The sequence below is a fragment of the Juglans microcarpa x Juglans regia genome, chromosome 6S (genome assembly GCF_004785595.1).
Source record: "Juglans microcarpa x Juglans regia isolate MS1-56 chromosome 6S, Jm3101_v1.0, whole genome shotgun sequence".
Taxonomy (NCBI): Eukaryota; Viridiplantae; Streptophyta; class Magnoliopsida; order Fagales; family Juglandaceae; genus Juglans; species Juglans microcarpa x Juglans regia.
The window spans coordinates 18,509,576-18,628,832 of record NC_054605.1 but is presented as its reverse complement, the minus strand read 5'-3'; the positions used below and the strand labels follow the sequence as shown (position 1 = coordinate 18,628,832).

General features: G+C 32.7%; 14 protein-coding genes and 2 pseudogenes across 17 annotated transcripts; 7 read left to right on the top strand and 9 right to left on the bottom strand.

Moving 5' to 3' along the window:
• Positions 1-985: 985 nt before the first annotated feature.
• Positions 986-2,224, bottom strand: LOC121237615 (annotated as a pseudogene).
• A 3,189-nt stretch (positions 2,225-5,413) lies between these two features.
• Positions 5,414-11,094, top strand: LOC121237583 (E3 ubiquitin-protein ligase At1g12760-like). The gene is given in 6 exon segments (XM_041134398.1): positions 5,414-6,249; positions 7,458-7,580; positions 8,047-8,179; positions 9,905-9,937; positions 9,939-10,070; positions 10,381-11,094. Coding segments are annotated over 6 exon segments (1,164 nt in total). The 5' UTR covers positions 5,414-5,680; the 3' UTR covers positions 10,555-11,094.
• A 216-nt stretch (positions 11,095-11,310) lies between these two features.
• On the bottom strand, positions 11,311-12,307 carry LOC121237629 (BON1-associated protein 2-like). Its single transcript, XM_041134463.1, has one exon. It carries the CDS (start codon positions 12,189-12,191, stop codon positions 11,604-11,606), a length of 588 nt encoding a protein of 195 aa, XP_040990397.1. The 5' UTR covers positions 12,192-12,307; the 3' UTR covers positions 11,311-11,603.
• A 7,167-nt stretch (positions 12,308-19,474) lies between these two features.
• Positions 19,475-22,628, bottom strand: LOC121237587 (bifunctional UDP-glucose 4-epimerase and UDP-xylose 4-epimerase 1). The gene is made up of 9 exons (XM_041134403.1): positions 22,201-22,628; positions 21,865-21,914; positions 21,474-21,609; positions 21,054-21,155; positions 20,674-20,901; positions 20,397-20,478; positions 20,159-20,241; positions 19,983-20,074; positions 19,475-19,747 (listed from the first exon to the last, which is right to left on the bottom strand). The coding sequence occupies exons 1-9, from the start codon at positions 22,393-22,395 to the stop codon at positions 19,663-19,665; spliced, it is 1,053 nt and encodes a 350-aa protein (XP_040990337.1). The 5' UTR covers positions 22,396-22,628; the 3' UTR covers positions 19,475-19,662.
• Positions 22,629-24,584: 1,956 nt separating this feature from the next.
• On the bottom strand, positions 24,585-29,922 carry LOC121237544 (transcription factor MYB3R-2-like). Its single transcript, XM_041134330.1, has 7 exons — positions 28,796-29,922; positions 28,264-28,318; positions 27,824-27,881; positions 27,268-27,362; positions 27,028-27,131; positions 26,638-26,766; positions 24,585-25,952 (listed from the first exon to the last, which is right to left on the bottom strand). The coding sequence occupies exons 1-7, from the start codon at positions 28,921-28,923 to the stop codon at positions 24,746-24,748; spliced, it is 1,776 nt and encodes a 591-aa protein (XP_040990264.1). The 5' UTR covers positions 28,924-29,922; the 3' UTR covers positions 24,585-24,745.
• Positions 29,923-46,685: 16,763 nt separating this feature from the next.
• LOC121237610 (protein P21-like) lies at positions 46,686-47,616 on the top strand. The gene has a single exon (XM_041134440.1). The coding sequence runs from the start codon at positions 46,687-46,689 to the stop codon at positions 47,416-47,418; it is 732 nt and encodes a 243-aa protein (XP_040990374.1). The 5' UTR covers position 46,686; the 3' UTR covers positions 47,419-47,616.
• Positions 47,617-53,210: 5,594 nt separating this feature from the next.
• Positions 53,211-54,200, top strand: LOC121237621 (protein P21-like). The gene has a single exon (XM_041134451.1). It carries the CDS (start codon positions 53,263-53,265, stop codon positions 53,995-53,997), a length of 735 nt encoding a protein of 244 aa, XP_040990385.1. The 5' UTR covers positions 53,211-53,262; the 3' UTR covers positions 53,998-54,200.
• A 1,767-nt stretch (positions 54,201-55,967) lies between these two features.
• LOC121237613 (protein P21-like) lies at positions 55,968-57,114 on the top strand. The gene is made up of 2 exons (XM_041134444.1): positions 55,968-56,295; positions 56,376-57,114. Exons 1-2 carry the CDS (start codon positions 56,049-56,051, stop codon positions 56,918-56,920), a joined length of 792 nt encoding a protein of 263 aa, XP_040990378.1. The 5' UTR covers positions 55,968-56,048; the 3' UTR covers positions 56,921-57,114.
• A 1,900-nt stretch (positions 57,115-59,014) lies between these two features.
• LOC121237527 lies at positions 59,015-65,817 on the bottom strand. 2 transcript variants are annotated; one of them, XM_041134295.1, is made up of 6 exons: positions 65,570-65,817; positions 63,988-64,131; positions 63,798-63,893; positions 62,327-62,443; positions 61,104-61,167; positions 59,015-60,963 (listed from the first exon to the last, which is right to left on the bottom strand). In XM_041134295.1, exons 1-6 carry the CDS (start codon positions 65,651-65,653, stop codon positions 59,270-59,272), a joined length of 2,199 nt encoding a protein of 732 aa, XP_040990229.1. In that variant the 5' UTR covers positions 65,654-65,817; the 3' UTR covers positions 59,015-59,269. The 2 variants fall into 2 exon arrangements, with proteins under 2 accessions (XP_040990229.1, XP_040990230.1); XM_041134296.1 differs by lacking the exons at positions 62,327-62,443; positions 63,798-63,893; positions 63,988-64,131; positions 65,570-65,817 and adding an exon at positions 61,366-61,386.
• A 9,583-nt stretch (positions 65,818-75,400) lies between these two features.
• Positions 75,401-77,384, top strand: LOC121237603 (salutaridine reductase-like). Its single transcript, XM_041134431.1, has 5 exons — positions 75,401-75,649; positions 75,781-76,024; positions 76,258-76,332; positions 76,475-76,657; positions 76,824-77,384. The coding sequence occupies exons 1-5, from the start codon at positions 75,627-75,629 to the stop codon at positions 77,199-77,201; spliced, it is 903 nt and encodes a 300-aa protein (XP_040990365.1). The 5' UTR covers positions 75,401-75,626; the 3' UTR covers positions 77,202-77,384.
• Positions 77,385-79,882: 2,498 nt separating this feature from the next.
• On the top strand, positions 79,883-81,650 carry LOC121237602 (salutaridine reductase-like). The gene is made up of 5 exons (XM_041134430.1): positions 79,883-80,000; positions 80,138-80,381; positions 80,662-80,736; positions 80,862-81,044; positions 81,220-81,650. Exons 1-5 carry the CDS (start codon positions 79,978-79,980, stop codon positions 81,595-81,597), a joined length of 903 nt encoding a protein of 300 aa, XP_040990364.1. The 5' UTR covers positions 79,883-79,977; the 3' UTR covers positions 81,598-81,650.
• Positions 81,651-85,322: 3,672 nt separating this feature from the next.
• LOC121236679 lies at positions 85,323-89,199 on the top strand (annotated as a pseudogene).
• Positions 89,200-89,493: 294 nt separating this feature from the next.
• LOC121237612 (tetraspanin-10-like) lies at positions 89,494-93,425 on the bottom strand. Its single transcript, XM_041134443.1, is given in 12 exon segments — positions 89,494-89,796; positions 89,922-89,997; positions 90,274-90,399; positions 90,705-90,772; positions 90,889-90,972; positions 91,059-91,107; positions 91,289-91,336; positions 92,213-92,268; positions 92,393-92,437; positions 92,439-92,448; positions 92,564-92,676; positions 93,185-93,425. Coding segments are annotated over 12 exon segments (795 nt in total). The 5' UTR covers positions 93,239-93,425; the 3' UTR covers positions 89,494-89,730.
• Positions 93,426-94,307: 882 nt separating this feature from the next.
• On the bottom strand, positions 94,308-99,441 carry LOC121237523. The gene is made up of 14 exons (XM_041134288.1): positions 99,081-99,441; positions 98,131-98,898; positions 97,919-98,046; positions 97,714-97,834; positions 97,526-97,624; positions 97,094-97,393; positions 96,911-97,018; positions 96,413-96,484; positions 96,086-96,172; positions 95,747-95,818; positions 95,557-95,646; positions 95,082-95,189; positions 94,719-94,787; positions 94,308-94,577 (listed from the first exon to the last, which is right to left on the bottom strand). The coding sequence occupies exons 1-14, from the start codon at positions 99,348-99,350 to the stop codon at positions 94,503-94,505; spliced, it is 2,367 nt and encodes a 788-aa protein (XP_040990222.1). The 5' UTR covers positions 99,351-99,441; the 3' UTR covers positions 94,308-94,502.
• A 272-nt stretch (positions 99,442-99,713) lies between these two features.
• LOC121237630 (remorin-like) lies at positions 99,714-102,936 on the bottom strand. Of its 3 annotated transcripts, none has more exons than XM_041134465.1 (5): positions 102,552-102,936; positions 102,091-102,132; positions 101,921-102,008; positions 100,681-100,762; positions 99,714-100,187 (listed from the first exon to the last, which is right to left on the bottom strand). In XM_041134465.1, exons 1-5 carry the CDS (start codon positions 102,706-102,708, stop codon positions 99,987-99,989), a joined length of 570 nt encoding a protein of 189 aa, XP_040990399.1. In that variant the 5' UTR covers positions 102,709-102,936; the 3' UTR covers positions 99,714-99,986. The 3 variants fall into 3 exon arrangements, with proteins under 3 accessions (XP_040990399.1, XP_040990398.1, XP_040990400.1); XM_041134464.1 differs by having other exon boundaries at positions 102,091-102,141; positions 102,552-102,924; XM_041134466.1 differs by lacking the exon at positions 102,091-102,132 and having other exon boundaries at positions 102,552-102,923.
• Positions 102,937-110,816: 7,880 nt separating this feature from the next.
• On the bottom strand, positions 110,817-111,155 carry LOC121236678 (nuclear transcription factor Y subunit C-1-like). The gene has a single exon (XM_041133113.1). It carries the CDS (start codon positions 111,153-111,155, stop codon positions 110,817-110,819), a length of 339 nt encoding a protein of 112 aa, XP_040989047.1.
• Between the last annotated feature and the right edge of the window lie 8,102 nt (positions 111,156-119,257).

The window sequence follows — 119,257 nt, the reverse complement described above, 5'->3', positions numbered from 1 at the left end:
AATATATTGTATGATGACCTCTTCAAAAATTAAGCTTATTAACTGAATGTGTCAAGATAAGTGAATGATCATCGAATGACTTGGTCAAGCATTTATGGCATATGGTCTCAACTCACACCATGAGAGGACCAAGTATCTCTTGATCAGATAATCTTGAAAATGGAACAAGAGCACATCTACTTTGAATAGGCTCGATAATTTTAGAACAGGTATTGCATGCAAGATCATATGCTCCTCAAAACTTGCTCATGTGCTCCTTATGTCATTCTTGATTAAGGTCTCGTTTGTATTCAAAACTCATTTCAATTCATTATTATAATTTTTTTAAATTTATACATAAAATATAATAAATAATTCAATTTTTATTCTATTATTCACAAACCATCTCAACCATAAGAAAAGATCATCAACATAATACAATATCTAAGACATGCCTTCGAATGGAAGAAAAAAATAAAAGAGTACACATTTTCATATCAACAATGAATTATAATAGGAAAATGTTACTCTTCCCGCTGGTGGCTTCCACGGGAAGTTAACATTTTTATTTTTTTATTATTATTTTTACTTGATGATTAAATAAATATTTTTTAATAATATTATATTTTTTTTTACCTTTTTACCCTGGGACTCTCGGCCCTCTCTCTCCTCTCCTCTGCTAGTATTTTTTTTTTTTCTCTTTTAGTTTTGGTGGTTCATTCTTCCAGGCATAAAGCTGTTGATTAGCTTGCAGAAGCATCAGATCTAGTAGAAAAGGAAGTGCTAAGGATATGAGAGACCCTCTGCATGGAAATCATTGGAATTTGAAATATATTTATATATGCAATTAACAACTTCCTGTAATGTACGCTGTACAAATGCAAAGTTCATCTCTCATATATTCAAATACTAAAAACCTTAAAGAGCTCAAGAAAAAAGTAAAAGAAAGTGTGTAATCCTAAAAAAATTTAAGAGGGGAAGATATAAAACAAAAAGTTTCAGCATATAATTCAAAATTTCCCTAATTTGCACGCAGGAGTCTAGCACAAAAAGGGGAATCCATTGATATTGTTAGGGAATGAGAGGTCTTTCTCACCTGCACATGTGATTTAACATGTGCCAAAGTGAGATCTTTCACATCCATAAGCTCAAGAACTGACTTCGGTGTCGCCCCTAAACCCCAACGAGAAAATATAAATTAAGAAAATAACAAAATAAAAGTTAAATAAGTCAACAAAATATATAAAAGTTAATCAGTCACTACAATAAAAACGGATTTTTGTGATTAATTTATTGTAACTAAAAGATTATTCACAATTAATTTTAATTATAAATAATTATTTCGTTGGAATTAACTGGTCACAAAAATCCGTTTTTTTTTTAGTGAGTCAAATTTCTTTCTCATTTTAATTTTCTGGTTCATGAATAATGCAAATTGGAAAGAAGTAACGGTGTAAGACGAAAAAGAAGTGCCAAAAAGAAAGCAAAAGCAAGAAGAAGGAGACAATGAAAGAAAAGATAGAAAGAGCAAATTGAAGCATACTTTCATGGCCACCCAATAGCTCAACAGCATGAACAAAGCGAGCATGAAGCGTGGTAGTCCATCGCATCCGAGGTGCTCTCATGCTTCGTTTAGCTGGAAACCGTGATAGAAATCTTGATCGCATTAACCCTTGAGATTGAAAAGGACTTGAGCTTGTGCAAGTATTAACTATGGAAGAAGGTTGAGAAGCATCTAGGGGCTGCTGAGCATATGGGAAATTAGGAAGGTTCTGGTATACCGGAAGTCCTCTTATGGGTCTCAGAAAACCAAGTTCTTGGCTTAGTACTTGCGGTGGTTGCTGAAACATTGGCTGGTGTTGGAGTACTTGAGGGTAGTGGTTAATTCTCTGGAGGGTCTGGAAAGGATTTCCATTTCCAAGTTGGTGATTATGAATATGGTTGGTGAGGAATCGAAGCCCTTGGATTCGACAACGAGAGGTCGAAACAGGTGTCGGGTTTGGCCATTGAGGACATGGAGGTTCTGGAGTCCAAAGCTCTCTTCCAGAAACCCAAACCCACCTCTTCTTCTGTAGTAGTACTTCTCCAAGTACTTCTTATGGGTTTACTATTTGGAGGGCTGATTTGAAGGGACAAATCTGGTTGTGCTGGGAATAGCTCCATCTTCTACAACGACCAAACAAGCCCCGGCCTGAAGTACTCCTCCTCCTTTTCTTTCTTGTACTCCTCTTCTAATGATTCTTGTAGGCTTCTTTTCTTTGTGTTGTTGATGATATAGCAGAATGGATACCAGGGATCAGAAAAGATCATGAGCTTTATGGGTTACTTTTGGTGATATGGGAAATGAGTTTTAGATTTTCAGGTGAGGTCTCTGGGTTTTCTTTCCAGATGGGGTTTGATCGATTTGGGAGTAGTTGCAGGAACACAGAGAGAGAGAGAGAGAGAGAGAGAGAGATGAGAAGGTATGAAGTGAATGGCTGTTTCCTTTGTGTGAGGTATATGCGAGAAAAGGACACTTGAGGGACCAGAGGGAGGGAGAGAGATAGTGAGTGTGTGTGTGTGTTTTTCTTTTTGTGGACGTGGGGGTGGATACTAGGGTGAAAAAGGGTGGAAAAGATGAGAAACACAAAAGTAAATAATTAATTGGGACTTTATTCCTTTTATGAGTTTTACTACTCTTTTTCCGTTTGTTTTTTTTTTTTTAAATAGCCCTCAATTTTATTAATGTGTGCACTTGTCTCCTTTTAAATATGCTTCTTTTTAAGAATTATCATACATTATAATTTTCAGTCTAAATAACTTATTTAATTAATTAGAAAAATTGGATAAACCATAATAATTCATAATACTGAATATATAAGGAGTTTCGGTACCGTTTGGATAATAAGTTGAGATAAGATGAGTTGATATGAAAGTTGAAAGTTGAATAAAATATTTTTAGAATATTATTTTTTAATATTATTATTATTTTTGAAATTAAAATAATTGAATTATTTATTATATTTTATTTGAGAATTTGAAAAAATTCTAATGTTGAGATGAGATGAAATACTTTTACTATCCAAACGGAACATTCTTGTCCTACTCTTATCTCATTATAATAAAGTGGTCGGCATTACTTATCAACTTTTACATTTAAAAAAAATAATTAAAAGGTGATAGAACGTATCACATTTATAAAATAAGATAAAAATAAGATAATCGTGTGGTTTGTAACATCATGAGCCAGCTTAATAGTTGAAAATTAACTTATAAGGTAATTAATTAATTTTGTGCTCCTTTCCACACATTTCTAGATGAGTATTTACACTAAAATTATATTTAAAAAAAAATTAAAATTATAATAATATATTTTTTAAAATGATATTTTTTCTCCTTTTATCCTCATTCATCAATTATTCAAGATTGTAAATAGAATTTATCTTTTAAAAAAAGTATGATCCATCATTAAAAAATTATTATTTTTATATAAATCTCATATTTATTTACTTTAAAAAAAAATACGCAGAGCTTACCCATTCTATGAAGACAAATATAATTTTTCTTTACTAATATCAAAATACAATTACAGCTGTATTTGCATCCCAACTTGCAGCCATATAGAAGCGCAAACGTCGAAACTGCTTGAGCAAATTTCATTTCCCAGAATTAAAACGGACAATACGGCTTTAACAAAAGACAAAATTCAGCATAACCAATTTCAAATGAAAAATGATATAAAGACACAATTATATTTTAAAATGAGAAGTACTATTATAGAATAACATATAAAATGAATACTATTTTATAAAAATATCCTTATTTTATATTATATATTATGGAAAATATTGTGTGTATCATTACTCATTTCAAATATATATGCTATAACTTTTGGGAGTGGTTGAGTAAGCTTAGGAATGGTTTAGATTCAGAGATGAGTTGAAATAGTTTGTAAATAGTAAAATAAAAATTAAATTATTTATTATATTTTGTGTGAAAATTTAAAAAAGGTTATTTTGAGATTTGAAAAAATTGAATTGTTTATTATATTTTGTATAAAAATTTAAAAAAATTGTAATAATGAGATAAGTTGAAAAGAGTTGAAATAGATTTTGAATTCAAATAATATCTTAATGGTTGTGCATGGACAAGATGAGGTTCTAAACGTTACCGATGCGAGCGATGAAAGCATCTCATTGGATTATACAATTGTAAATGTAATAGTGTTTAGATAATAGTCTAAAAATACACTATATTGAATTATCTAAAGGCCAAAAAAAAATCTAGCTACAATAAATTAGTGTTGTGGATTATTAGATTTTACTGTAGTTAGACCAAATAGAATAAAAAAGTATTTTTCTCTCCCGATTTCAACACTTTTTTTTTTTCCTTTTACTTCTATCCCTCTTAATTTTTGGTTGATCAGAACTCAGAAGAAGTAAAAAAACGTTACATTCTCATAATTAATTACTAATTACCTCCAAATAAACTTAATGAGTTATTGCTTCTGCCATTAATAGGAAAAAAATATTATTAAATTGATAATATCTTATTATTATTTTGATTAATAAATAGATAATTCAATATTAAAATAAGTTTTGAGTAAAATAATCAAATGTAAAATCATGTGATATTATGTAAATTTTATATTTATATTTACATAATCCAATAAGGATGCTTTGACTTGAAACTTGGACACGGCATTCTTGTTACCCACAATATCGGCGACCTTGTTCTTATATAAAATATAACTAATTAATAATTATAATTTTTTAAATTCTTATATTAAATATAATAAATAATTTTTTTAAAAAAATTAAAAATATAAATTATATTTTAATAATATTTTATTTAATTTTTAATTTTAATTTCATTCCATCTTTATGCAACCCAACAAGGTCTAAAACTGACAAATGGCTGCTCCGTAAGAACTAAGAAACCCACGTCACTTTGGCATTTAGCACGACAAAATTGAGGATCCACATCCGTTGGTTGCACATGTTAGTTGTCAAACTTTAGGATCATATGGCCCCTCCATGTTAAATATTTTGGTTGTCATTAGAATAGTATTGCAATCACAAATTAATATACGATACGTAAATTATAAAATTATTTTAATAAAATAATTTGATTATTCTCCCATTTAATCCATTAGTTAGTAGTCTTATTTATGATAGATAATTGATTTGATTTATATATCTCAAATCACATAAAGAAATATATATTAATCTGTATTTTTTCTAAATTTTTATAATATTTTTTTTGAATATAATCACATAAATTATAAAATTATTTTAATAAAAGCAGGGAATGAATAATTGAATGCGTACATATAATATCGACTTACAAGAGAGCTATTCTGATCGTAATAGCTAAGGGATGTCATTTGATTTACTTCGTACTATCCGTTACCGCGGTTACATAAAACCGTAAGTATAGGAACTACCGTACCTGAGACAAAACAGAACAAAAAACAACGAAACAGAAACAAAACCCTCTCAGGAGCATCATCGACATCATCAAATCATTCTAATGATGGGCCTCCCCTTCCTCCCAAAGATCTCAAAACAACCCTTTCTTTACTTTCTTCCATTTTTGTAAATAAATCTCATCATCTTCATCCAAAATACGAAATTGTCGGTTTCGGCATGGGCTGACGATTCGACAAAACGACTTAGGGTTACAAACTCCTGAAAAAAAATCCCAGGCTTTATCCTCACTAATGGCTTCGACAAGGTCCTCCAACCGTTCCTCCTCAAGCTCCGACATCGTCGATACGACGCCGTTGCTCAACAACTCGAGCGGGTCGGGCGACGAGACAAATCCAAGCCGTCTGTTTGTTCAGCGGCAGAGCCTGCGCCAGGCAGCTCGGTTTCTGAGGCAAGCCAGCAGGGGCCACCGGATGATGCGTGAGCCGTCGATGCTGGTGCGCGAGACCGCGGCGGAGCAGTTGGAGGAGAGGCAAAGTGACTGGGCGTACTCGAAACCCGTGGTGGTCCTTGACATCATCTGGAACTTCGCCTTCGTGGTAATTGCTGCAACGGTCATGGTCCTCAGCCGGAACGAGTCGCCAAGGATGCCTCTCAGGCTCTGGATCGTGGGCTACGCTCTGCAATGCGTGCTACACATGGTTTGCGTCTGCGTCGAGTATCGGAAGCGCCAGAGAAGGCGTCGGAGCCGGTTGGCGGCATTTAATTCTGTGGAAAGTGGTGGAAATTTGAGCACGGGGTCGAGAGAGGATTGGGGGCAATACGTAACATTGGCGGAGCATCTGGATGAGAACGGCACCGGGTAATTTTGTTTTAGATAAATTTCCAAGCTTTATGGTTAATTTGATTGTTATTTGATAATTTCCTTCCGGTCTCTTGTTTTATCCGCGATTGAATACACTATTGATCTCTTGTATATTTCCTTTGCATTCTGGTTGTGCCCCTTGTACTTTTTTTTTTTTTTTTTGCCAAACCACGAAACTTTTCATTTATCACAAGTTGCGAAATTGGGGCAGTTTATTTATTGGCTTGTGTGGATGAAAATGTTTTTGAGTATACTTGGAAACTATGGTATACTTGTTTAAATATTCGGCATCCTTCAGGCTTCAACTATCATCATTTCATGATTAATCAACAATTTATTATGTTTTTACTTATCTGCCAATCCTTTGTTACCACACAAGGAGAAAAAAATTAAAAGGGTGTTTTATACTTGTTAATATCTTTCTCGATGTATAATTATAAGGGCTGGTTATTAGGCAATCCAAAAACACGGATGTGATGGTACTACCGTATGACAAGATACTTTGTCATTAAGATTGCTTATATAGTCATGTGTTTTTAATGACATGGTTTCCAATAATAGGGAACCCCTAGGGGTTGGCTCAAGTGTTAAAGGCCTTGGTCTTGGTGGTATACTCTCCAGGTCTAAGGTTCAAATTCTCTTGGGTGCATACAATTTCTAATGGCCATCGAATTGGGGGAACTTCCCCTTGAATTACCCAATGTGCACGTGTGGGAAACTTGTGCAACCCCATGATTAGTTGGGACTTTGTTCTTGGATGGCCAATGCGAATAAAAAAAAAAACAGGTTGGGAGTACCATGGCCATGGGAGTTCCTAATAATTACTTAGTAATATTTACCCCATATATATATATATATATATATATATATCATTTCTACCACAGACATTTCTGCATTACGGTTTGCTATGTTGAAATTTAAAGAGAATGTGGTTTCGACATATTTTCCTGATTTATTTGCTCTTGGATCAGGATTGTGCTGTCTGTGTATGAACTTACATTTACTAATCAAAAAAGTGAATGAACTTCTATTTTATATTTTTTGAGATTGCAGAGCACATGAGCGTATTTGTAATATTAAATATTATGGGGTTCATCATATTCAGTATTGAATTGTCTGTTACTTGATTCTCTATATGGAACATTTCATTTCATTTCATATGGTATTGCACATTATGTACTCATCTTTTTTTCTATCCATTGTAGAAGTGTTGCAAAGCATCTGGAATCTGCAAACACAATGTTTTCATTTATCTGGTGGATAATTGGATTCTACTGGGTATCGGCAGATGGTCAAGCTTTAGCGCAAGGCTCTCCTCAGCTTTACTGGTACTTATTGGTTCTCTCTCTCTCTCTCTATAAATATATATATATATATATATCTGAAGTTGAACCTTGAGGCCCTGTTTGGATTGTAAGATTATCTCATCTCATCTCAATATCAAAACACCACAAACACAAACACTTTTCAATTTCAAATCTTCAACTTTTTCATCAAATCATTACAACTTTCCCAAACTTCCAAATAAAACACAAAAAAATTCAAATCTCAAAACAAAAATTATATTAAAAAATTATTCTAATAATATTTGAACTTATAATATTTTTATGGAACTTTTTCTCTTTCATTTCCCTAAACCCCATAAAACATCTTAACTCAAACCATTTCACTACTATTCACAAATTTTTCATCTCATCCCAACATCCAAACGAGGCCTTAGTTGAAGTTGCATCTTCATCTTTTTTTTGAATGGCCATTTGAATCTTATATTGGATAATCCGGTGTGTTGTGCAGGTTATGTATAATTTTCTTGGGTTTTGATGTGTTCTTTGTCGTTTTCTGTGTTGCACTGGCATGTGTAATTGGTATTGCTGTTTGCTGCTGTCTTCCATGTATCATAGCACTTTTATATGCTGTGGCAGACCAGGTACTTTGCATATGCTGCTTTCTTGCCATAAGCACCTTATTTTACCACATCATACGCTTCTTTAGTTTTTCATCTCACACAAGTTACATATGCTACTAATTTATGTTTGGTTTGCGAATAATATGCAATTCTAGTTTAATGTGGGATCAAAATTTGAAACCAGAAAGAGAATCATACCCAGAACCTCCAACTGATCATGTCTTTATTTAATTCTAAGCTCTGATTAAATATTAGTTATGAATAATTCTATCAACACTCACTAAGCATATTACTTTTGATTCAAACTAAATGGAGGTTAGATATGAGAAGCCTGCTATGATGGAGTGGGTTCTGCAATTATTATCCTGGCAAAGCTCTAAATGTAAAATCTATTATGTTCGAGTGTTTTTGGTTGAGATCTTTGATATTTGACAACTTTTATGGGGGAATATATAGAAATTGTTGTTTGGATCCACCTCTATTCTAGTCCCACAATGAATTGAATATCTATACACCTTAGAAAGCAAGTGGAATCCTCAGTTAGTATATGACACATATGGTTATATATGACTCTATACTTCTTGATGTAGCTAATGAGGGAACATTAAGGGGTTGTTTGGATTGAGAGCCTCTCAACTCATTTCATCTTATTTTATATAATCATTACTACTTTCTCAAACTCTCACACAAAATACAATAAACAATTCAATTTTTCAAATCCCAAAACAAAACTAATATTCTAACAATATTTTATTCAACTTTCATCTCATCCCATCTCAACTCACTATCTAAACCTCCCCAGGCCTTGTTTGGATTTTGAGATGAGATCATATGAGATGGGAGATCTGTGAATAGTAGTGAAATGGTTTGAGTTAAGATATTTTATAAGATTTTGGTAAAGGATAGAGAAAAAGTTAAATAAAAAAATTATAAAGTTAAAATATTGTTATAATATGATTTTTTTAATACTATTTTTGTTTTGAGATTTGAAAAGGTTGAATTTTTTCTGTGTTTTGTTTGGGAGTTTGAGAAAGTTGTAATGATTAGGTAATGATTAGATCAAAAAGTTGAAATTTTGAAATTGAAAAGTGTTTGCATTTGAGTGGTGTTTGGATGTTCATATGAGATGAGATGGGTTGAGACAATCTCAAAATCCAAACGGGCCTAACCCAACAGAGCCCTTCTTTCTGGCCAGGTTTCTGGTCTTATTTTCATTAGAGCCCAACTTTCCCACATTGAGTAGCTTTTAAAGGACAAGAGAAGACCACCCCCCCCCCCCCCCCCCCCCCCCCCCCCCCCCCCCCCCCCGCGTCCGGCCGGGCGCATGGCATCTTCTTCAAAACCATCTTAAACAAATAGTCTTATTCAAGTAAATGGGGCTTACGGTACATTTTGTAGTTTCACGAGTCATACACATGACCCCCTGAATTTTCTAAAGATAGAGCTCATAGCTTTTTCAGTGTATGCTTCATGGAGCTTTTGAAACCCAGTTGCAAGAACTGGATATCCCAACTTGTTAATGCGGTTGCCTCACAGGGAGAGGAAGTGTCATAACTACAGCTCATTGCCCATATTTTATGTTTCTTCTGTGGTGTATCACTTGGGATAATATATAACAGTTAGTTCTAAACTTGTGCTTTATGAATAGTGTAATTTCTATTGATGTTCTTCCTCCCATACCACTTGTCTTTTTTTATTTTTTTTTTATTTTTTTAATTCTGATCTGATCACCTATACCCAAAACAGGAAGGTGCTACAAGAGAAGATATTGAGCAGCTCAAAAAAATACAAATTCCAAAAGATTGGAGATAATGAGAAACTTGCTGGTGATGTACAAGGACTTCATGGAGGAATAATGACTGAATGTGGCACTGATTCTCCCTCTGAACATGTTCTTTCACCGGAGGATGCAGTATGTAGTTAACTAATTCTTTTTTTTTTTTTTTTGGGGGGGGGGGGGGGGGGATAACTTTCTTTCTTTTCTTCTCATATTGTCTTATTATTATTGCCATTATTCTCCTTATTATCTTTCTTTTTGGCAAAATGAAATTTAACATTTTCGTTTTTCAGAAACTTGTGCTACAACCTTTTTCTACAACTAATTAAGCATAATTCATTGTAAAGCTGGATTCTATTCAACATTTTGGCGGTTTATAAGAAATCTGTGTCCTCATTAAGATTGGTTGCATATTTGACATTATGCTAATGACAATTATTTGTAGGAGTGTTGCATCTGCCTCTGTGCTTATGACAATGGGGTTGAGCTTAGGGAACTTCCATGTGGTCATCATTTCCACTGTGCCTGCGTTGACAAGTGGCTATACATTAATGCTACCTGTCCTCTCTGCAAGTACAATATTTTGAAGAGTAGCAGCCATGCTCAAGAGGAAGTATAGTAGACTTCCCACTCTCAGGATATCATGCATGGCATGCCGGCTGGCGATGGGTAGTGCTGGCTCTGAGTGTTATCTTTATGTGCAGCGTGTCAATAGACTACCCAACCTTTTTAGATCCGTTGCTGTTACCGTGGTGGTTATGTTCTCTGTGTTAGATGTAGTTGCAGTTTTTTTACTTTTGTCGTTGTCGTGGTGGTGGTGGTATCAACATTGCAGCTTTCTTTGTCCTTGCCTTGGAATCTGTCTGGGAGTGCTCGTCTACAAGGGTGTTTGCCAATGGATCGATCACCACTTTAGTTGTCTCAAAATCTGTTGTGCATTTTCCTTTCCACACATGAATGTTATTGTTTGGGGCAAATATACAACTTGGTATTTCCTATAGTCAATGGCTCTTCTATGTACCTATTTACTCTTGTTGAGGTTCAGTAACCCCCCCGGATTGAAACGAACTGCCTATTTGAACTCAAAACATTGTAAGAGCTTGTTGGTATTGAGGGTAATCAGAAAAATTTGTCACTGGGAATCTCAGTTTGGGAAGGATCCGTAGATTTTCTAGGTAATGCTATAACTTATCTGGTAAACCTAATCTGATCTGTCCTGATTATGACAATAATTAATGATGCGTCTTGTCTGAGGAGCCTCAGAAAGAAAATATATATATAAATGCATATGAAAACACAAATAATGTTAAAGAGTAATCCATCAAGAAGAGAATGCAAATGTGAACACATGGCTGAAATTGGATAAAACTTGAACTAGGACAACTTAGGAAAACTATTAATTTAGCAAGCCAACTAACGCAACAATACACCCCCATCATATCAGAAACAACTAATGATTGCGGTTTGCGAAGTTGCTCTGTCTTGGTAAAGGGTCATGCTTTTTCCCGACTAGGGACACAAGAAAATGACCCCCATTATGCAGTAATCAGACTTCAAACCCCACACCCAAATCATTGACACAGTATATTCGATGCCATTACACGCAGGAAAATTATTTTCTCACATTTTCCACTCATTTTCCACTCAAAACATCTTTTCAACTAGGATCTAACTTGTGGTTGACATACACATAATCCCCTCGCACTCCCCCATGGGTGTGAACAACGTCGCCGGTATTCCAATTACCGTTCGAGACGTGTCATTTGTCGGTGACCCCCCCGAAGCTACAACCCTTTGTCCTGCAACGGAGGCTAAACTTTCTAACTTTATGGCAAGGTTGACAATCCCATGGCACCTTGAACCGTCTCGAACCCGCAGCCGGTAACTCAAGTACCGGACGGACCCAACCGGCGGCGACCCAATATCGTAGACCGGAATCTGACACCAACCCAGTTGAACCTGACCCACAATAAGCCTCTTGGTGTATAACCGGAGATAAATGGCGGAGTATCCGTTTGCAAAGAAGGTGGTGTCCAGAGGGATACGGAACTTGTCGCCCCAGGTGGGGTTGGTCCCGCCTTCATCGTCCACCCTTGTTTTGTACACGCGACACTTCTTCCGACTGGGTGGTACCATGGTGAAGGCGACGAAGGGTCTGATACGGCGTGAAAAGAGAGTAAAAGAGGTTGTCTCCAGTCCCTCCGCTGAAAGCACGACGATCTCCAGGATGAACTCCGGTTGATTTTCCCTCGCCATTTTGGGTTAGTAGCGATAGAGGAGGACGAAAGAGTTATGGGTTTATATTAATTACATTTGATGGATTTCTTGGGAATTTCAGAGGTTACTCGCACTGCAGCTTCCCCGTGGAATGGAAAGTTTGTGAACAGTAGAAAAAAATATTTTTAAAATATTATTTTTTAATATTATTATTATTTTAAGATTTAAAAAAATTAAATTATTTATTATATTTTATGTAGAAATTAAAAAAAATTATTTTAAAATTTAAAAAAATTAAATTATTTATTATATTTATGTCAAAATTTAAAATAATTATAATAATAAAAATGAGATTAGTTGAGGTGATTTCCTCAGTTCGACTCCAAGACAAGTTTAAGAATATTTATTATTCTACCCAAAAAGCTTCAAGGCATCTTAAACATTTTAAAGTAGCATGGAATTACTCTATTTTATTCGTTTCCATTGATAAACACTTTTTTGAGTCTTAGGAAGCATCGTGAAAAGTCTTGCAATTTTAGATATAATATTATACGTATTAAATACAATATCAATTTTATCAATTTCTTTTTGTTTTTAATTGAAATTTTAAATTTTAATTTATCAATAACTAAAGCAAGCAAGCAATATATATGTATTGTTATGTGATTAAAAATTATAAATTTAAATTTAAATTTTTTTCCCTTAATAAATTGCAAAGAAAAGTGTGCGTGATTAAATGCCCGTGACTCACCTTACACACGTCATTTGCTTTTCCTTTTGGTCCTGATTTTCCACAAGATTGGCTGTCAGTATACGGTTCTTGTCCGGAGCTTTTTTCTGTCCATGCATTATTACCGCTTGTCACGTTTCCTCTTTGATCTTCTGGAAAGATTTAACTCATTATTATCACATATTATATATTTTTTTTTAATAAAATATATTATAATTGATGAGGATAATAATTTAATTAATTTAAAAATAATAAAATTAAAAGGTTAAAAATATATATATATATATATATAATGTATGAAGATGATGAATAATAAATCTCTTTTTTCTATTTTTCATTGGGCCAAATACAAGATTGAGTATTTTTTTAAAAAAAAATTAGATAAATCTAAATATGGTACAAAAAAATTATTTTTTATTTAATGAAAATGTATAGAACTTACACGCTACAAAATTGTATATAATATTATTTAAAAAAAAACAAAATTGATTTTGAATATAATCAACTATACCACAAGCTATATACTTCTTCCATAGAGTAATGTTTGTAGCACTTTTTCATCAATTTTAAATATTTTTTATCTAAAAATAAAAAATAAAATTTAACGGATAATACCATTTCATTATGAATAGGATGATGATGTAACATTGACGGAGAAACACGAGAATCCATTTCGAGTTAAATCCAAATTCCAAAGCCCAAAGTCTATTTAAAACAGGATTGAAAAGGAAATATGTCTCAATTCTACCTAGTCAGAGCTAGAACTAGACGTATAAGCTAAAATAGCCAGCTGTCTTCGGTTTTTAAAATAATTTGACCTGCAGTAATTTTTGTGTATTTTTTTTATATATTTTATTATTGTGCTTGGTTGTATATTTTTTTAATATAAAATAATTATTTTAATCAATCAGTGCACAAAAATTACGTTAAAACGACTTGATATGACAAACAAAACTCTTTTTTTCTAGCGTGTAGAAAAGGCAGGTGCAAGAGTATTTCAGCTTTGCAGTACTTGGTGCCCACTTTTACTACGGTGGAACCCATGATGGAGACTTATATGTAACATTATTTTTTTCTTAATACATGTAAATAGGTTGCAACTTGTAGGTTTTATTTATTTTGGTGAAATATAAAAGAGATTGATGCATTTATAATTTTTTATAATTATTTTATAATCAATCATTCGTTTAATATATATTTATAAAAGGTTAATTATTTTCCAAATAATAATGTCAAAAACTGTCATTATCCAATCATGTTACAAGCATTTTCCTGCAATCTATGCAACTTTTTGCTGATGAGTTCATGAGCACTTGCAGTCTTGCACTTGCAGTCTTGCAACTTGCTGATGAGTCCATGAGCATTTTCCTACAAGCATTTTCCTGCAGTCTTGCATGCTTCTATATGCTACATAATTGAAATAGTAATATAGGTACAATTTTAGAATGCGAAAGTTTTATAAACTCTATTTGAAAAAAAGTAAGATATATATATTATTAAAAAATGATTTTTATTGAAAGAAATATACGAAATTTATAAAATTTAAAATTATAAATATCATTTCCGAAAACAATCCCTACCCTCTTAGATTTATTGCATCCAATACACAGAACACTTGAAAAAGATAAATTTAAAAAAATAATAATAATAACTAGCAAAAATTTATTAAAAATATTGAAGACATCAAACAAAGTTGAAGGAAGCATGGACAATAAAGTTGACTCCCGTGCTTGATAAGTTGATAATCAAAAGTTGACTCCTGGCTCAACTGACAATTAAGTGTTGGAAAAAGATTAATGTTAAAGTAACCGGACAAATTCTTACGAGAGTGCCTAAGGTTTTTTGTTTTTATTTTTATTTTTATTTATTTTTATATTTAATGATTAAGAAAGTATTTTTAATGAATTTATAATTTTTTTTTAAAATTTTAAAATAATTTAAAAAATACTTGAAAGAACAAACATAAAACACAGCTTAGAAAAAAGCGGATTTGCTTTTTTTAAATACTTGATAGTTAAAGAAATGTATTTTAATAAATTTATGAATTTATTTTTTAAATATTTATAGTGATGTAAAAAATACTTTAAAATTTTGGATTTTGCCTTATCGGTAAGAATTGTCCGGCCATTTTTTGATGAGTCCATTATCATCCCATCATTTTATAATATAATCTTGATAATAGATTTATAAATAAAATTTTATAAATAATTGTTAATTATTTAATACTATATTATAAAATGATAAGACGATGATAAATAAATGAGTCGGACTACTCTGCCACTCAGAGTAGCCCGCTCATTCTTACTGCACAGTTGTTTTTGAGTTTTTATTTTTATTTTTATTTTTTGTCATAATTTTTTAATATATTTAAATATTTTTTTAAAAAAAAATAAATCAATATATTTAAAATTATTTATTTAATCATTAAGTAAAAATTAAAAAAAAATAAAATTAAACAGTATACTTGAACAGTTACATGGGAGCGGAGGGCGGCAGAGTAGACTTTTCCTAAATAAATAAGGTCATCCTCTTTCGATGGTCCTACCAGTTTGCATCGGAAAATACGGCTCAGAGGGGGAATGTCCAGTGGGTTTTCTGCAAGACACGTGTTGGCACGTTCATTGCCACACAAAATATATCAAATCAAGACATGTGTTGGAAGTTTTTTTTTTTTTTTAGATACATGTGTTGGAAGTTAAGAAATGATTAGGGGCTAAAAAAGAATTTTCATTTAAAAAAAAAAAAAAAAAAGGAAGGAGGGAAAGAGAAATAACGGAGACAACGATTGTTAAAGTTTTTTTTTTTTTTTTTCTTTGAAGTCTTTGAACTTTGAAGACTTCATTTGTTAGAGATAATATCAAAGTAAAGAATATTTGAATTTTGATGTTATATTATTTTAGAAAAATATATTTGTACTCATGAATTATATAACTGTCGCTTAATCGTTATAAAAAAAATGAATAAATATAGAACATACATGAAAAAATTAATTTTTTAATAGTGAGCCTTACTTTTTTTTTCAAAGCGATTACGCGGCGTTTATGCACTTCATGATTGTATGTAGAATTATTCATTATTTTCAAGTCGGTATACATCATCCACATGATTTAAATAGCAAGATTTGATTTGTAAAATTTAAAATTTATATTTAAAATTAAATTATGGCATGTAAGTAATTTAGTAGGTGTGTTTTTGTAACGACCTGACCCAATAATTTTAAAGTTAGAATATTGATCATTTTTATTGGGCCAAAATTATATTTAATGAGCTATATTGGATAAGTTCACAAACGACAAATTATTGAAATTAATTATGAGTTTTAATTAGATTCAATAAGTAGCTTAAATCTCATTTATTATTTATTAAATGAGTTATACTCTTTTTAGGATTTAAAGATTGACTATTAGAAATTTATTTCAATTTCAAATATCATTGATTGAAGTCCCATACGCAGCCTCAATCATTGCTAATCCTACATTGAATGAACTACTTTATCATATTTTTAAACTCAAACTCTCTTATTGAATGATTGTGACCGAGTCGAACTCGAACTCGAACTCAAACTCGTTGGCATCCTATTCCAATAGGGATACAACTCTACAAGTCGTTTTCACGTTAAAACTCTTTAACCTACTGCCTTCTCAAACTAAGTCATGCACGCCTCCACCTTCCACTAGGATTCATGCCCTAATATAACTCTCTTACAATTCTATAAATCATCTTCACATTAAAACTCTAAAACCGACTCCTTATATATACGCTCAGCCCCATGCACTTTACATGTGTCTCATTCTCCTTCAAGCCCCAGTGTAGTTTATGCTTATCGAAAGTCACGCAGAGTACTTCTAGTCCACCAACATCCCTCACGTTTTCTCTCTCCTTCTACTTCACTTGATCGATTTCATGTTGAAAATATTGGATTAACGCTGCGAGGTAAGTAGTATGATCATACCCTTACACGTATGTACAGTAAATAACATGTATTTTAGAAAAATATTGCATGGATGCCCTCTATAGGAAGCCCAATTTTACGTATCTAAGTCATGATAAAATTATGAAAACTTATGATTTCACGTGGAGAATTATGCATCAAAATATTTATGAAAAGTCACGATTTTATGTGAGAGTTATGCATTAAAATATTTATGAAAATCCATGCATGATTCTATGTGAAAATTTATACATTAAAATATTTATGAAAAATCATAATTTTATGTGAAGAAACATGTATTCTGACGTTTTATGAAAGAATGTGATTTCACTTGAAATATATGATATGACAAGTATGCAAGTATGATTATGATAAAGTATGAATAACAAGATACGTAACGGCCTATGTTATGATATGAAAATGGTACCATATGTTATGGGCGTATTGCATTACTAGGTTGTACATACTGGTAGTGCACACAGTGTGTTTTCCTTGTATATGGATTTCACAACATGCGCCCACAGATGGAATTAGAATCTACTTAGATTCACTAATTCTAACTCACATGGGTCAACAATAGGTACCAACCTATGATAAGTGAAATATGAGTTCATATTCATGTTATTTAAGTATGTATTCATGAGTATGCATATTTTTCAAAAAACCTTATATTTATTATGTTTACTATATGATGTGTTATATATTGAGTATTTAACTCATTTTTAGTTTGATTTTATGTTTTTAAACCACCCCAAGACCCAAGTAATGATATTTATAAAGATGAGACTACAGGACATGACTTAGTCTAGGGAGGCGAGGCAGGGGCAGAGGCCTAAATAGTTTATGTCATGCTCAATTTTATGATTTAATGTTTAATAATTTATTTTAATAAGTACATAAGACTTTATTAAAATTAAATAAGTGATTCCGCATACTTTCTTTTAGATTTTAAGTATTTAATAAAGGTTGTATTATAAAGAATCTTTGTACTTGGCGTTTCTTTTAGAATAAAAGAAAATTTTTTTAAGTCAAATTTTGTAGTAGCACTCCGGCTTCTGTAAGAATTTCTGAAAGTGATTTTATTTTTAAACTTAGAGAGCGAGATGTTACAGCTCTACGCATCGACTTGAGAATAACATTTTGATTGATATTATCATAATCATATGATTTGATTTTCATAACAGACAGATTATTTATCTTATTCAAAAGTGTCGATGTCCTATTGTCCTCCTCTCCATCTCTATTTCTATATTTATATATTGATCAGTTTGAACTCGAGAGAGGTGATGAAAAATCAATGTTTTTGTTTGTTTTGATACATGGGGATGGAGAATTCGATTCTTGGTTCTCTTAATGAGAAATCAAGATGTTGTCAATCGATTCAAAAGATCTTAGTGTGAAAAATCAATGTTACACGGATATTAAGGGGGAAAAAGATATCCTAATTCAAAACCATAATGGAGCAAAATGGAAGCACGCCATAGTTTGATGAAACAAATTAAAGTTCTGTACTTTATAATATATACGTAATCTCGTGTCAAAAGTCGACATAAAAGTAGGAAAATTTGAAAACCACTCACCACTATTATGTATTTGTGGCTAAAGTTGTAGCAATAAAACTCATACACTCCTAAGTAGTTTGTCCTCAGATGGAGATCATGTGCACAGCCAATATTCTCCAATGAACTTTTATTTTTCCTTCTTAATGAATTACTCATGCATCCAAGCAATAGATAGTACCTGCCCTTAAATTATATATATAAGCGTCATATGTATAAACTTCGTGCAAATCTTTTATAAAATTAATAGACTATAGTATAAACAAATTATATATATATATATATTTTTTTTTTTAACGAGACACATTTTTATAAAAAATTTATACATTTGAGATTTATACGGCTTGACACGTTCTCTTCCTGGTCCACCTTCTTTGCGCGCTGTTGACACGAAGCTCGGTGCGGAAGGAACCCCGTGGTTCTCATATGCTCTATCCCTCGGGACCAATTGAGAGGAAGTCGGCAACTGACTTTTATCCCTCGTGTTTTTTGTACGGTAACAAAGCATTTTTTTTTTATTTAATATTTTTCATTTTTTTAAATTTTATTCTAAGTATCACTCAAATTAAACATTTTTGTTTTATTTCGAGTTTTTTATTTCTTTTTCTAATCATTACTTAAATACAAAAATTAATACAATTTTTGTAAATTTCAAAACAACAAATAATCTTAAAAAATTATATTCAAACAACTTTTCAACTTTATCTATTCATTTTCGCAAATTCAAATATAATAATTATTTGTAACAAAATATTTATTCAAATTTTATCTTCCCTCTCTCAAAATCTAGTATCAAACAAATTCTCAAATATTTCCAAACATTACCATTCGACTTGACCCAAAAGAGTAGTACAAAAAAGTCGTGTGGTATATGAAACGATACTTGTGAGTTCGCAGAGGCCATTGATCCACAATCAATCACTTTCAGCTTTCCTTCTATGAAAAACGAAATACCATTGATTTCTTAATCATGTTCTGTTTGCTTGGACATGACGCAATGTTCTACCCAATATTTAAAAAGTTACTCGTGAGATTTCAGTGGTTGCCAGGAGCAAGGACCTGCCCCCAACTGAAAGGCATGCTGATTCACAAGACAACAATATGATTGAACCACTTTTGATATTCATTTTCTGTTTTTCTAAAACAAGAGTTGCAGAAACAAGTTTACAAATCTTATTTTTCTAGATGGAAAAGGTAGGTAGCTTAAAAGAATGTGGGACGTGGTCGAGTAGAATGTGATCCGAAGGGATTGTACAACTTTGTATATTACGCACTTAATTAGCATGCCATTCAGGGTTTGGACTGATACCCCCATGGATTGTTGTTTGCCCAATTCCATTGGTCCCTGCACATCTCCTCAATACCATATCTCGCCCTGGAAAAAGGCACCAACTTCGTTGTAAAGAACTAGCATGGCTTATAGACAAACATTATTATCAGCCATTTATCAGCTTTGTAACTCAGGTCACAGAATAATCATTGTACATTCAAGTAGTATGTTATATTAGAAAAGATCCATCTCATTGTAGAAAATTGTATCATAGCAAATAAGAAAGAATATCAATGTCATGCAACTTGGAATGCATAAAAAGCATAGAATAACCACATACTTCCATCCAAGTTCTTTCTCAGCTTTTCCTGTAGAAGCATAAACAGCCGTAGCATCTCCTGGCCTCCTTGGACATAGTTTGATGGGGATTTTCTGAAGACAAAAATTCAGCATGTATTCAATATCTCACACACAGAGAGAGACAGAGAGAGAAAGAGAGAGAGAGATAACACTCACCTTGCCAGAAGCTTTCTCAAATGCGGTGACCATTTCAAGTACTGATGTACCGCATCCGGTCCCCAAGTTGTAGGCTATGCAACCTAAGAGAGTAAACTATCGGTTAATTTACTTTAGCCTTCACCCAAATGCTAAAATGAGATTCTCATAGTAACACCACGATGATGCCTAAGAAAAAGTTAACATGCAATAGCCAGATTCATTAGCAACTAAATATGCGATGATGAAAAATGATTACCAGTATTCTCTGTCATGAAAAGCTTCCGAAGAGCAGCAATGTGGCCATCTGCCAAGTCCATGACATGGATGTAGTCTCGGACCTGTTCATCAAAAACAAAGATACTTAATAACCAATTAATAATACTCTGTCGTCTCAATTGAAATCCTGTGATGACAGAAAGTCAAACAAGGCTTAGAAAGGATTGTAACTGGAATATATAACCATTCATGGTCTAGGTCACACAGGCCCATCCTATCCAATCCTACTCAAAATTCTTTACTAGAAAAGAACATACCGCAGTACCATCCTTTGTTGGGTAATCATGGCCATATACGTTAAGTTCAGGCAATCTACCAACAGCTACTTGTTGTATGTATGGCATGAGATTGTTTGGGATACCCTTCGGGTCTTCACCAATTCTACCACTCTCATGAGCCCCAACAGGGTTGAAGTACCTAAGTAATATAATTCTCCAATCTGGCTCTGCTTTCTGAATATCTCGAGCAATTTCCTCAAGGAAAAGCTAGAAAGATAGAATAAATTGAATGTCAGATAAATAAAGAATCCATACTACTCTGAACACAAGAAATAGCAAATGGGATTACTTATTTAATCTGAAAGGTGGTAAAAGAAAGAAGTGCCAAAGAAACATTATTAAGGACGCAATATAAGTACCTTAGTCCGTCCATAGGGATTCATAGCTTGCAACCCAAAATCCTCAATACAGGGTATTTTTTCAGGTTGGCCATAAACAGTTGCAGATGATGAGAAAACCATCTACATTTCCACATGAAAACATTATTTGCTTCATTAGGGGCAGAACATGACAACATGTGATGAAATTCATGCAAAAAGGTGCACAAGCTAAGATTAAGCATTTCTTTGTTAAAGTTCACCCGGAGATTAATGCTATAACTACCGAGGGCAGGTAAAAGAACTAGACACTGAAGATTACAAACCTTCACAGTTTAGCAGTTAGATATGTTATTCACTTCCGGATATACACTATTCCTCTTTGGCATCAAATAATGGGCGCACAGGTATAAGATTAAAAAACAAGACAGATAAGCTCAAGAAATTAAATCTGAGACGCACCTTTTTGCAATTGTATTTTGCCATAACCTCATAAAGATTGATGGTGCCAACCAGATTGTTATCAAAATAACGGCGAGGGTGTGCAACACTCTCCCCGACAGCTTTTAGGCCAGCAAAATGGATCACAGCATCAAATCTGGCTCAGTATACATTGATACAAAACCCAATGCCAAAAAATAAGCGACAGTGAATTCACATAAGAAACCAAGAAAAGACTCGAATTTCGTTTTCTTCAACAAAAAACGACTCTTAACAAAATTTTCCGGCAAAGAAAAGATACATATATCTCTGAAGATATTTTTTTACATTCTTCGAAACCAGGAAATGATGGTGTAGAAGTCTATTAAGAAAAGAGAGGGGAAAAAAAAAAAAAAAAAACACATCTCAGTACCGTGTTTGGGAAAAGAGCTTCTCCAAGTCGTCCTTATTCCTAAGATCACCCTGCAACCACACCACCGCGTAGTATTATAAGGAAAGCAAGCCAAAACCCCAAACCCACAATTTGGTTGCCAATAAACCGTTAAAAATGGATAAAAACACGAATGGACGGTGTACCAATTCATTTGATCCTGATACTTCTTAATTGAATTCTAATTTTAGAAATAAAAACCAGCACCAGCATTGGCCCAAAATATCCCAGTAATATTGAGTAATTATTTCCCATCATTTTCTCAGCTGCAAAAACACGAGAAATTCCAGAGAGTCAAACACGCGGGAAATGTGATACCAGATGGAATTCTAGTTGCTGAGAAAGCTGGGGCCCCACCAAATCCCGAACCCTATCAACCGCCTCCGTGACAGAATTGTCGAGATTGTCGATGATGGAAACCCTAAACCCTTCATTGAGAAGCTGGACAACGGTGTGAGAGCCAATGAACCCGGCCCCGCCGGTTACCAAAATAGTTTTCTCCGACGACATCATTTAAGATGCAAACTCACCAAACAGAATATTTTTCTCGAGAAAATGAACAGATCGGAATCGAATGGAATGGAGATACTTATAGGAATTTGGACGGTGCGTGTAAGGGGGAGAGATAGAGAGAGGGACAGCGAAGAAAGCAACGAATCGGGTTGGTTTGGATACTTCTATTTTTTTGTTAGTTTTGGCCGCTTTACTTGGCGTACTTTATCGTTCCATTGATCATGTGACTGTGACCGGTCGTCAAAAGTACGGGGCGACTATAGGTCTTTTTATAGTACTGTTTAGCCACGTCGTCTCTCTCAGCCAGCGGCTAAAAAATTTAAAAAATATATAATTTTATTAATAATCACTTCTTTAATTATTAAATAAAATTAAAAATTAAAAAAAAATAAATATAAAAAGAGAAATAAATTAGTAGTAAATGAAAAGTAATCTTATCATTTTTCTTTTTTATTAATTCCAGATTGTCATTAGTTCAGGAGCGAAAATGAAAAGTAATGTTTTCAGCTCATTTTATTAGCAATTTGGTATTTTACATTTAAAATTATGGCACATTCTTCGAATCTTCTGCACCTGGAATTATAACCTTTCGCCCATTTAAAATATATGTATATATATAATTTTTCACATTTTGAAAGATAAGTTTAGCATATAGTTTTTGAAAAATAAATTATTATATTTTCAAGTAGTGCATCGAAAATATTATCCACGTAATTTAAATGGTAAGATTTGATTTATAAATTTCAAATTTTAAAATTTATCTTTTAAATTAAATTATATAATATAAATATTTTCTAGATATATTATCTACACCAACTTATAAATAGAATTTTTATTTTTCAATAATTTGGCCTATTATCTTTATCAAGCAAAACGGTTACCCTTGCTAGATAAGAATGTTTCCATTTTGATTTAAATATGAGTTGAGATAATTTTAGATAAATTGAATAAAATATTGTTAGAATATTATTTTTTAATAATATTATTGTTTTGAGATTTGAATTGTTTATTATAGTTTGTGTGGAAATATAAAAAAATTATAATGATGAGATGAGATCAATTTCCAATCCAAACGGAACTAAAGCTTATTTGAATGTATTGGGATGGACTTTGCTTTTTTAAAAAATAGAACCATTCAAGATTTGGCACCTACAAAACTTGATAAATTTGAACAGTCCAACTGGCTGATCACAAACTAAAAACCAATCGACGAACAAGTCAAAAGACAAAAAAAAAAAAAAAAAAAGTATAGAAAACGCAAATCAGGGTGGCTACTCTCATCGACATGCTGTTCAAAATTTACAACTATGTGAAAGGACCCAAAAAAAGAAAGATGTTCGATGACTTGCAGTTATTAACCGAGGTCTCTGATCAATGACAGATTCGTCAAACATTCAGAATTATGACCAGCAATAGCCAATATATATAGAGAGAGAGGAAAAAGAAAAGAAAACAGAGTGTTATTTATGGGCAATCAATGGATAAAAATCATACTATTTAAGGTGATGGGAATAAAAGAAATAAACCAAGGGGGTTTCAATTCAAACATGCATGTATGTACTATGAACGATTATGTCTATTGATCCATATATATTAGTAGACTTAAGAGGGCTGCTTTACTGGATAGACTACAGATACACATCATCAAACGTAATCCCAAGAAGAAATATATATATATATATATATAAATATATAACATAGCTCACTCAAAGACCCACTTTGCTTTCTTACAAACTTACAGCACAGCATATATTATTAAGCACCACGTGTAAGCACTAGTCAACGTCAGAATAAGGAGCAACAACCACCAAATTTCTCTACGATATTGCTGCAGGCGCGCGCGCGCACACATATATATTATAGACAGCCTCTAAAATCACCTTCTTTTGAAGAAATCTACACCTAATGGCATTCAAATTACTGTTAGTCTCAGGTGACACTTTTTGACAACTGCCTAGTTCTGTAGTCATTTTCACTAGAAGAACAAATGCAACGAATACCTCTTTACATTCATTCCTCTCCATTGAATGCAGTTCCCAAGCTTGTGATAGCTTAAGAGAGTATAATATGCACACTAGAAAATCCCTACCAAGAATAATAAAACAATTCAAGATCTATTGTGCACAACACAGTCATCTCTCCTTCTCAAGCAAGCCTAACAGAATGTAATTTGATCAGATGATGCTGTGTACACAGAAACAAACTGTGAATTTTTTAATACGATCAGATCTTAGTTACTCTGTCCTTGGTAATGGAAGTAGATCTTTGCAATACAGGTTTTAGGCTCAGTTGATAGCCGAGAAAAGGGTAAAAATCTAAAGTAAAGTTAATCACTTACAATCCAATCATTTTAAGGTATCAACATTGTATTTGCACCAATATCAGGATTTTGAGACGCACTTGCAGATACCGATCGGCCACAATTAGCAGGGACTGAATCCTTTTCCAAGTCAAATGCATATTCCAGGCATCTCCCTAGAGACACAAAACCAACTGAAGTTTCAGGTCTATGAAAGAAAGAGCTGAAACCCTGCTTCATGTTTAGGAAGTCTGTACTATTGACATCTTGTCCGCCACAAATAGATGAGACTCGACACTCAGATGTGCAGGTGACATCAGGAATGTTGGCATTACCAGCCTTGGTGGAACTCTTTTTCCTTATTATAGAAGGTGTATTTTTAAAGGTCATTGCTGAGTTCCGTAATATGGACTCTGGGCTGCTACCAGATACATATATACCTTGTTGAAGGGAACCGGGAGTAGAATAACAAAACGGAGTGATCGGATGCCTCAAATAATCATCCGAATTTGGAAATCCACCAGTTTCTATAGCATTAACCAAATCATTCAGCAAAGGTGGCTCAGATGGTGAGCAACCATGATTTGTATCTACAGCATGCAGCAAATCTCTATGGACTTTGTTTTTAATGCAAACATGGCTCATGTCCTCATCAAGTTCCAACGTTATCGAAGTTGTATATAGATTGTCAGATTTATTGCCCACTCTTGTATTCATAAGACCTGAGGCATAATCGCCTAACCTTTTGGGAGATTCAAATATTTTGCCAGCAACAGGAAGAACTTCAACAGAATTACAACATGGTTTAGTGTAGGCAGATGCATCAAAGGATCTAGTGATGATACCAGCTGCAGCAGTTCCTGTTCCATCAAACAGTGTCCCATTTAGTGGATCCAATGGTTCACTTTCCCCTCTTTCTGAAATCTCACCAGTTATAGATTCTGCCATTGAACAAATCTCTCTTCCATAGGCATTTCCAAGAACCAAATCTGTAGGACAAGTGTCAACACTGTGCCCTAAACCCATATCGTGAATAAGAGAGAAGGTTTTTCCAAACCTCTGTCCCTCCACATTAACCTTCATGCATTCAACTTCAGTTTTAGAACTGAAGAAATCTGAAGATGTAGGTTTTGATTCAGGACTGCAGAAACCAGGAGAGATATTTATGAACATATCCAATTGACAACCATCGCTAGATTGTGAATTGAGTTTCTTCTTCATCGAGCAATTCCAATGATTCTTAATTGCATTGTCCGTCCTGCTGATTTTTACATTAATGAACCATGAGAAGATTATAATATTAATGCGTCCATTAAAAGGCATGGATTACTCTATTTGATAATTGCACGCAAACATATGAACTGATATATGGTACGAACGCACACACACATGCGGCATTTTCCCACTTTTCAATTGAACATGACAATACTTAATTTTCGCCCAAACATCTGAGTAACAAACATTCAGGAATAAGATTTCATCGATAATAAAATGAGACGAATGTAATAACTTTTTTGAAGCTTGCTGCAGATGGGGAGCCGAACAACATCATTTGGTAATCCCTACCCAGAAGATAACTCATCCAGTTATTTTTCTCCCTCTGCACCTTATCAATATATTTTGGCCGATACCTGCCTTGCTCAGTCCCTAAATAAGGACAATCTCATATCCAAGAAACCAAAAGGTTACGCTCCCACAAATTTCCACAAATTTCCACAAATTTACTTTTAGCATGACTGCAAAAATTATATAAACTGAATTGTTTCCCTTTGTTATAGAAACACGTCCAAAATAGTTTGCTTTTGAAGCTCCACAAAATCCAATAAGTCAATCTCAATTGGGATCTTTTGACTGTATTGTTGCAATTATATAATATGTATTCCAAGAATGTTACTATTCTATGAGTAGTAATCTATATCGATAAATTGATCTTAGATACATACCTTCCAGGTAGAAACCTTGCTATTTCTGCCCACCTGTTACCATAGATTTGGTGGTAATAACCAAGAATTGACTCCTCCTCATCCGTCCATGCATCTTTCTTTATATCTGGGTCTAAATGATTGTGCCACCTAAAATATTAATATATAATACTATTAACTAATACACAACACAACACAACATGCAGACATACTAGATACTAAACATTCGGCCCATTCAGCTTCTTGCACACTTGAACTGAAAGATACCATCGGGAAGTTTTTATTACAGTATCTGGAAAACTAACAAATTGCACATGAAAGATATGATGGAAACTTAAATACAGGAAATATGCACAGCAATTAGAATGCCTTCCAAAACTGATTTCCTACTTAGAAACATACAGCACCTACCTCTCTCTACACTGCTTGCCTATACGACCTGGTAAGAACTTAGCCATAAGAGACCACCTCTTGCAACCATGCTTTTTGACGAACTCCGTTATACAGTCATCTTCCTGAAAGTCCCAAGACGAAAGGAAAAAAGGACCATGATCGCATATCAATGACATTGAAAATATAAATGAATGAATTATTTCTTCTGGCCAGCAAAACATGCTAAAATACTCGATGTTTTAATTACTTGATTGGTACCTCCTTTGTCCAAGATCCCTTGACAAGTTCAGGATTCAGAACCTTTTGCCAGTGGTGCAAGCACTGAATATCTGAGCGACCTGGGAGATATGCAGCTGTAAAAGAAATATAAACAATTATATGATCAGATTTGCAGAAGAAAATGAAAATTTATGCACTCTGCTTCTGTATGCATACTATCTCAAAGATAGCAATTTATTCAACAATAACATCCATCAAGGAAGTTCCGGCAAACTGGAAATTGACAAGGGACACTTTTCACCAAAAAGACTAAACCTAATTACACTTATCCAATGATGAAACAAAGAACTTCAGCAGGACGATTACAAAACCTCTGGTGCCACTAACATCCAGAGTATTCAGGGTCATGAACAGATCAAACCAACTGAAACCAGATGAATGGTCAGTCATGACTATCTCTTATAACTTTCTTCCTCATAGATAAATGATTTATGGCTGGCATCCAAAAAGAAGCAGTAAACTGTAGATAGTGCACTTAAAATACTACAAGCCCAAAGTTGAAAGCAAGGAAAAAGCCTAATATGCATGCCAATACCTATTTTCTTCCAATTCTTTCCATTGTACTTTTTGACTGCTTCAAATAGAACATTATCCTGTCCATCAAAATTCCAATGGTATTTTCGTTAGAAAACCCTTAAAAGCTGCAGAGGGAGAGAGGGAGAGAGAGCAATGTTCGGAGTAAGTGCACTCATCAAAAGTATTAAATGCTATGCTTCCGAATCCTAACAACTACTGGCAATGTATTTATAAACCGGCTAACTTTGTATTTCAGTTCCTCCAAAAAGTGAAAGCCCTGATCTAATATTCTCCAAGTTATTACTACAAAGTTTATATGGCTATCTGTAACATCTGGCAGTATATTTTGCAGACAAAAAAAAAAAAAAACAAAAACAAAGACAAAAACAGAAAAAAAAAAAAAAAAACAAAAAACAAAAAGAAACTTCAACTAGAAGTCTAGAATATCCAGTGGTTGACCTCTTTTTCTGTCCAGCCTCCTCTTCTTGAACGTTTAGTTGGACCAGTCCGCCTCCTTCAATAACAGAACAGCTCACATCAAATACAAACTGGAGTGATTTCACCCAGAAATAAAGGACATTGATGACCAATAATCAAAATTAATTCAACTACAATGCACTAGAAATTAGCTTCCTCATCCGCTTCGCATCCCAGTGGTTTTTATTGCCCGGCAACAAGCAGACGTCGATATCATAATCTGCTTTGCTTCATTTTACATGTGATAGAAGATGGTCTCTATTCGAAAATCTCTAAACAACAGAAGTCATGGCTTGACTAGCATTTTTCAAGTTTTGACTATTGCCTCGGGCACCACTACAAATGTGGCTATACTACGTATTAGGTGGCTTGTTCAATAAAAAGAATTTAGTATTCACAATTCAACTATGTTGAATGTGAGAAAATCACTAAAGGATTTTATTCTTAAATGGTATGGTAGCTAGATAATCCATTCAGAAATCACTATAGAGGAACTATAGTAAGAAAAGCATACCCTACAACAGATCTTCTTCTCAGAACAGGGGTATCAGAATTGCCATCGGATAAGGAAGAACAAGAAGCGACTCTAAATTCTTTATCTGAATCCATAGAAAACTCCTTCTCATTCTTAATCTCTACCATGATCTTTCTCCTGAATTAGTTAGCCAAACACACCCTGAAAATTAAAGCGGATCTCGAACATCAAACAAAGTACAAACAATCCAGCAGTATGTAAGGAATATGAAAATAAATTACCAAGCAAACCAACTGAAACCTAAAGCAAGACACATTTAACGAAAATTCAGGCCAGATTTCTTCGATATCATGTTTGCTTCCCGGGGAAACCGAGTAACCGAAACCGAAAAGCAATTAAAGCTAAGTTTGAATATTTGACTTCCTCGAGACTCGAAAAAAAACCTAGAAAACGAACGACTAAAAACTCTCATTTTCCTACGTTTCTCGGAAACCAAACATCAACCAAAAAAATGGGAAAAAAAAAACCGTAAACAAGTCCAATTATGAATAGCACAAAGCAGAAGTCAACAACATAACGTGATCATGCATAAAAGTGAACGAATCAACCTGAGAGTAGAAAGCCTGAAGAGTTTCTCAGAGCGGTTTCTCCTCCTTAAATGAGACTCCGAAACTGTAACCGCCAGAGCCAATGAGACACCGAATATATAATAACAAAAGTACAAGAAAAGGAAGTGAACGAAATGCAAGAAGTTCTGAGATGTTAGAATAAAGCAGCGACGTCGTTGGGAAGGAAGCAAGCCACGAAGTAGCAGAGAGCGAGGCTCTGAGGCTGATCAGAGAGCTCGTGAATGTGCATGGATACTCATGGAGGAGGTTTTGGCAGTGGCTCTGCTCCTTTCTAAACTCGCCCCAGGAGCCTCATTATTTGGGATACGGGTCGGACGGGTCCAGAATCATGATGCTGGACTCGGATCATGTTGGGAAGAATCTGGCCTGACCCATAAGCAGGCTTGATTTGGTCTGAGCCCTTTGGTTCAGGCTTGGATAACAAACCCAAAGAAAAATCAGATAAATATATGCATTGGATCACTTTTTGTCTCACTTTCTTTTACCCACATGTACAAAGCCTGTTTGCAATTACAAATCCAGACAATATTTGGTACCTCCCGCAATGTTTTTCAAGCCGAAGAAAAATATTATGGAAAGTTTATAATAATTAAGATTTCAGTAAATAGGAGTGTTAAAGCTATAAAAAAGATATCATAAAAGTAAACTCACTTTTAAAGTCCAAAAATGACACAACAGACTAGAAGGGGAGAGATTCATTCCCAGCCAGCTGTGACGATTCAGGCCTCGATCGGTGTGATTGTACGGTGTCGATGCCTACATCTATAACTGTGAAATGAAAATAAGTGTAGAGAAGATAAAGAGACCATGACACATATTTACGTGGTTCGGCGTAAAGCTTACGTCCACGAGAGTTTTGGGGAGGAGAGAGTCCACTATAATATGCTTATTTACACTTTTTCATAGTTTCTCGTATTCACTATACAGTGGAGATTTAAGCTCTATCTTTTGGTGAAGATTCTGTTACTAGAGTCCCTCTCGAGAGGTTGAAGAAGGTGAAGACCCTAAGGAAAAGCCTGGCCAAAAGGTCCCTCACCCCTAGAGTCATCTGACCATTTCCTTTTATCTGATCATTTTTCTGCATGCCCTTAGGGAGTGGTGGTGATTGATAGCATTTCCCTTGTGTATCTGACATTTTCTCCTCATTTCCACTTTCTCCCTTACATTTCCGTCTTTTTCTCTTGACACCCTTTTTCCCTTGTCTCCTTTTCCTCTTCTTCTATCTTCTAGTGAGGGCCATTTGGTGGGTTAGACTTATTCATATGAGCTTGGTATATTTTATCATTTCTAGTCACAAACTGATATGATTTCATATAATAAGTTAAATTTATTTTACAATATAAATAATTTTATAATCTAACTTACTATATCAAGTTATACCAATTTAAAAGTTTACTTTCATAAAATTTCTTTATGGTTAAAGTAACATATATGAAGGCTTAATGATATGTTAATGAGCGAGTGCGAGTTTCTTATTATATTATACTTATATATGATAACCTCCTGCTGCATGCATATATGCTAATTAAACTGAGCGAGTAGTACAGTACTTGGCTTTATTATTTGCTAGCAGGCTTTCATTATTCTGGGTTCGATGCTGGCTGGCAGCCTCTATGCATATTTGACTCTTTATGCTGCTAGCTAGATGAACTAATTATATTTGATGGTACTTTGAATCATTCTACTCATCATTTTTATATTACATACTATACTTAATTTTTTTTTAAAATTTTTTTACTAAACTACAAGAATTCTTCTATTTACTATCCATACACTACATATTTTATAAGAAAAAAAATAAAAAAATAATGTATAATGTGTAATATAGGAATGATTAGTAGAATTTTTCTTTTTTTCTAAATTAGTTCAAAACCATTGCAGAACTGGGGCATTGCCATTGGCTTAGCCAAATGCCTTTTTATCTTCAAATTTAACTAATATCATCCATATTTAGCCAACATGAAATAGTCAAACTGATTTCATCTAAAGTATAAGTTATAGTAATTCTGTTATTCTTTTCAAATATGAAATGTACTGTAGCAAATCTAAATGTATTTTTTTTTATTATATTTTGGCATCCTTCCCACGACTCTTCTTCTTCCCTCTTTTGGTTATATGCCTGTGGTCATGTGATTTTTTCATATGTTATCTTGTTATATTTTGAGATTATTATATTATAGATATGAGATTATTATATTATTTAAAATTAAAAACTATATCATCTCATTTCACTATCTAAACACATTTTTTTTATAATCTATTTCATCTCATTTTAACTCAAAAATTTTATTATTATTCAAAATATCTCATCTCATCTCATCTGAATTGTTAATTATCGAAATGAGGTCTTATTTTATTCTAAAATACTCATAGGCATAATAAGATTTTATATAATATATATATATAGATACTTTATTTTCAGTTAGACATAATTTATTTTCTATTAGAAATTATGTCTAATTGAAAATATGCATCTCAATATGAGAAACTTACAAAAGAAGAAGAAGAAGTGAAGAATAAAAAAATTGATTGAATTACAAAAATGATCTTTAAATAAATTTGTTACTAGGAGTAAACAAAATAGAGAAGAAAATTTAGGTGAAATATTTGTAGATGATCAAAAAATACATAAAAAGAAAAAGAAAAAAAGAAACAAAGAAACAAATCAAGAAATACAACAAAAGGGATATGGGGATAATGTAAAACACAACAAGCCCAACAAAAGAAATCATTTGAGAGTAGTGTTCAAACATGTACTATTACACTTATTGTTGGAGATATTATCATCAATTGATCAAAATGAGATATTAGAAAATCATGAATAGAAAATTTTAATTGACAATTTTGCATATCAAAAAGTAAGAAGAATAATTTTTAAATGAAAATTTATTTTAAACAGAACATTTTTTTAAGCGTATTTTTTTCTAGGCAACGCCATCTCTTCCACTAGCTAGCACAATGGAAGAAGAAGACCTCTTTTTCTAGGCAGGGCCGGGTCTTCCACTATCTAGCACAATGGAAGAAGAAGACCTCTTTTTCTAATTGTGGAAGAAGAAGAACAGAAGAAGACCTAAAAAATTAAAAAGACAATTAATAAGAAAATTCTAAAAAGAATTGCAAAAAAATGAATTATCTCAACTTTCAAAGAGACAACACTGAAAAAAAAAACAATTGAATTATTTCAACTTCACCCTAAAAAGTCAGCTGTAAAAAATATATATATATATATATGTAAATTATTTTTAGAGATATTTTAATGACTATAAATCAAATGACAAATTTCAAAATAATTTTTAACTGAAAATCTCAAAAACTATCTTTCTTTACCTGAAATCTCTCTCATTTTTATGCTTCCGTCTCTAGTTTGTAAGTATACTTTTGTTTTCACAACTATTCTTATTTTATCATTATAATTTCTTCAAATTCTCATATAAAATAAAATAAATAATTCAATTTTTTCAAATTTTAAAACAAAAATAATATTAAAAAAATATTTTAACAATATTTTATTCAACTTTTAGCTTTAATCTCAACTCATCTCATCTGTAAAAACAAACGAGATCATAGCTTAAATAATGAGTTAAGATGAGATAAGCTGAAATAAAAATTTAATAAAATATTGTTAGAATATAATTTTTTAATAATATTATTATAAATTTAAAAAAATTAAATTATTTATTATATTTTATATAAAAATTTTAAAAAATTATAATGATTACACAACTCATCTCAACTCATTATTATAACTTTTTTAAATCTTAAAATAATAATAATAATAAAAAATAATATTTTAATAATATTTTATCAACTCAACTCAACTCAACTCAACTCAATTCAATTTATTTTAATATCTAAACGCACTTAGAAGACATTTATATCCAAAACCGCATATGTAAGGCGAAAAAAATCTGCCCTTTCAATTTGTATAAACAGTGAAGCTTTTGTGGCAATAAAAGAGCCAGCTGAACGCGGTGAATCCGTATTTTTTTTTACATGTCGTTGTGTGAAAATTGACATAAACGGTATCTAAACTGTGAAAATGACGTGAACAGTTTATAAACAGTATATGAGCAGTGCATAATTCGGATACTTGATAAAACAGTGGGATCCACACCTGTTTGAAATCTCAAAAATTAAAAATTAAAAATTAAAAATTAAAAATTATATTATTTCATCTCACTATCTAAACATATCTTTTTACAAACTATTTTCTTATCTTAACTAAAAAATTTTATTACTATTTAAACTATCTCATCTCATCTTCATTGTTTATAGAAACAAGGCCTTATTTTATTCTAAAATACTCATAGGCATAATAAGATTTCATATAATATATAGATACTGTATTTTCTAATTTAGAAAATATGTCTAATTAAAAATATGCATCTGGATATGAGAAACATAGAAGAATAATAAGAAGAAAATTGATTGAATTGCAAAAATGATCTTTAAATAAATTTGTTACTAAGAGTAAACAAAATATAGCAGAAAATTTAGGTGAAATATTTGTAGATAATTAAGAAATACATAAAAAAAAAAAAGAAGAAGAAGAAGAAAGAAACAAATAAAGAAATACAACAAAATGGAAATGGGGATAACGTAAAACACAACAAGCCCAACAAATTAAAGAGATTGAGAATAGTGTTCAAACATGTACCATTACACTTCTTGTTGGAGATATTATCAATTGATCAAAAGAAGATATTAGAAAAACTTAATATAAAAATTTAATTGATAATTTTGCATCTTAAAAAGCAAGAATAATAATTTTTAAATGAAAATATATTTTAAACAGAACATTTTTAAGCGTATTTTTTATTTATTTTGTTTAGATAATAATATGAGATGTTTCTATAGTCATACGCACCCAAAATTTATTCTCGAAGGCCTTTTGTTTCTTGGCTCGCTATTGGTTGACTTGTCTTCGAAACAAGGTAAAGAAATTTATTTGAAATAAGATGAGTAAAAATTAAAATTAAAAAATTGAATAAAATATTATTGTAATATATTTTTTAATATAATTTTTGTTTTGAGATTTGAAAAAATTAAATTATTTATTTTATTTTATATTGAATTTTGAAAAAATTATAATTATTAGATAAGATGAATTAAAAAGTTTATTGAAAACAAACTATACGGAAAAAAACAAAATAGATGATTGCATTTTCCATGAATCGATTAATCATCAGTCGTCATCTATCGATTCAAAAAGCATTATCCTTTAGAAAAAATGCGGTCCTCTTCTTTTTCTATGCACGGCCGGCTCCAGCTCTTCCACTAGCTAGCACAATGGAAGAAGACCTAAAAAATTAAAAAGACAATTAATAAAAAAATTCTAAAAAGAATTGAAAAATGAATTATCTCATAAAAAATAATAATTTACGTAATAAATAATAGATCGTAAATTTTTTTTAAACAAATCTTTTTGGCCTTATGCATTTATTACACCTTGATTGTACGAACAATACTGAGATGATAATGAGATAGAAAATGATAAGATTACTTCTTTAATTACTATTAATTTACTCTTTTTTTATATTTGATTTTTTTAATTTTTAATTTTATTTAATGATTAAAGAAATAACTATTAATAAAATTATATATATATTTTTTAATGATTAAAAATACTAAAAAAATACTTTAAAAAATGATAAAAAACATAAAAAATTTAAAATATAGCATTAGAGGTAAAAGAGGAATAAACCGATTGGAAGGTATCATTACCCTTCTGGAATTTATTCCGTTCAATACTGTTTAGTTTCCCTCTCCTAGGCTTCTAGCTAGCTAGTCCAGTAGTGCAGTGATATTTTTTGTTTTTGTACTACAAGAGAAATGATTTATAAGTTATAAAAAAAAATTATTTTCCGTCAATTATTATTTATTATACTACATTTCATATTTCATAAAAACATTTCACATCTTATAAAAAATATACTCACACTTTGTAATAAAATTATATATATGAGATGTAGGAATAAATAGTGACTAAGGTATAGTATTTCTCATAGATCCTAAGTTCCTAACTGCACAAATATTATAAATTTTTTTTATAAAAAAAAATAGACTCTACTGTAAAAAAATATAAAAACTCATTTTATTTTTTTATAAAAATTCAATTTAATTTTTTATTAAAAAGAAAAATAAAAAAAATTGAGAGAAGAAATTGTTCTCTATCTAATAAAAATAATTTTCGTATTTAAATAGTATTATTTTATTAAATAGATGCCTTACATATTATATTGGTAAGCGATTTAATACGTGAATTTGTTTGGAAGTAACTTTTCCATGATACATTTCAAACCTATACGTATCATTACTAGAAATCAATTAGAGGTAGGCAAGCGCACATGCAAGATTCATCCGCCATTACTTTGAGATCATGACGCGAGCCGAGGGCTTTGTGCAGATGCTAAAGCGATGCTGAGAATGGTTCCATTGTCGTAGATGACTTTTGAGACTAGTCTACTGGCATATTCTAAGCCATGGGACCTTCACGTGTCGGTTCATTCATCCGCCATTACTTTGAGATCATGACGCGACGGGACCTTCACGTGTCTGTTCATTCATCCGCCATTACTTCCAATAATAGTTAATGGCAGGGCCGGCTCAGTGGTATTTAGGCCATTGCCTAAGCTTCATCTTATAGAAGGCTCTAAAAATAAAAGTGAAGTATTTATTTCTATTTTTGTTTAAAAAATAAATACTATTTTATTAAATAAAATTTTAAATAATAAAAAAAATTTCAATGTGTGCAAGACTTCATGATATTAAATTATTTAATACAATGAGTTATTTATATTTTTAAATCACTTTTTTAAGATCTTGCTACTTTGAGGTTTAATTTAAGTTGTTGTATTAAATATAAATTTAAAAATAAATATTTTAAATAAATCTCATTTTATTAAAAATTTTAAAAATATTTTATATTTTATTATATTATAATTACGAAACATACAAAAAAACTTTCGCTCTAAATTTCAATTTAAATTGAGCCGCCCCTAGATAATATTATTAATGGTCAGATGATATTAGTCTAGTCAAAATTACAGAAAAAGGACGATGCTATTGAATCGACGTCCCTATCAACAATCCAATTGATAAGTGCATTTAAGAATTTTTTTTCTTTTACTTTACTTTTATTATTTTTTTAATATCATTAAATAATTTTTTTACAGAAAATACATAAACTCAATAATATTCACTTACTTAATCGCTAAAAAATAAATAAAAAACAAACAAAAGTCGATCGTCATCTACCGATTCAAAGTTCAAACGGCATTATCCTTTAGAAAAAATGCTGGTCCTTTTCTTTTTTTAGATAGAGCCGGCTCTTTGAATATTGATATTCGCTTCTTTAAAAGTCTAGTTAAATATAAAATATGATATATTTTATCAAAATATAGGTGTATTGGATTAGTAAAAAAGATAAGTGTGAAACTTTGAGATATAATAAATGGATGAATTTTTTCAAATTTAAAGAGTTACAATTCACTTATCAAATCTATTTTTTATTCACTTTTAATCTCTAAAAGTCTTTTTTATTCACATTTAATTTCCAACCATCTTGTGATAATAATGTAAGAATTAAATTAAAATATTAATTAACATATGATTAGTGTAATTGTAAAATATGAAAAAAATAAAAATATTTTTATTAAAAAATATTATTATATTATTATTTTGATGAATTCAATAGCTAATTCAATGTGTAGTTATAACTAGAGAGGTTTTGTATTTATAAAAATTATGTACTTTTCATCAAATATAATCGGTATAGCAATGAACTCGGATAACTTTAGGGTTTCGATATTTAATTTCTCTGTTACCGTGTTTGACTATATATATAGAGAATACTATTACATCTACAAAATAATTACATAAAATAATATAAAAAACTGACGTGACTTTATCTAATTTATTAGATCTATTTTACAATAAAAATAACTTTACAATTTGATGAACTACATATCAGACTATATTGATTTGTGAAATTACTTTTATATAATTTATTTATGGATAGAATATTTTCTATATATATATGTGTGTGTATATATATATATATATATATATATATATATATATATATAGAGTATTTCCCAGTTGTCAAAATTGCGTGCTTACTTATCCTGGTTATGTCATCAACGCTCTGCCCCATTTTTCACATATTTTATATAAGATCTCAATGATTATTAACGGTTTATTTTCCTATAAATATGAGAATTTTCATGCTTAAAATGCTCCCAACAAAAAATGAAAAGAAAAGAAGTAATGTTAGATATAATCATGAGTTGTGCAAGAGTCGCATACTATTTTTAAAAATGAGTAAATTCATGCTTAAAAAACTAATTTTGTTACGTAGATCTCTTATTTAATTATTTTTTTAAAAGATTGCGCTATGCTTGAACAGTCCATAACTGTAAATTTTATTTCTAAACAAAATAAATAGGTACTAATAGTTATAAAAAGGTAAACATTTTAACAACAAAAGAATTATATAAAAGTAAATCATAAAATAATATGAGTTGATGTAATAAGGTTTATTGTAAAATTATTTTTATTATAAAATAAATTTAATAAATCCTATAAAGATATGTTAATTTATAAATTTATTTTCACGTAATATTCGTCTGTGTGTATATAGAAAGAAGAAGAAAGAAGAAGAAAACAAGCAAAATGACGAGACCCTACATGCTTGGTTTTCGATGGAGGCCACAGTCCCGACGCGAGACCCAACTTTCTTTGGGCTGCTCTAGTTGTCGCAAGAATTGATAGAGGACAACTATTTAATAATTATACTAATTTCATTTAGAAAATGTTATTATTTGAATTTAATGTTTTATGATGAATTTAAATTGAGAAATAAATAATATTTTATTAAAGTAATTGTAAAAAAAATATTTAATAATTATCTCTATATATTTTTGACTTGTCACTTGGACCCGCCCTATCTCATGTATAAAATAAAAGTATAGTTTTAAAGCCACCGAGTTTCTCCCGAAGCTGAATCCCAATTGATATGGCATGCCACGTGGATTTATTTAAAAAAAGAAAGAAAAAAAAAAAAACAAAAGTCGAAACTATTATTTTGTTCAAATTACATTTCCTTCAAACGGAGATCGACGCACACATGCTTACATATCCTTGTTATGTCATCAACGCTCTGCCCCATTTTTCACAAATTTTATATAAGATCTCACGGTTATTAGTTTTTTCCCCCTATAAATATGAGAATTTTCAAGTTTAAAATGCTCCCAACAAAATAATAATAATAATAATGTCATATATAATAATGAGTTGTGCAAGAGTCACACATTATTTTTAAAAATGAATGAATTTATTATTAAAAAAATAATTTTGTTATAGATTTCATATTTAATCATTTTTTAAAAGAGTGTACAGTTCTTACACAGTCTATGAATCAAAATATTATTTCTAAAATAGATATGATTTGATGTAATAAATCTTATTATAAAAATTATTTTTATTATAAAATAAATCTAACAAATTTCATAAAAATACGTCAATTTATAAATTTACTTTCACATAATATTTGTGTGTACGTAACAGTTGTCTTGCCGAAACCAGAGAAATGAGACCAAAAAATAAAAAAAAAAAAAGCAAAATAACGAGACTTTACATGTTTTGCTTTCGATGGACAGTCCCGATGTGAGACCCAACTTTCTTTGGGTTGCTCCAGCTGCCTCAAGAATTGATTGAAGATAACTATTCAATAATTATTATAATTTCATTTAGAAAATATTATTATTTGAATTAATGTTTTATGATGAATTTAAATTGAGAAATAAATAATATTTTATTCAAATAATTGTACAAAAACTGTTTAATAATTATCTCTATATATTTTTTACTTGCCACTTGTTTCCTCCCATCTCGTGTTTAAAATAAAAAGATAGTTTTACAGCTACTGAGTTTCTCTCGAGGTTGGATCATGACTAATGTGGCATGCCACGTGGATTTATTTAAAAAAAAAAACAAGAAATCAAAATCTATTATTATGTTCAAACTACATTTCCTTCAAATGGAGATCAATGCACGCCTGTTAGGGTATTGATCTAAAATTGTGGGGTTTTTTTTTATTTTGATGTGTTCGATCTACAAATGTTAGAGTTTTTTAGGTTTATTTAATTCTTCCTTGTTCAATTTGTACATGTTAAAGAACCAACGATTGACCCAAAAGTCATAGGAATGTTGGATACTATTTTGGTTAGTCCTTTAACCTTCAGGATCATAACATTTCACTACGCTTCTGAATTCCTATCGACACTGACCCGGTAGTAGCCATTTTCCATTTGGCAGCTTCACTTATCTATCAGTATTCAATGACTTAATACTCCCAAACATTGTAGCCATGGGATTCAGTACCACCTTTGCACCAAAGGCAAAGTGCCTAAGAAGTTTTGGATTATTATCTTCCCGTCTTCCATTCCCCAAGCTCTCAATAATATAAAAAACTTGGTTCACCAATTGAGTTCCCCCCATTTCTTTCCCTTTTCCTCTATCAAAGGGCCACCAGATTTGTTCTTTTGTGAATTGATATCTGCAAGGGTTTAGTAAATTTATCTCATACCACCCACAAACACCTAATCCTTTAACATTCAGGATCATAACATTCCACTACGCTTTTGAATCTCTATCGACACTGACCCGGTAGTAGCCCTTTCTCTTTTGGCGACTTCACTTATCTATCTGTATTCAATGAATTAATATCCCCAAACATCGTAGCCATGGGATTCAGTACCACCTTTGCACCAAAGGCAAAGTGCCTAAGAAGTTTTGGATTATTATCTTCCTGTCTTTCATTCCCCAAGCTCTCAATAATATCAAAAACTTGGTTCACCAATTAAGTTCTCCCAATTTCTTTCCCTTTTCCTCTATCAAAGGGCCACCATTTTTGTTCTTCTGTGAACTGATATCCATAAGGGTTTAGTAAATTTATCTCATACTACCCACAAACACCCATAAATGGAAATATATCAAGTAGTCTAGGTGCAATATTTATCCTTTTGCCCAATTTATTGCCACCATTTGAAAGAGATTCCTGCCAAGCTCTTTGTATAATGCACATTCGCAAACTCCCCCTCTGAAAAACCTTTTCCAGAACCAACCTCTCTAGGAAAGAGTCAGAATTTTCTAGAATCCATACAGGTTGAATTTCTTGGTAATATCAAGAGCCTCATGTGGCATTGTGGCAAAGAAAACCCCAAGTGGTATGAGAAAACTAGCAACATAAATATTCACGTGCATTGACAATAGTAGATTCACCAAGGAGCAATATTGAAGTTACACTAATATTAGAAAGAAAACTAAGGCAAGGAAAGCAATGTATATGGCAGTTCCCCAACAAGCATTAACGATTTCAGAAACGGTATAAGCATGGGGAGGCTTTCTTCTTATCTCTATAGCCATTAAATCGAAAAAGGATACCTAGATGGTAGCTCCACATGCATACTAGAAAGGCCCACTAACACCACACTTGATGAAGTAATTAGCAAAAATCTCTTCAGACAATTCATCGAACAACTCCCAAGTCACACGAGCACACCCAACAACAGTAACTCCATGGTCCATTAACGTCCCACATTTTCCCTTGAAGACACCTAATTCATAAAGTTAGAAGTCCATGCCCATAAGCTTAACTATTCCAACTCCATTGTCCACACTTTCGACCTCCACATAGGGTTGTAATCAAGCAGAGTTGAGCCGGTTTTTAGCTTGCCGAGATCGGCTCGACTCAAAATACTCGAGTTCGAGATTTTTTTTATTCTTTGTTCAAACTCGACTAGATAAGCTAAACTCTAAACTCGAGCTCGAGCTCGTCCCACAAACGAGTTTGAGTCGAGCCGTGCCAAGCTGGAGCTCGAACTCGAACTATTTATTTTTTTAATTTTTTGTATAGGATTTAATAATTAATAAAATAAATAAATAAAATAAAAAATCTAATATTGAATTTATACAACAAACAAGTAGAACCTCTATTGAATTATAATTAAAAATTGAATAAAATATTATTGTAATATATTTTTTTATATAATTTTTGTTTTGAGATTTGAAAAAATTGAATTATTTATTTTATTTTGTATTGAATTTTGAAAAAATTATAATTATTAGATAAGATGAATTAAAAACTTTATTGAAAACAAACTATAGGGAAAAAAACAAAATAGAAGATTGCATTTTCCATGAATCGATTAATCTTCAGTCGTCATCTATCGATTCAAAAAGCATTATCCTTTAGAAAAAATGCGGGTCCTCTTCTTTTTCTATGCACGGCCGGCTCCAGCTCTTCCACTAGCTAGCACAATGGAAGAAGACCTAAAAAATTAAAAAGACAATTAATAAAAAAAATTATAAAAAGAATTGAAAAATGAATTATCTCATAAAAAATAATAATTTTTGTAATAAATAATTGATCGTAAATTTCTTTTAAACAAATCTTTTTGGCCTTATGCATTTATTCCACCTTGATTGTGAGAACAATACTGAGATGATTCTGGGATGAAAAATTATAAGATTACTCTTTTAATTATTATTAATTTACTCTTCTTTTTATATTTGATTTTTTTTAATTTTTAATTTTATTTATTAATTAAGGAAGTGACTATTAATAAAATTATATATTTTTTTATTGATTAAAAATATTAAAAAAATACTTTAAAAAATGATAAAAAACATAAAAAATTTAAAATATAGCATTAGAGGTAAAAGAGGAATAAACCGATTGGAAGGTATCATTACCGTTCTGGAATTTATTCCGTTCAATACTGTTCAGTTTCCCTCTCCTAGGCTTCTAGCTAGCTAGTCCAGTAGTGCAGTGATACTATTTGTTTTTGTACTACAAGAGTAATGATTTATAAGTTATAAAAAAAAATTATTTCCCGTCAATTATTATTTATTATACCACATTTCTTATTTTATGAAAAAATTTTACATTTTATAAAAAATATGCTCACACTTTATAATAAAATTATATATATGAGGTGTAAGAATAAATAGTGATTAAGGTATAGTATTTCTCATAAATCCTAAGTTCCTAACTGCACAAATGTTATAATTTTTTTTATAAAAAAATATACTCTACAGTAAAAAAATATAAAAACTCATTTTATTTTTTATAAAAATTCAATTTAATTTTTTATTGAAAAGAAAAATAAAAAAAAAAATTTGAGAGAAGAAATGTTCTCTATCTAATAAAAATGATTTTTGTATTCAAATAGCATAATTTTATTAAATAGATGTCTTACGTATCATATTGGTACTGAATTTAATACGCGAATTTATCTGGAAGAAGACTTTTCCATGATACATTTCAAACCTATACCTATCATTACTAGAAATCAATTAGAGGTAGGCAAGCGCACATGCAAGATTCATCCGCCATTACTTTGAGATCATGACGCGAGCCGAGGGCTTTGTGCAGATGCTAAAGCGATGCTGAGAATGGTTCCATTGTCGTAGATGACTTTTGAGACTAGTCTACTGGCATATTCTAAGCCACGGGACCTTCATGCGTCGGTTTATTCATCCGCCATTACTCCATTACTTCCAATAATAGTTAATGGCAGGGCCGGCTCAGTGGTATTTAGGCCATTGCCTAAGCTTCATCTTATAGAAGGCTCTAAAAATAAAAGTGAAGTATTTATTTCTATTATTTTTTTAAAAAATAAATACTATTTTATTAAATAAAATTTTAAATAATAAAAAAAATTTCAATGCGTGCAAGACTTCATGATATTAAATTATTTAATACAATGAGTTATTTATATTTTTAAATAACTTTTTTAAGATCTTGCTATTTTGAGGTTTAATTTAAGTTGTTGTATTAAATATAAATCTAAAAATAAATATTTTAAATAAATCTCATTTGATTAAAAATATTTTATATTTTATTATATTATAATTACGAAACATACAAAAAAACTTTCGCTCTAAATTTCAATTTAAATTGAGCCGCCCCTAGATAATATTATTAATGGTCAGATGATATTAGTCTAGTCAAAATTACAGAAAAAGGACGATGCTATTGAATCGACGTCCCTATCAACAATCCAATTGATAAGTGCATTTAAGAATTTTTTTTCTTTTACTTTACTTTTATTATTTTTTTAATATCATTAAATAATTTTTTTACAGAAAATACATAAACTCAATAATATTCACTTACTTAATCGCTAAAAAATAAATAAAAAACAAACAAAAGTCGATCGTCATCTACCGATTCAAACGGCATTATCCTTTAGAAAAAATGCTGGTCCTTTTCTTTTTTTAGATAGAGCCGGCTCTTTCAGTGTTGATATTGGATTTATTAAAAGTCTAATCAAATATAAAATATGATGAATTTTATTAAAATAAAATTGTATTAAATTAGTTAAAAAGATAAGTGTGAAGTTTTAAGCTACAGTAAATAGATGAGTTTCTTCAAATTTGAAGGGTTATTATTTACTTATCAAATCTATTTTTTATTTACTTTTAATCTCTAAAGATTTTTTTTATTCACATTTAATCTCTAACCATCTTGTAATAATAATGTAAGAATCAAATTAAAATATTAATTAACATATGATTAGTGTAATTATAAAATATAAAAAAAAATAAAAATATTTTTATTAAAAAGTATTATTATATTATTATTTTGATGAATTCAATAGCTAATTCAATGTGTAGTTATGAGTAGAGAGGTTTTGTATTTATAAAAATTATATACTTTTCATTAAATTTTAGAGATAATTTTAATGAAGTCAATGTCAATACTTGCAAGACCTATAAATTAAAAAGACAATTAATAAGAAAATTCTAAAAAGAATTTTAAAAAAAAATGAATTATCTCAATTTTAAAAGAGACAACACTGAAAAAAAAAAAAAAACAATTGAGTTATTTCAACTTCACCCTAAAAATAAGCCAAAGAGTCGTGAACAGCTGCAAAAAAAATAAAAAAAAGCTTAAATTATTTTTAGAGACTCTGTAATGACATAAATCAAATGACAAATTTCAAAATAATTTTCAAACGAAAATCTCAAAAACTATCTTTCTATACTTAATTTCTATGCTCTTGTACTCCCGTCTCTAGTTTCTACGGATTGGTTTGTTTTCACAGTTATTTTCATTTTATCTCATCTAATCATTATAATTTTTTTAAATTTTTACACAAAATAAAATAAATAATTCAAAATTTTTTTAAATCTCAATACAAAAATAATATTAAATAAATATATTATAATAATATTTTATTCAACTTTTTACTTTAATCTCAACTCATCTCATCAGCAAAAACAAACAAAATCTTAGTTTTGATAGTGAGTTGAGATAAGATAAGTTGAGATAAAAATTGAATAAAATATTGTTAGAATATAATTTTTTAATATTATTATAGATTTAAAAAAATTAAATTGTTTATTATATTCTACATAAAAATTTAAAAGTTTATAATAATTAGATAAAGGGTGCGGCTACTATGGCGCTCATCTTGACTGTTGGCCTTACCGTCCAGCGTAAAAAAAAATTTTTTTCACATTTAAATATTTTTAAAAAATAAAAAAATATATCAATATATTTAAAATCACTTTCTTAATTATTAAGTAAAAAAATATTTTTTAATTATAGATCAAATAGAATGGATAAAGTGAGAAGGTAAAATAACTTTTTCCTTAGATAAAATAGATTAAAAGACTTTTACATCCAAAACGATCTATGTAAAGCGAAACAAATCTGCCCTTTCTATTTGTATACAGGGAAGCTTTTGCGGCAGTAAATGAGCCAGATGAACGCGGTGAATCCGTGATTTATTTTTTTATTGCCGCCTTCTTCTTCTCCAATCGACTATCAGCTTTCACATGGCCCATGCGCCACAAATTCCACCTCTTTACTTCGTTTTTCATTTTCTTTCAATTCCTCTAATTTATAATTTATATATTTTTTATTTTGAATATTAATATTAAGACATTTTATTTTATTGTGAAGGCTAAAATTTCTATATAAAAGTGAAGCTCATTAATTTGCTAAATTAGGTTCTATTCATGTTCTATGTTAATAATGGCGAGGTTTGGTTAGCCAATATAGATGAAAACATATTATTTGGAATTGTAACATATAGTAGTTTTAGCTATCCAACCATAATATTTCATCTCTTAAGTTTTGAAAACATCAACTTAAATGAAATAAAACAGTGAAAATTAGCATGAATAGTGAGTGAACAGACGTAAATAGTACATGAACAATACATGAACAATAAAAATTGATGTGAACAATACGTGAACAATACATGAACAATGCACAATTCGGGTACTCTATAAAACAGTGGGACCCACACCTTTTTCAAATTCCAAAAATTAAAAACTATCTCATTTTATCTCACTATCTAAACACACATTTTTTTAATAAACTATTTCATCTCATTTTAACTAAAAAGTTTCACTACTATTCAAAATATATTATCTCATCTCATTTGAATTGCATATCGAAACGAGGCCTTATTTTATTCTAAAATACTCATAGGCATAATAAGATTTCATATAATATATAGATATTGTTATTTTCTATTAGAAGATATGTCTAATTGAAAATATGTATTTGGATATGAGAAATTTACAAAAGAAGAAGGAGAGAAGAATAAAAAATTGATTGAATTGCAAAAATGATCTTTAAATAAATTTGTTACTAGGAGTAAACACAATATAGCATAAAATTTAGGTGAAATATTTGTAGATGATCAAGAAATACATCAAAAAATGGAAAAAGAAGAAGAAGAAGAAGAAGAAACAAATAAAAAAAATTAAACAAAAGGGATATGGGGATAATGTAAAACACACCAAGCCCAACAAAAGAGATATGAGAATAGTGTTCAAACATGTACTATTACACTATTTCTTGTCGGAGATATTATCAATTGATCAAAAGGAAATATTAGAAAAACTTGAATATAAAAATTTAATTGACAATTTTGCATCTCAAAAAGTAAGAAGAATACTTTTTAAATGAAAATATATTTTAAACAGAACATTTTTTAAGCGTATTTTGTTTATTTATTTTGGGAAGATAATAATATGAGATATGTTTGCATGGTCATTCGCACGCAAAATTTATTCTCGATGGCCTTTTGTTTCCTGGCTCGCTATTTGTTGACTTGTCTTCGAAACAAGCCAAAGATGATTAAACAGAGTGAGACTAACAAGACTTTTAATACAAAAGCAAAATAGAGGATTGTATTTTCCATGGAAATAAAGTCGATAGGACTGTACACCATTCAACAACTAGCACCAAGCTTGCACTATATAAACCCATGCACCATGCACCTCCCAAGCACCAAGTACTCAAACAAATATATCTTTCCATTCTCCAAAATGAGTCTCTCCAAAACCCTGTCCACTTGCTGCTTCCTTTACGCTCTTTGTTTTTCCCTTGCCCATGCAGCTAGATTTGTCATAACAAACAATTGTCCCTACACGGTTTGGGCTGGAGCTGTACCTGGTGGTGGCATGCAGCTCAACCCACGGGGTGGAACTTGGAACCTTGATGTTGCCGCAGGCACCAAAGGGGCTCGCATCTGGCCACGAACTGGGTGCAATTTCGATGGGGCTGGGCGCGGCAAATGCCAAACCGGTGATTGCGGTGGGCTTCTCCGATGCCAAGCCTATGGTGTACCCCCAAACACCTTAGCAGAATACGCATTAAACCAGTTTAACAATTTAGATTTCTTTGATATCTCCCTTGTTGACGGGTTTAATGTTCCTATGGAATTTAGCCCCACCTCTAATGGGTGCACCCGTGGGATAAGATGTACTGCAGATATCAACGGGCAATGCCCCAATGAGTTGAGGGCCCCTGGTGGATGTAACAATCCATGCACTGTATTCAAGACCAATCAATACTGTTGCAACTCTGGGAGTTGTGCCCCTACAAATTATTCCAGATTTTTCAAGGAGCGTTGCCCCGATGCTTACAGTTACCCTAAGGATGACCAAACCAGCACATTTACATGCAATGGTGGGACTAACTACAAGGTTACCTTCTGCCCTTGAAGCAATAATGCCACCATAGAACTAGTAGTATTTATGTCATGATGTAATAAAAGCTTAATTAGGATGTTGCTTGGTGATCAGCACATGACCTCGTAGTCATGTGCAAAATGCAAACGCCAAACTTCATACTCATGAGAGATGATGAGATTGTAATAATATCTTGTCGAAAGACTAAATATATAAAATAACGTTTCTAAACTCGTTACCATTTTGTAGCTTAACCTAGCTAGCAAGCGCTAAAATTTGAACTGATCTAAGTCGGTGCTTCTATATATATTTAATTCTTTGTTGTGGTTGAGGAGGAAGCAAGTCATGCATATTGATTAATGGGGAGTAAATGAACGTGTAAATTTTATCCATAAATGGACCCACAATTGTTACGTACGTGCGACGCTACGAGGAATTAAGCAAGTCATGCTGCTTAATGGGAAGTAAATGAACGTGTGACTTTGAACCATAAATGAACCCACAAGGATAACTTTAGAGATCAAGCTAACTTTTGGTCGGATTAGGTAAATTTCAGCTTGCTGATCAACTTGAGCAATGACCACTCATTCTATAGTTTTCTTCTTCTTTCCATAACATAGATAAGTACCCCCAACTTCAATATAATCGGTATAGCAATGAACTCGGATAACTTTAGGGTTTCGACATTTAATTTCTCTGTTACCGTGTTTGACTATATATATAGAGAGAATACTATTACATCTACAAAATAATTACACAAAATAATATAAAAAACTGACGTGACTTTATCTAATCTGTTAGGTCTATTTTACAATAAAAATAACTTTACAATTTGGTGAACTACATCAAACTACATCAATTTGTAAAATTACTTTTATGTAATTCATTTATGGATAAAATATTTTCCATATATATATATGTGTATATATATATATATATAGAGAGAGAGAGTATTTCCCAGTTGCCAAAATTGCATGCTTACTTATCCCGGTTATGTCATCAACGCTCTGCCCCATTTTGCACAAATTTTATATAAGATCTCAACGATTATTAGTTTTTTTCCCTATAAATATGAGAATTTTCAAGCTTAAAATGCTACCAACAAAATAGTAATAATAATAATATCATATATAATAATAAGTTGTGCAAGAGTGCACATTATTTTTAAAAATGAATGAATTTATTATTAAAATAATAATTTTATTATAAATTTCATAGTTAATCATTTTTTAAAAGAGTGTACAGTTCTTACACAGTCTAACTCCAAATATTATTTCTAAAATAGATATGATTTGATATAACAAATCTTATTATACAATTATTTTTATTATAAAATAAATCTAATAAATTTTATAAAAATATGTCAATTTATAAATTTAATTTCCCATCATATTTGTGTGTACGTAACAGTTGTCTTGCGCCGAAACCAGAGAAATGAGACCAAAAAAAAAAAAAGTAAAATGACGAGACTTTACATGTTTGGTTTTCGATGGACAGTCCCGATGTGAGACCCAACTTTCTTTGGGTTGCTCCAGCTGTCTCAAGCATTGATTGAAGATAACTATTCAATAATAATTATTATAATTTCATTAGAAAATATTATTATTTGAATTAATGTTTTATGATGAATTTAAATTGAGAAATAAATAATATTTTATTCAAATAATTGTACAAAAACTGTTTAATAATTATCTCTATATATTTTTGACTTGCCACTTGTTTCCTCCCGTCTCGTGTTTAAAATAAAAAGATAGTTTTACAGCTACCGAGTTTCTCTCGAGGTTGGATCACGACTAATGTGGCATGCTACGTGGATTTATTTAAAAAAAAAAAACAGGAAATCAAAATCTATTATTATGTTCAAACTACATTTCCTTCAAATGGAGATCAATGCACGCATGTTAGGGTTTTGATCTAAAATTGTAGGGTTTTTTATTTTGATGTGTTCGATCTACAAATGTTAGAGTTTTTTAGGTTTATTTAATTCTTCCTTGTTCAATTTGTACAAGTTAAAGAACCAACGATTGATCCCAAAGTCATAGGAATGTTGGATACTATTTTGATTAATCCTTTAATCCTCAGGATCATAACATTTCACTACGCTTCTGAATTCCTATCGACACTGACTCGGTGGTAGCCCTTTTCCTTTTGGCAGCTTCACTTATCTATCAGTATTCAATGACTTAATACTCCCAAACATTGTAGCCGTGGGATTCAATACCACCTTTGCACCAAAGGCAAAGTGCCTAAGAAGTTTTGGATTATTATCTTCCTGTCTTCCATTCCCCAAGCTCTCAATAATATCAAAAACTTGGTTCACCAATTGAGTTCCCCCCATTTCTTTCCCTTTTCCTCTATCAAAGGGCCACCATTTTTGTTCTTCTGTGAACTGATATCCGTAAGGGTTTAGTAAATTTATCTCATACCACCCACAAACACCCATAAGTGGAAATATATCAAGTAGTCTAGGTGCAATATTTACCCTTTTGCCCAATTTATTACCACCATTTGAAAGAGATTCCTGCCAAGCTCTTTGTATAGTACACATTCGCAAACTCCCCCTCTGAAAAACCTTTTCCAGAACCAACCTCTCTAGGAAAGAGTCAGAATTTTCTAGAATCAATACAGGTTTATTCATGAATTTCTTGATAATATCAAGAGCCTCATGTGGCATTGTGGCAAAGAAAACCCCAAGTGGTATGAGAAAACTAGCAGCATAAATGTTCACGTGCATTGACAATAGTAGATTCACCAAGGAGCAATATTGAAGTTACACTAATATTAGAAACAAAACTAAGGCAAGGAAAGCAATGTATATGGCAGTTTTCCAACAAGCATTAACAATTTTAGAAACGGTATAAGCATGGGGAGGCTTTCTTCTTATCTCTATAGCCATTAAATCCAAAAAAAGTACCTAGATGGTAGCTCCACATGCATACTAGAAAGGCCCACTAACACCACACTTGTTGAAGTAATTAGCAAAAATCTCTTCAGACAATTCATCGAACAACTCCCAAGTCACACGAGCACACCCAACAACAGTAACTCCATGGTCCATTAACGTCCCACATTTTCCCCTGAAGACACCTAATTCATAAAGTTAGAAGTCCCTGCCCATAAGCTTAACTATTCCAACTCCATTGTCCACACTTTTGACCTCCACATAGGGTTGTAATCGAGCCGAGTTAAGCCGGTTTTTAGCTTGTCGAACTCGACTCGACTCAAAATACTCGAGCTCGAGATTTTTTTTATTCTTTGTTCGAGCTTGACTCGATAAGCTAAACTCTAAACTCGAGCTTGAGCTCGTCCCACAAACGAGTTTGAGTCGATCCGAGCCGAGCTCGAGCTCGAACTCGAACTGTTTATTTTTTTAATTGTTTGAATAGGATTTAATAATTAATAAAATGAATAAATAAAATAAAAAATCTAATATTGAATTTATACAACTAACAAGTAGAACCTCTATTGAATTATAAAATTTTAAAAATTTATAAATAATTAATATCTAACTAGTTAATACTTATCAAAAACAACAATATATTATATGCCTACATACACTTAATATGATAGCATATATCTATTTCATATATGATTCCCACATACTAGTATATGAAATTATTAAATTTTATCGACTAATTATTATAAAATATATTTATGAAGTATATTCGCTATATAGACATTTAGATTACATATTATATATTTAATTATAAAAGTGGTATGCTTATATTATTAGTTATTACAAATATATGTGTGTGTGTATATACATAGGTGTATGTATATATTTATCAATATATGAATGAGTTTTAATCGAGTCGTGCTAACGAGTCGACTTGAGTATAAACGAGCGAGTCTTAACTGAGTCGAGTCAAGTTTTGTCGGGTATGTATCATTTATAATTCGAGCAGGCTTCTGCTTTCATGAATGAGCTTGAGCTTTCTTTTTCACGAGTCTAGTTCGATTCGAATTTAACCGAGAGAGTACCGAGTAGGCTGTCGAACAGACTGGTTCATTTACAGCCCTACCTCCACATGTGCAACATTAATGGCCCTCTGAGCTTCTTCAAAAGTAGTGTCCAAACCAAAAGATTTGTCTGATAGTAATATCATTATCAATTGTATTTGGAATCCCAGAAATTGCCACTTGAAGGCCATGTTTCTCAACTTCCTTGAAAATTTGATCTGCTCCCTTTTGGGTTCCGTCACCATCAATAATGTACACCTGATTTATTCTCCAGTCGTTGATTAGATCAACTATCTTATTGGTATCATGGCCTCCTCGTGAAGTTGGAATGAAGGTGGAGATCATGGAGGGCAAGGGGAAGACCCATTGGGAATACTGAGTAAATGACGCCGGGGCGATGGATTTTTTGGAAAATGATAGAGGACTATAGAGAAGTTGGAGGCCAGGGACAAACGAGGAGGATAAGGAATGGAGATCCTGAAATTTGCCACCACCTGGATCAAATTCCCTTTCTGTCTCACGCATGCCAACATGCACACAGGGAACAAACAATCACAATTTCTCGCCCTCTTCTGCCTCTCGCTAACTCAATCTTGAAATTGAATGAAGGTGTGTTTGAAGACCTGTTTTCTAAACTTAATTATTACAATTTTTTTAAATTTCTATACAAAACATAAAAAAACTATTCAATTTTCTCAAATATAAAATAAAAATTATATTAAAAAATTATAACAATATTTTAATTTTATAATATTTTTTTAACTTTTTTTCTCTCATTTTTTAAAATCTTATAAAATATTTTAATTCAAATAATTTCTAATTCATTTCATTTTAACTTAAATAACTCAATACTATTTACAAAATATTTTAACTGACTATCTAAATCGGGTATAAATCATGAAATGGCCCTGGAGACACGAAATCAATTATTAGAGGCCGACAAGCGCATGTGAAAGACTCATCCGCCATTACAATATCACGCCGCGAGCCGAGCTGATGATATTATTGAGGGCAGTAGAGGGGAAAAGTCTCAAAACTAATTTTTTGAAAATGTTTTATCTTATTTTATTCAATTATTATAATTTTTTTAAATTTTTACATAAAATATAATAAATAATTTAATTTTTTTAAATTTTAAAAAAAATAATAATATTAAAAAATAATATTTTATTCCACTTTTAATTTTTATTTAAAATTATCTCAACTCATCTTATTTTATGTCACTGTCCAAACCGTACCAATCTATACGACAATGGACCAGAATATATTTATAAATATTTATATATATATATATGAAAATACTACTTTGACACCTCATTTTCACATATCATATTTTTTTTTTCTTTACTTAATAGTTAAAAAAATAACTATTAATCTATTGATATATTTTTCTTATTTTTTAAAATTAAAAAAATAATTAAAAAAATAAAAAAAAATAAATTTATACTAGTCTGGTGATATTAGTCTAGTCAAGGTTGGAAACTAAGCAACATTTACTTTGGAAAAAGAAAATTCTCCCCACCGCACAAAAGCAAAAGTTATAATGCATGGCCGTCTTCTTCGACCGCTTTCTAGAACAGAACATTTTTTAAACGTATTTTATTTTATATTTTTTTGGGAAGATAATAATATGAGATGTTTGAATTAATGTTATACGCAAGCTAGCGAAATTTATTCTCGATCGACCAAACATGAGATGGATCGACGTTCACACTTGACAGATGGATAATTATGGCCTTTTTTTTTTCTAGCTATTTGTCGACAAGTCTTCGAAACAAGCCAAAGATAAAACAGACTACCAAGACTTCCATTAAAAACATTAAATAATGGATTGTATTTTCCATGGAAATAACGTCGGTAGGTCTGTACACCATTCAACAACTAGCACCGAGCTTGCCCTATATAAACCCATGCACCATGCACCTCACAAGCACAAAGTACTCGAACAAATATATCTTTTCAGTACTCTCCAAAATGATTTTCTCCAAAACCCTGTCCACTTGCTACTTTCTTTACGCTCTCTGCTTTTCCCTTGCCCATGCAGCTACATTTGTTATAACAAACAATTGTCCCTACACGGTTTGGGCTGGGGCTGTACCTGGTGGTGGCATGCAGCTCAACCCAGGGGGTGGAACTTGGACCCTTGATGTTAGCGCAGGCACCACAGGGGCTCGCATTTGGCCAAGGACTGGGTGCAATTTCGATGCGGCTGGGCGCGGCAGTTGCCAAACCGGTGACTGCGGTGGGCTTCTCCAATGCCAAGCCTATGGTGCACCCCCAAACACCCTAGCAGAATACGCACTAAACCAGTTTAACAATTTGGATTTCTTTGATATCTCTCTCGTGGATGGGTTTAATGTTCCCATGGAATTTAGTCCCACCTCTAATGGGTGCACCCGTGGGATAAGATGTACTGCAGATATCAACGGGCAATGTCCCAATGAGTTGAGGGCTCCCGGTGGATGCAACAATCCATGCACTGTATTCAAGACCGATCAATACTGTTGCAATTCTGGGAGCTGCGAGCCCACAGACTATTCCAGATTTTTCAAAGAGCGTTGTCCCGATGCTTACAGTTACCCTAAGGATGACCAAACCAGCACATTTACATGCAATGGTGGGACTAACTACAAGGTTACCTTCTGCCCTTGAAGCAGTGCCGGCGCCATATAAGAACTAGTACCTACCTACGTAGTGTTTATGTGATGATGTAATAAAAGCTTTAATGTTGCTTGGTGAGCACACCTCGTAGTGTGCAAAATGCAAACGCCAAACTTAATTCGTACTCAGAGATGATTATCAAGTTGTAATAATATCTTGACGAAAGACTAAATATATAAAATAACGTTTCTAAAGTACTCATACCATTAATTTGTAGCTTAACCTAGCAAGCGCTAAAATTTGAACTTTCAAGTATTGTGATCTAAGTCGGTGCTTCTATATATATTTAATTCGTTGTTGTGGTTGAGGAGGAAGCAAGTCATGATGCATAATTGATTAATGGTCGTAAATGAACGTGTAAATTTTATCCGTAAATGGACCCACAATGGTTACGTACGAGGAATTAAGCAAGTCATGCTGCTTAATGCATGAACGTGTGACTTTGAACCATAAATGGACCCGTCACCCACAAGGATAACTTTAGAGATCAAGCTAGCGTACAATTGATCGGATTAGGTAAATTTCAGCTTGCTGATCAACTTGAGCTACCACTCATTCTATGTATAGTTTTCTTCTTCTTTCCAGAACATGGATAAGGATCCCCCAACTTCAATATAATAGCTATAGCAACGAACTCAGGATAACTTTAGGGTTACGATTAATTTCTCTGTTACCGTGTTTGACTATAGATAGATAGATAGATAGATAGATAGAGATAGAGATAGAGAGAGAGAGAGAGAGAGAGAGAGTATTGCTACATTTATAAAACAATTACACAAAATAATACTACAAACTGACGTAATTTCATTGAAAAACACTACTATGCCCATTCTATTTGACACCTCCATTTGACCGCTAGTCAAAATTTATTTATTTTTTATTTTTTACTTAGTGATTAAGGAAGTGATTTTAAATGTATTGGTATAATTTTTTTATTTTTTAAATGTATTTAAATATGTTAAAAAATGTGAAAAGAAAAAAGAGAACCAAAAAAAAATTTTTACTGCCCAACGGTCAAGATGGGACGACATAGTAGCCACACCCAACTTCATTTATTCTATTAGATCTATTTTACAATAAAAGTGACTTTACAATTTGACGAAATATATCAAGTCACATCAGTTTATAAGATTACTTTTATGTAATTCATTTGTAGATAGAATATTTCCCATATATCTATATATATATTATATAAAAATAACAATTTTAAATTCATTACCATTTAATTTGTAGCTTAACCTAGATTGCTATTAAGCGCTAAAACTTTGAACTTCCAACTTTGATCTAGCTGCGCCCGTGTTTCAATATAAATTTGATTATTTGTTGTGGTTGAGTTAAAGATCATCATGGAGCAAGTACTCATTCATGTGTATTAATGGGGAGTAAATGAACGTGTAACTTTTCTCCATATATGGACCCGACCCACATGGAAACTTTAAAGATCGAGCTAGCTTCTGGTCAGATTGTTAGGTACTCAATGGCAATAAACTTAGAAATGTACTACAAGGTTTAATACTCGAAATCGGATTCCGATTGACTTTCAGAAATATTAAGGTAATATGGGCCGGCCGGCAGTCTTAAAAAAAGAGAAGGATTACTACTCGACCTAATAATTATCCAACCTCCTTTATAATTTTGGATGAGAGAGCATTGCGAAAATAATATGGGTTAGAGGCTGCGCAGGTCATGTGTACTCTATGGGCTACCCATTGTAGATTGCCTTAAAAGAGAAGTTTGTAATTGGGCTATACGGCCCAAATCTGTCGGCCTCATTATCCTACATAAATTAGGCTGGTGGTAAGAGTCCGCGTGACCGGGAATCTTTTTTCTTCATAAGGTTTTTTTTTTTCCCTAATTGTTGACTTCTCTAGTATAAGTCAAGTCAACAAAACTCACCGACTCCAAAAGAACAAGCTGGAGTCTGCAAAAAACGCGTGGGTGTTACGAAACCGGCAATTTCCTCGCAAGCACAGCTCAAACTACTAGAACATAAGACTGAATATGTCATGATGTTAAGTTAACATCCCTCCCGAAAACGAGCAATGAACCCTTCCACAAACCTCTCCATCAATTTATACTACCTTTGTATCATCAATCTCTGCTTTGCCCTGACGCATGCGGCTACATTTGTCATAACAAACAATTGCAGCTACACAGTTTGGGCTGCGGCTATACCCGGTGGTGGCATGGAGCTCGACCCACGGGGTGGAACATGGATAATTGATGTCCCATCTGGAACCAGTGGCGGTCGAATCTGGGCACGAACTGGCTGTGTCCATTTGGACGAAGGTAAATTATTAATTCTTGTTTCATCCTTTTCCTTTATTCACTTTAGTTTAAAAAAAAAAATGATTTTGAACATTGTCCAGCTACTGCTACTCGAAGAAAATTGAAACCAGCAGCATATTCCATCTCCCAAGAAACGGGTCCTCCCCATGTTGGAATCCTAGCGTCGACAATGTGCAGTAATGGTGGGCTTTTCCAATGCCAAACCGGTGACTGCGGTGGGCTTCTCCAATGCGAAGCCTATGGTGCACCCCCAAACACCCTAGCAGAATATGCACTAAATCAGTTGAACAATTTGGATTTTTTTGATATCTCTCTCGTGGATGGGTTTAATGTTCCCTTGGAATTTAGTCCCACCTCTAATGGTTGCACCCGTGGGATAAGATGTACTGCAGATATCAACGGGCAATGCCCCAATGAGTTGAGGGCTCCTGGTGGATGTAACAATCCATGCACTGTATTCAAGAGCAATCAATACTGTTGCAACTCTGGGAGTTGTGCGCCTACATCTTATTCCAGATTTTTCAAGGAGCGTTGCCCCGATGCTTACAGTTACCCTAAGGATGACCAAACCAGCACATTTACATGCAATGGTGGGACTAACTACAAGGTTACCTTCTGCCCTTGAAGAACCGGCTCAGAACTATCCTGCAGTATGCCTATGATGGGATGAGAACTTAATTAAGGGGCACTTGGCAAGCACACGTTGCAGTCTGCACTCTGTAGACACTGATTTCCAAATTTAGATTAGGTTGCTGTAATATCTTCACGGAAGACTCAAATGTATTAGAAAAAATGAAATAATTAAGCTAAAATATGAAATGCTTTGGCGAGAGAGACGGAGATCCCTAGGCAAAAGGGGATAAACTCGAATCCTCGTCCTTTTGGTCTGGAGAAAACCTTCAAGCCGGTCTGGTTGTTCTTAGTCAATTAACAGTCCTTCAATAACAGCCCTCCATGTAAATCTTCTATTTTACATATTGTGCATTTGCTTACACCTGATCAACAACTCATCAGAGTCCTCTCTCGCCCTCCATCACAGACTTCGTCCTCCACTCCATCCCAACCCAAACTAAGATCTCGACCCGATTCTCATCTCCAACAGCAACTCGATCCCTGAGCCAGGTGTAGAACGGAGCTTGACCCCCCCTAGCCGCCACAGACAGAGCTTGACCCCGAGAGAAAAATATTTGAAAAAAAAAAGTTTACACTATTCGTAAAAAAAAAAAAGTTTACACCATTCGTAAAAAAAAAAAAAAGTTCCAGCATTTTTGGTGGAGTGTTTGGCCATTCACCGGATTCAGAGTATTGTGCTCTTTGAAGGTCTCCTCCAGCACCAAAGACTGCTCCTTTGACAACCTGAGTTTCTTTCTTGACGGGTCCCCGCCGCTGCCATCTTCCTCGTCACTCTTACGAGAGCACGAAGCACTCTCAACCTTGTTTTCTTCTCCGTTTGGCTCTGATCTTTTGCTCCTCTTTCCGCTAACGCTCGATATCGTGTTGTTCGGTGAAGAAACCCCATTTTCATCCTCACAGTCCGCCATGGATGGCAACTGGTTCACGTCCACTCCACCCAAGAACGTCAAACTCGCATCTGGGTTTCGATTTGTGAACGCGTTTCTATGTGAATTTCAAATAAATATTTTCGATAAAATTTTCTAATAATTACTTCTGGATGGTAGAGAATCAGATGAAAAGGTTATTGAATCAGTTCTTTAATGTCAGAAAAATAATGTTGAAAGCCCTCATACAAAAAATAAAGGCAAGTGTTGTAATGGCTAGCAAATGTCACGGATCTGAGGTTGAAAGCTTATATCTTTATTATCCCGGTTTCTCACGGTTGCCATCGTTCACGGAGTTATGATACGGGGAAGGGGTTTCAAAGTGGGAGAGGTTCGTTCGCAGGGGAGGGGGAGGGTTACATTCGCAGGAAGCTGAAATTCATTTGTTATGGATTTTGATCTAGTGTGTGCTTCTGTAGTGTGTATTTTTACCACATTCCTACGTGTTTAATTATCATTGGAGGGCTGTTATTCTACTCATAACAGATGGGCTGTTCCGAAGAGGATCTGTTTGGTTTGTGTCTCTGGGGACTCAACAATCAGGCCCTTTCATTTTCCGAACTCTCGAAGTCTTGCACCGATTTTTCTCAGCAAGTCTTGACTCAATTTTTCCTTCGCCTTGTGTGCAAGATCGGACATAATGATTAATTTAGATCAGGATGAGATGAGATGAGATGATTTTAGATGAAAGTTAAAAAAATATTATTAAAATATTATTTTTAAATATCATTCGTATTTTAAGTTTTGAAAAAATTGAATTAAAATTTGAAAAAATTGAATTACTTATTATATTTTATATAAAAATTTAAAAAAATTATAATAATAAAATGAGATAAAATTAAATGCTTAGACTTTAAAAGATTACTGTGGATTGTACTCCGCAGCTACCAAACAGGCCATGCGTTCTTTTTAGATAAAATAATACTCTAATTTGTAATCTTTCAGAGGAGCAAATTTTGCATGCAAAGATGCTGATCTTTCCCTTCTTTTGTTTTTTGGTTTTTCGAGGTCTTTATTTTTGGGGAAAATTCGGGCCAGTTGTTTGAACGGATACTCATGTTTCAGATCGGATCGGAAACGGAGCTTTTGTGTCGGGTCGGGTCGGATGAACAGCCCGACAGTGCCTGATCCTCATTTCAGACATAATTGAGGAGCCCAACTTTTCCACCGAATAACAAGTTGAAGATCTATCCATTTTAGCAGGAAAGCGAGAAGAAACGAAATAATCAATCTTACAACAGTTATCTGACTGAAATCTCTCTCTCTCTCTCTCTCTCTCCCCCTACTAGATCTTCTAACCGGATGATACAGAGCATCAAGCTCTGATTACAAATATTACAAGAGATAAATAGCAAAAGCGCCATGCTAGGGATTTAAACAGTAGATTACTACTGATTATCCCAAGCAACTAGCTGCTAAGAGTTAACCTTTCCGTGAAGATCCTTATCACCCTCCGAGCAAGGTTGTTGAGAACTAATTCCTCCACAACTCGGCAAGCTCACATTTCCTGGGGCCAGGAATGAAGAACTTCGGGACGGTTGATGTCCTGCCATAGACTTTTCTGGTAAATCAAAATGGGATGAAATATCATTTTGAAAAAAGCTGGGTAAGCCAAAATCTGGCAATGCCAAACTACTATCCCTCTGTGTGTGAGAGATGTCAAGTTCTTCCTGGAAGCTTCCTTGAACTGCCAAATTATCTTCCACTGGTATTAAACCTGTAAGTGTCTTGAATGCAAATTCTAGGCATGGGTCTGGCCAAGAATCCCCGAAAGGAAAGGCAAGCTGTGGTTCTGGCATTATTATTTCAGTTTCAGGAAAATGCGGTTGCTCTTTGTGAACACTTTGGACTCCAAGAGGCAGTTGCTCTTTGGGACCAACTTGAACTTCAAGCGGCTTTTCGCTCTTGTTTGATGACTCCCCAATAAGGATTGGGGTGTTTATGTTGTTAGAGACACGATGTGCAAGCTCCATGTCTAGCCCGTCCTCAAGTTGTCGAGATGCTCCATCTGCCAAAACCACAGGTAAAGTAGCTTCACTTTCACTAGACTTACTCCTTGCATTTTGAATAGCCCGTTCGCTGAATTGGGAGTTGGCCACCATCTCAGGTTCAAGCCCAGAAAGCCGCTTTGAAGATCTACGAGGCAAATTAAGATCTGTTTTGTTCTTGGATTTCTTCAAGCTATCCTGAGTTTTTCTAGGGCTACTCTTTTTTATCCCACCCTCAAGCAAGTTCTCTTTAAGCTGGATATTGGCAGCAGGAGCCAAAACAGCCCCATAACTAGTAGTGTCCTCAAGTGGTAATGCACCTGTAAGAGTCCTGATAGCGAACTCTAGGCATGGGTCTGACCAAGAATTCCCAAATGGACAGCAGTGCTCTTGTTCTAGTACCTCATCATCCATTTTGTCAGTTTCCAGCATCTCTAGCGGCCCTTCGGAAGCAGCTTTGTTTTGAAGATGCTTTTTGCTCTCGTCTGATGGCTCTCCATGTAATGCATGGCTCGGGTCTGTAGAACCATGCTGTGCATTCACCATTTGTTGCCCATGCTCGAGCCGCTGAGATGCTCCATTTGACAAACCACATGAAGCCAAACCTGAATCTTGACCTGCTCCACTTTCACTTAACCTCCTTATTAAAACTTGAAAAGGTTGTTGACTTGAAACTGAGTTCACAACCTGCTCGGGTTCAAAACCAGCAAGTCTTTTTGAAGAACGGCAAGGCAAGTTAAACACTTTTTTCTTTTTGGACTTGCTTGAGGTAATCTTATTTTTCCTAGTGCTGCCATTTTCCTTCAGAGTCTCAACGTCAGTCTCAAGGTCATCATTCTCTTGCAGGATATCAACTGCAGGTGTTGAAACAGGCGCATTATTAGGAGGGAGACTTTTTGTTTGACTTTTTCCCTTGGAGCTGTCAGCTTTTGGCAATGCTGACCTTCTTGGAGCACAATTTTTCTTAGTTTCAGCAGAATCCTTAATGGCATCCTTCTGGACAATCTCAGCTGTGGGGGCAAAAACATCTCTCTGTTCATCAGATGCTTTATTTCCTTGTCTTCTCTTTGAACTCTTGGCTTCTGCTAATTCTGAGCCGCGCCTAATAAACCTTCCTCTATCTGCAGTACAAGTTTCAAGACGGAAAGTAATAAAAAATCAGATAAATTGGTTCACTATTGTACCACTCTGACCTGGACTAACTTTTAACATAATCAGTCAATCATGTTGGGAGAATTTATCATCATCCATGACCTCTCACCTGCAAAAAGCCTCCGTCTGGTTTCTGGGTGATTTAATTTCTGCCTTTTAACCGCAGTGGGTGGCTATATAAGACGGACAAAAGGCAAAGAAGAAAACAAGATTATAAACTCAGGATTATCCTTTAGAATAATGTCTTAACCCAAAAAAAAAAAAACATGGTTAATTGTTATAATAAATGGAAATCAGGCTTCGTTTGGGAAAAAAATACACTTGGTCCACGTGTTTTATTTTTCCCTTTTGATTCTTTTGGACATGCTAACCTCCATCTGTAATTAAGTAAAAATTTCAATGTTGAGAAAAGGTCTTCACATACATTTTCCTCCTCCTGTTCCTAGGAGCAAACATGTATTTTTTCAATCCAATATTATCCAATCAGGAGCTTTCAGGATGCAAAGTTAAAAGGATTCTAGAAAACTCAAGGGGAAAATCAAATTAGTGATATTTGGGATGCAGAAGGTAAATGGATTATAGATGACTTTCCATATCAGCTCTAAATATGAACCACGGTCCCCTGGCTTCTGGGTGGCAAGGCAGCAAAGGAAAAATAATTTTTGTTACAGGTTCAACGGGAAAATATAAATATAACCTCAATGCCTTAGATACTTTCTGGAGTCTCAGATCATATTTGTAATGGAAAGTAGTCAAAATAAGCAGAACTAGTATGCCAGTGCCTCACAATTAATGGAAGACATTTCTCGTAATGAAAAAGGAAAAGTATAGTGGAAACTCACACGACAGTCATCTTTTCTCTTCCTGAGAAGATATTTGGTGGTTTTAAGTCTGAGCTTAGTGTGGACTATGTTTACCTTTGCTTGATGCCACCTAGCTTGTTTCCTGACTCCTGAGATCTTAAACGTTTGTAGCAGAGTTCTTTCTTTAACTTTTTGTGTGGTTGTACTTCTTATCCTTTACGTCTTTCTATTAATACTACTGTTTCATATTCACCAATTCTGGTCTTCTACTAAACGAAACAGCTACAGCAAGGCCAGCAAGGAAAAATGTCCATAATGTCTGTTATTAAGGGATGAAACTACTTAATAAGACATGCAAAAACTTACAAATTTGGCATAACATTGTTACTGATGCATGTTCTATAGTATGTAGCCAGGGAACAAGAGAAAAACCATAAAGTCAGTAAAATGAATTACACAGAGAAAAGAACTCCATAATAAAGATAGAATTCAAATCATGAGAATAGTTATGGTAATAAACTTTGCTCACCAAAATATCTATTTTCCTCTTTCTGAATGTCTGACTACTGCGCTTTACACTTTCGAGATATTGAAACACCTGTGGCTTGGAATAGAATCTACATCCCGTCAATGGCTCAATGTAACACTGCAACAAGAATGTAGTTGCATAAAAACATGATAAAGCATTATCGTTGGTAGGCACAATTCAAGTAAAAATAGCTCTTAAGTTTTCTGAATAATTAATTGAGTGTTAAGAAAAGAAGTAATAAAATTTGCCTGCAAAAATTAATTAGCATAACACTGGAGTCTTGATGCATTGTTGTTTTCCTCTGGGCACATTATGTCAACTTACACACCCATTATGGATAATTAATGATTAGCAGCACGGTAGAAGTTCCCATTAGAACCAACAATATAGACAATACAAGGGGAAAAAAATCAACCACCAGTTATGTCCTAAAAACCAAAGACAGGTGGCATTAAACTGCAAACAAACCAGAGCATTGCCGCACCATTCATGCACTATGGAGTAACATCTTAGAGCACTGGCATTGGATCATCCAAATACCAGTGAAATGCAAAATTTGACTTATTTTACATAAGACTACCTATATCGAATTATCCAAATGGAAAAATATATGACTTTTAGCTACAGTGTTAGTGTTGTGGGTCATATATGACTGTCCACTGTACAATGACCAAAGCTTATTTTTATTCGATAAACGTCAGATGCCGGTTCCTTTTTGTACACTTCCTGCATCCATATCTCAAATAATTGGCGAGGTTTAGATAATTGCTGCACTTGATTGCTGATTTTTGTGGTGGGCAGATTTCTGCACTCTAGTTTGGTTTGTAACTAAAAAAAATTGTGGGTAATTTTGTGGGCAGATAAATGTATGTGTGGGCAGTTTGGTTTCAATTAATAGAACAAAAAAAATTGAAAAACAATATTATTGAATTTATAATATTTTATTATTATTTTGACTAATAGATGGATAATCCAATGTGGGAATAAGTTTTAAATAGAATAGCCAAATGCAAAATCATGTCATATTATGCAAATTTTACATTTGCATTTGCATAATCCAATGCTAATGCTCTTAGTATTGAACCAGTCATTCTGTATTATAACTAGCATGAACACGCCAGGGGGTTGGTAATATAAAATGGTAAACTTCCATGCAAGAAATAATTTATTTATTTATTTATTTATTATATATATAGGTAAACGGTAGTATTAATAAGGATAGGCATAGCCCAAGTACACAAGAAGTTATACAAGAGATAAGACCTATCTAGGTTGTTATAGAAGAAAGAAAATCATGTACATTTAGGCCATTAAATCTACAACTATGGCTCAAAGAAATAAGGTGCGAAAAAATAAAGCACGAAGCTCCTCTAGTGTCCGCTCCTTGTTTCGAATGTCCGCTCGTTACGCTCTTGCCAAATTTCCATACAAGAAATATGCAAAAATATTACTTAACAAAGGAATATCATACCTTGTACTTTGCTCCCATACCGTTGTTTCGGGCTTTCACCTCCATGTTCCAACCTTTTGGTAACCATTCGGGATTCTCATTTGTTTCTACTGCAAGCTGTTAAAAACCAAACAATGACTGAATAAAAGTACACAAAAATATGGTAAGCCAAAAACTAACGAACAGTTTGATGTTTCAATTTCATACTTACTGGCTTGGGATTGTTTCTAGAGTGCATTTTGATGTGCCTGCTTTTTGGAAGAGGCTTTCTGCCTTGACTGCTATTAACTTTTGTACGGTGGATAACATCTTCCTTGGAAAATAACTTCTGTCCAGTTTCCAAATTTGTGTAAATCTACAAGAGTGGAAATAAAAATATCATAAGCATCAGAGCAATTCCATAACCAGACAACCGATCCTAGTGTTTTTTTTTTTTTTTTTTTTTCTTTCAGTTTGAAAACTTCACTCTATAGCTGCCTATTCCCTTTCTAAGCCAATGATGAGTTCTAAATTTGTTGCTCCTTAGTGTTGCCAAGAGGAAAGAGTAAAAGTGGACATATAGCTCCAACGTAATCAAAGGCTTCCTAATTTTCCTTTTTAGCCCCACATATACTGCAAATGAAAAGATCTTGCATGTCATTATCAGAACTAAGAGATTAACAGATTTTCAACTACTTTGTGGCAGAAAAGTGTAAGGACTAACATAAATGTTGCTATAAATAATTGTGTAGAGACATTAATTGGTAGATGATGATTACATGAGATCTCGTTTATAAGTTTTAAAAAATCCCTAGGGTTTGGCTCAAGTGGTAAAGGCCTTGGGCTTAGGTCCAAGGTTCAAATCTCCTTGGGTGCAAACAATCTCTAGGGGCCACACCTCCTGATGAAAAATCAGCGATTTAACCAGTTCCGTGTAGGGAAACTTTTAAGGGTGCAGTGCATAGGACCGGGGTTTACTCTGCAGGGGTGGGTCCGAAGGACACTGCCTTGGAGAGGTTCCCCGACATAAAAAAAAAAGTTCAAAAAAATCAACATACGAGGAAAGGTTCCATGAAATTACTGTTTTCACCTACTGACAGTTGTCGTTTATATTATATGCATGTATAGGTTTTCCATGACATGCTAATTATTGACAGGAGAAAGAGTAATTGGTAATTGATTCCCAACGTTCCATGATTTAGAAAAGCGAAAAGACTTCTGATCATCAATTCTCTTCACTGTTTCGACAGCATAGCAATATAAATATCTCGTGCAGTGAACAAGCAAGATTAAGATCATTTTTTTTAATAAGCATGCAAGACTAAGATCATTATGAATTTATTTAAGCCAGACTACAAATTCAGAGGCAGCAACTCCCCTCAACAATACAGATGCGAAAGTAATTAGTACGAAAACATACACTCCCTCGACACTACAGATGCGAAAGCAATTAGTACGAAACCATACATATTTATTGGTTTACATAACGCTAATCTACAGGCAATCCTTTTCCTTTCACCATACACAAATTTTCCAACATCCAAGAAAAGAACAACATCAACAATCACATGATTGATGACATTCCAACTAACCTATAGAACTTGCATGAACTAAAAGGAAGAAGCACCGTGATCCATATGGTTGTAAAAAATAAGATTAGGTCTAACAGAGATAAGCAGTTAAGCACACATATTTGTCAAAAGGGGTCGATCATTCTGCGATTAACATCGTCGTGATTATATTCAGCTGTGAAGATACAACTGCAAGAGGTACAGTACTGAACAACAGTTAAGCTCTCTAGTGTTAGAAATTACCCTAATTTTGCGACCAGTTTTTTGGACTTTAAATTGGACTGTCCAGCCGGAGGGGAGCCAGTCCGGCGAGTTCCGAGCCACCATGGCACCGTAATCTAAGCTCTAAGGTAAGAATTGCCGGAACGGGAAGCTTTCACCGACGTTATCTCACTGTTGAATCTCCCACTCTCGATAAAGTCTCCGAGAGCTCTGCGCATTTAAAGAATGAGATAAAATGAAATAATGTGTATACTAATTGGATGAAAGGCGTGCGAGGCCACGTGTATTAAAGAGGTTTCGCTGGAGTTGGGACCGTTTATGAAACAGCTGCGAGTGAGTCTAACGTGGTCTCCGGATATGTTTACGTGATGCCGATATTTTATAAATATAAAATGGAGAAAAATCGACTGTCAAAGTTTTTTTCTTTTAATATTTATTGTTATTTATGAATGATTTTGAATAAATACTATAAAATTATTTTTGTCTTTCTCTAGTTCTAAGTCCTGGGTAGCTCGTAAAATCGGAACAAAATCTAAATCCATGAAAGATATGGCCATCATTAGAGAACCATGGAGTTCGGTAAATTTGACCTCCAGCTTAGTCCTCGATTGAATAGTGAGATAGAATGAGATGATATAAGATAAGATAATTTTATATGAAAGTTAAAAATTAAATAAAATATTATTAGAATATATATTTTAAATATTATTATTATTTTAAAATTTAAAAAAATTTAATTATTTATTATATTTTGTGTAAAAATTTAAAAAAATTTTAATAATTAGATAAGATAAGATAAAACTATTTATGTACCCAGAATCTTATATTTAACAGAAAAAGTTTAAGCAGTCCAATTCAAGGACTTTGCTGGATTTGGAATCTATCTTCCCTATAAATAGATCGGCTTGTACAATTCCACTCAAACGCCATCAGACTATATGTGACGCAATTTAATTTAAATATATTAATATTAGATATAATTTTAGAGGATATAAGTTTCACTTGCCATCTCGAAAAGTAAGGTTCATCGTTAAGAGAATAATTAAGAATAATTTTTTCATTTTAATCTCAAATTTATATATTTTTTATAAGAAATATACGAATTTATATATTTTTAATAAGAAATATACGAGATTTACATACATTAAAACTAAAATATAATAATTCCATTCAATTGGTCTAGTTGTAACTCTACAGAGTCACAGACTACAATTACATCTATCTAGTCAGTACTATACTTGTATCCTACCCTTCTAAAAGGATCATTTACTCTTAAAAAATTTGTATTCATTTACTAAAACGAGTGATAGATGATTAACTCATTCCATACTAAAAATAATCACAAGATATCTTGAAACATAGATTCTTATTTCCCAATAAATTATAATATATTGCGATCTATATAATTGGCCGAATCTTGCAAAGCCATTTCATGTAAGTTCAAATAACGAACATCATTTTTCAAACGGGTAGTCTTTAATAATAATCTACACCCAACATTTAATTATTAGCATCAAAGTAATGGGCATTAAGAAAGTAATCGTAATCGAGATCGATTTATACACAATATGCAGTACATAATCATACCAGTGTCAAAGCCTGAATATGAAAAGATCTTTGAGCAATCATATTCACTCCAAAGTTTGGAGCCACACCAAAAAATATATATAAAAGTCAACCAGCTATGCATGAATATTCTCATCGAATAGTGTAATTTGAAAACTTTTACTCTCCGTACAATCTATATGATATAATTTGATTTGTAATATTTAAATTTTAAAATTTATCTTTAAAATCAATTGTGCCGTATAAATGATGTGAGATGTAAAAAGTTTTTAAATAGAATTATTCTGTTATTGTATAATGAGATTGAATAACCCAATCCATAAAAATAAATAACTCTTTTGAAGCTTTCCATAAATACAAAAAAAAAAGCCATAAAAAATGTATATAATAATAATAAAGACATTAACGAATAATGAGTATATAAAAATAATAATTAGATAATAATAATATTACATACAGTCGTAGAATGCGTAAATATCATATAATCGTTTTGAAAAATAGTGATATTTAGTATTAAAAAATTAATTTTTTTTATATAAATCTTGTATTTACTGATATTTTTTAAAAAGATTATGCGACACTTGCACGTTCTAGAATTATAAATATAATTTTTTATTAAATAATAAGGAAAAAGAATTATCGAGAAAGATATCGTCCACCTTTTTTTTGAGGCATACTGTCCACATTTCTTAAAATAAAAGAACTTATAATTAGATAATGAGATAAGATAAAATAAATTGAGATGATTTATAAATAATAATAAAATTATTAATTAAAATAAGATGATATGAAATCACCTTTACATACAAACAGGCCTTGAAAAGATATAAAATCTTATAAACCCAACGAATCCAAGTATTTAGCCGGAACTGTGAAAGGACGAGACTCTCAAAATCAGGTCCCATCTGGGCCCAATAACTCCACCTTAAACCCTAAATGAAAACCCATATTCGTCGTCCTTATTAAACACCATACGGTTGTATATCCTGCTCGCTCTCTCCACTCCATCTTCTTTCCCTAGCTCTTTGTACTATCTTCACCCCATTCCTGCACTCGCTCATTTCGCTCTAAACCAAATGTCCCCAGGCGCTGCGACCGTTCTAGAACGTCCCAGAACCTTCTCGAAGCTCCTATGCACTCTCGTCTTCACCAGACCCATGGGCGGTGGGCCCCGGACCTTCCCCGGTGGCGTAACTAAGTGGCAATGGAGGCGCATGCACGAGAAACAAGCCAGAGTGAAAGAGATGAGACGCATTGAGCAAGAAAAGGAGCTTTATCTGGCTCGAATTCGGTCCTATATAAGGGCTAAACTCTCTGGTAAGTCCGACCCACCTATAAGCTCGAACCCTTCAACCGGTGGCGGCTCGAGGAGCACCACCGATCACATTAAAGCCCTAGCTAATCGCTTCATGAAAGAAGGAGCCGAAGATTTGTGGAACGAAGACGACGGTCCGTTGAAATCCTCGCCGCCGCGGGGACCGAATGGATGGTCAGGGTTTATTGGATCGAACAGAGATGATTGATCGTATCGCTGATCGACTTGAGGAAGCCGGTATGGGAAAGGCTGGAAAATGTGAATTTGACAAACTCGAATTCCGTAAATACAAGGAATTATTCTGTGCAAAGCCGGAGGCGTTTTCGAGAAATGAAACCTCGGACGAAGTCTCTCGGATTACGGTCCGGTAAAGGAGCCAACGAAGCCCTTTGCAAAAAATTTGGGGGGAAATTGTGAGGATTTGAACTCGAGCAGTGTGAAACGTTTGGTTCAAAGGAGAAGGTTCTGTAGTTACGATTATTTGGGTTTGGATTTCGAGGGAGAGTCGGCTACGTATTCCGCGGGTAATTGTGGGGAAGGCTGACTGTGGTTGGAGAGGACTTGGAGGATGAGAAAGTTGGAATGTGAGGTGGGAGGGGAGTGAGGAAGGTTGGGAGCAGTGCGTCTCTATGAAGATCGCTAAAAGAGTGCGGCTGCGGCTGCGGCTGCGGCTGTTGGAAGAGGAGAGTGTTTTTTGTGAGAGAACTGGGATGGGTGGGATCCTTGTATGCACCCCCTCAGTATTTCTGGTACAAAAACTAAATTGTATTAAAATCCCGTAGATTTATTTGTATTTCATTCGTTGGCGTATAAAAGTGTAGTTTTTAATCTCTTGGTAGATTTTTTTTTATATATATATATATATATATATATATAGGCTAAATAAAATTTTATTGAATTAAATAAATAGGCAATTGGCAAAGTACACAGGAAGTATTGATAGGTTTGTCTTTCCGATGTATAGTTGTATTATGTATAGATTATCAGGGTTTTTGAATGGGAAATTTCTCTGTGCTAACAGGTTTGATGAATGCGGCATATCTTCAATGACAGTCAAGGCACACACTGCTGCTGGTTATGTTCAAATGACACGGGTACAGGAGGCGGCTGCTCTATCTGTTTGCCTTAAGGGTATGTTAGCTGCATCTTTGGCCATGCCTGTTGCAATCCTTCGTTATGTTCTTTACTGAGCTAGACGTTGTTGATAATAAGCTCCCCTTATTTTCTAAGAATTCAGTGTTTTCATTCATTAAAATACCGTAATAGCATTTATATGCATTTCTGAGTGATATCATTCAACGGCCAACTTTGCGGTTGAAATGTGCAAGTATGTGTTTAGTTACTATGACCTTTTAAAAGGTGAAGATCTGAGCGAGGTTGGATGTCACAACTGCCCGATTGGGATGAGAGAGGTGATGTCCTGTTGGCTCGGTTTGGATTGAGAGGGGCTTTCAACTCATCTTATCTCATGTTTACAAATTTTATAAATTTTTACATAAAATATAATAAATAATTTAACTTTTTCAAAATAATAATATTATTGAAAAATAATATTTTAACAATATTTATTTAACTTTCATCTCAACTTACTATCCAAACCTAACCTTAAGATGTTGTGAAACTCCAAGGGATTGGCCTAAGTGGTGAAGGCCTTGGTCTTGAGATATTACTCCTTTCAAGATCCAATGTTCAACACTTCATGAGTGCAAATCCTTTGGGGCTGCACCTCATGGGTATTAAATGCTTTTAATACATTTAACCAATTTCGTGTAGAAAAACTTCTGAGGGTGCATTACTTGGGATTGGGGTTTACTCTGCAGGAGTGAGTCTGAAGGGTCCTGCCTTGGAAATGTTCTAAAAAAAAAAAAAAAAAAAAAAGAACTGAACATGTTGGGGAATTGATCTTAGGCATGAAACTGGAGCCTTACATCAAATTGGTAAATGAACTATCTATAGGATTAATGTGTAGCAATATGAATTTGAGTGCCAGGGTGAAGTGTTAAGTGTCATGATTAGGTCAAGGTTTGTAGTGCTTGATGTTGCTTGTAGCTATATTATGTTGTCATTATTATATTGACTTGAAGATTCCAGAAAAATCATCCGAATTCCTTCGTGCTTTTATAGAGTGTGTTTGAATATTAAACTGAGTTGAGTTGAGATGATAAAATATTATTAAAATATTATTTTTTATTATTATTATTATTTTAAAATTTAAAAAAATTGAATTATTTATCATATTTTATATTGAAATTTAAAAAAATTATAATGATAAGTTGAAATGAGTTGAAATGAATTTCCATTTGAAACAAAGCTGTAGAATGGTTTACTGACAAAACACATCCATCCAGTGTCCTTTCTAATAATCAAAGAAAAGACCAGATGTGATTTTTCGATTGACCCAGAAATCAATAATGCATAGTGATAATAATGTTGTTTATAAGAGAATTAGCAAGTTGTGCGGCTGCTGACTATCATTCATTATTCATTCTACAATGCCAAGAATGAATACATCAGAGCACTGAAGATGATCCGAGCAACTTAGCTCTGCTCATGCGGCAAACAACCCAGTAAGCAAAGACCTCAAAGTTTGAAACTTTCAAGTTTTTGCAACTAGAATTGTGAATCAAGAGATGCAAGATACTTCACCTACGAAAATAATTACACAAAATATATTTCAAAAAGTCCAAATTCGCCAACCTTAGGGTTCTTGTATCTCAAAGAAATTAGCCTAACTGTAGAAGGGCATGCTTATAAAATTGGGACCCTGTGATAATCATATATTCTTGAGTGGAGCTATTATGCCGCTTTACTCTTATCGCTAGTCGTACCGTCGAGTGATTTTTTTTTCATATTTTTTTAATATATTTAAATATTTTTAAAAAATAAAAAAAATATATCAATACATTTAAAATTATTTTCTTAATTATTAAGTAAAAAAGTAATAATAATTTTTTATCAGCGATCAAAGTTGAGAGGCATAGTAATTTTATTCAATATTCTTTGGGTTATCCTGTTCAATTCGCAATCTATGAGGCATCTGCTTACCTGTGAACTTTGTGAAGCTTACCTAGGACATGTGTATCAGGGGCGGCTCCAAACAAGGGCTGTCATATTAAAATAAATAATATAGTAATTTTATTTTATGAAAAATATTAAAAGAATTTTATTTTATATAAATATCTTCCGTCTAGAATATAATTGTGAAAAGAATTAAAAAATATATATATCTATATCGTTAAGGAAAATGCTAGATGCCGACGATATATCTATATCGTGTCCATAAATCTACCTCTCTAGTCGCCGACAATAATTGTGACACAAAGTTTAAATAATCAAAACCCAAATAGATTAGAGATCCAATTAAAGAAAAGTCAACGCACTCACCATTTAACAAACGATCTTTCAAATCTGCACTCCTCCCCGCATGCAAAAGGACTGTATTAACCCTCAACCTCTGATAACAAATCAAGACCTCCCCACGTATTATCAACCCCCATATGCTAACGAACTTGACTCACTTGACACTTCGTTAATCATTCAAAGGCGTATGTTTACTCTGGCAACCGTGCTGAAAAAAATGAGCTGAAGGCAAAAGATGCAGCTTAAAATTGCAAAATGGATTGTTTGTAAATTCGGTGACAAGAAGAGGTCATAAGTTTCTATCAACACAAAAAATGAGAAAATTACAAATCTACCAACATAATAGATGCCAATCGCCTAGAGAATTGTAAATCTACCAATATAGTGGTTCTTTATATGAAAAATTGCAAATCGCCCAAAAAAGGAAGAGAGGATGCGAAAAAAAAAAAAAAAAGAAAAAAAAAGAGAGAACGAAATGCAAGAGTTGAAGGAGAGAAGGCGATGACGGAGAGAAAATAGAAATAAAAAAATCTTTTAGTTGGTGAACACTAACTCACAAATTTGACTTTGCATTTTCATTTACTGTATCTCACAATTTGAGTTGAATTGGTTTGATTAGTCCAATACAATTAATTTTGAAAAAATTTAGTTAAAATTTAGACTTGACTAGCATTTGATGAGTTCAATGCTAATGCAATCCATATGTTCATGAAGTTGAGTCACTTGGCCACTTTGTGAATCATTCAAAGGCGCATGTTTTCGCTGGTAATCCGTGTCCATATGGTTGAAAAAAATTAGCTGAACTCTGAAGACAAAAGATGCAGCTTAAAATTGCAAAATGGATTGTTCGCAACTTCGGTGACAAGGAGAGGTCATTTCAGTCATTTCAATATAACTAATTGTGGATTTTGGCTCTATCTTCACAAAAGGTTGTCTGTTCCAATATTAAAAGAGTCGAGCCCTGCCTGCATTCGAGGACATACTCAATTATAAGCTGCTTCCTCTGCCTTTTGTTTCAACAAGATTAGTTCTTTCTCATCTGCATATTCATGGGGATTCAGCATCTCAGGCTTCCACTTCTGGTCTTGGTGGTAATACTCGCAATCAGCCAGCAATCAACTTGCCGCCATATCCACAAAAATATGGTTGAAAATACCAAGCAAACAGATATATTCGACTCCTCTTCCCGGTTTTCATGGCATTTCTCCGGTAGAGCCCCAGAGGGATCAGACAAAGACGATAACGACCCAACTTATGGAGTTTCTTTACCGGCAGTTCCAGGGGGACCAAACCCACTTCATAACTGATCGGCCTTCTTGTAAATCTTGTTTGTGTTGAGTGCAGAAAGAATTTTTGCAGTTTGTATTGTAATTGTTTTTTTTTTTTTTTCCTCGGAAAAATGTAGAGCAGAAAGACTTCAAGGAGAAATGTGAGCTATCGTAAATTTGTAGGGTCTGAAGAAAATGTAATCTTAGTTGATTTTATAGTAAATACAATTCATAAAAAAGCATGCATAAATAATTGCTCAACGCAAGAGATTCAATCATATAATTTGCTGGAGTTTTGCTTCTCACAGCGGAGCTGCAATCCAATCTGGAGAACGCTTTAGTTAACAAGATAGATGATATGATTTTGGAATAAAATAATTTGCTTCAATGTGCGATATAATGTCATTTTTCTTAGGATAATATTTGCCTACACCAGTAACAGTATGCACACTGATTTTCAGCGAATTTGCTTTCAAAATATTAAATTTGTTTCTATAGTTAAATAGATCTTAATTACAAATTGGATAGAAATGAAAGTATTTTGGAAGAAAAAGAGAGATTTGAAATTATCATATGTATAAAATAAACTTGTAAGACAATGGGTCTAATTATAGACAAGATGTTACGAGAAGTTATAAATTTTTGTGTGGCTAAGGGCTCATTTGGATACTTGTAGTTAGAATATTGTGATTTGTACTTAAATGATCTATGAATAGTAATAAAATAATTTGAGTTAAGATATTCTATTAGATTTTGAAAAAGAAGAGAGAAAATATTGAATAAAAATATTACAAAATTAAAAAAATTGTTTGAATATGATTTTTTAATATAATTTTTGTTTTGAAGTTTAAAAAAATTGTATTGATTTTTGTGTTTTATTTAAAGTTTGTAGAAGTTGTAATGATTAGATTAAAAAATTAAATATTTAAAATTAAAAATTATTTTATGTTTAAAGTTTTTTTAAAAAATTTTAAAAAATCTCTCATAAAATTGGTTTTGAACAGAGATAGATATTTTGGACCTATTGCCAAAAGATAGTTCTTGAATTTGGTCCAACGAACATCGGCACCCTTCAACCGGTAGGGCTGCTGCTCTCAAGGACAAAGAGCTCGATTAATTCATGAAAGTGTGAACAAAGAGTTTCTGCCGAAAAAAAGGGAACTGAAGTACAACGAAATGAACGGGATGGTTCAGCCACCGAACTAAACGAAATGTTTTTTTTAAGTGATTTTGCGCATTAAACCACACACTAATATTAAATATAAGATAATCGTTTAATAAAACAATACTTATTAAAGATAAAAATAATTTTCGTAAGATATATAATTTTATTCTTTTCTTAAATTTTTTTTTTAATAAAAAAAATTATATAATTATTGATACTAAATTTAGTACACCAAATCTGCTAGATGGGACAGAGTTTTGTCTCATGTGTACTTCTTCCTCTATTACAAGGTCAAACAATATTTGTTTGACTTAATTAATAATGTAACCTCCTTGACTAAAGACCAAACATGAATGTGCATGACAGGTTTCGTTATATGCTTATAAATCTATTCTGCTTATTATATTTAAGGTTACAGCATAGAAAACTAAGGTTTGCAAGCAAGAACGTCCTAGAGGACAGAAATGTTCATGATCTCATGAGATAGTGAAGCTGAAAATGACACCAATGTTGAAAGGAGCTGATATTTTCATCCAAGACATACGAAAAACTGAATCAAAACCATACCCATAATTTTATACGGTACATTTAAGCCAAAACGCGTGTTAGGAAATACATACTTCACTAACTCAACCAATTATCAAAATTCTAAAGTTGTTCACATGGACGGCGACAATTATAAAAAGCATGGCCGAAAGATAAGGAACAGCTTCATTCGAGTTGTTGTTCACATCTCGAATATTAAAATAATTTATATGTATATTATTTTTTAAAATAATATTAAATATTGTTAGACTCACTTCATATCTTTATTAATTTCTTGCTTATTTAAAACTTTAAAATTCGAATAAAAATTTGAAAATGCAGAGATAATGGCATAATAGTACCAAAGCATATCATTTATCCAAAACAATTGTTACGTCGCGATAGTAAAAGATGGTCGTACTTTCTAGAATATGATTTCTTCTAATTATCAATTAATGTCTAAACACACGTTCATATGTGGTTATATTTTATTACAATTATTAAAAAAGAAAAGAAAAAGAACACTACTTCTAGATATTCACCAATTTCAACTTAGAATTAAAATAATAATTTAGGAAAGAAGAAGGCCACTTTTGAAGCTGAATATCTAGAAAACCATGAACAACAGACACAAACTTGAATTAAGAGACGTCATTGATTACGAAAAACAAAAGATGTCGATGCCTACCGCGTACAAGACTACGAAGGAAGATGTCATGGACTGACACTGCGCACAAAAGCAAGAGGTAAATAAACTATAAATATGTACCCATAAGTTTAACTTCAAACCAAGAGCAAAACCATAGAACTTTCATACAAGGCGTCGTCTGCATTGCTGGTACATACTCGCGTTTATATTACGAAACAGATCAAACGACCATGAATCCAGCTGGGACGAACAGGTACTTAATTTGTCTGTTCTGAAGTTTTTAGTCTAATATAAGTCTGAGATCCTAGTCTTTTGATTGATGACATGACATCCTTAATACCCACCGTTTCTTTGCTTCTGCATTTTTTTCAAACATTTTCCTAGGATTGCAGTTGTAACGGGGGCCAACAAAGGGATCGGATTCGAGATATCTAAACAGCTAGCCTCAAATGGAATCAGGGTGATATTGACTGCGAGAGATGCGAAGAGGGGCAATGAAGCTGTTGAAAAACTCAAGGCTGCTGGATACTCAGATGTGGTCTTTCATCAACTTGATGTGACCGACCCAGCTAGCGTTTCTTCTTTGGCCAGTTTCATAAGTACCCAGTTTGGTAAGCTTGACATATTGGTACGTAACCCAACTCTCTCCAGGCATTTCTTCTTTAATCTGTTGATCATACAACTTTTGCTAGTGAAGATTGGCAATGATTGAAAGGGAACATGTCATTACTTCTAATTTTATCAAACCCCTCACTTTTAACTAGTTTATATATCTTCTTCTTTCCCTAAAATGGGGATAGAGATATCTTCTTCTTTCCCCTGTTTTAGTAGCTTTGATATTGAAAAGTTTCAAAATTGCAGGTAAATAATGCTGGGGTTAATGGAGGCATAGTAGACCCGGATCATCAAAAGAACCTAATACTAGGGTTTGATAAAGTAAGTGTTTGAATGTTGAATGTTTCTTTTCTCCACTGTAGTAAGCGACAAAATCCTTTGGGGAGTTGAAAATAAGCATAGATCTGGAAATTTCCGAATTCAATATTCTATATCATTTACAAAACTGAATACCATTGTGCAGATAATGGGTGAAAATGCCATGTCCTTTAGGAAAGTTATGAGGCAAACATACGAACTTACTATGACTTGTCTACAAACAAATTATTATGGGATCAAGCTAGTTTGCAAAGCTCTGATTCCACTTCTACAATTGTCTAATTCACCAAGAATAGTAAATGTCTCGTCCATCTTGGGACAACTACAGGTAACATACTAGTAGTTTTATTATGTACTTTAGATGCAACCAAGTGATCTCTTGTGATAATTCAAAGCAGAACTTGGGGAATCTTAATCGTTGTCTCTGATAATCGTCCATCTTGGTGCTGAAAATTGTTTGAGAGATTTTTAAATGGGTATGTTTTGTGTGTCAGCTTATTTCGAATGAGAATGCAAGGAAGGAGCTAGGAGATGTAGATCAACTCACAGAAGAGAAAGTGGACAAGGTGGTGGAAGGGTTTGTAGAAGATGTCAAGGAGAACCTGATAGACGTCAAAGGCTGGCCTACAAATTATTATGCTTATATTGTCTCCAAGGCAGCTCTCAATGCTTATGCAAGAGTTCTGGCTAAGAACTATCCTAACATTGCCATTAATTCGGTTCATCCCGGTTACGTAAAGACGGACCTTAATCACAACTCCGGGGTGACGACTGCTGAAGAAGGAGCTAAAGGTCCTGTAATGCTGGCTTTGATGCCTGAAGGTGGACCTTCCAACCTCTTCTTTGACCAGACAGAAGTGTCAACCTTTTAGCTGATATCTGATACAGTACATGAGTGCAGTACTCGTAGTTTGTTCAGTTCATGCAATTTGGTATATGTTATTTTTTTTTTTACTTGGAGTGGAGAATGAATAAAAGCTAACCAACCATGTTCAGGTTAAGCCTAGTATATTGCAATTTGTTTTTACGTTGTAATATTTTAAGACTAATATATGCGCATGAAAATAAACGTGCTTTGACAACTTGTCATAGCATTTGGATTTTATTATATATAGACAGATTACATTTATGTCAGGATATACACAATAACACAAGGAAACTTTACATACAAGGCTTAAAGCAAATACGATATGTACAGAACAATTTCTAGAATAGAGTCAATCCGCATCTGTGATTCTGGAGACGTCAATCGTGGAGTCTGTAATCATGGAGTTATTGACGTTAGACAGCTTGACATTAGTTGGTTGCTTTACAGTACACATGTTTTAGAGACATGCAACAAGAATGGTTAGAGAACATGCATTTAGTGAAACGTATGTACAGTAAGGCATGGGAAATTGGACGCAAACGATCACATAGAAGCATTAGAGTAAATTTAAAATTAGAATTATTCTATTATCAAGTCGTATTGTACGAAAACACATTTAGTAAAATGTTTACATGATATAATTTGATTTAGAAGAAAAATATTAAAATTTGAATCTTATAAATCAAATCTTACTATTTATGTGACGTGAATAATGTGCTTTACACACTGACTTGAGAACATAATTTTTCTTAAAATTAAAATTAACCCTCAAAAAAAAAAAAAAAAAAAAAAAAAAAAAAAAAGGGAAGAAAAACTGACCTGAACTCTTGCTCCTATAAAGTAGAGCAAACGGGAAAGAAGGCCTTTTGAAATCGAATGCCAAGAATTTAACCCGGCAAAACTTTCATTAATAATGCAAGTTTGGAATCACACTAACCAACAAATGAACGTAGCGATTACAAAGGTTTAGCATTTTACACGAAGATTTCTAAGAGATTAGATGGATTGGGTTCAACATAGAAAACCCCAAGCCCACGTATCTCTTAATTGGCTATTGAGATCCCCCAGACTTGACTCTACTCATTTTTGTAATTAAAAATTGGTACAAATTCTATAAAATTTTATCAGAATTTACAGAAATTTACTGAAACATGATCTGATACTAACTTGAAGATTTTTTTTTTCTTTCTTTTAAATCTCATTAATTATTTTCAAATGAAATTACTAGAATGTTGCATATTTTAATTGTTTTTTCAGTTTTTACACCAACTGAAAAAATATTAACATTTGTCAAAATTAAATCCATAAAAGTCAAACATAATTTAAATAATAATAATATTTTATTGAGTTGTTGTGTAAAAATAGTAAAGTATTTGTGTTTATACCATTTTTGTTAAAAATAACTTTAGAAATACTTGATTTGTGCCAATTTTTATTAATTGGAAGCTTGAAACTGAATCTAAAGGAAGCCCATGCTTTTATTTGGTATAATTAAGCCATAACATAGGTCGGCAGACTTTGTGGTCAAGGAATTTATGGGAAATGCATACCTCACTAGTTCAATAGATTATCAAAATTCTTAAGTCAAAAGGCCACTTGAACGGCCACAGATTAGACGAAAAAAAGAAAAAAAAAAGAGCAATGGAGGATAATACTAGGACATATCTAACTTAATCTATTTTAAGTTCTCAATCCAAGACCCCAAATTAAATTGGGGTTTCAATCCGAGACCCCAATCTAGTTTTGATTTTCAAACTTGAATTCCTAAATTATATTAAGTTTTCGAAATTGAAAGCCCAAGCTATATTGGGATCTCAATTTGGGACCCCAATCTGAGAGGTTGGGGTTTCAATTATCCCAATATAGTTTGGGGTCTCAATCCGAGACTCCAATTTAGTTCAGAGTTTCAAATTTGACACTTCAAACTAGATTATGCCGTTTTGTATGATTTTAAGAACCCTTAAATTAGTTTAATACTTTTCATCACGTCAGACGTTTGATCGTTTGCCGAAACCATAGATAATAGATTATTCTAGTGTTGGTGATATAAATATACAACTCCAAATCCAACACTAGCACCACGTCCCCTACAACTACCATGGGCGGCTCAATGCTTAGCTAGGCAAGTTATAGTCAATTGCGTAATCCCCCCACCATCCAAGTCCAAAATCATTAATAGTCCTTATTAAGAAATGAAAGCCCTTAAATCCAGTAAGAAATAATATTGATATTCTAATTATTTAGAAAATAATATTAAAAGGGCCCCAAGAAAGAATTTTTTTTAAAAAAGATAACAAGACTAAAGAAATACTATTTTTAATTAATTAATTAAAAAAAAGATAACTAACCTTATAGTTTATATAAGAGAAAAGACCTGTACTTATGGTAATTGAGAAAAACACTTGCAATATTTAGTGCATAATTTCGTAATTAAGAAACAGTAAAAACCTGTAGTTTTTATGTTTAACATAATAGTTTATCACATTATTGTATCAAAAAAAAAAAAAAAAATAAAGCTTTAATTGATCCGACCCCACCCCCGCTAATAGATTGTGCTATATTTATTTGACAAATTTGATTAAATTCGAGTGTACTAGAAACTACGAAGAAAGCTGACGTCATGTCCTACGCACAAAATCAAGAGATAAACCAACTATAAATACGTATACCTATAAGCTAAAGTTTAAACCAAGAGCAAAACCATAGAAATTTCATACAAGCTAGGCGTCAACTGCATTGGTGGTACATACTCACGTTTATAAGAAACAGAAACAACGTCCATGAATTCAGCTGGGACGAAGAGGTACTTGAAATTTGATTGTTTTTAAGTTTTCTGTCTAATATAAGCCTGAGATCCTAGCTAGTCTTTTGATTGACGACATGACATCCTTAATACCCAACGTTTATTTGCTTTTGCACTTGTTTCAAACATTTTGCTAGGATTGCAGTTGTAACGGGGGCCAACAAAGGGATCGGATTCGAGATATCTAAACAGCTAGCCTCAAATGGGATCAGGGTGATATTGACTGCAAGAGATGCGAAGAGGGGCAATGAAGCTGTTGAAAAACTCAAGGCTGCTGGATACTCCGATGTGTTCTTTCATCAACTTGATGTTACCGACCCAGCTAGCGTTTCTTCTCTGGCCAGTTTCATCAGTACCCAGTTTGGCAAGCTTGACATATTGGTACGCAACCCAACTCTCTCTAGGAATTGCTTCTTTTATCTGTTGATCATACGACTTTTGTTTGTGAAGATTGGCATTGATTGAAATGAAATATGGCAATATATACCTTTTAACTATTTTTTTTTTTTCCTTTTTGGAAGAGCTCGGTACCTTAATTATATTAAAATCCTCACTTTTAACTAGTTACTATAACTTTTCTTTCCCTAAAATGAAAATATACATATCATCTTCTTTCCCACTGTTTTAATAGCTCTGATATTGAAAAGTTTCAAAATCGCAGATAAATAATGCAGGGGTTTTTGGAGCCATAATAGACCCGGATCATCGAAAGAACCTAAAACTAGGCCTTAATGAAGTAAGTGTTGGAATGTTGAACGTTTCTTTTCTCCATTGTAGGAAAGAAGGTTTGTCAAAAGTAGTATTCAAACATTTTTTAATCAATATTCTACATTATTTACTCTGCATATAACCATGATGCAGATAGCAGGTGAAAATGCCATGTCCTTTAGGAAAGTTCTGAAGCAAACATACGAACTTTCTACGAATTGTCTACAAACAAATTATTATGGAATCAAGCTAGTTTGCAAAGCACTCATTCCACTTCTTCAATTGTCTAATTCACCAAGAATAGTAAATGTCTCCTCCATCTTGGGACAACTACAGGTAACATATTAGTGATCCCTTGTGATAATTCAAAGCACTTGGGGAACCCTTAATGGTTGTCTCTGATGATTAGGTGCAAGATCCGAACTTTATGGAAATTCTATAAACATTTGGTGCTGAAATTTTTTTTGGACCAAGTCGGAAAGATTTTTAAATGGTCTGTTTTGTGTTTCAGTTTATTTCAAATGAGAATGCAAGGAAGGAGTTAGGAGATGTAGAAGAACTCACAGAAGAGAAAGTGGACAAGGTGGTGGAAGGATATCTAGAAGATGTCAAGGAGAACCTGATAGAAACCAAAGGCTGGCCTACAAATTATCATGCTTATAGTGTCTCCAAGGCAGCTCTCAATGCTTATACAAGGGTTCTGGCTAAGAACTATCCCAACATTGCCATTAACTCTGTTCATCCAGGTCACGTCAAGACGGAAATGAGTCACGACAGCGGGGTATTTACTGTTGAAGAAGGAGCTAAAGGCCCCGTAATGCTGGCTTTGATGCCTGAAGGTGGACCTTCTGGCCTCTTCTTTGATAGGACTAAAGTGTCAACTTTTTAACTAATATCTGATGCAATTCTTCGATTCATGCAGTTTGGTATGTCCTTTTTTTTTTTTTTTTTTTTTTTTTTAATTACTTGGAGTGGAGAATGAATAAAAACTATCTAGCTATGTACATGTTAAGCATATGGTGTCAGACAGAATTTAGATTAATTTGACAGCTAGTTTTGTATGTCCTTTTTTTTTTTTTTTTTAATTACTTGGAGTGGAGAATGAATAAAAGCTATCTAGCTATGTACATGTTAAGCATATGATGTCAGACAGAATTTAGATTAATTTGACAGCTAGTTTTGTATGTCCTTTGTTCTTCTTCTTTTTTTTTTTTTTTAATTACCTGGAGTGGAGAATGAATAAAAGCTATCTAGCTATGTTCATGTTAAGCCTACGACGTTAGACAGAATTTAGATTAATTTTAACATCTAGTTTTAACAAATAATCGAAGCAGGGAAGATAAAAGATTCGTCTAAAATACAGAAAACAACTCTTTTTTCAATTGAAAATGATCAAAACTTTAGAATGTTCAACCAAACTCACAAATTAGGCTGAAATAACTGTATATTAGAAAATATCAAGATTTTACTAAAAATAAAAAAATCTTAATAAACATACCAAAAATAACGTAAATAAAGAAGCTATCTACCAAAAATTTGGCCAAAAGTGAAATCAAAATCATTTCCCAACTGAGAAACGAAATATTATCATAAAAGGAAAAATAATATCTAAAATTAGATATTTGAAGAGAAAATAGCTAATCTTGGGCTTGAAAATAATGCACACCAAGTATGGTTGTGTGACCATGATGTGCGCGTCCAAAAGAGTTTTTTAAATTGGGATTATATACGTGAATCTAATATTTATAGGTAAAATTATGATCAAAATACCGATAAGTGCTAAAAAAATGTCTCAAATTAAAGAAGAATCAGTGTTTCCTATTTGATTTGCGTTGACCTGCCGTCTCGAGATGGTTCAGCTCCATCAACCTACAATCTCAAAGATCAGTTTCATCTAACTCGAAGACCCTGCATGAGCCTAGTATATTCCAATTTGTTTCTACGTTGTAATATTTAAATAATATAAGTACACATGTTAAAGGAGACCGGGGTTGAAAAACACTGAAATGTATTATTAAATATTATATATATATATATTATATTTGTTTAAGGAGGAGTTCTAATAGGGTTCTTGAAAAATAGTAAGTCTCGATCCCTATGTATTTTTTGGAGGGGAGGAAGATAGAGAGACTTGTAGATATATTAAAAAGATAAGTACTATAATTATAAAGAGAAGTGTTATAATCATAAAGATATATAAGAAGTGATGGTATCTAAGAATTATCTCTTCGATTATATATGGCATCGTAGACTTGCCAGTTTCTTGCTACTACTAATTTTGTAATTTAGAATTGGGACAAAATCAATCTTCAAAATTTATGAGGAATATATAGGAATTTATAGAGCATCAAGGACTTGAAGATTTTTTTTTTTACTTTTAAAACTTATAAATTTATTTTCAAATTAAATGGTTTGGATTTTGTATATCTAATCTTTTTAAAATTTGATGAAAGTGATATATATATATATATATATATATATATATATTATATACATGAGATGCGCCGTTTAACCTGAAAATTATAATGATCAGGATTGAAAAATAAACTTGAGAACTAGACTTGGATCAGTTTTATTGAAAGTTTAAATTAGAAAGTAGAATTTAGAAACATTGGACCACATGCCAATCTGAATCAAATCCATAATTTTACGGAACGATTTGTACAGTTTTAAGATACTACTATATGCAATCCTTATAACGATTTTTTTTTAAAAGAAAGTGGACATGTCTAAAATTTATATAAAAAAATATAATTTTGAAGAGTAATATTACATATAATCATGGAATGCACAAGTTCCGTACAGTCGTTTTGAAAAAGAGTAAGATTTATTATTAAAAAATTATTACTTTTTATGTAGTTTTGGTATTTATTTATTTTTTTAAAATAATTATATGTCGCTTATGCACTCACGATTGTAACTATTATTTCTCAATTTTTAGTGATGAATATATTTTTTAAAAAGAATGTGCAAAAATTATATATTTTAAGATTATATTTAACATTATTTTTAACCTTACATGGTACAACAAGGGCTCATTTGATTATACGGATGAGATAAAAATCTGTTATTTATAGTAAAATAGTTTGTGAATAATAGTAAAATGATTTAAATTAAGATATTTTATGAGATTTTAAAAAATTAGAGAGAAAAAGTTGAATAAAAATATTATAAAATTAAAAAGTTAAAATAATATTTTTATTTTAAAATTTAAAAAATTTAAATTATTTTTTATTTTATTTAAAAATTTGAAAAAATTAGCTAATGACCTCTTTGATGTTGCAGTTTAAAAATTGCATAAATAGCGAAAAAAAAAATTATTCAAGTTTCTGTGAATGGATGATGTCACAGAGTACGTATGCCGCCAGAAGAAGATAGATCACTGAACAAGACACGAGGACTTAAAAATAATAATAAAAAAAAAAAAAAAAAAAAAGATGGCATTGCCTACCTACTAGGTTACGACTAGATCAGAGAAGGAGAAAGGAAGATCCGAAGATGTCACGGCCTACGTAGAAATTCATAACAAAAATGTTAGTGGCCGAACGTTGGTTTCACATAGTATTAGGTTGTGTTTGAATGTTAAAGTGAATTGAGTTAAGTTGAGTTGAGATGATAAAATATTATTTTTTAATATTATTATTATTTTGAGATTTAAAAAAGTTGAATTGTTTATTATATTTTGTATTAAAATTTGAAAAAGTTGTAATGATGAGTTGGGATAGCTTGATGATCCAAACGAAGCCTTAGTATTGGATTGACCATCTTATTCTTCAAATTTTAATTAATATGTAATTTTTTTACTTTTAGTTAATCAATCAAAATTTAAAGTCTACATTGAATTAATTATCACACTCTCTATAATAATAAAATATTATTATATATATTTTTTTAATTAATTTATATTTTATTTTTATAATCTTCAATAACTTTTAACAATCATATTTATTTTTATTTTCACAATCTAACAATTTATAATATAATAATCTCATATGTATATAGATGTTAAAATCTCATAAGAGTAAAAATCTCATATCTATAATATAATAATCTCAAAAAATACTTTTAAGACTTGCTATAGTTCTTTTCATATTTGAAAAGAAGCATAGATTTACTGTAACTTATAATTTTGATGAAAACAATTTAACTAATTTAATGTGAAACAAATATGGATGATATTTACTAAATTTGAAGATGAAAAAGCATGTGGCTAATTCAATACCAATGCTCTTACGGGGTTCCGATAATTGTTTTTTACTTAATTATTAAGAAAATATTTTTTTAATGATATTGTGATTTTAAAAAAATATATTAAAATTTTTAAAAAATTAAAAAAAAAAAAAACAGAGACGGATCTTGTGCTACACTGCTCTTACTATAAATACCTACAAGCTTAAAGCAATTAAAACCAAGAGCAATCCTGCCTTAACCTTTTCTCTCTAGCGTGAACACATTTGCCTTAGCTATTTATTCTCGTCCACTGGGCGAAGGGGGTTTGGAGCTTCGGCTCCTTCCACCTCCTCCCCTAGCTAGCCAGTTATAGTAACATTTTAGTATTATATTTTCCTGTTTTGTCTATTTTTTTTTTCTATTTTTTGTCTGGGGTTTTTCTCTATGGCAAAAACAAAACCAAAAAGGAATCCAACTGCAGGGACGAAGAGGTACTTAAAATTTGATTTGTTTGATGTTTTTAGATAGTTTGCATTTGGATAATGAGATACTTTCAGGTATTATGCGATTAGTAGTAAAAAAATAATGATAAAATATTGAATAATAATAAATAGTAATGAAAATATGTAAAAATTAATAATAAAATAAGAGTTCATCTTCTCAACGGGTAAGCTGTTCTCAGGCCTTTAACGGCAACAAATGAAATTCCTACACGTAAGTAATCCTCGTGTAAATTCTATGAGCTACATTACAAGATTGTAAGATCAAATACATTGCAAATTTCTTTTCCTCCTTTGCACTCCCTCCCGAGTCCTCACTACCCACATCGCCGCAACCCTCTCTGCACTCCATACCGCCGCACCTCCACAGCCCGTCGCAGCTAGATAGAGATCTCCAGCTTATTGTAGCCCGACGAACCTCTCCAGCCCGTCGCACCCTGTAGCCAGTTTCAACCCTTTAGCCGTCGCAGCCTGACGAACCCAAAAAAATCAGTTCTAGCGTGAGTTTTTGGATTTTCTTTGAAATTTTGCCTGCAGAGAAAGAGGGAGGGAAGGAGGGGTGGGGCTAGGACTAAGGTTAAGGCTAAGGATAGGGCTCTACGAGAGGGAAGGAAGGGGTGGGGCACGGGCTCGAGGGAGGGGTTTGCAATTCCTGAGGGAGAGGAGAGAGAATGGGAGGAAGGGAAAATGGAATACAGGAGAAATGAAAGATTGTTTACTCAATCCGCTGCAGTGCGACTGCATTGTTGATAAATGGAGTGCCTACGTGTCACAATTTTATTGGATGCCCTTTTTTAAGAGAGAGCGGTAGTGTCTGTAGGAAGATATTCTTATAAAATAATAAATAATAATGAGATATTCTTAGAATATCTGAAAATACCTCAGTACCTAAATTAGGCCTTGTCTAATATAAATAAGCCTTGAGATCCTAGTGTGATTAATGATGATACCCTCCATTTCTGTGCTTCTGCTTCTGCATATGTTTCAAACATCATCTTCCTAGGATTGCAGTTGTAACGGGGGCCAACAAAGGACTCGGATTTGGGATATCTAAACAACTAGCTTCAAATGGGACCAAGGTAATATTGACTGCTAGATTTGCAGAGGGGGTAGTGATCAAGCTGCTGAAAATCTCAAGGCTGCTGGATACTCCGACGTGTTATTTCATCAACTTTATGTTACCGACCCAGCTAGCATTTCTTCTCTCGCCAATTTCACAAGTTCCCAGTTTGGTAAGCTTGACATACTGGTACGTACGTATATTAACTATCACTAGCTAGCTAGGCATCTTCCTAATGGAAGCTATAGCCAAGTACTTTTGTTGGCGTGAATACTGTTCATAAAGTTATTCTATTCTACTGTAGAGCATATCATTGACCATCAACGGCACTTTTTTTTTTTTTCTTAACCAAGTTAATTTTATTAAACTAAAGAGGTGATGCATGAGGTGAGGATGAGATTTCTCAACAATCACCTTGTAATAGAAAATAGTATAAAGTGGTGAATGAATTTATTTGAGACTAAATTCTTGATCCCTATCCATATCTTATAAAAGGATGTCGTTTTATAAAAAACAGAAATATATTCGTAAAAATGCGAACAATAGAACCATCGCCAGAGATGGTGAAACCTCTGCTAGTGGCGGGTGTATTGTCACATATTGTCTAGAGATGATTTTTGAAAAAGTCCACAATCTCTCTTACAAAATCACCGGTTAAGGAAAGCGGTAACATAGAGTAGTAGCCAGAATTTAAATCGAATTACTGGCTTCGGATCAACACAGGTTGTGACGGCGCGTGCAGGACATGCGCCATCTAAAGAGGTAGACGAACGAGCAAATCTAAGGGATATGAGGCCTCTGATGCCGGTGAGACCGCGCCATGTCGCTTTAGGATGTGACTGTGGTTGAAAAATCGACACAGCTGGGGCCGCGCATGCCCTAATGGCGCTAAGCAATAGAATTCTTTTCGTGCATATTGCTTCTGATGTTGAAAATTGTTTCAAAATCTCAGATAAATAACGTAGGGATTAATGGAAGCCTAGTAGACCCAGGGTTTCGAAAGAACCACGTACTTGCGCTTGATGGAGTAAGCGTTTTGGGTATTGAATGTTTCTTTTCTCCATTTTAGGAAAGAAAGTTTGTTAAAACGAGAGAGAGAGAGAAAAAAAACTAGCATTCAGTCATGTATTTTTGAGTCTATATTCTAAATTATTTACACTGCATAGCATGATGCAGATAATAGGAGAAAAAGCCCCGTTTGTTAAAAAATTTGTGAAGCAAACTTACGAACTTTCGATGGATTGTCTACAAACAAATTATTATGGGATGAAGCTAGTTTGTAAAGAACTGATTCCACTTCTTCAATTGTCTACTTCGGCAAGAATAGTAAATATCTCCTCAATCCTGGGACAACTACGTGTTAATATGCAGTATAGAAAATAATGAACAGAATTTTTCATTATAAGAAAAGGGTAGTTTGGGATACTGTTAATTCATCTTAACTCATTATTATAATTTTTTTAAATCTCAATATAAAATATAATAAATAATTTAATTTTTTCAAATTTTAAAATAATAATAATATTAAAAAATAATATTTTATTATCTTAACTCAGCTCAATTCAACAACTAATGTAACTACTAAAGAAGTTACAATAAAGAAGTTACAATAGCTTCGAAGCTGAATGGACACTTGTGAATGGATGATGTCACAGAGTACGTATGCCACCAAAAGAAGATAAGTCAATGAACCATCGACAAAGAAATAAAAGGAAGAAAAAATGACATAGCGTGCCTAGGACTAGATCAGAGACAGAGAAAGGAATAGATCCGAAGATGTCAATGCCTACGTAGAAAATTAGAAAGATAATAAGCACTGCTTTAAATTGAATTTTGTATAATTTCATTCGTATGTCAAAACTGGTTTATATACACAAACAGAGTAACTATGTAAAGTATATAGTGAAAAATATTAATGCAATGTAAAACCGATCCTTGATTCTAGCTTGCAGCAATCTTGGCATATCAGCTGTCATCAGTTTAAATCTTTCGTTATATGTGAGTTGGCATATGATGACGTTTCATTCTTTTTTGATAAAAATCAAGAGATGAACCAATTACTATAAATACCTATAAGCTTAATTAATTTAAAGCAAGAGCAAGAACCATAGAAAAATTCCACACAAATGGCAGAAACAGAACCAGACATGAATCCAGCTGCAGGGACGAAGAGGAACTTGAAAATTTTGATTTGTTTGCTGTTGTATTGGAAACATTGCATCATGTGATTTGTGGACAGTTGTATTGGAAATTCTGTAAACATTTGGTGCTGAAAATTGTTTGGACCAAGCTGTTGGAAAGGTTTTAAAATTGTCTGTTTTGTATTTCAGTTTATTTCAAATGAGAATGCAAGGAAGGAGCTAGGAGATGTAGATGAACTCACAGAAGAGAAAGTGGACAAGGTGGTGGAAGGGTTTTTAGAAGATGTTAAGGAGAATTTGGTAGAAATCAAAGGGTGGCCTAAAATTTTTTATGCTTATATGGTCTCCAAGGCAGCTCTCAATGCTTATACAAGTGTTCTAGCTAAGAACTATCCCGACATTGCCATTAACTCGGTTAGTCCTGGCCACACCAAGACGGACTTGAATGGCAACACCAGGGTGTTGAGTGTCAAAGAAGGTGCTAAAGGTCCTGTAAGGCTGGCTTTGATGCCAGAAGGTGGACCTTCCGGCCTCTACTATGAGCAGATAGAAGTGTCAACCTTTTGACTGATAGTTGATGCGATATATTGCAGTTGCTTATCTTTTATGCTACATTTCGTTGCAGTTTCTTAGGTTCATGCAGTTGGTACATTTTTCCTTTTTTTTTTTTTTTTTTGGGAACCTGGAGTGGAGATTGAATAAAGCTATCTGGCTATGTTTCATAGTTGGTCAGCATATATTGTAAACATCATGTGTATTGGGAACTTATTTAAACGACGTAGTATATTGCAATTTGTTTTGGAAGTAAGAATTTTTTTTTTTTTTTTTTTTTGACGAAATATAGAAATCCATGTTTAGGAGGAATTGAGAAACTATGAACTTCCATATTTCTCGTGTTAAAAACTAGAGCATCCTTCCAGAAGGTAACAATAAATTAAAACAATTTGTTTCCATAACATCAGAAAACTTGAAAATTTGTACACGGTTAATGCAACGCTTCCATTAAAAACCGTTCCAAACTTCAACCCACTGCATGAGATCACAACAGTTGCTCACTTCAATGTTTCTTCTCAAGAAAAACAGTAATTAGAACAATGGGGTCTTTCTATTTTCTAATCGAGGTTCCTGAAAATTAGTAGTTTCTCTCCTCTTCATGCTTTAGAAGGGTTCTGGGCAGCATTTCGTCTCGCACAGCACCCCACAAAGTATATCATCGACTACATTGCACAACAAATGAAATATGAAAGTCAGGGCATTATTATTTACTGACTGAAACGGCGCTATGGAAAGATTACTTCCACGATTGTCACAAGTTAGTGAGGAATAGAGTGGAGTGTCTTACCAGGACAACAAATAAAACAATATTGAAGACAGCTACTACTCTCCACTCAATTTTCATGTATTGTGCAACACCAGCCCTGGTGATTGGTGAAAACACAAAAGATTAATGATCTAGCCACAAACGAATTATACAAAAGTAATCCCACAAACTGAGTTGACTTGAAGTAGTTCATCAGATTGTGAAGTTACTTTATTGTAAAGTAGATCCAACAGATCACATGAAACTACGTCAGTTTGTGGGATTACTTTTTTGTAATCCATTTGTGGCTCTAACACTCCTCAAAGCAAAAATGGGAACATTTTCAAGCAAGTAGGAAAAAGAGGAAAAGAGCATGAGTACAGATGATGATTACTTGCAGGAATCACAGTTATAGCACTTGGTGACCCGGGAATTCTTGTAAAGTTTGCAATCCTTGCTGGAGCTGATTGGATGAAAGCTCAAGTCATAGTATGAAGCATTGACAGCAGGATAACCACATCTGTAATTGAGTGGAATTTCAGGAAATAATAATGTTAGTGACATGAGTCATCACTATTCTGACTTATTGTCTGCCATAAACTGCATGCATCATGTAAAATGTAATCATACATTGAGAAATATTGTTAGAATGCATGTATTGTCACGTAATGGATCTACAATTTTTTTTCAACAAGTATATGGCATTCAAAACAGGCTGTTTGGCAATTAAATTTATACAGTAAAGGAACTATCCTGGAAAATTAAAAAAAGAAATGAAAACCTGGGGGGGGGGGGTTGTAAATTTTACAATGGTAAGGGACCTACTCAGATGGCGGTCGGCAGCAGCCAGCTTCAATGGGACTCAGTTTTGCCAACTTGTATTGTTTGAGAGTCTGCAATCAAGAACTAAAAAAATATTGAATCAAATGGTTGGCAAAAGCAAAAACATCACCACCGTTTACACTGGAGACGGATGAGCAAATTCAACAAAAAAATTTCAAAATCGGACCTTATATTTTTTCGATAAGTTATTGCAATCTTCAGATTTCACAAGACAACTCTTCAAACGCTTCCAGTTTTGAGTATTGTTCAGCTAGACAAAAGAACCAACATCAAGTACAAATACAGGGCAACGTCACACTACTATTCTTTACGTTGCTAATAACTAAAGATTCTTACTTGTTTTAGAAACCATGAATGGTATTCTTGAAGCTGGTACTCTTTATACCTAACCAGACGAGGATAGATTAGTCACAGACCCATGCAAAATATAATCAAAACAAAAAAGAAGTGATGACAAATTTATACCATTCAAAAGGAATTTCTACAATAAATACCACAAAACAGCATTTTATCAACCAAAAGTAAAGTGAAGGAGACGCTATCAGATGAATTACATGCATTCTCACCTCAATCCAGCAACGCTATGACCGGATCCATTATTTGTTACAATAAATCTACAAATAAAGGCAGGAAGTTATATAATTTTTTAATAGGTAAATATTATATAATTTTTTACAAGCACTAGTAAAAGAGGGCGTGTTACTTGTTGAGAACACTTCTAATTATAGACCAAAACAAAGATCAAACCATTTACACACAACATGGCATACAACATCCTCGTTTTCACTGAATCCCCTGTTTTTGTCACAGCATTCCCTAACAGTAATATAAAATACTATTCATTTTATAAGAAGAATGATCACAATAGATCCAAAATACATAATAAAATGTTCCTACAAAAAATAAATGATCCAAACAAAATTGGAGCATATATGAAGCAGATCAAGGTCCCCTCAAGTTCGGCCCACATGATGTCACTCTCTCTCATACTTGAGGCCCTCAAGTTTGGGTAAGAACTTAGGGGGATCTTTTTAGATATGAATTAGGGGTCACCCCAACCAAATAAATTCAGGGCTATGTATGAGCATTCGATATGTCAAAACACACCATTTTGGAATATTTACTTCTTTAGTTGTAAGAAAACATACCAAGCCATACTCAAATCATCATTTCTACACATATAACAACTATTTGCTAGATTTCTCTCTTAAATGCGATTATCCCCTGAGAGAATATTCCAATAAGTAGCTTTCAACGAAAATCAAATCTCAATAGGCATATGGGCATATTTAGATTGAAAACTGCGATGTTAACATTCAAACTTATACATTAGCAACCAGAGCAAGATATAGAATAACATAACAGGGTTATTGCAGAAAAATATAAAATTCTCATGAAAATAAAATTATAAAGTCCTAAAAAAGGTTATCCAAGGCCTATCATAAGCTTCACTTGAGATGAAAAATCACTTCAGCTTCACATATACTTACGCCATTACAGTGAATACCAGAATTCCCACCAAAACGAAGCACAACATAATCAGGTACTGCAAGAGATGCGTCAAGGTCTACCCGCAAAAAATAAAAATAAAAAAAGGAGAGAGAAGAGGAATAAGAGAGAGAAGAGGAATAATGTAGATAGCACACAAATACTCATTTTGAAAAGGATACAATCCACAAGAGTATGGAGCTGTTTTTGAGTGCGCCAAAAAAACCCGATTATAGATCTGAAGTTACAGAAAACAGAAACGTGAATGTGAACGTTTAGAGAATAAGGTGTAGGGAAAAGAATTGAAGTATGTGAAGGTGTCAGCGTCCATTAACAGAGAAAGAAAAACTTACATGACAAAGATAAAAGCACCAAGTCCTAAAACAGGGAGAGTGAGAGACCTTCGACAGCCATCGTGATGAGTGCTCATCCATATTCCAAAAATTATGACAGCTACAGATAAAAGCTGTACGATGAGAACAGGAAGTCAGATCAAACCCCATATGGAACTTGTCAAAAGGCACATGATTTACTTAGTTGCTTTGATTTTTCAAGTTATTCACTTCTATTAACCATCGATGAGAGTTGTCCGTATCTTTTTGGTAAATTAAATAAAATTTCAAATATAAACGGGTAGCGAGCTAAAAATATGGTGTACCGCTACATCATAATCCAAAAACCATGAAGAAGAATTTGCAGAATCAACTATAAAAGCATTTTGAGAGCAGATTGAAAAGTAGGAAACCGGATTTAGAGCTAATGACGGATAAAATCGATATGTCCGAACTCCGAAGTGAAACAAACAGACGTTAAAGAGAACTAAAAAAGAACCCACCACATAAGAGAGAGCCAAGAAATCGAGCACGCTTAAGGGATCAACTTTTCGAAATTTACAAAAAGGAACAACTTTCGAAGAGAAAAAAATCAGGTAGATTATAAACAAATTACAAGGAAATGAAGAGCACAAAGCTTACCATGGTGAGAAAGTTGATCCATCTGATAACAAAGGTGCTTGTTCCGACACCCATTTTTCCCTTTCCCTCCTTTACTGTCAGAAATTCCGTGAGGGAATTTATGTTCAAAACAAATAACCAAATATAAAAAAGAAATCGTTCTCTTGAGGTTGGTACTCGGGAATTGATGAAGATAGAGAGTGAGAGAGGAAGTCGGAGGAGGAGATGGGCCTTGTCCTGTCTGAGAAAATAATAGAATATTGTAAAGTAGTAAGGGCATTACCCCCAGTGAATAAACCCAACGGTCATGGTTCTTGCTCTTTATTGTATACCACCAAACACGATACGACATCCCGTCTAACGGAAAAGCTGTGAACGAGGTGGAAGTCAAAGACACAGGTTGAACTAACGTTGATAGTTGTAATTTGTATGGGAAATTTGCCGGACCCCTTAGGTTTTTAATTCCTATTATTTTCATTTCTGAGTTTTAAATAAATTTAAAATTTAGAACCAAAAAAAAAAAATTTGTTTATATTGACTGTGTGAAATGAATATGTATTTGTCTCAGACTCATCAACTGCTTAGGTCTCGTTTGATTACGCAATTCAGATAAAATAGAATGAGATTTTTTGTTAAAAATTAAATAAAGTATTATTATAATATTATTTTTATTTTTTGTATAACCAAATCTGCTCTTAAATAGCACGCTACCATTTTATTTTTATTTTTATTTTGTATAATACTATTCTTTTACAACTCAATTTACAATAATTATACCACTTGAAACTTCTAAGATCGGAGTTCCATCAGATCTCATGCAAAAACAGAACATTGATGGAAACCTTAAAACCTAAAGCTTAATGAACATGAACCCCAACACGTGTCAAATTGTTGATTAACAGTTACAAGTGACATTCCCATCTCCTGAGTATCATGCACTCTCCACAGTCAAAACGAGCCAATTATTACTTGGTAAAAAGTTGAAACTAAGATCTACTTGCCAGAAACAGAGTACATCTAGAGATTCCATACAAGTGCCTATCGATTTCGATGACCATCAAACCGATGGTTAATCAGCTATTCATTACTCCCTCAGAGGAAAATAAAAAGGCCATCATTAGAACTGAATTACTAACACAAAGTCAAAAAGAGAATAACAAGTCTACCACTATAATTGATTGTTACAACTTGAAAGAAAATTACAGAAACTTGCCTCTATAAATGATCAAGAAATTTCTGACCCTCTTGGCCTTTAGAAGATTTTCGTGTATCTTTCTTCCTCTAAATTTATTGGCGAGCATAATATGGAAATTTACAAAAACCAGAGAATAATAAACGACTATTCCACTTTGTTGGTACATGCTAGAATTGCGGCTTTCATCTCTTCTTTACCTAGTGATGTTTGAACAATCACCTGCCCAAAATCATGATGAGAGGGATGAGATTCTAAAATTGAGCAAGATCAAAACTCTTATTCAGGAAGGAAAGTGATAGGTGGTTGAATGATCTAGTTCTGTTGGACACCACCTAAACAAGCAAATTATGACATATTTACCTCTTGTACTTTGTTACCAGATCGAGCTAGTAGCTTGTATTGATTCTCAAACATGGATGCCATATACACCTGCACCAGAAGATAAATGAATGAACATATTTTATGAACTGGATTCCAACGCAAAAGCAATAGAAGATCATATAGTTTTGACGCCCACATATCATGCGCTCGAGAAAATCGAGTTTTACAACTGGGACTCTGGTACTGCCAACATAGTCAAGATGTAATCTGGTATTGCCAACATAGTCAAAGAACCAGAGCATTTGAACTGACACTTCCCGAAGTAAATGATTCTATTTAATTTTTATCAACTTTTTAAATATTAACCACCTGCATTGTATCTGGGGATCTAGGTCTTTGTACCTGAAATGTTGGAGCTAAACCCGGGCTCAAGAAAAAACGGCCTTTTGATACAGACTGGATCCCTTCCATCTGTTGCAGTTCTTTGATAAGACATTCAATATCAACCCACTGTCCATACACAAATAGAAAGCACATAATGATGATAAGACATTCAATTGTCATAATACTATTTTATACAAAATATACTCAAGACTACTGTTGTATCAATGATTGTAGCTTTAATTCAAATATTCCAATTGTTAACCAGCTGTCCGAAGTAGTGAAACGGCAAGTAAAACTGACAGAATTATTTATTTAACTCTTTCATTTGTTCATGAATGTTTTCAAGACTTTCTTTTTTTTCACAACAATCTTTATCAGTGTACTGTTCCCTGTAAATTAACCATAACACAAGAAGATAATTTAGTCCTACTCACAGGGAACTTATCTTAAAAATGAAAAAAAAAGGTCCTACTCAAAGGTTGAACACAATAACCTCAGCTTCTGCTTGTGCCACTTGTAGTCTCCCATCCAAGGGATTACGATCACCAACCACAGATTCCAAGGCCTCAATCAATGGATCTGGCTGCAACAGAAAAGCATGACTTTCAGTATACTGTTTATACATACTTTCTTGATAAAAAGATAGAAATTCAAATATGGACAAGCCAATGAACTTAGATTACCGAAATCTCCTTTAGTGACAAAAATATGCGTCCAAGTGCAAAATCCAATTCGTGAACCTTTGCCTCCACAATCTGAGACCACAATGATTTTCTTTAAAGTTCAAAGAAGATGTAGGTGATATATGTATATACATATATGTAAAGTGCTCCGCAAGGTTTGGCTCTAAACAAAGCACTGAAATGAGATTGCAAGTAGGAAAGGCATGGAATCATTGTCAGGAAGATTCACAGCCTTTTACCCCAAGATTCATCAAATTAAATAAAATACTTAAATAAGGCCATGTCAGATAGAGGGAAGAAATATAGCCAATTTGTTATGGCATGGTCCTTCAGTAATACCTGACCAATTTTAAAGTATGACGCAGGGTCCAGAGTGACATCCCATGAAACTTCTGTCTGATGAATCAATGCAGGCACTCCTTCAACCTTCGACAGATAAGTCAAATTTATGATGACAGAGAATCAGGTAGAAAATCTATATGTCAATCATGGTTCCAAGTTTGTTACTCAATGATCCCGTTTACACTGTCATCAGGTAGAAAATCTATATGTCAATCATGGTTCCATGTTTGTTACTCAATGATCCCGTTTACATGTTTGAACAGCTTCTCATCAGTTGTAATAAGACTGATTCCAAGAACAATGAGCAGAAGACCTTTCACTTACCTCAACAAAAATACCAAAATAAGTAATCTTCTTGATGCCACATTTCACAACATCCCCGACTTGAAGTTTAGCCTGTTACAGTACATGCTACAAGAGCTTGAAGACTGCATATTTCTTAAATCACATTCAGAACCAAGTATGTGAAAATAGCTACTTTAAAAGTAAAAGGTCACAATTCGTGTCATTCAAGTGCAATTTCTTAGCAAGCTTCTATCCGGTGTGCATGCTTGTAGGTACAAAAAGTTACTATCAAACTTCATGGCAATACATATATATATATATATGTTCATTTTTCCACTGTCCTTTGCATGAGAAATTACGAAAAGAAGTACCATGAAATAGTGAAAACTAAAAGCCTTGGATTTTATGTTAGTTGATAATATTGCTCCCGCCATTATGTGGCAGTTGCTTTCAAGCACTTAAAGAGTGAGCATAAAAAGCAAAAGAAAGGACAAAGAAATGAATCCAAGAAATGTCACAAGAGAATGTAGCCCTAACCATGAGACTTCTCTTCTTGTCAACATCTTCTTCCTTCTCTTTTGGCTTGACTGAAAATACAAGCTTTCTAAATGTTCTGTCTGCCAACGCCACATTTACTTTGATTTTCTGCAAGCATAAATTTTATAAAACTCCGAGATTGAATGGTCAAGTTTTAACATCAAATCAGTTTTTTTTCCAAACCTGGCCCAAAAAGGATGACAAGAATTTAATTTTCTCTTGGTCATAAACTCTAAGAAGATCTTCCAATTTCATGTCTGCCAATATTTCTCCTACAAGACTTTTATCAACTTTTGGATCTGCGGTTGAGTTAAGAGGAGCGTTCCTGTTTGCTACATCATAACTTCCAATAGTCCCTAAATTTTGTCTATACATTGATGGGTCTAGGCCCTTCTGTCTCAACCATGACTCAAAAGCTAAGAACTTCCACTTGGCAGTTAGGTTACGGTATGGCAGAAACCCTATCAAAGAGCCAAAAGATACCTGTAAAATGGTTCGATCAAGTTCAGAAAAGCAGTATAGATGGAAATTCTTAATTTGAAAATGCACATCACGATGGAGAAGCAAAGCAGTGCATACTAAATCATATTGGACTGCTGTCAAAAGTGCACTTACAACAAAACCTCTGGTGCTAGAGCTTATTAATTCCACTTCTCCCCTATTTCCTGTCTTAAACAGATCTTGTGCCTTGCTCCAATCAGTATCTTCGCTTCCCTACACATGTAAGACGTACAGTGAAGATGAAGGACTGGCACACTATACTGCTCTATCTAAACAAAAGTATAAGGTTCATATAATCTGACCTCCAAAGGTGATTTAGCAACAAGATCGTCAAACTCAGCAGCATTACCATAAGCTTCAGAATTCATGAGTACTGTCTCTCCTCTGGTAGACTCTGGAGTTCTCTTCACAGATTGGTCTAATCTAAAGCAAAGAAACCTGCTAATCAAACAAAACTAGCAACAGAAGAACTGCAAATACAAAAATAGTAAGAATGACTTCAAGCACCTTTTTGGTTTTCCTTGTAGTGCAGCTTCCACGGACAACTTGGCTCTGGAGTCGACTAAATTTTTATCAGGCAGTCCAGTCAATGCAGTAACCTCCTGACTGGATCTCATATCATCCTGTTCGAATGGCTGTACTCCTTAAAAGCCCCATCACAATGTTAATATCAATAATTACAAATGATTAAGATTAATGCAATATAGAGCAACACCTACATTGGATCCAATCTCTTGCCCAGCTTCATTTGAAAAGAAGCCATCCTCGATCTCCATGAAATTGTCTTTTTTTGCATTGTCAGTTCTGGTAGGTTCTGGCAAGCCTTTCAAAACATTCTCTCCAATATCATCCTGGACTTCAACTTCAGCACCCCCAAAGTAGTCATGCTCATTCACAAGTTTTGTATTGGCATTCACTGGTTCAGGCCTTGCTGACAGTGTGAAAGCAACAAATTCATCATTTGCTTCTTCTTTCCTCATATCCGATTCACTACTATCAACTTTGGCATTCACATTGCTATAAGTCTCTTGTCTCTTCTCAGTAACTTTATTAACACTCACTGGTTCCGGCTTCCTTAACAGAGTCATATCACTAAATGTATCCTTCGCTCGCCCATTCCCCATTTTTAATGATAAATTTGGTTTAATCCTCAACTTCGACGGCTTTTCTCCACCATCATTGTTATTGAACAAATTTGGTTTTCTCAGGATAACATTGGGAACACTACCTTTAGTCTTACCTGCCGCCTTCCCAACCGCTTGGCTTGGTTTCTTTATCTTTGGTGGCTCATCATCAGCTTTCAGAGTGAATCCTTTCTTGGGCACAGGTCGAACCAAGTTCAAACCATCCAACGAACTTGATGACTGCACTTCCTTCGACCCATCAAAAGGAACCTCCTTTATTTCCACTAACTTACCTTTTCTCTTATAAAAGTTTTTCTCAATTTCAAGATACGAAGCATCTGGATTCGCTTTTCTGCCCATTATCTGAAACAAATAAATATATAACCTTCAGATAGAATCCCATCTAACAAATAAATATAAACAAGAATAACTAAAATTATGATCAAACACTAATATCTAACAAGGCACAATTCCAATAAACATAAATAAATAAAAAATAATGACAACCAATACGTCTGTGGTGTGTCGTGAGAAAGGAGGGAGACCTTGGCTAGGGTAAGTTTGGGGTCCTCGCCGAGCAAGTGACCAAACTTGAGCTCCATCTGATCCCATTGGTCGAGCTTGGGAGGATCTCCATCTGTAGAAGCGAAAACAGTGAATCTCTTACCCTTTTCCCTGGTGATGAATGAAACGGTTGTGGTTGTTCTTCTTCCTCGAGTGCATGAGAACAACAAATGAGGGCGGGTTTGGCTTGTGAAGAAGGAGCTGGTGTTGGCGAAGTTGCCTGCACAGCTGAGAGAAATTAGACCATCCATTTTGTCATCGGAGTTTGGGGATTGCGTGATTGAATTAGAACGGCCCGGGAGGCGGGTTTTAGTTATCTGGTCGAGAATACCGACGTGGCATTTTGTCGACGGAGAGTTTCTCAACTTCGTCCACTACAGTACTCTGTTGTCATTGAAAAATATAATATTAATATTTTTATGCTTATAAATATGACAGAAATTCCCATTAATTAGTGTAACAATAAATATTAAATAGGGAAAAAAAATTAATGCAAGGCTGTATCCGGGAATAAAATTCGGTATTTACAAAAAATACTATCTATATTTACAATTTTAAAAATATTAAAAATTAAAATTAAAAAATATTAAAAATAAAATTATCACTCTCCGATATTTATTCCAATCTAGCAGCATGATAAAGTTTTTTCCTTTACCGACATTGTTACACAAATATATACAAGCAATTCTCGACTATTCAAGCCAACATTCTAATAATTTTACATTTACCACTGGACTTCCTTAGTTCTCACAAATTAGATGTTTCGTTTCACACACACACGTAAGAAAGAACGTTAAAACCAAGCCAAATGAAAATAATAAAATAGGCAAAGTCCACTTCGATGAACTCCTCGTTTATCTTTGTTATGAGTTCTTTCCCTGAGAATCTCAGTAGCTGAAGCATCCAAGAAGATTCCTAGGTACATATCCAGCGGTTCGAAACTTTGTAGCTGTGTCCTCTACCTTGATGAGTTCTTCCCATCTCTTGGCTTCAACTGTGGCCCTCTTTTCTTCAGCAGCCCTGTGGATCGCAGCCAATTTGTTTTTCATTTTCTCGCCATATTTGGCCTTCTTTTTCTCGAATTTCTCCTGTCATGGAAGAGTCTTTCAAATGCTTTTCAATCAAGTATCTGAACTGAATGTCACGAACCACCATTTTCAGACTAAAATTGTCTTGGCCATCTAAACATACTATACCATTTTAGTTGAGTAGGGGACATTCAAAAACTATGAAATATCGAGGGAAAAGACAGAAAGTGATTAATTGATGTAATTACTTAATCCTAAGCCTTAAAGCTTAAACTTTTACGTGTATCCACATCCTAATATGCTTATTAAGATTGTCTTGGTGTCCTTCAATAAAAGCGGATAAAAGTTTGATTTTTCTCCCTTTCAACAACGAACCATAATACCAATATGGATTATAATATTGTCGCATAAAATGGTTTCTCAAAATTATAAGGTGAATAAAGAACTTGAAAATGGTTCTTTACCATGATATCTTGCCAACTCAACAGATATGCAGGATCTATATTACCAGGTTATAAAGGGAAAAAAAAATAGCAGCTTCCAAGTTTACTACCTCAATCTTCTTGAGTTGTGCATCGACCGAAGCTTTGCTGCTGTTTTCCCATGATTCAACAGCAGATAGCTTCTTATATGCCCTGTCAAGCAGAGAAAAAGCTCATCATAGAAAGAGATTGAGAATATATGCCACTAATTGGGTGTTTACTTCAGGAATCAATTTCTTTTGGTTTCAGAATCAACTTGGACACTACAAATTTTGGGTAAATACCTTCTCCATAAATGACCATGCCAATCTCAAACACAACTCCAAAATGACTCATTACAACTCACCCCCAAATTGATTTTTATTTTATTTTTACATGTTGACCCTGAGGAAGATCGAGTCAAAGAGGTAACTATGGGAGCCACAACCATGGCTCCCAAGGTCACCATGGCTCCTATGAAAAATTCTCATGGTGGGTCACTAACTTTTATCATAAATAGTAAGTAACGTCGTTATATTACCTCTCATTTAATGACCAAATTGATACAACTAAAGGACAACTGTTAATACAAATATAAATGATTAAATCTACCCCCTTCCATCAGCTTAAAATTTTGGGATAAGTGGTGATTTCACATAATATCAGAGCAAAGGTCTTAAGTTCGAACTCTGACTCTATACTTTACCTCGTTTAATTAAATATTTCACGTGTTGGGCCTACTCATTGAAGGGGATCTAGCCCACATGTGAGAGAGAGTCTAACCCACACGTGAGGGGGAATGTTAATATAAATATAAATGATTAAATCTACATCTTCCCTCATCTTTTAGGATTAGTGGTGATTTCACAACAACTTGCAACAAAAAGTTCTTTGGGGTGAGTTGTCACTAGTCACGGTTTCATTGGTTTGGGAGTGTGAGATTATGATGATTGTTTGTAGGGATTATTCGTAATACCCATAAACTTTGTTTTGTTCAGAAAGGATAATATGAGTTTGGTCATGGCTAGCAACTTCTTGATTGTATTACCAAAATCAGGACCGATTAAATGTGTCAAGTCTACGGATGTAGGTCATAGTTTGAAGTCATATTCAACTTTAAAAACGTAATTGTAAACAACAAATTGTTTGTCGAGTTTGCAGAGACCAAGAAACTTGAAGAACATTTGAGTGAGTGCATGCAATGCTTTTGCCAAACAGATCTAAATTGATAGATAAAAATTTCTTTAACTCCTGGAGGCAATTCGGAAAGGCATGAAAAATGATATCACGAGATGGTGAAAGGGATAAGAAAATTTTGAGATAGCCTCTTACTTGTTCTCTGCTTTTGTCTTTTCGCTTTCTTCCCACGCTTTAATTAAAGCCAGCCTTTTCTCATTTGCAACCTTTGCAAGCACAGCATCTGAGACAACATATCAAACAGTCATCTGTATATCTTACAATATCAAGTAATGCACAAGAACAAAATTACCTCAGGCATTTACCTCTATCAACAAAACCCCCCAAACTTTTCTCAGCAGTAGGATCTGCAACATCTGATTTATCAAACTCGCACAACACAACATCGGGATTTAGAGACAAAATGTCCTCATTATACGAAAAATGTGGCCAAGGAATCGAGTAGATTAGAAGGAAAAAGAAAATCAAGTGAATTATTGCACGATAACCAAGGAAGATCATTTTCAGAAATTACCTAAGCAGATAAGAACTGACGACTAACACTAGGGCTCCATTTCGTTGCAAACAAGAGAAATAAGAAAATAATCGAAACTCAATAGTTCAAAAATATGCATTTTTCTACAAAATGCGAATACGAGAAAACTAAAAGCCTCCACCCAACTTAGTATAAAACAAAAATATTTGTTGAAACTTCCACTTTCTCTCTCCGTTTTCTCAGGAACCAAACACAGAGAGAGAGAGAGAGAGAGAGAGAGAAGTCACTCACTTTCTTTGACCGGAGGAGCAGTCTTGTGTTCAGGAGGTGGGATCACACCCTTCTCTTCAGCAAAGTCATTTCGAGCCACCTCTTCTTCGTTTTCTTCCGCTTCTTTCTCACGTACTCCAGGCTCCTTATCAACTTTCTGGGTCCCCTCCTCAACCATAACGTAATCCTTGAATTTAGCCACGGTTCAGGCACCTCAAAAAGGGAAAGGAAGGCTACAGCGGTGAAAGAAACAGCACAAGCAGCTAGCGTCGCTCAAACTTTGGTAGAAACTCCGGCAAGATGGATTAGAAATGCTGCTGTAGAGCACACATAGGATTATGAGGTGGTTGCGGTGGTTGGGAAATATCGGACGAATCAACGTGGGACCCTGGCCTGGCCCCTCAAACTTTTGGGAATAAAGGATTTTCAGTCAATTTATTACCCTAAAAAATCCAATTCAATTCCCCTCATAACCGCATTTCGGTTTTCTTATCCTATTTTTTAAAATATATTATTAAAATACATTTTTTTTTTATTTTATATACTGATTTTTATAATAAATTATACATTCCTTTATTTATTTTTTATGTCATTTTAATATTTTTTATTTATTTCAAATATTTTTTTAAATTACTAATAAATTTACAATATCTTTATATTTTTTTTATATTTGTAATATCTCCTTATATAATATTATATATATAATTATGTCTTAATCCAAATTTAAATACCAAACTACTATTACAAGATTTTGATCAATTGCTTTTCTTTCCTTCACAACCTTCAAATAGCAAATTAACGTCCAGATGAGAAAGAGGGGGAAAAGAAGTGGGGAAAAACGTTAAGGAAGGAGAAAAAAAAATTAAAAATATTTTAGAGTAGCAAAGTATAAAATAAAAATAAAAAAACAAAATCCATTAGAAAGGACTTTTAATCAACTTTCTTTATATTTTACGTAAAAATGTATTTTACATCAGCTATTTTGAATGCCCAACTTATTTGTACACACATCATTTTTTTAATTCTCAAAATTTTTAAAAATTTCATTCTTAAACATCATTTAAATATAAAATATTTTTTAATTTTAATTTTTTTAACTTTTTAATATAATCATTAATTAATTATTATTCAAACATAAAAAATAATACAATTTTTATAAATTTTAAAATAAAACAAGAAAATCAATACAACTTTTACAAAATTTAAAAAATAAATTAAATTAAAAATTTATATTCAAACAATTTTTTACTTTATAATATTTTTATTCAAATTTTTTCTTTATCATTTTTTAAAATCAAATAAAGCATTTTCACTCTAACTATTTGATCACTACTATTCAATAAATTATGAAATACTCTAATTCATTATTTGAATCATATAAAAATCCGGATAAATAACGACATGATATTAATTTGCATGCACATTATCTTATTGGAATTTTCTAAAGTGCAGACATACAATTTTAACTTTTTAAGAGATTCGGATGCATCTTTAATAAAGTCGCAAATTAACTATTAATTATTAATTGGAGTATACATTCTTTTGCTTTGTTTTTTGCTCTTTTTTTCTTTCCTCTTTTGTTTATTATTTATTTATGATTTTTTTTTATCTTATTAAATTAGTCCTTGTGTGGACCTAGTTATTATTATTTTTTATTTTTTAAATCTCCTTTAATTTGCAATTATTCTTTAAAAAAAGCAGTGGCATTATAATGTGACACAAGAGCAAATGCAAACAGTTGTTATATTTAACAAGCTTTTCCAAGCTCACATGCAATTCCTGCAGCCTTTGTTGCTTGTTCGGGTGGAACTGATAACTGAGTACCTGAGATCCACATAGGATAAGATATATAGAACCAGTCCTTCGATAATTAGGTTTCATTTGGAACATAGACTCATCTCAACTCATATGAGTTGAGTTTAAATTTAAGCATAGCTCAACATATAAACACACAACTCATAAATAATTAAATATCACTCAACTCAATATCTATTTATATACAGGATCCAGAATTTTTTTTAATTTTTCATAAATACATTTAAATTCATCTTAACATCTAAACTCATCTCAGGTGAATTCTATAAAACTCACTCCATCATTCCAACTCATTACTATTCATAAAAGACTTAAATTGTCTCAACTCAACTCAACATCTAAACGAGACATTATTCTTATTGATTAGAGTCAATTTTGTGGTAGAAAATCGCAGGAAATTTTGTCCCTCCAAGAACATTCATGCATGGAGGGCAATTCCAATATTTGGAAATATAAACGAATCCGCAACTTTCGTAGCACAGCTTTGAACAAAGGCTTATCAGAAGCTGAATACCACGGGCATGATAGAATCGTTTAGATTTGAAGATGAGTTGAGATAGGTTGTAAATAGTAATGAGATAAATTATGAATAATAATGAGATTTACGAGTTAAAGTTGATGAATAATAATGATTAGTAATAAGATGTGTTGAAATGAGTTGCGAATATAATATTCACAATCTTAGTTTGGATCTTAACTCATTTCAACTCATTATTATAATTATTTTTTAATTCAAACATAAAATATAATAAATAATTTAAATTTTTTAAATTTTAAAATAATAATAATATTAAAAAATAATATTTTATTATTTAAACTTAATTAACTTAATTCATTTCAATGTCTAAACGAATCAAAGACTTGAGAGATGGCGGAATTTGAGAAGTAATCCAGACAATGAACAGAAGCTGAATACCACGGGCATGGCCACTAGGGTTATTGTCACACATCCCCAGTAAGTAATCAATCTTCTTGGAAAAGCTGGCAGCTTGTGAAATGAAAAGCACAAAAGCTAGCACATGTCCCCAGCACCAACACAGTCATGAAAGCAAGCTTGCCCACTGTAAACATGACCCACCGTTTAAAGCATGTAGCAGCTACCATGATGCCATGATGCCATGCTAAAATTAAGAAAATCAATAGCATGCAGCTTTACATCTGAGTCTCAGATTCCTTTCTTGAATGTTACGGCTTAAAAATTAATCATGTCATTAACTATTGTTACCACTGTTCCAATGCTGTTTTCAGAAAGCTAACATGATGATAAAGATGTTATAAAAATAAATTTATAAATTAATATAATTTAATATGATATATTAGATTGATAATATATTTTTATTATAAAATAGATTTAAACTTATATAAATTTATAAATTTATTTTTATAAAAAATTTTTATAATTGTAACACTTCTCTAACATGATAGCATGCATGAATATTGGGTCATGGCCATTCCTTCAAAGTTAATTATCTATATGATTTTGGTAAGAATCTTGGGTTTTTTTTTTAACCCTTTTTAAAAGCTAGATTTCTGATTCTCACAGTACATGTTCAGTACTCCATCATATTCGATCCATAGATATATCCTTTGTAACAATGGGCGGTAATTAATTATATTATCTTGAGTAAATAATCAGAGATTAATTATCATATTAATTAACCGACCACGATGATGAACATGCATTGGTCTTAGGGATTTGGGACTGCCTAACTGGACCAGAGACCACATGTTCAAGCTCTTCAACCCGTAGCTTACATTTTAGAAAATCGAGACATATCTCTTCTTTGTCTTCTTTTTTTCTTTTTTTTTTTACTGTACGAGACATATATCTTGTTTGTAATGATATTGTGCATATTTTGAAAGGTTTTTAACGGATATATATACATATAGTCCAATTAGAAAGAGAGAGAATATATAAAACAGCTGTTTAAAAATAGAGTAATACTGGGGACAGACCTAAATGTACAAATCATTTGCAAGTCTTTTATAAAAATGTAAATCTCATTAAGAAAAAATAAATTTTTTATTGGTAGAATCTATTTTTTTGTAAAAGATCTGAATGAAACTTGTACGGATATCTGTATATATAATTATTTAAGAAATGATTTATACAAGCTTTTGCATAAGGGTGCGGCTATTATGTCGTCTCAACTTCACCGTTGGACAGTATTAAAAAGTTTTTTTTTCTCTTTTTTTCACATTTTTTAACATATTTAAATACATTTAAAAAATGAAAAAATACACCAATATAAGGCTTAGTTTGGATCTTCAACTCCTCTCAACTCATCTCAACTCATCATTACAACTTTTTTAAATTCTAACACAAAATATAATAAACAATTCAACTTTTTCAAATCTTAAAATAATAATAATATTAAAAAATAATATTTTAACAATATTTTATCAACTCAACTCAACTCACTTCAACATCCAAATACACCTTTAAAATCACTTTCTTAATCATTAAATAAAAAAAAAATTTGATCAGCTGTCAAATAGAGGTGTCAAAAAAAGGAGATATAGTAGTATTTTCCTTTGCAAGTAAACTCCACCTAAAAAAGTGCAAAAAAAAAAATATTTTTTATTAGTGTGACCTATCTTTTTACAAAAGATTTGTATGAAATTTGTATTTGTACCTAACATTACTCTAATTATTTTAATATATATATATACACACACATGCAAGATGAATGCAAACTAATAAGAATGGGAAATATATAATGTGGCAGGAGCAATCCAGAAAAATACATAGGGGACACCAAGATCATTTATTAATTATAAAGTAGTACTGGGGGACACCAAGATCATGTGTCGTCGACTCGTCGTGTCTATTCTTTTTGTCAATTTGAATGTTGGGAAAGACATTCAGACGTCATTTACTTATAATGCACAAAAAATTCTTCTTCTTTTTCACCGAAAGTGATTTGAAAAATTGAGTACTCGTGTTGACATGAATACGTCACTTACTTGTAATGCACCAAAAATTAGTCCTCCTCGTCCACGAAAGTAATTTGAAAACTTGAGCCATTTACTTATATTCTGAGTTGGATGGAAAATATATATTAAAAAAAAATTATTTTTATCAGTTACTATTTATCATCTCATCACTGCATGATCCTATAAAAAATACCATGTATTTTATAAAAAAATTATAGATATAATGTATAAAAGTAAATAGTGACCGATACAAATCATTAAAAAAGAAAAAAAAGAACACATACACACATTTTTCATAAAAATAATCCAAAAAATAAAGGAAAAATAGAAGGGATAAAAGGACAAGCTGCTAGCTAGCCGTATTTTCCCATAGTAGATTCCGGGTTGCACGTAGGTACACTTGTCGAGTGGGAAACTTGTTGCTCATGGCCTCTACATATGCACCAAGCCACCAAGCGTTACACAGCAATTGACAAACAACTTTTCAGACACCCATTGAACCTCGGCCTCACAACTGGAAGGTGGTACGTACCCTGCAGCTTGTTTTCATGAAAAAAGAAACATGGGGACAAACGCCCATGGTTTGCTTTGTCTTCCTGCGGCCTATAAATGCATGTTCTGTATCCTCACCACTTTCTGCAAATGAGACTTTGCAGCCTCCAAAGCTCGTAGCCTTTTACTGTACTACTCATTTTCTTTTCATCAAAGATTAATAATAAGAATCATATATGGATGTGTTTATTCCAGAAGAGTATGTTATGAAGAGGAGAATAGAAAGAAAGGCAGCTGGGGAAGCTAGATCAAAGAGATCGTATATGGTGTTGGACAGAGCTGGGAAGGTGAAGGAGAAGAAAGCCTGCAAGCCGCCATCAACTTTTGGCCACGACAGTGAGATTTTAGTCTCTTCTGGGCATAGAGATAATGTTGCTTTCAGTTGCTTATTCTCGGCCTAAGTTGCCAGTACTTAATTATTACACGTATGTATATATATATACATACATATATATAATGCTTGTAACGTTTGGAAACATTAGGCGTTTGATCAGGATTTTAGTGTTATGGTAAGTTGCAATGTGGTCTTGTATGCTTTATTTCTTGAAACAAATGGAGAGTAGAAAAGGGGATTTTTCCATGTTTCATTGAAAAGGGTAGAGCCGACAAAATGTCCCAATAAGATTAAGGCAGCATTTCAATGTTAAATTGAGTTGAGATGAAAGTTAAAAAATAAATAAAATATTATTATAATGTTATTTTTTAATATTATTATTATTTTAAAATTTGAAAAAATTAAATTATTTATTATATTTTGTATTGAAATTTAAAATTATTAGATAAAATGAGTTGAGATAAATTTTGATCCAAACTGGCCTTTAGATATTTAAAAAAAAATATAATATTATTAAAAAAAAGTTATTTAACCACTCAATAATAATAAAAAAAAGTATCAAATGCTAGGAAGGACAGTGAAAATCGCATAGAGCAGTAATTCACTGAGAAGTTTTTTTTTTTTTTCTTTTTATATTTTGCTATGGTCCAGAATTTCATCTGTTTCAGGTACGATGGATTTCTGAAGAGCGGTTGCCGTCTGAGCAGCACCTCTCCATTTGACTGTTTATTTTTTATTATTATAAAATATTTTTAAAAAATATAAAAAAAAATATTAATACACTAATAATTACTTTCTTAAATATTAAATAAAAAAAATTAAAAAATTAAAAATATATAAAAAGTCAAAACGAGAGGACAAATTAAATTGACAAAATAGTATTTTTCATTCCTGAATCACGTACCTTGCTACTTTGTTAATAGAGGTCAAGCCCAATTCCAACACCACCAGAGGGTTGAGAAATGCTTCGGATCTACTACATTTTGGTCCCGAGTATTTCTATAGAGATTTTTTTTTTTAATTATTTAGTGATTAAGTAAATATTTTTTAATAATATTATAAATTTTTTATAATATTTAAAAATATAAAAAAAATTGAGGACTTGAGCCGCATTGATTAAGCTCTGATACTTAAAATATTTTAATATATATGTGAAAATCAGTGAAATAATCTTAAATTAAAAAGTATTTTATATTTGATAATAAAATATTTAAAAATATATTAAAATACCTGAGAATATTTGTGTTGCACTGTAAATATAAACAAAATTGGATTGGGTTGGGCCATTATAAGAATCTCTAATCTGCATAAATGGGCTTAGTTTATGACACCCTTTCTCATAGGGCCATGACTAGTGAAGTCATTGACTCATTGTGTTGAGTCACAGGGAAAAATTCTCTGCACAGGCCGAGCCAGATCTGTAAATTAAGTAAAATCTGTTACTCGTAACATAAATCTTTATAGAGAATTCGCACATGAGTATAATGAAATACCTGTAATTTTTTATAATTTATTTTTAAATTAAAAATATAATTATATCACTTAATTAAAAATAATTTTAATTTTACATAACTTTCGACGTACATCCGAGTTACGCTATAATCACAATAATTCTAATTATAAAGAGCAAACCCAACTTATATAAATCTACTTTACTTTATACCCATCTTAATCCGCGTTAGGGTATGTTTTCTAATGTTTTGAGTATACTTGGAAGTGTTAGTTCAGAGTAATGGTAATTTTTATCTTAAATTTTGTCGAGCTATTTAAAATATATGGCATCAACAAATGTGATTAAATAAGACAAAATCTAAACTAAAAAATAATATTTCTAATTAGCTAGCTAGCTAGCTGGACGTCATTTTTTAATTTGGCCTCTATTATTTGTTGATGCGCACGTTCTCTCTCTAATGTTGGTGGGTACTAGGAAGTTGGAAGCATATATTATTAATGAGTAATATTACGTACAGTTATGAAACGCATAAGTATCGTAAGTCATTTTAAAAAAGAGTGACGTCTATTATTAAAAAATTAATTTTTTTTTAAATAGATCCTGTATTTATTTATTTATTTTTAAATAATTATACAATACTTTCGTATATTCATAATTACAAACATCATTTCTCATTATTAATTACGTACCTAGACTTTTTAACTTGACCGACAGACAGGTGGCTCATGGTCTGAAACCAAGATAAAAGACAAAAGGGTTTTCTAGTAAAGCTTAAATACATAAATGATAATGTGTTATATTCATAACAATTTTTTTTATAAAAATAAAATTATAAATTGACATAATGATATCTTAAATATACTTTACAATCTAATTATATATCATATCAAATCACGTTAGTTTATGAATTAATTATTTTAACAAAATTCATTTATAATCAAAGCATTTCTCATATGGTAATTAATGTCACGAGTAGCATAATGCATGCCTACAATATTTCACGTAATGGCAGTATATTATTAATCGAGTACCAGAAGTTGAACAGCTAAGAAAACTGTCAACCAAGGACAGCAATCAACAACCTGCAAGCAAACCAAAACTCTAGCTTCTACGTACCTGCGCGCGCGGGATAAAGAAAATAAACATGTACATGAGACTTAATGTAGGAGGAGAATGATAAGGTATATGCCCTAAGCTAGAACTCTAGTTTTTCCCTTTCAACGGGGGTCAAGTCGATAGGAGTAGTGGAGTCTTCAGACACCAAATTCACCAGAAAATCAAAGATATCAGTGGCTATAACAGCCGAGACAACGTCCTCTTTGTGAAGCGTCCTTCTCTTTCTTTGCATGGCCACCATCCAAGACCTTCGCGTCAATTCCTCGATCAACAGTTCACAAGCCTTGGAAAATACGATGGGAGCCTCACCGGAAATCATATTGACGTTGTCCCCGGACTTTTTCATGATCTTCTTTATTCTGGCCAACGGCAACGAATGAGGTCCGGTTCTCCCTCCGGCGAGTATTCTCGAATACATTCCGGCTTGCCTCATGATGTTGATGGTCTTTTCCTGTGTTTCTAAGTACTCCAACGTACTTTCTTAGACTAATTATTACTATATAATTATAGAGGATGGAGATCAGCACATAAAAGCTATATATATTTATAGGATCGAGAGTGTGTTTGGGGAAGGCTTGCATGGAGGAAATGCGGGAGTGGTAGTACTGGTGGCCGGCCAGCCTACTTAGAAGCCGGCTAAAACCCTATTAATTATAACTTAATCATTCATTTCTAATATTTGTTCAGACATATCCAGCACATTTTGTTACTAATTTCAAAGAAGTTGAATTTATATATATGGTCTTTGCCTGGTTAAATTAAAAAAATAAAAAAATAAAATCGTAATTATGTAGACATGAATCGAAAAAATAATACAAGAATACGAAGGCAATCAAGTACGGCATGTCATGAGCTCGTTTTGTCAAACGATCAGCCATTTTTCCTATTTCTTTAATATATTCAATTAAAATATATTTTATAATCTAATGCATTCAATTTTAAAAATAAATATTTATAATTATAATTATGAATTGAGCATTTCTCTATACTAACTAACCAAATGCCAATATATTAGAGAAAGCTCAATGCTAGGTTTATGATTGGCAATCGGATTAAGGCACCGTTTGGACATAGAAATAGTTTTATCTCATTTCATCTCATCTAATAATTATAATTTTTTTAAATTGATCTCACACAAAATATAATAAATAATTTAAAATTTTCAAATCTGAAAACAATAATAATATTCTAATAACATTTTATTCAATTTTCGACTAAAATTATCTCATCTCATCTCATCTCAACTTACTATCCAAATTAGACCTTTAAATCTCAAAACAAATAATAGTTTCAGTTCAGATTTTTTTTTTTTTTAAGAGTTTCAGTTCAGAATTTCAGATTAATTGGATACAACTTTCACTTTGAATAATCAAGGAACATCATGATCATGTTTACTTGATTTTCCCTCTGAAATTAACAATATACATGGGATTGTTTAAGGTTTGGTCCAACCTTATTGCATAAACAAATCTTGGTCAAATTTTATCAATTGGTTAGAAAAATTCCGACATTTAACTTTTAGAAGCAATCTTATTGCATGCGCCATGATCTTACACAAGTGGACTGTATTATATATTTATTATCCTGGTTGACAAAATGGCTGGCAGGCTAGTAGCCTGTACACATTCCTAATTACGTTTGATCACGTGTGCTGATGTGCAATAAATGGAATAAATTAATGTCACGCATGCTAGAATAAGTTTTAATCTCCAAACAATTATCTATGAAAAAAATCTACGACCCAAAATTAAAGTTTGACCATATGGGATAATTTTATATAAATGTAACCCATAATTAATTAATTAATTAAGTTAGACCGCCATCCCACCTACAGTAATCTTCTGGAATTAATTAGTATATATGGTGTTTGGACGAAGCTTCCCATAGTTTCTTTTATATAGTTTTCTAGTAATTATAATTATATTTCGACGGTTTACATTTAATATAATTTCTTAATACATTTTTTAGTTTTTTTATTTGTAGTTGAGTTTTTTTTTTTTTTTTTTTTTTCAAGACAAGCTGAAAATAATACCAGGCGCTGATCATTATTACTTTTTTGATATTGTGTGTTAACGCATTTTTTCAACGTTACCGAACCGGCCAACGTATAACCAATACAGTCGAGTTTATCACTAACTCATTATTATAATTTTTTTAAATTTTAATATAAAATATAATAAATAATTTAATTTTTTTAAATTTTAAAATAATAATAATATTAAAAAATAATATTATAACAATATTTTATCATTTCAACTTAACTCAGTTCAACATCTAAACGCAACCTATTAATGTCCATTTATGAAATAAATAGTAAACAAAATATATAATTTGTAGAGAAAGAAAGACATAAATTTACATGATTCAGTATAAAAGCTTACGTTCATAAGTTCTTTGAAGACAAAATCTATTATATCTGATAATTTTACAGTCTCTCATATTCACTCATAGATAATTTCTATATAGTGGAGGAAATGGATTTATAAAGTGTAACGCTACATATAGTTATGGAGTGTAAAAGTATCGCGCAATCATTTTGAAAAAGAGTGATGTCTATTATTAAAAAATTAATTTTTTCATGTGAATTCTATATTTGTTCACTTTTTTCAAAATGATTGTGTGATACTTATATATTCCACGATTATAAATATCATTTCTCTTTTATAAAAGTCTAACTCATTTTTTAGAGTAATTGAGTTATACTTATCTTATATCATTTTTGTGGGATCAACTTTCCTTGTCTTGATTTGTTCTTTCCTGAACTTTCAATAAGATAGGATGTTCTCTGGTTCATTTCATACCCAACATTACGCATATTTTAGTATATAATAGTACAGGAAATCATTAAAAATAGACTAAAGTGTTAATTGATTTTATTAAAATATAACAGGCGCATAACAAAAGTTTACTTATATTTGCTCGGAGGATCCGGATCCTCCTGTAAAAATGCATTGGTGCGTGCCCGCTCGACCCGATCACCTGCATTAAGATCAGTGGGCTCTGAGGATCCGAATAAGGTTCGGCTCCGGGCTCCCTTCAGTAACCAAATTTTTCAGCTAGAATGGGTTGGGCTGCTCGCACAACTCGTTCATGGCGTTAAGGTGAATTCACTTTAGGCCTTAAAAAGAGAAACAGATTGGGCTTTGATCCAAAAATGATTGGCTTCCAAACTATTTGCCGAATCAATGGACGACAGACAAGACCACGTGATAAGTTGATATATTTTAACAAAGTAATAATATACTTGCAATTTTTTTTCCATTATATTTTAAAATGTGAATATTTATATAAAATGATATTATTTTTGTAAGATGTTTTACAAAGCTACTCATGATTTAAAATATAATTATGGGAAATGATAGTTGCAGAGTGTACAAGCGTCACGCAATTATTTTTAAAAAAATAAATAAATACATGACTTATATGAAAAAAATTAATTTTTTAATAGTAGACCATACTCTTTTTAAAGTGACTATACGACACTTGTATACTCTACGATTGTATGTACGTAATATTACTCTATAATTATATAAATAATTGTAAAATGGTGTATGTCTATCGTAACAGCGGAAGGCCCTTCTTTTCGTCGTAGTTGGACAAAAAAGTTGATTTTCTTAATATCAACTTGCATATGATTGGATAAATTCTTAAGAGTATTAATTACCAAATTAAATTAATTTTAGTACAAAACAATTTATAAAAATCTATGTGACATATATAGCAAATAAATTAATGTATAAGCTAGCTGATGATGTGAATACTCTGGATGGTGTCTCATCATGATCTAGTACTTGACAACAAAATATCATGTCAATTTCAATTGTTTTCTCTAACTTCGACACGTTATCCCCTCACCCCTTTTTCAAACATAGGGGATTAATTATTCTTATTACATCTTGAAATCGACCCCATATTAATCAACCACCACCTCCAGCTTACAGTACTACTACAATTTTCCCAGCTTTTTCCCACGATTTACAACCAAAGAATAAGCAACTCATGTTCGAGGCTCCTACAATTCTCACTTAAATCATCCAATTAGACCTTACACTTGTAGTCATCTCTCTCTCTCTCTCTCTCTCTCTCTCAAGCCTAGCTAGGTTGAGCTATTGGTCATCTTCCTTTCTCTTTTGGGTTACCTAGGTTGGATTGCACAGTATACTAGTTTAAGCTGTTTTTTTGCAGATTCTGCAGATATGTATATATATATATATATATATATATATATATATGTATGTATGTATTGCTATTTATATCAAGTGTGTACGTGCAAGAGCCAGCTAACTTAGATAAAGTCTTTTAACACATCATAGGAGCAGGAATGAAGATTTAAGCAAGAAGGGAGGGCACTTGTCCTGATCATCACTGAAATTCAAACTAAATTATTTTCTTTTTCCGTGGCTTTCTTAACAACCAAACAGATCACCACTCATTATTAGGCTGATTGGGCTTGTGATGAACTAGACTCACGTGAGAACTATACACTTTTTGGGCTGTCCTAGCACTCCGTGATCTTTAGTTTTCCTTTGGCGCACTAGATCATATCGATCTTTAATTGCATCCATGGTCATGATTTCTCACAGCTTTCACTTTATATCATGAGCTGCTTTCTGGGGAGCAACTGCGTGGGCCAAAACAAATCATGGCTGCATGTGATGATGAAGCTTCTGAGAGAATTAAGAGACACGTTGGATATGGTGTCTGTTGCATTTTTTTATCTTTTTATCACATGAGAACTGTACACTTTTGTCTGTCCTATCAGTACTACGTGCGTGGTCTTTATTTTTCACCTTGGCACTCGAAGTAAGTAGCTAAACATCTTACATCTTTGGCATCTAATCATCATGAGCTCATTTCTCACTTTCACTCCACATGAGTTTCTTTTGTCGGTCCCGGCTCCTTAATTTGTCTGACCAAAAAAGGTATAATTAAAATCATTTAAGATTATTCTGATAGTGAATTATTAACAGAAATTAAATAAATGAGATTGAAAAGAGACACTTACGATAAAGAGAAAATTCTAAAAGATATTGAATTGTTGATGAAAGCTGAATTTTCTAATTATATTGAAGTTGAAAAGAGCTATTTGACACTATAAGAAAATTATTTATTTGTGATCAGTTATTTTCAATGAAAAATGATTATTTTATACTAAAATGAGTATATTTTTGTCGTAAATATATAGTCGTTATCATCGTAAATAATCCGTCATAAATATTTATTTATCTTGTATTACGAATTAGAATCGTATATTTAATATTTATACTCATAGGAAAAGTTATATCCTAAACACTTTCTGCCATATTTGCATTGGTTTGGCTCTTCAAGATAGTCCAACATGACTATTATAGCCAAATCCATGCATCAAATAGCAGCTAGCTAGCTTCCAATCAAGAACCCTGCAAAAAAGTCTGTACGTACAATAGCCTAACAATTATCAATGGATTTGTGAGGGTGAACAAATTATAGATTCGTGTACTGCATTTTCAATGAATTTCACTTTAGATAAGATGCAGCTTCAAGGGCTATATAGCTGCAAAACTAGGATGTATGATAAGAATGACGGGACCCGACCCTTTGATCATTGATGGTGTCTTTGTAATAGGGAGCGTGCATGGAGGATGCATAGGGTCGACCACCTTCACGTGAGCACCTTCTGTTGTCTCTCATGCATGTCTGCACATTAATACAATATATATATATATATATATATATATATATATATATATTTATATTTATATATAAGAAGAAATAACACTACTACTAGCTAGCCTGATAAAGAAAAAGTACTAAGACTAAAGAGAAAAGATAATTTAATTATTTTCTTTGTGATCTTTACGTTTCCACATTTTAATGAATAAAGACATTTAGGACCCTAGCTAGCTGCATCTGATTCTTGAAAGAAAAAGTGCAAATGAAACCAAAAGAAACCAACCTTCACGTGGCAAAAAGAAATGCATGGAAACAACCAGCAGCCATTAATACGAGGCTGTTATTGTTTCTTATATATTCATTTATTATCTTCCTATATATATATATATATATATATTCTGCCAAAGCTACACACACACAAATATATGGCAACATGAAACGTCATGTTATGTTCTCAATAAGATAAGCCAATGATCAAGTGAAGAGTCGTTGTAGACCCATGATGCAATTATTTCTTTAATTAATTGGTGTATACTATTTTTATATATTCTTTCCTGCATATATCTTGCTTTCTTTCTTTTTTTGCTTTTTTATTTTTTATTTTTTTATTGAGCTATATATAACTAGCTAGGGCTTCGTTTGTATTCACAATCTATCTCAACTCATCTCACTACTATTTACTACTATTCAGCAACTTTAATTCAGCAACTTTAACTCACAAATCTCACTACTATTCACAACTCATCTCACTACTATTTAAAACCTATCTCAACTCATATTCGAATCCAAACGACACAAATGTCTCAAATCTCACCTCAGTTCCAAATTCTTTTGTTCTTTTGAAATAACATTACATCCAGATTTGGTGGCAATTTCATTAATCTTTAATTGAATTATCACATAATTGGTTCCCATAAGTGGAAGTTACCAAAACGATAAAGGCACGTACAGTTAATGGGCCCTTCCTTCCAACTAGCTAGCTAGATTGATCTGATCAAGATCGAGATGATAGCTTAATAAGACATGCACCCAAAAAGGCTTTTTATCTCTTTGCAAATTTCATGCACATAAAAGTAGAGTTAAGACGTGAACCAATATTAAATATATATTAATGTGAAATAGATGGTAAAGTCTTAAAGTGGAATTCATGATCATGAAGTTGTTGTTAAGGGTCCCCTTGTGATCTTTTTGTGAAAGTTTGGAAAAGGTAAAAGCATGCTGCATGCCCGCAAGTCTCAGATCAGAACCCAATTAAAGAGAGGGACCTTGTAGCTAATGATAATGACCAATATATATCCTCGATCTCTTTCATCGTAATATGGTCATGACTAGCTAGCATGCATCAACATCTTTGTGGTTCTTACTTTTGCCTCACTGAAGTTGGAAGCCCGTCTACTACTACACCTTCTAACAATTTTCCAGCTTTTTCCTTGATCCTAGCTAGCTACCAGTTGCCATTTTAATAAATTTTATAAATTCTTGTTAATTTATAAGCTGTAGCTAGGTCATGTTCTTAGAATTATAATAAGATAATTATAGAATTAATAGTATACTTCATTGATCGTAATAATCAATTTATAATCTTACTCGAGATGAAGGTTATTCAGTAATTAATTAATCAAGTCATGTTATCCAACTATCACACATATATATAGAGTTTAATTTGCTAATGGTATATATTATAAGCATTATAATTTAAAAAATAAAAATAAAAATAAAAAAAATCAATTCTTTTTGGCATAGCTTCCAAATCAACGGTGTGTGCTGGATGTGTCAAAAATAAAATTTACAAATAGATTTTCTCATTAATTAATATATATATATATATATATAACTATGTACTTTCTTATATATATATATATCCATTTTATTATAATAAGTAGCTATCTAACTGTGAATAGTAACTTTTATTTTTTTTATTAACTTTTCTTATTTTTTTGTTAAGTCCGTTAAGTCCTGTTTTATCAAAAAGTCCTTAAGATCCTTGACCATTTGATGTGTAGCTCTCTTATAGAATTTAATGAAGGATCATATTTTATTAAAATGCCTTTAATAGCACCATGATGCACATGAATTAACGTCTTTTTTTCTTGTATTTTTGTTTCAATTTTTTTAAATAAAAAAACTAAAATAACTTTACTATTTAGAACATAAACACTTGAGCATTCTCATTGTAAAATTCAACTTTAAGTAAATTTAACTAATAAAATACTTAAAACACTCAATATATAATATTAATTATTAATTTAATTAGAATATAATTATTATTAATATTTTAATTAGTAGAACTATAAAATGTGATAAAAATAAAAATAATTATTAAATTAATAATATTTTATTATTATACAGAGAGTAAATAGATAATTCAATATGGATGTAGACTAATGCTCATACTAATTTGTTGAAGTTTAGAATTTTTTTTAATCTTAATTTTTTGTTTTTTTTAACCTTGTATTTTTTTTTCTAGACAAATAAGCTATTGATTTTTTCTTTTTTTTATTTATTTAAATCATTATATTAGGTGCATCCCGGGACTAATTGGGATCGTTCACTAATGTATGTATGTACATACATACATATACACACACGGTTTCGGGATGATGAGCTTTGGGAATGAAAAAAAAGTGTTTGATTCAGTTGTGAGGGCCATATGAGCGATAGGGAGTAGAGAAATGATTTGTACAAGTTTCAAATAGATAAACCCCATACAAGCCTTTGTAAAAAAGTGAACCACACTTTAAAAAAGTGTAAAAAAAACTATTATTTATTAGTGGGACCCATTGTTTTATAAAAGGCTTCTATGAGACTTGTCTATTTGATACTTGTATCTAGCATTACTCATTGTCTAAAACATTTAAGTAAAAAAAA

What these genes read in the sequence shown, in the direction of transcription:
- LOC121237610 (XM_041134440.1), top strand. Translation starts at nt 46,687, where the DNA reads ATGCACCTCCCAAGCACCAAGTACTCAAACAAATATATCTTTCCATTC.
- LOC121237629 (XM_041134463.1), bottom strand. Translation starts at nt 12,191, where the DNA reads ATGGCGAGGGAAAATCAACCGGAGTTCATCCTGGAGATCGTCGTGCTT.
- LOC121237527 (XM_041134295.1), bottom strand. Translation starts at nt 65,653, where the DNA reads ATGGTGGCTCGGAACTCGCCGGACTGGCTCCCCTCCGGCTGGACAGTC. An exon ending in AAACTGGTCGCAAAATTAGG is followed by an intron (nt 64,132 to 65,569) that starts GTAATTTCTAAC and finishes CCACTCTTGTAG; the next exon opens with ATTTACACAAATTTGGAAAC. An exon ending in CTAGAAACAATCCCAAGCCA is followed by an intron (nt 63,894 to 63,987) that starts GTAAGTATGAAA and finishes GGTTTTTAACAG; the next exon opens with CTTGCAGTAGAAACAAATGA.
- LOC121237613 (XM_041134444.1), top strand. Translation starts at nt 56,049, where the DNA reads ATGAACCCTTCCACAAACCTCTCCATCAATTTATACTACCTTTGTATC. An exon ending in CTGTGTCCATTTGGACGAAG is followed by an intron (nt 56,296 to 56,375) that starts GTAAATTATTAA and finishes AACATTGTCCAG; the next exon opens with CTACTGCTACTCGAAGAAAA.
- LOC121237603 (XM_041134431.1), top strand. Translation starts at nt 75,627, where the DNA reads ATGAATCCAGCTGGGACGAACAG. An exon ending in TAATACTAGGGTTTGATAAA is followed by an intron (nt 76,333 to 76,474) that starts GTAAGTGTTTGA and finishes ACCATTGTGCAG; the next exon opens with ATAATGGGTGAAAATGCCAT. An exon ending in CCATCTTGGGACAACTACAG is followed by an intron (nt 76,658 to 76,823) that starts GTAACATACTAG and finishes TTTGTGTGTCAG; the next exon opens with CTTATTTCGAATGAGAATGC.
- LOC121237602 (XM_041134430.1), top strand. Translation starts at nt 79,978, where the DNA reads ATGAATTCAGCTGGGACGAAGAG. An exon ending in TTGGCAAGCTTGACATATTG is followed by an intron (nt 80,382 to 80,661) that starts GTACGCAACCCA and finishes TCAAAATCGCAG; the next exon opens with ATAAATAATGCAGGGGTTTT. An exon ending in CCATCTTGGGACAACTACAG is followed by an intron (nt 81,045 to 81,219) that starts GTAACATATTAG and finishes TTTGTGTTTCAG; the next exon opens with TTTATTTCAAATGAGAATGC.
- LOC121237587 (XM_041134403.1), bottom strand. Translation starts at nt 22,395, where the DNA reads ATGATGTCGTCGGAGAAAACTATTTTGGTAACCGGCGGGGCCGGGTTC. An exon ending in ATCCCTATGGACGGACTAAG is followed by an intron (nt 20,902 to 21,053) that starts GTACTTATATTG and finishes CTATCTTTCTAG; the next exon opens with CTTTTCCTTGAGGAAATTGC. An exon ending in GAGAAAGAACTTGGATGGAA is followed by an intron (nt 19,748 to 19,982) that starts GTATGTGGTTAT and finishes GCCTTTTTCCAG; the next exon opens with GGCGAGATATGGTATTGAGG.
- LOC121236678 (XM_041133113.1), bottom strand. Translation starts at nt 111,155, where the DNA reads ATGTATTCGAGAATACTCGCCGGAGGGAGAACCGGACCTCATTCGTTG.
- LOC121237621 (XM_041134451.1), top strand. Translation starts at nt 53,263, where the DNA reads ATGCACCTCACAAGCACAAAGTACTCGAACAAATATATCTTTTCAGTA.
- LOC121237523 (XM_041134288.1), bottom strand. Translation starts at nt 99,350, where the DNA reads ATGGATGGTCTAATTTCTCTCAGCTGTGCAGGCAACTTCGCCAACACC. An exon ending in CCAAACTTACCCTAGCCAAG is followed by an intron (nt 98,899 to 99,080) that starts GTCTCCCTCCTT and finishes TATTTGTTTCAG; the next exon opens with ATAATGGGCAGAAAAGCGAA. An exon ending in GTTTAGCTCCAACATTTCAG is followed by an intron (nt 94,788 to 95,081) that starts GTACAAAGACCT and finishes CTTCTGGTGCAG; the next exon opens with GTGTATATGGCATCCATGTT.
- LOC121237544 (XM_041134330.1), bottom strand. Translation starts at nt 28,923, where the DNA reads ATGGTAGAGATTAAGAATGAGAAGGAGTTTTCTATGGATTCAGATAAA. An exon ending in GGCAAGCAGTGTAGAGAGAG is followed by an intron (nt 26,767 to 27,027) that starts GTAGGTGCTGTA and finishes TTAATATTTTAG; the next exon opens with GTGGCACAATCATTTAGACC. An exon ending in GCAAGGTTTCTACCTGGAAG is followed by an intron (nt 25,953 to 26,637) that starts GTATGTATCTAA and finishes AAAAATCAGCAG; the next exon opens with GACGGACAATGCAATTAAGA.
- LOC121237630 (XM_041134464.1), bottom strand. Translation starts at nt 102,708, where the DNA reads ATGGTTGAGGAGGGGACCCAGAAAGTTGATAAGGAGCCTGGAGTACGT. An exon ending in GGGGGGTTTTGTTGATAGAG is followed by an intron (nt 102,009 to 102,090) that starts GTAAATGCCTGA and finishes ATGTTGTCTCAG; the next exon opens with ATGCTGTGCTTGCAAAGGTT. An exon ending in CACAACTCAAGAAGATTGAG is followed by an intron (nt 100,188 to 100,680) that starts GTAGTAAACTTG and finishes CTTCCATGACAG; the next exon opens with GAGAAATTCGAGAAAAAGAA.